At 41.6% G+C, this 140,021-nt stretch overlaps 9 protein-coding genes across 19 annotated transcripts in view; 7 read left to right on the forward strand and 2 right to left on the reverse strand.

Moving 5' to 3' along the window:
• Nucleotides 1-3,871, forward strand: part of AFG2B (AFG2 AAA ATPase homolog B) — a 6,922-nt gene extending 3,051 nt beyond the window's left edge. Inside the window, exons 3-8 of the mRNA XM_080351282.1 lie at nt 551-709; nt 1,108-1,317; nt 1,698-1,925; nt 2,038-2,172; nt 2,870-2,995; nt 3,651-3,871. Of these exons, the coding sequence (XP_080207408.1) occupies nt 551-709; nt 1,108-1,317; nt 1,698-1,925; nt 2,038-2,172; nt 2,870-2,995; nt 3,651-3,803 (1,011 nt within the window). The 3' untranslated portion in view covers nt 3,804-3,871. The remainder of the gene's footprint in view (nt 1-550; nt 710-1,107; nt 1,318-1,697; nt 1,926-2,037; nt 2,173-2,869; nt 2,996-3,650) is intronic.
• A 1,829-nt stretch (nt 3,872-5,700) lies between these two features.
• On the forward strand, nt 5,701-9,897 carry LOC308044542 (normal mucosa of esophagus-specific gene 1 protein). The gene is made up of 5 exons (XM_080351287.1): nt 5,701-5,763; nt 5,839-5,899; nt 6,166-6,254; nt 7,032-7,092; nt 7,339-9,897. The coding sequence occupies exons 2-5, from the start codon at nt 5,858-5,860 to the stop codon at nt 7,405-7,407; spliced, it is 261 nt and encodes an 86-aa protein (XP_080207413.1). The 5' UTR covers nt 5,701-5,763; nt 5,839-5,857; the 3' UTR covers nt 7,408-9,897.
• An 8,936-nt stretch (nt 9,898-18,833) lies between these two features.
• Nucleotides 18,834-37,118, reverse strand: SLC30A4 (solute carrier family 30 member 4). Of its 2 annotated transcripts, XM_080351283.1 has the most exons (8): nt 37,014-37,118; nt 35,320-35,853; nt 30,278-30,424; nt 25,235-25,388; nt 24,754-24,967; nt 24,343-24,448; nt 21,944-22,078; nt 18,834-21,277 (listed from the first exon to the last, which is right to left on the reverse strand). In XM_080351283.1, exons 2-8 carry the CDS (start codon nt 35,708-35,710, stop codon nt 21,123-21,125), a joined length of 1,302 nt encoding a protein of 433 aa, XP_080207409.1. In that variant the 5' UTR covers nt 35,711-35,853; nt 37,014-37,118; the 3' UTR covers nt 18,834-21,122. The 2 variants fall into 2 exon arrangements, with proteins under 2 accessions (XP_080207409.1, XP_080207410.1); XM_080351284.1 differs by lacking the exons at nt 18,834-21,277; nt 21,944-22,078; nt 24,343-24,448; nt 25,235-25,388 and having other exon boundaries at nt 24,816-24,967.
• Nucleotides 37,119-40,598: 3,480 nt separating this feature from the next.
• On the forward strand, nt 40,599-47,766 carry BLOC1S6 (biogenesis of lysosomal organelles complex 1 subunit 6). Of its 2 annotated transcripts, none has more exons than XM_080351286.1 (5): nt 40,599-40,800; nt 41,742-41,886; nt 43,066-43,153; nt 43,764-43,850; nt 44,598-47,766. In XM_080351286.1, exons 1-5 carry the CDS (start codon nt 40,755-40,757, stop codon nt 44,715-44,717), a joined length of 486 nt encoding a protein of 161 aa, XP_080207412.1. In that variant the 5' UTR covers nt 40,599-40,754; the 3' UTR covers nt 44,718-47,766. The 2 variants fall into 2 exon arrangements, with proteins under 2 accessions (XP_080207412.1, XP_080207411.1); XM_080351285.1 differs by lacking the exon at nt 40,599-40,800 and adding an exon at nt 40,818-41,290.
• Nucleotides 47,767-49,393: 1,627 nt separating this feature from the next.
• SQOR (sulfide quinone oxidoreductase) lies at nt 49,394-60,928 on the forward strand. 5 transcript variants are annotated; one of them, XM_080350903.1, is made up of 11 exons: nt 49,394-49,877; nt 51,334-51,840; nt 53,434-53,685; nt 54,403-54,573; nt 55,068-55,121; nt 56,079-56,273; nt 57,150-57,359; nt 57,820-58,003; nt 58,924-58,991; nt 59,918-60,096; nt 60,447-60,928. In XM_080350903.1, exons 3-11 carry the CDS (start codon nt 53,452-53,454, stop codon nt 60,502-60,504), a joined length of 1,353 nt encoding a protein of 450 aa, XP_080207029.1. In that variant the 5' UTR covers nt 49,394-49,877; nt 51,334-51,840; nt 53,434-53,451; the 3' UTR covers nt 60,505-60,928. The 5 variants fall into 5 exon arrangements, with proteins under 5 accessions (XP_080207029.1, XP_080207031.1, XP_080207030.1 ...); XM_080350905.1 differs by having other exon boundaries at nt 51,602-51,840; XM_080350904.1 differs by having other exon boundaries at nt 49,394-49,580.
• Nucleotides 60,929-61,227: 299 nt separating this feature from the next.
• LOC308044300 (nicotinamide riboside kinase 2-like) lies at nt 61,228-64,285 on the reverse strand. The gene is made up of 8 exons (XM_080350908.1): nt 63,978-64,285; nt 63,682-63,772; nt 63,244-63,289; nt 62,918-63,101; nt 62,618-62,689; nt 61,843-61,949; nt 61,532-61,623; nt 61,228-61,421 (listed from the first exon to the last, which is right to left on the reverse strand). The coding sequence occupies exons 1-8, from the start codon at nt 64,001-64,003 to the stop codon at nt 61,416-61,418; spliced, it is 624 nt and encodes a 207-aa protein (XP_080207034.1). The 5' UTR covers nt 64,004-64,285; the 3' UTR covers nt 61,228-61,415.
• A 4,498-nt stretch (nt 64,286-68,783) lies between these two features.
• Nucleotides 68,784-70,291, forward strand: LOC308044593 (CDC42 small effector protein 2-B-like). The gene is made up of 4 exons (XM_080351373.1): nt 68,784-68,800; nt 68,913-69,125; nt 69,539-69,640; nt 70,167-70,291. The coding sequence occupies exons 2-4, from the start codon at nt 69,072-69,074 to the stop codon at nt 70,239-70,241; spliced, it is 231 nt and encodes a 76-aa protein (XP_080207499.1). The 5' UTR covers nt 68,784-68,800; nt 68,913-69,071; the 3' UTR covers nt 70,242-70,291.
• A 7,156-nt stretch (nt 70,292-77,447) lies between these two features.
• SPPL2A (signal peptide peptidase like 2A) lies at nt 77,448-103,281 on the forward strand. Of its 5 annotated transcripts, XM_080350878.1 has the most exons (17): nt 77,448-77,597; nt 80,712-80,831; nt 81,976-82,158; nt 82,612-82,701; nt 85,119-85,252; nt 87,295-87,446; nt 88,217-88,313; nt 90,009-90,110; nt 90,772-90,853; nt 91,130-91,204; nt 91,921-91,977; nt 92,135-92,188; nt 92,622-92,721; nt 93,560-93,637; nt 93,956-94,116; nt 96,186-96,219; nt 100,576-103,281. In XM_080350878.1, the coding sequence occupies exons 1-17, from the start codon at nt 77,544-77,546 to the stop codon at nt 100,605-100,607; spliced, it is 1,605 nt and encodes a 534-aa protein (XP_080207004.1). In that variant the 5' UTR covers nt 77,448-77,543; the 3' UTR covers nt 100,608-103,281. The 5 variants fall into 5 exon arrangements, with proteins under 5 accessions (XP_080207004.1, XP_080207003.1, XP_080207006.1 ...); XM_080350877.1 differs by lacking the exon at nt 96,186-96,219; XM_080350880.1 differs by lacking the exon at nt 92,135-92,188.
• A 23,959-nt stretch (nt 103,282-127,240) lies between these two features.
• The window catches only part of TRPM7 (transient receptor potential cation channel subfamily M member 7), a gene marked incomplete at both ends in the record, with an annotated part of 35,799 nt that continues 23,018 nt past the window's right edge, over nt 127,241-140,021 (forward strand). The window contains 11 exons of the mRNA XM_080351199.1: nt 127,241-127,300; nt 130,742-130,821; nt 132,980-133,018; nt 133,460-133,658; nt 134,752-134,965; nt 135,514-135,638; nt 136,195-136,366; nt 137,157-137,331; nt 138,324-138,447; nt 139,132-139,204; nt 139,484-139,584. Coding sequence (XP_080207325.1) covers nt 127,241-127,300; nt 130,742-130,821; nt 132,980-133,018; nt 133,460-133,658; nt 134,752-134,965; nt 135,514-135,638; nt 136,195-136,366; nt 137,157-137,331; nt 138,324-138,447; nt 139,132-139,204; nt 139,484-139,584 — 1,362 coding nt within the window. The remainder of the gene's footprint in view (nt 127,301-130,741; nt 130,822-132,979; nt 133,019-133,459; nt 133,659-134,751; nt 134,966-135,513; nt 135,639-136,194; nt 136,367-137,156; nt 137,332-138,323; nt 138,448-139,131; nt 139,205-139,483; nt 139,585-140,021) is intronic.

Here is a 140,021-nt window from a genome sequence, read left to right on the forward strand (position 1 = left end):
CAACATTTCCTGAGTCAGAGCATCTACGGAAAATGGTAGAACCCTCTGTCTTCTCTCGGGGATAGAGAGAAGAGGACATCATATTTCTACAACTTCCATCTCCTCCAGATACCTTACAAATACTGAAAGTAATAAACAAAATCATTTGAGCCTGGTATCCTGGAAAGAAATAGATGAACAAATGAAGATAATGAATAAGTAGATGGCCTATCTGCTTTAAGAACTGCAAGCTCCTTTGTAAAATACATCTTACTTCTGTCATTGCATCTTTAGTTTAATAATTGTATTTTCTAGCCTGTTTGATATAAAGTACCTTACTTTCTCCAGTATGTGGTAAAAATGGATATTAGAACATTTTTATTTGTATTCAGAAGAATCTAGGAATTGGTATGTAGTAACCCTGAAACTAGAAACCATTTGATTTGGCAGATCAGTGTGTAATGGAACTATCATTTTCCTGTACAAAAACATGCCATTGAAAAGGTCATATAACATATGACCAGTTATTATGTAATAATATTGTTAATATGCTTTATCTGGGTTTCTCCAGGATTCAACTGAAATGATGATTAATATCGCAGATTTCCAAGAAGCTTTTAAAAAAATTCAACCGTCCTCTTTTCGAAATGCAATTGGACTAACAGAGTGTAAACCTGTCACTTGGGAGCAAATCGGTGGTCTTGAAGATGTCAAATTAAAGTTAAAACAGGTAACGTATGAAATACATTTAGATGAACAGGTAGTTTTTAATAACTATGTCCTCTGAGGTATTCTGTATGCCACGTTATAGAAATGAATATAATGAAATGAAGTGTAATGTCATGGGAAAATTAGCATGTTCTCCAGTAGCTGAAAAACAGTTAAATAAGCCAGAAAGTTTGTTCATTCCTGAATCTGTCAGCAGCCCTTGCGTGTCATCTCTCAGGGTTACCTTTCTGTTTGAGAGGAAACTTTAACAAGGGGGGCATTGCGTGAAATGAGTATTCTCTGATTTCAAATTAATGTTTGTACCACAAGAGGAAATAACATGCTCAGCAATTTTATTGATTGCCTATGACCTCTAGTTTCATTACTAAGAGCTTCATTCCTTTTTTTGTGTGTTGACAGAGTATTGAGTGGCCTATGAAATTTCCTCAGGCCTTTGCTAGGATGGGCCTGTCTCATCCAAAGGGTATTCTCCTCTATGGGCCATCAGGGTGTGCCAAAACCACACTGGTGAGGGCTGTGGCCACAAGTTGTCACTGCTCCTTTCTCTCTGTAAGTGGCGCTGACCTTTTCTCACCTTATGTTGGAGATTCAGAGAAGATTTTGTCTCAGGTATGGTTTATTTTTGCTTGATTTTTGTAAAGTAAACCTAAATTTTGTTATTGAGAATATGATAGTTAAAGCTCTCATCTGATTATTAAATAGAAATGGCTTACAGATTCACATTCTCATAAACTGATAATCTAGCCCTAAAATTTTACCTGTTTTAAACTTTGAAAGTATTTCTACCATTTTGTTTTCAGCTTGCTTAAGAGTTTAAATAAGGAGAATTTGCCTATAGTAAACGTGAGCCAGAATGGCTCTTGTTAATCTTTATGAATGTATCTTTAAAGTTAAGTAAGTAAAATACAGAGTATATGTAAACAGGTGTTTTCACCGTAGCTCATAGAATGTGCATATTGACATTTTACTTTGTTAATTAAAAAAAAAAGGTTTTTCGCCAAGCAAGAGCAAATACTCCAGCAATTATATTCCTAGATGAGATTGATTCTATCTTGGGATCTCGGTCACGCTGCAAAACTGCCCATGGTGTCTCAGAGCGAGTTCTTTCTGTTCTTCTCAATGAGTTGGATGGTATTGGGCTGAAAGTCACAGAAAGAAGAGGAAGCAAACTACAGCCTGAGGGTCAATGTCAAGAGCAAAGTGATGAGGAAAGAAAGGTAATTATGTTCCCTCTTCCATATAGGAAGAATCATAAATGCTGTCCAGTTGTTTCAAAAATACTTCTCTTAACCGTGTTGCACTAATTTGTTTCTGTCATCTCATACTCAGCTAGAGTTTCAGGAAAGTTTGAACAAAGATTTCATGGTAGTTGCTGCAACAAATAGACCAGATATGTTGGATGATGCCTTATTGCGTCCTGGAAGGCTGGACAAGGTGATCTACATTCCACCTCCAGATCTGAAGGTGATGTATTGCAAATCCACATGTGGCTTTAAATGGAGAGATATTAATTGCCAGCATACTTTACTTTAAGAGCAAAGGAAGCATATTCCTATAATATAAAATAATTGATGGATGATTCATTGAAGATCAGTCACCAAACTCAAGGTACAATGAAGTTTAAAAAGGAATAATTATATTAAATTTGTAATTCAAACACCAGTAACATTTTAATTGTTGTACGTAGTTACATTATTGCATATAGAAAACAGACAAAATCTGGAATAATTCTGTATTTACAAAATCAAGCTGTAGTGTAGGAAGTACCATAACAATTTGTCTGTCCTTGCTTCAAATAATTATTGTGCCCTGTTCTTAAGGGCCGTGTAGCTCCTTCTCTTGAGCTACCCACCCCCCTGCCCTCCACTCAAAAAAACATTGCCCCAAAGCAGGCCAAATGTGGACTTTTCGGTCTAAAATACTGTGTTTTCATGAAGTAATAAGTAACTGTGAATAACAGACTTTGAGCTAATACTTACTTTTATGATTATCTCAACTAATAGCATTTTATTTACTCTTCCACCAAAACCATGTAGTTTTGGTTTGGGTATTCTTCTGGACTTTGCTTAGTTCTAGTTTCAGATTTTGTACTGCTTTGGAGAGGAATTAATTATTGGTTTGTTTGCTTTTGTTTTCTTATATAATATGTACCGACTTACAGGGAAGGCTTTCCATTTTGAAAATCTGCACAGAGAAAATTCCATTAGATACCGATGTGTCATTAGACGATGTGGCAGTCCTGACAGACCTCTTCTCTGGAGCTGATATTGAAAATCTATGCAAGGAGGTAAGAAATATTCATGGTTATTCTGTGAAATAACCTGTAAATTAAACCTTCCAGTGAAAAAAGAGCACTAACTCCTAGATGTTTCCAAGCCATCTGTAGTATGGATTCCTCCACAGTTTGTAATGAAAATATAAAGAGAGTGAACAAGGGTTAGTTCTTTAAATAAAAGAGCTACATAAGAATAAAGGCTTTCTGTGATAATTTACTAGAAGTTAAGGAACTGTGGTGCCCTTTGTTTCACATGGCCCTTTCTAAACCAAGCAGCCATCTAGATGAATTGTGTTCTAGTATACTGCAAGCAACTGTAGCATTTTTAGCTGCAATTAGCATGTGCTGTCAAGGCTAGAGAGAAGAAACTTGAGAAGTTTGCAAGTAGTTGAGTTATACAAAAGAGAGAAGACTGGGAGGAAAATCCAAATATATAAGTGAGCAAGGATATGTGGTCTAATCCACACAAAAAAGTGAATGAAAAAGTTACAGTAATCCTATATAATGTTTATCTGTTGTTAACTAACCATAAATTATACAATGCTGTCTTCAGATGCTTTACCTAAAATTTGATTTCACTTGAAATATTTTAGAATACTTAAAATAACTTCTTTGGAAATGAAAACACGATAAGCACTTCAAGGTTATGTCTCTTTTTTCCTTTCAGGCTGCTTTGTTGGCATTGCAAGAGAATGGACTTGAAGCAACTGTCGTAAAACACGAGCATTTTGTAAAATCATTGAGGACTGTAAAACCATCCATAAACATAAAAGACTTGGAATTTTATGAAAAATTCTATAATCAAGTATTAGCTTCTTGAATCAAAAGGAGTGATGTGGCATTAGGTATTTTTCAATATATTATGAAGACTGCACTGGCTTGCATCTTCCCTGCTTTTTGATATTGTACTTACTGTAGTTTTCAGTGTGTATGAAATACAGTAAAATTTCATTTGTGAAAAATCTGTGATATCAATAATAGGGAATAAATAAAAATATTGTTTCCTTTAGCTAGGTTTCTACCTGATGAAATGAGTAATTGGGATACTGGGATAAAGCACTGTGGAACAGCTTTAGTGTTACTGTTGATTTTCATAGTTTTCAGTACAAACACTGGCATATTAAGGATTTTTAATTTAGAACGTGAAGTCTCCAAAGGACAGTGAATATCTTAACATTCTGAAGGCTTTTCTGTTTTTTTAATATGAGGAAGTAAATCCCATGCTATGTAAAATGTAGGGTGTTCTATATGTGTGAATCTACAGCCTTCTTTTCTTAGAAGCAGATTCCAGTATATATTGGCAGTGAAAGGGTGGTCAGTGCTTAATAGCTTGTCCTAAGTTTGGGAGTCTTGGGTTTTTTTGAATAATTTTAGATTGGCTGCTGCTTACTGTACAAACATTTGGATTGAGTAAGCAGATACTAAGTCTGTAATCAAATAATACAATGATTTCGTCTTTAGAGAAGGGAGTTTGCTTTATAAGAGTTTCTACAGAATTAGTCTTCCCACCCAACCATTCTTTGATAATATATTTTCGTGTATCATTAAAATACACAGATAGGTCAAAGGAAATTGCTTGTGAACTAAATACTCCACTGTCAAAGATAGTTTCTTATTTCAGCCGAGGTTCTTAAGTTATAAACACATTAAAATATTTTTTCTCCTCATAACAGGAACACTAGGGACTGCACTGCGGTACAGTTTACAGTGAGGTGGATCACAAAAGGAAGTTCCAAGGCAGTTGGTGATCGTAGAGGGCAAAGGGCAGTGGTAGAAGCCAGTGTAACGTGGGAAGGGGTTCAGATATGACTGTCCTACAGCTCGGTGGCTTTGATCACCACTTCCTAACGAAGGGCCGTTGTGCTGCTTTATTGCTGGTAACAGGTACACTAGTGCCACTGAGTTTCCCAAATACCCAAAGATAAAGTGAGAGGTAAAGTGTGAAAACCTTCCAGGTAACTCTTTGTTTTGCTTTCCACTATTTGAGAGTTGGAAGTTGTTAGGACAGTGAAATGCTGCGAACTTCTTTGTTTAAAAGGTGATGCTGCTTACCGTAGGCACTCGCTCCCTAAAAGGACCAGAAGAGCTAATTCTGCCCTGTCACGTCCTCTCCTTGCTACAGGGGGCCAGCAGAGCATGCAGCAAAAGCAACTTCTTCCTCACGCTTCTTTCCCGTGGGCCAGAGGGAGAAACAGATTGACAGGAGTCTGCTGGCACTGTGTACCTCCAGCCTGGCCCTGGTAGGAGTTTTTCTCAGACGGGGTGGTGGGAACCTGGGCCAGGGCTAAGCTTTTCTTGAAAGAGAAGGGGATGGACTGAAATGGGGCTCTTGGTTTGGTCACTACGTGTGCCAAGCCCTACCAAGAGGCACCCAGGGTGTTACCCGTGCGTTTGCCTGGATACGCTGTTCTTCAGGCAACTGTCTGCAGAAGGGGACAAACAAGAAGACAAAGGAGACGTGGAGCGGGAAGGTTGGAGTGATGCACGAACGAGAAGAGCTGCGGAAGGAAGGCGGGACGCGCAGACCCCGCACCCCCGGCAGCTCCTCGCTCCGCTCCCCCGCGCCTGCCGCCGAGGGCCGGAGGGCGGCGCTGCTGCCCGCGGGCGGCTCCCACCGCTGGGGGGCGCGTTGCGTGGGGCGTTGCGCGATCGTTGTGCCCAGGCGGTTTGGAGCGCAGCCAAAGCGTTCGGGCGTTGCTGGGCGTATATAACGGGGAGAGCACGTACCTCCTGCGCTGGTGCCTGTTGGCAGCGCTGCCGGTGCTTCTCTGCTCTGCCAGGTACTGGAGGCGTTGTGCCTTCTCCCCCGGGTCTCGCAGCCGGGGGTCCCGCTAACAGGGAGCTCTTTGTTGCAGGTCCGCAGCCGCAGCGAGGATGAACTCGAGCTTCTTCCACATACTAAAAACAAAAAAAGAAGTAAGTTTGCTAGAGGTGTTGGTTCTGTGCCTGCTGCCTGTAGCAGGTACCCGTTTAGTGATGAACACCTGATAGAGGAGGGCAAGGGATGCGCGTAATCTGAAATTCATGTGTTACAAGCGAGCTGGTATAAACAGTAATGTAGAGGTAGTACACCTTGGCAAGTAATTGTACCTTAATTCCTTGTAACTCTTTCTCCTCCTATTCATGGCTCTGTAGCCAGGGCACTAGTTCTTAAACGCTTCTCTCTGTTTTATGTCTTTCAGCTCATTCCCCTGGTTGGAATAGTGTCCTCTGCAGCAGCTGGGGCACTTGCTTTTTGTGCCTATTCCCTATTCAGCAAATCTGATGTGATGTAAGCAAAATACTTATTGCTTGGAGTTTACCCTAAGCTGCTTTTTTCAACAGAGGTATTTGACCATCATGTTTTGCACCAACAAAAAAAGAACCCATGTGGTTGTTCCAGGCTGCTACTAACAACTAAGTTATCTGCAGATTGTAAATACTGAAAAAAAATAATTTGGAGCGTAGTCCAAATTATTTCCTAGCTTTTGATTTAATAGATTATATTTCTTCTTTGCTTTAGGTGTAGTAGGTTTTAAATGTTCTATGAAGATTTTTCGAATAATCTGATAGGTAGACAACATGCAGATATGTTGCAACCAGGCTATTGACTTGTATATAAAGAACAGCATTTGATAATAGGAACTTACAATAAGTTAATATTTTGATAGCTTGGCTAGTAATCGGTGCTAAGTCCCATACTCTTCAAGCTTTTGGGAATTTTTGTATTTAAGTAATTGGAATAGACAATTTAGCTGCCAGAGTAAGAATCTACTTACTTTTCTGTGCATCTTTATTCAGTTTTGATTTTTCAGCTTGCTTCCCTTAAGATAACACACTATACTTGAAGAATGTTGGCTTTTTTGGTGCTTCGGAAGCTGCAAATAAAGCAAGCCCTCATTGATTCCTCCCCAGAATTTCAAACAGAAATGTGCAAACCTTTAAACTTGTGTTTCAGGGAAGTACTTACATGAATAGTTGTACTGATTGACAGACTGCTCATACGAGAAAAATGTATGCAAGATCACACCCTAACATAGTACCTGTTTTGATTTCTCTTTTCTTAAAGCATTAACAAGAGTGGCAATCCAGAACCATGGGAAAGTGTCGATCCTACCAAGCCTCAGAAGGTAATTTGTACAAATAAAATTATTTGGCATTATTGCTCATTTAATATCCAAGTGATTTTTTTCAGCAAATTGTTAAATATGTCATCAGTTGCTTTTTTTGGTTACTTCTGAAAGGAAAATGTAAAGCTACTAGAAATCCTTCTTCACCCATAAATTGATATAAGATACGGGCAGGGGTGGGAGTGGAATAAATGCTCACTGGGATTTTGCTGATTTCTTTCATATTTTCCTTTGAATTTCTTCCAGCTACTAACAGTCCATCAGAAATGGAAACCTATAGAAGAGCTGGAAAATGTCAAAAAGCTTACGAAGTGACAAGTTTCTGTTGCCCAAAAAGGTACCCTATGAATCTAGTGGAATCACTTCTGCACAAACTTGACTACTGAAATCAGTGTGCGGAAATGCTTCTGCTACATTTTTAGGGTCTCCCTGCATTTTTTGGACTCTGTATGAGGAGTTTCATGTTGCCTTAGAAGTTGGCATACACATCCACACAGTCCAAAAGTCGGTCTCAAATATTCATTTTCAGTAGGCATTTGGTGTTAGATGCTGAATATTCAGACAGCGATTATAGATGGAAAAGGCGTCCGCACTATTTGTAGAGTTTTATTTTTCTCAAAAAAACATTAATTTTGTAATTTTATATATTTTAAATTAAATATCTTTAAAAGTTTTACAACTTCCCATGTGAATTCCATAAATGGAGATTACCTAAGAGGCTTTCTAAATGGAGATTACTGATCTTCTCCCTCTCTATACTGTATTTCAATGCTGTATACAGACCAAAAAGTCATCACAGCCAGAGGATGTCTTTGTATGGCAACATATGTGGTCATAAAGTATACTTGCATTCGTTCTCTATGTTAGATTGAATGGCAATTTCAGTTAAAGCTGATGTTCTACTGCTAATACTAAAACGTGTGCCCACCTCACCAAGGAGTCCAATAGGTTATTTAAGGCTCCGTTTGAGACTGCAACATTAGAGCATAAGCGTAAACACAGCTAAAAGAGAATTGGAAATGAGATTTCTGTTGTATTCAAAGAGTTTGTATTTAAATTTAGGAGAAGTTACTAGAGTTAGGAAACTTAGATTATCCAAAGCTAATTACATAACGTTAATTTCTTCTTGTCCAAGGAAGTTAATGTGCAAGCTCAAATTTACTGCACAGTTAACAATATTTTTTAAGCATTTCTAGATATGTGGTATTAGGGACATCTGCTTTAACAAAGAGAAAGATTAAAATTAGGAATGACTCTATGAAAAGACAGTTCCTTTTTAAGCATCCACATGTTTTCTTATAGGTTCGCTGGGAAAAGAATGTAATGTGCGAACCTCCAGTAAATTAATGAGGCAATATGTGCATCCAATGGTAGAGCAGTCTTTTGTGGATATTTTCTGTACGTGTCCCCTTCCAAGCAGTTTCACAATATATTATACAGTTTCTTTCACAACTGATGCTCAGAATGCATATGACTTTCTGTGAGGAAGAAAGCAAAAGTGAAACAACTGCTGATGGGAAAAAGTCCCTGTGAGCAATAGTGAAGTGGTTTATGTTACCCTGCTGCAGCAAAGACAAAACTTGCGTAGAGCTGTCTCCTGAATTTTAAGGTAGCTTGGCTTCAGAAGCTTTATGTTTTGTTCAGATTTATAGATGCTAAGAAAAATAACCACACAATCCCATACTTGTGTGCAAATGCGTAAATATTTATCAAGTAAGGATGACTCAGCAGCATTTCTGTTTAAGAGTGAGAGGAACTACAAGACTTCGGAATCCATTCTTAGCGTTCATTTTATGGAATGACATTACAAGATGATTTGATAGCATATAACCACAAAAATCCAGTGCTCTTAGGAATACAAGTTTTAAGTATTTTAATAAAAACATTTTAAAATATATTCTGTATTTGCATATTTTTACTGGACTATATCAAACAAAACAAGAAGTGCTGTGTTCTGAGTTGATTAATGAATTAAATGAGTTCTTGAGTAAATCACTTGTATGGTCTGTAAATACTATGCCTTAGTATCTATCAACATTAGGGAAATAAATGTAAGTAATTTTAAGGTATTTTTTGTACCTAACTGCTTTTTAGTGGTGTCTTCCAGTAGCACATTAGGCAGTGTAACTGCCATCAGTCACAGGTTGTTGCTTCTTTCATCCTGGGTGGAAGCATAATAGCAAAGGTAATAGAATGTTCTGCTTGGTTAGGTTGTATTTTTTTAAAATATTGATTAGTGGTGAGGGTATTCACATGTGAGAAATCAAAATATTTTTCTGCACTTCAAAAAGATGATGAATATTGTTAAAGTTCTTGGAACTATTTTGTGTGTTGTCAGACTGTCCCTAAAAATATTCTGTCTCCTGCACAGATGAGGGTTTGGTTGGTTTTTTGCTTGTAAGCAGAGCACACCAAAAGTGACCTCCCCCCAACTACTCAACACAAATCAATAAAGTAATATGCAATTTCTTTCCTTATTCTACAGACATCAGAGTTAAGACAGTAAAGATTTAATTGGCTGAATTTTACAAGCTGACTTTTATGAGAAAAATAAGACTTCCATGTCCCGTGTTTCACAAGCCCATGACTTTCTATTCCATGGACAATTTAGGGGCTGTTGAGATAAATGTAAAAATGTTCTTCCATCTCTTCATTCTGTTCTTTATATTTTGTTTTCTACTCCTGTTGTTGGTTTTGATTTATTTTTTTTAACAATCGCTGCCTTTACTCAGTCTAGTACTTTTCCATGGAACTATATCACTTCCAACTTTTCATGTTAATTACAAAATTTACTTAAAATGCTCACTGCTTGTTAAGAGTTTCAAATATAGATTAAAACCCACTAGAAATGTTTTTAAATTGTTCTAATCATCATTAGAAATGCATCATTAGAATCTAGGGTCATGCTTTTCTAACTGCAGGTGACAGATAAATAGTCTATTTGTCTGGAAGAACAGAAGAATAAAAGATTGCTTTCTGCAATTATTATTTAATTACTAATTTTTGTTATTACGATAGTACTTCAAGGCCTTAATCATGATGATAACAAGATCTGCATTTGTCCAAGAGCTCTGTTGGGTTTTTTACTTGGCTTTCTTTGCATATGACAGCCCTGGTGTCAGCATTTCTCTATCTGATGTCCCCTACCCTCTACATTTTTCTGCTGCAAGATGCTATTAGTATAATACTGTACTATCTAGTCACTTCATTGGCGCGTGTGGTTTCTGTAGAATACAGTAACTTAGCAGAGGGCCCTGGTGCAATCAGAGGAAATTGTTCATCCTGCAGCTGTCATCTGTCTCTGCACAGAGGGCGGCTGGCCCTAGGACTAACTCTAGAAAACAAACAGGAGTCATTCACTGGATCTGGCCAATATTTGGTGTTGGATGTTTCCCAAGAAAGCTTTCAGATTAAACAAACACGGCCGTACTGCTCAGCACAGTTCTGATTCTCTGGCTGAAGTTCTCGCTGTGCAGCACATCCCTGCTGTACGGGGAGCGCATCTGATAACGAGATTCCCTGAAAGTGTAACTGAAATAGAATTTTAAAAAAAAGGCATTAGCGAGAAAGTGGTCTCAGGCACTGCATTTGGACTGAGTAACTATTGACCCTCGGGTGCTGCTGTGCGCAGAGAGCAGGGGCTGTTTGCCCACAACAGGTGAAGCCGCCATGAGTGCTAATGGCACCCAAAGGGGAGCTCCAAGTCAGGCCGGCATCTGGTCCAACAGCCATTCTCCTGCAGCACCTCACCCCGATCAGAGATCACACACCTTGGCAGCGCCCTGCAGGGGAAGCTACACCAGCACCATTCGTGCTGTACCTTGACCTGGTGACCAAAGGATTTAAATTACCTTTTGATAACCTCGTTATGTGTACATTCTCTTAATGGTGACGGAGAGTGCTTCTGCAGGGCTCAGGAGGGACGTGCGGCTCCTCATCCAACAGGGAGAGCCCAACACCTGTGAGAAATGAAGCCATTATGAGTAACAAGCTGCCCCACCACCATTAACAGCTCCCTCCGCGCCTGTGGGGTCCCGCCCATGCCGTTTCCCTCCATGGGTGGGGGACGCTTTTCTTAGGCCTGGGCTCCATTTCTCCCTGGATGGTGCTGAGGAACCTGCCAGAGGACGCTCCCTCACACCCCAGGAGCTGAGGGGCTGAGTCCTCCCGGGCATCGCTGTCAGGTCACCGGCCCATCTGGTGACTAGAGTGGGGACAAGGCCTCTCCTGCCAAAAAAACAGGTACAAAGCCAAGCTCCAGCTCTGGGTTTTGTGACATTGGTTTCCAGACGCGTGGTTGGAGCTGAGCTCCCCTCCCGTGGTGATGTGCTGCTCCTCACCTGGGCGTTCCTGCTCCGGCGGGGGAATTGGGCTGGATGAGCTTTTGAGGTCCCTTCCAACCCCTGACATCCTGTAATTCAACAGTGTGCGAGGTAAAAGATTTGTGTAGCAAATGAGGGAGCTGTAACAAAACCAACTGAGGCGTTAGGGGATGGCAGAGTTTAAACCTCTCTGGAGCTGTGTTAGCAAGTGAGAGTCCTGGAAATAATTTGTCTGGACTTTGAGTTATCAGTCCGATACTGATTGCTGCTGCCAGTCTAGGAAATACATTTTAACAACCCCTCATCTATTAGCAATGGGAGCATGCACAGGCATTTTGGTTTGGTGTTGGTTTTGTGTTAAGACTTGTAAGGTCTGGCCCAGCGCATCAGGCAGGCGCTGTGGCCGTGGCCCCTGGTTCAGGTGGTGCTGAGCTGTCCCTCGCTCACGGCCGCCCTCCGCTCCTTGGGCTGCTGCTTGTCCGCAGGGGCTGGGACACAGCAGCCGGTGTCCTGGCCGGGCTGTGTGTGTGGCTCCCGAGGAACCGTCCGAATTGTGTCACAGCCGGTGACAGCAAGGGCTGGAGTCAGCCCATGTGTGGTGCTGGGCCTCCTGCTGCGGCTGCACCTCGGTGTTGGGATTCAGATGTGACAAGACCCTTTCTGCTTCTCCGGGCCAAGATTTCACCACATTTCATCACTTTTTCCTAAAAAGTATTCTGTATAAATAATTCAGGCTTCATGATGCGATGTTTTTAAGATAAAGCCAGTCATCTTTGTGATGGTGTTTCTATAAGGTTGAAAAAGTGCTTGTGCACATCTGTTAAGATTCAGATAAATGTGTTTCCAGTTTTGCCGGTTGTCAAGCAGTGGAAAACCAGTCTCTTCGGCGTCAAACATTTGATCTGGACTATACTAGACTTTGGTATAACTTGTTTTCTGTCTCTCACACCCCCCTCCCTATTTTCTATTGCGACTCCTCCCTTTGAGTTGCTGACACATTTCTTCTTCTTTCCAAATCTCTTGTGTTTCTGTCTCGCCCACCAAAACAAACACATCAGAAACACTTAAAAATTTCTTGCTCTGATTTGTCTCCACAGTTAATACTTTGTATTAGTATACCTGCACTGTGTTCTATACATTTACACATGTAAAATTGTTAGATCAGAATATAATTTGCCTGGTGGTTTAAACTTGGAGAAGAAGCAAAAAAAGGCACTGCTTCTAATGTGTGTCTTCGTTCTCCCTCTCTCCTGTTCTGCTTTGCTTTAGTTATGCTCATGGTATTGTAATAAATTCACCATACGGATGATGGGGGAAAGAACAAGGAACCTTGCTAATAACAGTAAGATGCATAGTCTGTAAATTCTTCAAGCAAAAGTCTGTAGGTTTTCTGTATGTGCATAAATAACAGTAAATACTGAAGAATTGTTTTTCAGTTTTGCAAAAGATGAAATGGAAATTAGGGTCGTACATAAGCATGCATCTTTCAATAGACTAACATAAAAACGTTTGCCGTTTTTCTTTATTATGCTACTGCAGAAAAGTAAAGGCCAGATCTGTTAATAATGTTATGGGAGACTGTTCCTTACTCACTTCTTTCAAAACATATCTTGCTCTGAGTAAGGGCTGTTCTCTTACTGACATTTGATTCATCTGGTTGTTTCCTTACAAGAAAATGACAAAATAGCTTGTTCGTATTCTGTAACTCCAACCTTGAAGTGGTCTGGCAATTTTTAGTCCTAAGCACTATGAATCCTGGGGGGGTCCTGTAGCCTTGCAGAGGTGATGGTGGTAAACCAGGCAGCACTTGTGAAATACCTTGTTCATTTGTGCATTTTGTTGTTCTTTTCGAGTAAACTGGAACGTGCAATTTCTTTAGTTTCAAACTCACATAGCTCCTCAGCCAGACTTCAGTGACCCCCAGCATTGCTGAAGCAGGGTCAGGAGATAAGAGCTCTTAAATTTGGGACTTTATCACAGCAATTGATCAAGCAGAATTCCCTGCTGAAGCGTTTGGGAATTCTGCACAGACACTATCATTTCCAAATGTTGCCAAACTGGGAGTCTGCAGGCTCAGGAAGAAAAGTTAAGAGGATGACAGCACCAAAACCAGCCTGTGGGGACCAGAGCTCTGTAGCAATCCAGCCAGCATTGCCTAAAGGAACATACATTAGCTAATGCAGTCACAAGGCAGAGCTGCCTGCCATCCCACTGATGGTTACAGCTCTTCTGGGTTTTCAAGCCACTTTCTATCATTTTGCTCTTTTGTATGGTATTTGGCACAAGACCAACCTATTCTGGTGGACTGAGGTGGGTTGCTGGTGACTGTGGGCTCGCTGCTTCATCAGCCTTTTGCACAGGGCTGTGTTTTGTCTTCGGAAAGGACGGGTCCATATTGTGAGGTGTAAGGAAAGAACACCCACCTTATCACCCCACTAGATTGTTAACAGCACAGCGTTTGTGAAAAGGTGGAGTTCTTTGCCTTCCTGTTTCAGTCTTGTCGAATATGTGGATTTTTAATTGCAAAATTCGTGCAGGGTCAACAAGTTGCATTAACAGATGCAGTTTATTTCAACACGATGTTACATCGTGTGATGTATAGAGGGCAAATAGGGGTAGCTATGGATGCAAATAGATTAGCTGAAAGGTCGGAAAGCCACACAAGATTAAAAAACTTCTTTAGCATAAATAAATGTTTACGCTTTTAACTTCAGCAAAACTTTTGCATTCCTAATTTCCTGTTGTGTGACATTTCTTTAACTGAAATCAATGTATTTGCAGTAGGTAGGTAAATAATAAACACCGTCCTTTACCACATTTGCTGCTGCTGCATGAACAAGGAAGTAAATGCAGAAAATCCAGACTAGTGGTAATCCCTGGCAGTAACAGGAAAATGTTATCAGTTTGCCAAAGAAAAGTAGTCATCTGCTTTTAATAAATCACTGATTCACTACATCAAACCAAAGGGGAAGCTGTGTTTTTGTTAAAGCTGTTAAGAGTTTTTTATTTAATGGTGCATCTTGCCCTTCTGCTATGACTTTTAATTTAGTAACTGCTAGTGTTAGGCTACCTATGCTGTCAGCATTATTAAATTACATGTTAGCATTATGCTGCCTTTACTATGTTTATTTTTCGTCTTGGAAGTGCTTTAAATGAATCATGCTGTGGTCAGAAAACAGAATTTGGCTTCAAAACTGCGGTATCCACCTTACTCCCCAAACCAGAAATACACAGCAAAATCCCAATGAGAATGACTTGCAATTCTGTTCATTCCCCCACTGCCAAACTCTCAGCCATAATTTTAGTGTTACAGTACGATGTTGTATGAAGGAGATGTAAAAGAAAATGAGTTTGAAGTTATGGGAATGTTTTTATACTGTTTTCAGGGAGACGTGGAATTAACGTAACAATGTGTAGGGGTTGTGTGTATGTACTAGTATGTGGGTTTTTTTAAAGCTATGTCTCTTCTTAAGGGAAATAAAAACATGTAAGAATCGGGCACGTCTTGGCTCAAGTTTCTGCATGTGGGTTAGTTCAAAGAGGAAGCTTTTGTAGTATGCAAAACAGTGTGATAAATGGAAGTTTCTGTTTGAGGTGTGTTGTGTGTATCGCTTCTTGATAGGTGTAAAGGACAAAGGTGTGCACCCTCTGTGGGCGAGTGCTTTAAATAAACAGAATTGCCACCAAACTCATAGATGGATTAACTTGTGTTCAACCTTCCTGTCTGTTTTTAGAAATCCAGTTGTCGGTTTGGCTGGACCGTGGATGTAACATGTAGCACACTCCTCGTTAAGGGATAGTAATGCACAGAGGTATCACTGGAGCTAGAGATGAGCATTTGTTGAAAGAACATAATCAGAGTTACAAATATCAAAAGCTAAGGGAACTTCTTTACCCGTTGGACTTTTTTCTTCTTTACTAAAGAGATAAAAGAAAATACGGCGACCCAACAAAGAAGGGACATGGGGGAAACACTCCAAGTTTAGTTTTTCCATAGAATCTGTAATGAATGTGTGTGGTATAGGTTAGGTGGGTAAAACTTACCTTGCTTAAGAGAAAAATGACTGTAAAACCAGTGATTAGAGATCCTAGTTGAACTGCATAACAGATCAACTAATGCTGCAACCTGTATTAACTTCATTTGTGATCACCACAGTTTGGTCCAGAAATTATGAGTGTGCTCCATAGTTGGCTGCATGGTAATGGAATGGAGTCTGATGTTTTTCAGTTGGTATCTGCAGTACCCACCTGATCTGGCTTTATCGGTTTTATTTCCTCCTCCCTCTTCTGTACACAAACACACCTGGTACCATGAACAAAGTATGAAAAAATAATAATACTGCAGAATTGAATACCCTTAGTTAAGCCATAGGGGTTGGTAGGCATGTTAGTAGGATTTAATTTTGCTCTTGCTCCTGCTCTGTGGGCTGTGTCTGCAGGTCTGACAGCTGAAATTAGGGACTGCCTCTTCCCTTAATCCTTCCTCCAGGGCAACTTCAAATGTAGTCAGTGTGAAAGAATAATATTCTGCTTTACAAAGTTAATAGATCTAATATAATGTGATATCCTGCAAGTGAGCATACCTAAAACATCTTCATTTTGAGTTTACTGCACATGGCTCTTTAACTTTTGATAAACAACGAGCTATTTTCTTTTACATTTCTATTATATGACTTGACCTTTGTTCTGTGGCAAGTCCAAGCAGACAGGTTGTCTGAAAACCATCATGATTTGTTCCATCTAGGTTATATTTAAAGCAAATATCTAAGCAGAAAGAAACCAGTGCGTGTAACTAGTTGGGCAATTTCCGTTCCCAATTGAAGGTGTGTGTCTTTGCAGAAGCTTAGAAAATACAGAATTGCTTAATAGCTTGAAGAAATGAAAGAAGACTTTACTGGAAGGAAGTTGTGGTTCTGAGTTCCTCAGCCTCTGTCATCTCTATTTTCTCTCTGTGAAGCCTGTTCAGCTAGATCAAAATACACCAGTTTATTAGCAACTGCAGCAGTGCAAACACAGTTATATTCTACATTTGTAATTGTATCTGCCTATTTTGAAACCATGTTGTTTCCTTCAGTGTATATTTTTGATTGAAAATGTCATTTGAGCATTTATTTAAAAAGCAGACGGTCAAGGATGTTTCAAATGCAAGTATATGTTATCCTGGAAACACGAATTCAGCACCCTAAAGAAAGAATACTTATTTTTGGAAGAATGAAGCGCTTACATGATATTGTTTATGTTAATGAATATAACTCATTCTAATTGCATTTCAGATACCCAGACCCACAACTAATTTCTATTTATTTTTTTATTATATGCGTGGAGATATTTGAGCGTTATATTTCATTATATTTACATGCATATGCCTTTAAGAATTATCTTAAGTACTTCCTGGTAATTGATAAACAAATCTGTGCTAGGTTCATCTTTTTCCTCTTATTTCCACGATAGAGTGAAATGCCCAGTGCTATCCCTAGGAAAAATTAAGACTTTTTTTTTTTTACATCCTTACTAATAAGACACTTCAAATATTTGCGGCCAAATGTATATCTGTGACATACAGAAGTGTCCATAGTTCTGTTCGTACGCAGGTGTTTGTGTTAAAGCCGGGACTAGCGCACCCTCTTCTGGTGAACGCCAGAAAGGCCTTGAAGGTTCAACAGGGGAGAAAGGATTTGTCTGTGCAGGTTTGAGTCAGACTTGTGCTTAGAGTGGGCTTGGGAAAAGGAACAAATGAAATATAACCAAAAAAATGAAGAGAAATGTATGCTAGATTCAAATATATAGCATCATCTTAACTATGAAAGTGTTTCTTTATGGTGTCTTTCTCAAAAATTCTGTTGGAATGTAAAAGGCCAGTTGCTAGAATTAAAGAGATACTTTGGGATGTTTGCATCTCATCGGTTTCTTTAAGGATGTATTAGATCATTTCGCTGTGTGTTTTGGGAAAAAGGAATAGGAAGAGTGCAGGGACTTGAGTGTTCGTAATGCACCTGAGACAAAAGCAATTTTTTTGTCTGTTTGCCATCTGGCTGCTTTTATCTGTTCATCAGCTGAATCAAAAATCCCTGTATATATCAGTACTGAGTTTAATGTGAAACGCACTCTGGACAGAGTGCATTAACCGGCTTAATGTACCCTTGTGTACTGGCCGGTCACAATTGTGGAAAAACAACTTACCCTTTGGCCAGGTATAATATAAAAGAAGTCATAAACCAGTCGTCATAAGGATAAAACTATGCTTGTGTTTATGAAATGGCTTTTTTCTTCTAGAGAAATCGATGGCATAAAATGTGTAAACGCTTCGTAACTCTAATAAAAGCAATTAAGTTTTGTGTTGTACATTTAGCGCTGGCAGTTTTCCAGCTGCGTGATAGAGAGAAAACAAGCAAAGCACAATGGAGAAAAGGAAAACAGAGATAAAAGAGGGAAAAATATTGATTTGGTTATCATTTTCTTAGAGCTGTAAACATGGGAGCCAGGTACACATGCATTCTGAGAGCAGATTGCTGTGGCAATAGCAGTAAATGGAAAGGATCAGTATTTATTTTAGTAGCCTCTGAAGTTGTCAGGTGTTTCACAGACCAGAATAACATGTACAGTCCTTCCCAGAGCAATCAGCCTGGGAAAGATAGAATGAGGAAAGCCAAGGGATCTGGCAGCTCCAGAGCACGGAGAGTGTTGGGTAGGGCCCAGCATGATTTGTTACGGAGGAGGAAGATGGTGTGAAGCTGGAAAGGCGATTAAGGGTGGGAGGTGGAGGACCTTTATTTTGGTGTTGTGGGTTTTGTTTGTGGTTTTGTTTCTCCTAAGGTGGAGAGATAATCTAGTTCTGTTGTGCTCATTTATTCCATCCCTAATAGTATTATAAGTGATAATCTGTGCATTTCTTTTGGTATTGATTAATAGTAGATACAGAAGAATACTGGATTCTTACATTAAACACAGCAGTGCCAGACAACCTGTACCCTGAGTAGTTTATAAAGAAGAATAAAAGGATTACAGGTAGGTCACACGGATATAAATTTCCGTGTGAGCTTAGTTAGACCTTAAAACAGGGCATGTACACTTCAGGGTCACTTGAGATGCATCCGTTCCTTTATTCTTGATTCTCATTTCACCTTCTGTTGGTTTTCTCTGAACTCCCTCCAGTCCACAGGCTTTGATAAGAAAGGTCCCTCAAGGGTGGATGTGAGGTTTCAATAATGTTTTGCCGGTCGTTTTCTGGCTGTTCCTTTAGCATACTTTGTCAGCTCGTATTTGCTAAAGTGCAATTATTCGTGGGAAATAACAAGACTTAAATTGTTCTGACTAAAGACAAAGATGTAACTCATTCGACATATAACATCACCAAACTGAGTTAAGCTTGAGTGTTCAGACACTTCAAAAAACAGCTGCTGTAAGAATCAAAGATGAGAGCAACACAAATATTTTATAAGACAACAATGAGAAGTTTAATCGATTTAATAAAACCCACAATAAAGCAACACATTTCTGCCTTTTTCTTCAATTAAACAAATGTGTAGTAAATTATTACAATAAAAAAGCTCCAAATACAATACACGTCTACTGTACTTTAACTTCTAATTACAGAAACTGTAAACCCAAATTTAATTAAAACCTCTTTGAATATTAGGATGTGCAAAATACCTCTTGTTTGTGGTATTTCTTTTCCAGTAAGTTTGTATGGATGGGATGCATGTTTTTCATTAACTGAGATATGGCTTCATGATAGTGTTTGCATTGAGGCATTCATTAACTTTGCACCTCTGAGCTGTGTGTGCTTCCAAGTGTTCCCATCTCTTGCCAGAACAGATACAACCATAACCAGGTGTTATGTGCGCTTTGTCCAAATTAATACTGTGCTGTCAGTTCTCACCTCTAAACATTCATTGTGTGACCCCTACGTCAAAAAAAAAGGGGAGAAAAGCAGCCAAGATTGTTACCACCAATTGCACGTATAAATCAGCCTGGTGAATATGTGAAACCCTAGCAGTTTCAAACAGACAATAGCTTAACTATTCACAGCTGAATATCACAATATCCATTGCTTTGCAAAAATTTTCCTTTCTGATCCACATACAGAACTACTTTTGATGTCAGTAAAAGTTCCTCTCATAGAATCAGAGGTTACCAGGTTGGAAGGGACCTCAAGGATCACCCGGTCCAACCTTTCTTGGCAAAAGCCCGGTCTAGACAAGATGGGCCAGCACCCTGTCCAGCTGAATCTTCTGCATGAAGATCCAAGTACAGAATAAGAAAAAAATTCAAAGCCACATTCTTACCATCTTATGAACTTTGCACCTCATATTCTTGTTGCCCTCAGCTTCTTCAATGGAAATGACTTCAGAAGCAGGTGTAAAGCTGAGCTTGGAGGTGTATGATAGCTTAGTGCCAGGTTTTATTATCCTGTGTACATTCAAAGTACAGTGATTCCACCATGAGGTTAAGCAAGTCAGTTTTGGGGGCTTTGAGAATGAATAAATGCTTTTTAAATTGCCTCATCCCTCTCTACATAAGAAGAGGCATTTCTGCCTCTGTAGCTTGTTACAATATTATTTTCCAACACCATTAGGTAACTGGGATTGCTTGGATTTTGTTTTATTCATAAAGTATTGAGGGGCAGTGGCATTCCTGTGCCATACTGTGCTCAAAGCAGAAACTAAAAGGTGCGAGACCTGTGACTGAATGAATAGAACGTATCTAAAACTTCTGCTCCCTGCTTTCCAGTAAGAAGATGCATGTATTTTGCATGGCTGTAGATTGTGTTTGAGAGTATCTCCACATCAAGCATAGTTCCTGTCACTTGATTTTTCTTTTAAAACAAAACAATAATGGAAAATGATCAATTACAGGACACTTATTAATTAGAATGCATGCTAATCAACTGGCCTTTTAATGTGAATCAAATGTTGGTTTAGACATTCAAGATTATTATTAAAAATTCATCTTACAAGTCAAAACTTTGTAAAATAAATAACCTGTTTCTAATGTATAAACCCTATTCTAAAATACATTAAAGATAACCGATCACTTAAAACACTTCAGGTCGGTCCAGCGTTGGGTCTCTAGTTAAATACCAGAAGTCTGGGCAAGCATCGTCCTGTCTGGATCTCTGAATGCCCAGATTAAAGCTAACTTTCTGGTTTAGGTACAATTAATGGTGTATTCTGCAGTGCCTCCAAAGAGACAGTTTTCAAAATAATTCAATGACCACTGTATGCGTTATAGTTTAAGATACTGTATGAAAATTACTATTGCAAAAATACTGTATACTGAGTTCAGGGATCATGACGTATGATGGAACCCTGGTATGATCAGTGTTAGAGACTTTAATTGAAATACTGAATTCTTGATGCTCCATTTGCAGTGCAGGTAGTTTGTGGTACATAGTTATTAAAGGACAATATTGGGCTGTAATTTGTGAGGTATCTGCAGAGCCATGTTGCAGTTTGTAAACAATCTGAAAACAGTTTTGTCTTAAAATCATACTAAACTGAATAAACCAGTACAAGGGAGAGAGTGAAATATATGTTCTGTAGGGCAACCACTGCACTTCTTGCAGCACCAGTTCTCCCTGCTGCATGTTACATGGTACGAATCCACATATTAATGGTTTCTACTTGCTCGTTTTCATTTTGCGTTTATTGCTCTCAGTCTTTGACTACAAGATAAAGAATAAGGCAGCAGTTCCCAAAACATATGAAATTAGGCACTGGAACTCTGACAATTTGCGCAGGTTTTGCTCCTTTCCTGTTTGTAGGTCTGAAGCTGCACAGAGCACTTGTACATTCCAAACGTGTTCAGCAGCAGGTGCCGGGCCTTGGACTGAACTTCCTCCCATTTAGATGAACTCCCAGGAACTGGAAAATTGGGAAAAGAATTAATAGAATTCGTCCCTCAAGAAACCTGGGCGATCCAGCTGTTCTTAAATTTAGCACAGTGTTCCCAACTAGAATAATCTTTGTTCACACTCATTTATTAATTTAATATTGTTCTGTGGTCACTATGTACTCCCTATATATTATTTTTACATCTTTAGGTCTATATCCTCTAACTGGAATCACATCTTGATAGAGCGGTGTTAGACACTACTGCCCCCTTTCCCCCCAAAAACTGAGCTTTCCTACTAAGAATTAATATTCATGGTAGTGTTTAGATGTCGAAATCAGCATGTATTTTGGCAAACATACTTATTTTTCAAATGTCAGATTGTTCCACATTAGAACTTCACCCTGTCTTTCCCTGAACAAAATAAAGGAAATTATAAGGAGATTTTTTTTTTAATACCCAAAGAATCTGTATTAGATGTTTTAGTATGAATATATTTCTTTGCAAAATTTTCATTTACACTGTATCTTTCTGGGCCAATGCGTTCTGTACCTCGCTATATAAAACCAGACTTAGTAGCTACTTTTTTTTCACAGAATGATATTTCCTAGTTCAACTTAAATAACAATACTAAGAGGAAGTGCTGGTTTTTCTTCTACACTTAGATTTGATTTAGAATTATGCTATATGCAACTTACCTAGTTGCAAGTGGACTATGGCAGTTGTTTTTCCTGCAGTGAGAGACCAAACATTTAAATCTTCTATAGAATAAACATCTTCAATTTTCATCAAGTCTTCCTTAATGCGATCCACATTTAGATGCTTTGGAACTCCTGTGACACCAAACAAGAAGGAAAATTAATCCTGTCTTCTGCAAACTCTCAGTGGCCTTTAAAATGTCACGACAGATCTCAGAGTTTATCATTTGTGCTGTTGGAAATTATGAGGAACTTCCAAGTTATCAATAGAGAAGCATATGCAGATTCGCATGGTAAGTCCAGTATGACACAGACGTTGTACAGAAATTGCAGTGTTGTCTCAAATGTAATTTATGCTGTCCCGAATCTGCTCTCTGGCAATAGCCTGTATTAGATCCTTTGGAGCAATGTCCTTTACCGCAGCTCCCGACCCCTGATAAGTGCTTAGAACAGGCTCTAAGTCAGAATCTGAAACAACACAAACCACAATAGGGCCTGTCTCCTGAAACTTCGCTCTTCAGGTTAACTAGTATAATTTTCAAATGCTCACAGTAATCCATCTGCAGTGGTTAAATATATATTACTTCTGCCTTACAGCGTGGCATCCTTGCAAATCAGTGATTGCACCAACCAAGCCCTTTTGGACGTAGTATTTTCAGCAGCTACATCACATCTGTACCTTCCCTACTCCATCCTTTAGCTGTACAAAGGGCAGAATCAAAATTTTACATGATCAACACGGGCACTAGCACAAAAACACCGAATAAACTCTGTTTCTGAATAGTCTTGTTTCCATCATAGCTTTTTACCACCTAACTTCCAGTTTTATGGGGTTTGATTATATATACTATGAGGAGTTCAGCCACTTGCTTCTCACATTTCTTCAGCATTTTTGGATGACTCCTCTCTGAATCTGATGCCTTATTGTCCTTTAAATTGTGTTAGTCCCGGTACCATCTCTCTTGAAAGTTCAATGTCTTGAATTGTCTCTTATTAAACGAGATTTTCCTTCTAATGAAGACTACCAAACAATTACTTAGCTGTTAAATAACTAGCTAACTGCCTGATACTATTTCTACAGCTTGCTTTTTCCCAGGAAACACAGATTTAATTTCTTATTTCTTGCATCATGCTATTGACAGACTTCCATGCTGCCTTATAAATCTATATTAAAAGCTAGAATCTCATTGCTTGTATTAGACAACCATTTAAGTTTTTTAATTTAGCGTTCCTAGTATAATGATGAAACTGAAGTTAAAATTAATATTGAAAGCTGATACAGCTCCAAGGCCTCTGATGTTGTAGCAGTGGTCTCCAACATAAATGGGAGTCCATTCTCTGGATGTCCTGAATTTGAGTTGGAAATATTCCCTAGTATACATACAGCCCACCTATCATCACTTTTAATAACGCCATTAATGCAGAGATTGTTATGACAACGGGGATACCTATGCAAACAACTACAACTCAGACACCTGGAATCGGATACATCATTAGCTTGTCTTATCTGTTTTCTTCAGCTAAATCTTAGCTATTGCTTTGGAGCTAATTGAGGTTTCTTAAGCAAATGTCACCATTTTTGCCTTTTTGATGAACTTCCATTTTGTTGGATATTTTTTTTCTTCCTGAACGACAGCAAAAGCACTTGATATTGAAGATCTCTAGGTCCTTGATTTAACCTTGTAACATAATAAAAGTGAAGTCAAAAATAGCTCAGGTAAGACAGCTAGGAGTGTGCAGCTAAAACATAGGATTTTTCTCCCATCCCTAATGTTTTCACTTTCATAAGGTAAAAGTACTAGCTCAAGCAGTAAGAGTTGGCACGTGAGTTATAATAAGGCAAAGAATGTTGCTGGCATCTTTCCCTCCAAGTCACCATACGAGATAACATTCTTCAGCTTATGTTCAGCTTTTTCTTCCCTTTTTTTCCTTCTTTTTTACACCGCTCATTTCTTGTAGCTTTGCCTATGGTAACAACAGAAGCACCCAAGTAATACCACAGCACTTGTGGAAAAGGGGAAGACAGGACAGTTGTGAACCACCTGTCCAGCCATTAGGCCTCGGCTTGTGTCCTCCTTTTACATGCGTTCACATTCACTTCACCTTACAAGTATTTAAAGTGAAAACATAGAATTGAGTCTGGGCAAACTTCACTCAGTTTGGCGATAGCGGCTGCAGACACAGAAGGAAGCGCTGTACATTTCAGTGCAGAGGTCAAAGACGTCTAAAGACCGCTGCAACTTGGCCGAGCCATCAAGAACCAACAGACTAAAGCAGCAGCAGGACAAACAGGCCTCCAGACACAATCCACTTTGTACAGATGGTGATTATGTCAAAAAAGTGCCAACACTCACTGGTATTCAGCATGTAAAGTACTGCAGACTGTGCACGGATCTTACCTTCCATAATAATAACTCCTGTGTCACACAGAATTCGAACTGTTGTCAAAACCACCAGTATGGAAAATACATATGTACATATAGGATCAGCAATCTTGTACTCTGGCTGCAAGGGAAGTTCCAAAGTGTTAAAGGATGTATAAAAATGAGCTCGCTTATAAAAACGTGAGTCAGAAAATGCAGTTACTTTTCGCTCCAACTTTCACGAATATTTATTTTTGTTGGAACACTTACAAAATACAGAATAGAGATAGTATTTGCTTATTTTGCACGAATGCATGAAGCTTATAATAGAACGTCACAAAGTGGGGTTTTTGATAACTTACAAAACCCAGTCCGTTTTTAATTTAATCACTGGAATTGACATTAAAAAACAATTCCAGTCTGCCTCAAAGACCACCCGTTCCTTACCTTAAAGCGTATGATGTATGCAGCCACGAGCACCCCGATACTCTGTACCAGGTCCCCAAGGGCGTGGACGAAGGCGGCTCTCACGGCAAGGCTGCTGTGCCCATGGCCCCCGCTCTGCGCTGCGTTAGGAGGGTTCGACTGAGGAACGTGAGAGTGAGGGTGGGAATGGGAGTGGGAGTGAAGGTGGCCAGACTGATTCAGCAAAAAACCCATTCTGGAAGTGAAAGAAGAAAAATGCTCCAAGAAACAGGCTTTAGGGTTTGGGGAGTGGGGTTTTTTGTTGTTGTTGTTGCTTCTCTTTCTTTCATTTTAAACTAAAGAAGTGAAAAAGTAACACTCAGCATCATTTCATGTCTTAATTATGAAAATGAAGAGGGCCAGCAAAATTACATTGCATGAGAAAGGTACAGGCCATGAATGAATTAGCAGCTTATTCAGAAATACATTTATGAGTTTTAATGGAGAGAAAGGGAGATCTTACATTAAGTTAACTGCAACACCAACGGCTGCTGTAATCAGCATGATATCGCCATTTATTTCATAGTCCATATGGATTGTTCTCTGAACAGCTTCATACAAGAGGAATGCCATAAGGATATAGACCAGCAATACACTAATGATGGCTGACAATACTTCTGCAAACAGAAAGGAAACAACATTACAAAAGTGAGTCTCAGATCTCTATTTCCAAATCAGAATGTGGACAGAGCCTTAATTATTGTCACTATTTTATGCATATTATAACCCTAATGCACAACTAACACGTTGTGCGGCAAATCAAACTTTTAAAATAGGATTAACAAATGGAGTTTGTTCTAATCAACTCCTTCACACTTCCCTATCTGTATATCCCTCCAATTCTGTTTTCTCTGCAAACTTCTGCACAAGCGATGGCTGTGACTTCTCAGGCCTAAGTTGTGGGTTGTCTGAAGAAGCTGCAGACAAACACCCTGTCCAGAGGAGAGGAAAAGAGGTGATCTCAAACATCACCGGCCCACCGAAAAAGAAGAGAGCTTGATTTCAAGTGTCTGCAGTATTAACCTGGATATAGAAATCACTTTTATATTTCCTTCTGTATTTAGGATGGAGAAAAAAAATTATAAAAAGATTAAAGAATTGAACAGTACAAGCTTGTCAGACATATTACTCCTAAGCTTCTTGATATATGTGTACATACACGTTATTTATTGCAGATTTCAGCTACAAAGGATTGCTTAATGTAACTTTCTGTATTGCTGTTTTAACATTATCTAATGTTTACCAAATATTCATTTCACAAAAGTAAGAGTGTCATGAGCAACACTTTGGTGCAGGACTTATTTCATCAGCAGGGACTTTGCAAAAGGGCACATACATCTATATAAAGAGAACATTCTAAAGTTCAGAAAAACTCCTAATATTTCATTGTCACGCACCTTCTGCTGCCATTTAAATCTGTGGAAAGTGGTTACAGCTCTCTACGAGGTTCCTGCTGTTCTGATGTGAGGTAAAGAACTCTGAATATTTTATGCTGCTGTCTGCCTCAGTACCCAAGATGTGAAATTGGGCTGGTAATAGTGCACAGAAGCCTGGGGAGCGTGGAGCCCATGTTACAGTTTTAAGGTCCTACTATAAATAATATAGGTATTTCCAAATGGGTCACTAGATCCCTTTTAACATAAACGTTCTTTTCCCCTAGCTTCATATTTTGAAAATTATTTCGCTGTCGCAGCTGAAACTGGGGAAAAAAAAGGCAAGATACCTTACAGAGAAAACACTTAAAAGAGCGTCTCAGTTATAAGCAAGTTAATACAGGGCTTTACAAAAAGCACTGGGAGGACTTTAATGCTCGCTCCATTGTATTGCATGTAAATCTGCAGCCATGCCTGAGTAATCTGTAGTCATTGTGCTCATTACTGTCATTGCCAGATGGATCACTGGGATTTTATCCTTCCTGTGTGAATTCAAAGATCTGAGGTGGAATTAATTTACTTGGAACTATAGTGGTGGTTCTTCCCACTTGTTCCACACATTGCCCTGATTTATTCCCCCATAAGGGCACAATTTTGCTGTTGGCTGTACCACAGCGCTCAGAATCCTGACCTGAGAATTGCCTCCCTTCTCCCTCTGCTCTGAGCCTGTCGTACAGCTGGGGTTACTGCAGAAGGTGTCACTTTTAACACACAACTGCCTTAATTTTATTTATTGACTATCACAATAAAAAACATGCAGCTATATATGCATCTTAATCATGAAAACCTCTTGATCTATACACTGAATTTTTAATATTATGGGAGAAGAGACTCACACCAACGCATTCAGCTGTTGGGTGGCGTGTCAATGCCTGGATGAGTATCAGCATTTCCAGGCACTAATAAGGCTCTGAAAGGCAACTGTCACAATCTCAGACAATTGCGGAGCAACTTGAAAATGCTGGGAATACCCATGCAAGGCGTAGTGTTCTTTACAAAGCAGGCAGATTATTCAGGACAGCCGCCTAAAAAACCAACCAACCACCAACAAAAACCCCCCCACCATTGCTTAGAAGGTTTTCCAGAATGCTTTTTAAAAGAAGTTTGTGAAGCCCTAGCACATTAGCATTTACCAGAGAAATAACTTATTGTGGTTTTAGTCTATAACTGTGTTTCCTGCAACAGAAACCAGTGTTTTCCTTGCAGTTTCTTTCAGAGTCATTGGCATGTCAGCGTTGTAGATTGGTGCTGAGATCTTTCGCTTTTTGTGAAATGAACTACGCGCTGTCTCAGTGGACTGACTGGTTCTGTCACTACTAACGTTGTCTGTGCAGCAATGGAAAAATGCCAGGTTCTGTATCTATGCTTAGATCTGGCCTGTGTCTTGCTGAGAAGGAGGTACCTCCACTTGGTGGTGAAACAGAACTATTTTTGGCTTCGAGAATATAATGCTTTTTTGACATGGCTGCAATTTCCATTATTTTGTCTTCACTTTTCTAACCCGTTCCTGAATCTGTCAGCTTCCTTTTCACCATTGAAAATGGAATAAAAGTGGAGATGGAGCATATATATTATGTATTCAAGGGGAATTCAAACAAATGAAAACTAGCACTAATTTCCTTCTGGAATCTGACTAGAAAACTAATATGTCTGTTGTCTTTACAGTGCCGTGTTTATGGGAATGAGTTTAAAAATGCATCATTCTGCAAACAAAAGTGATAATGAACACCAGAAACATTGTTCATTAGAATGTTCTCATGCTTACTGTATGTAGAGATTATTGCAAAATTTAATGCAAAGCAGGTCAGTGATGAGCAAGTTCTTGCACATATTCCAAGATTTAAACAAATGCTCCACATTTTTGCTGTAACAGATGCTCAATCTGTAGGCTATTTTTAACATTCTCTCATGTTTAAAGATCTCTCCCATGAAATTCAAGCCATTGTTGAGCTCATATTATTTGCTGACAAGCTTCTTACATATAGGTTATTTGGAAAAATGTATTACAGCGAGGATGTGCCCCAGAAGCAGCTTTGGTGCATTGCCAGCAATCACTGGTGTGTGAAACTGGGCCCTCAGGCCATGGCATTCGGGCTGGGTGCCTAAAATCAGGCAAATGGGACTTTAAAAAGCAACCCTGTGGATGGTAATCCAGGGCTCCCCAGAACTTTTCCTGTGGCGAAGATGGTGGGTTATATGGACTAATCCTATGGGCCACCACTGGATCAGTATGGCCAGTACTTTCCTTGGCAGTAAAAGGAGGAATTAAAAAAAAACATACAGAAAGTGAGGTGGCAGGAATCCTCAGGGATTTCTGTTTGCAAAATGCTATGGAGCCCTCAAATTAATCAAAAAGTCAGTGAAAACGTACAGAACCGAGTCAGATTTTAATGGTTAAGTAAGCTACTTCTATTTTTTTAAGTCCTGTTTTAAGCTAGGGTATGGCGTGTTCAATATATATATATACTGTTTGGCTTTAGAAGAGTTCCAAAGACATCAACTACTCAAAGTATTTTTAAATACAAATTAAAATGTGTATAAATGCTAGCTGACATCCTTCTGCATAGTATAAGCAAATGCCAGGGGCATACCTGGCAGGTCAGGTTTCAGTATTAGGAGAGCTCCTCTTGCAGAATTAAAACTTCTTGAAAGAAAAGCTTGTAATGGGAAACGTTAGCATTGTTAATGCTTTCTTGCTAAAGCCCCAAAGATCTTTGCTAGTGCACAGAGTTATGCATTCATGCATTAGTGACTAACTGATGACAAATGACTAGGAGTGATGGAGTTGTTGAATTCTGCTGCTGTTCTATCAGCCAAAATAAGAACTGCAAAATAATGACTACACAAGGCTTTGAAATTCCTTGAAAAACATACACTGGAGAATGTACAGAGCAGAGGTGGCAAACTGTGACACTAAAAATGGTTTATTTAAAGAAAAAAGATTGAAGATTTTGGTAAAATGTCTCCAAGACCTGCAGCTGTATATTATGAATTATTATATCCAGTTACCAACAACATGAAAACACCCTTTATCATTACACTTCCCAATGTGAAGTAATGAATCCTGAAAATACCCTTCCAAAGTTTAGTTCATAATTCTGTCTGTACTTCTCTTTAGAAACACCTAAAATGGGCAGGGGTTAAATAACTTACTATATTGCAAACCATGGGACACTTTGACCTCTGCTTTGTGTGGTTTGGGGAGCACAAGGGCAACACTGATTTATGCAGCTTCTGGCAGGGCAGAGCTCTCTGATAACATGCTCTACAGAACTTTTTCGTTCTGGATTAAGATGTCATTTTGAATAGGACCTTTCGCCGGTGTCATCATTCGACTGAAGTCAATGAGACTCCATGACTCCTGGGCACTGGCAATAACCTGTGGTGAACAACAACCGACTGCTGTGTACAGCTCCTGCACCAGCAAGCGTGTCACACAGCAGTGACAGTGGTACCGCAGTGAGTGACCAAAAGAACGTGTCCCCTTTTTGCTCAACAGCCTCAACTCCAAAGCACAAAGGTGTGCAGAGGCCTGACCTAATGCTACAGACTATGGATGTGCTGCGAAACACAGCTGAACAGCCACCCTTGTTCTTGCTGGGGAGGGCTGCTCTCCTCTAAACCTCTTTAAGCTTTTTAGGCCATGGCTTATTTGTAGGATGTCATATTTACAATGTCATCATGTATACAGTTCCCTGGCCTTTCTCTTCAAAGTGGAAGATGAATCAAGCATTCAGAATTAACTCTGCATCTGATTAAGTCCCAGTTCCATAGAGATGGGGAGACTCATCCTGCTCCCAGTGAGTGAAACTCTGACACCAACTTTGACTTTTGGCTGAGGTTTAAAATATTAACATTTATTTTTTTACTGTTTATTCTCTTGTGGTAGTACAACCTATGTAGGAGATCAACAATGCCCAGTGAAATGACATTAAAGTCAGGGTGTTAAACATAAAGCAACTTTTAGGTTTGTTGCTACTTTCCTTCTAATTACCTATTCTTCTGGAATTAGGTGGTCTTTACAGTTGTTGCTTAATATACTCTGTTAATAACAAAAGCTGGTATCTACATACCTAAGCGATGAAATCCAAAAGTGAACCTCTTTGTGGGAGATTTTGCAGACAGCCAGAGAGCAAGCAGGGTCAAAATAATACCACTGAGGTCAGTTAACATATGAAGTGCATCTGTCATAATTGCTAGACTGTTAGCAACATATCCACCTGAAAATGAAGTTGCAAAAGTTAGGACATATGACATTGATGATTCAGGATAATATCCTCTTGGCATAGCCTACAGTTATTTATTTTCAGAACAGTGCATTAAGTGTGTGAGAGCACTTGTAATTACTACAGTTGGGGTTTTTTTCCATTGCTATAATTTAAAGCCACCATAGTTACAAGTGCAGTGAAGTGTGCTTTCTATTAAGAGTAACATAGAAAGGATTCACTCCTGTTATTCTCATGGAGACTACTTGCAACATGATGTTTGCAAGTTTATGCCCCAAATGGTTTTGTATTTTTTCTCATATATTATTGCATAAGTTTAATCAGCTGCTCCTTTTATTAAACTACATTTGTTAAATATTTTGACATTAAGGAACAGGGACAGAAATCCAGTGACTCAATGGCACAGAAATTTATCCTGCCTCCTTTTTATTACATTGTCTTTTAACCTTTGTTACTCAGTCTTGGCAAGGGTATATAAGTTCTGCTAATGTATATTGCAGACAATAACTTTGACTTGCACAGCATTTTTCTTTGTTATTTATTACTGTAATTTTTTCTTGTAATTATGAGCTCTGTTGAGACAACCTCAGATCAAAGGTTAATATCTTTGTTACAATTCAATTGCTAACGCTGCTATCGGATCGCTGGAAGATTTAAACAACGCACCTCTCTCTTAAGCAGCCCTTCTCCAAAGGGGAATCAAGGACGGGCTGCGTTGTCTTCCATATGCATGAAGCTAAGCCCATTTTCTCCGAAAATATCACATTTTTAGTGTCAGTTCAGCTATGATTTAGTTTCTCTTTTTACCTTGAGATTGTCATTCAGCCTGTAAATTCTCCTGAGCAAAGCACGCAGCTGGCATGCCATTTGACAGGCTGGAGCCTCCAACTAACATTTCAAGCAAAGGTATTTTCATATACAATTAAAACTGCCTTAGTGAAGAGGCTGCCCATGAGGGAAGAGCAAAGGGAAATTCACGACTGGCTGACTGCGCTCCAGACTTGTCCTAAAACGTGTGTGTGTTTGTACACGCACAACCTGCAGGCAGAACTACAGTCTCCTCCCCAGCCAAACCCCAGCAGCGTGGCTGATGCTGTAGTATTGCTGGCACTGGGGGTAACTACCAAATACACCACATTTCACCCGGTTCCCTCCCTCCATCCCCCATACTTCAATTGTTCCTAAGTTTCTAAGTCAAATTCTTCTGAGGCTGAAGTTTTCCAAAGGCCATCATGGCTCAAAAATGATGAGTTTTGAAGATTTAGCAATTCAGCAGATTTTTGAGTAAAATCAGTTATGCCTGTAATTTCTGAATTAATTTTTGTTCTCACATAATTGAAAACAACATGCCTTAGAAATGTACAACTTGGCCTCTTATAGTCAACAAAGAAGAAACAACAATTTTATCTAAAGACATTCAACTCAGTAGTTTATGCGTATGATCATTTAAGGTATGTATGTTAATTCACATGTATTACTTTTGAGAATAACTTCAGTCTAAGATGAGTCAATGCTATTTCAGCTAGCCACTCACTTTTAAAGACTTTAACAATAGAATTATAAAGAAGGAATTTGGGTACTGAAGCTAATCCTAATGTAACACGTGGATTAAGAAAATATAATTAAGATTTATGAAATACTGAAATGAAAGGTTCTCCATTTCCAAAAGTATCGGTTCATTGCTTGGTTAAAGGTGCTGCCTAAAGGCTATTTAAACACGCTTGGCAACTTGGAGACAAAGATATCTATAACCTTTACAAATAGGCAGCTTGATGGCTCACCACTGTTTTCCGTGAGCTGTGAAGGACAGCAGTCCTCATCAGGAGTGATCAATTAGCAATCTCTAAACATAACTGAAAACATCAAAACCCTGTCAGAAAAGCAAACGAGGACTTGCAGCATGTTTTTCATTTCTTGATGCAAAATGGTTCCCACAAAGTGTAAGTTGTTAGCTGACTTTACAATGACTGTTCATCAAACTGAACAATAAACACTGACGTGGGATGGGGTAATGAGCTTGGCTGTACTTTGGGAAAAATATGCCTATCAAGATTTCACAAAGAAGCTGCTGACACAAGATTTCCTTCGTGTTGATGTTGGTAACAGACAGCAGAAGGATTTTTACTGAACAAATTAATTGTGTCATAGGGCCTTTTGCCTTTCTCTTAGGAACTCAAATCTGTGAAAGATCATAGAAAGAAGTCAGTTAAAATGTCCTATGTGACTAAAGTTTCCCAAATATCTGAGCTACAGATCAGTTTTAAAAGTTCCAAGATTTGAAACACAACACAGGGCTACTGCGAAACAACCGAGTAGGACACTGAGCCAAGACTTGAGGGCTCCATTTTTAATGACCTGTTCTCCTCCTGATTACTTGTCCTATGACAAGTCATTCAGGTCAAGATCGACAAGAGCACAGCTATAGCCAAGTCCTCTAATTCTTCTCTGTGGAAGCTGGATGCCTGAATGTTTTATGGGTCTGGCCCCTAGCACTGCCTCAGTGCCCAAATAATGAAATAGGCTGGTAATAGTGTACAAAAAGCCGTGGAGGATGAGCCTGCGCTGCAGTAGTAAACGCTTTGTACAGACAAATCCACCACCCTGCGCTGAGCTGAGCTTGCAGAAGTCCTCGCTGTAAGGGAGAAACAACAGATGATGTGACAGCGATGAGAGTATTTTTACGCTCATCACTTGTCATTTCTAGAGTTGTCCCTGCACTAGCTACAGAGGGGTCTGCAATAGTGTGAATCAGCTCCAAAGCCCCAACATAGACAAGATTAGTGACTTCAGCATCAAGCTGCCAGCAGCTCAGAAATATTATTCAGCAAAGGGCCCTTCAAATGAACTAAATTCAGCATATATTCAGAACTCTGATATGAATACAATCAAATATAATCACTGTCATCTTAAAGCGTATCTACATCTGAGATACAACACTATGTCGCTTATCAAATTTACCTGAGTTCATGCTGAAGTAAAATCTCAACCAAAGGAAGAAAAACAGCTGGTGGCCAATGGAGACATTCAACCAGCTCCCTGGCACAGGTTTGGTGTGCAGTGCCCTATCTGTGATGAGCTGATGTATTGTGGCAGCATTTTTAATGACCAGCCACACACTGAAAGATGTTGAAGGACAAAACCACTTTTTTCCATTGCCTCACGTTAAGGCCCCACATAAAGCTGGTGCAGATATAGCCAGTGTTCTGATGTCTATCTGAAAAATGGACCATATCATTTCTCCTGGCGATTTTTTTCTATGTGTGTGCAACAAACTGTATCATTTATACTTAAGCAATGATTTTGCTCCCTATCTATCTTGTAGAGTTTCTGCCTTAATGCCACAATTCACAACTGCCCTAGAACAAGCAATCCAAGAGCAAGAGCTCACTTCACACAAGCAAAGATCAGATCTTTAGTCATTATGGACCAAATCTGCATGGGTGAGGAGGAGGATGTAGGTCCCATGTTACTATACCTGAGGCATCTCTCTGTTATTTGCTTCCAGAAAGCTTTTTACTTGATTTTTTTTTTCCCCTGATGAATTGTGGTAAATAATTCATCTGATCAGCTCGGATTGAGACTTGTGTGTTAAAATGAAAGCAATTTAAAAGCAATTAATTGTTATAGCTGCCAGAGAGACCTGGCTCAGCATACCCATCCATGCATTGGCACTGATTAACAGTCCCCGCTACTTCCAGTGAGGGGACAAGGGATGAGTTGAAGCAAGTGTTCTTCAGGAGGCTGAGCAGCACCAAACCCTCGCACTGAATGGCATGGACGTACCCAAACGATGGTAACAGCACACTGATATTAAACTGATAAGTGAACAGAGATTAACAGATAAATACTAGCCTTTGTAAAAATGATTGGATACTGATGAAGCCATAACATTTAATAGCACATCTATGCATCCAAGGGACCTTCAGATGTAAGTTTATTTCAAGTCTGTGCTGCTATAGCCTAGTAACTAAAGCACAGGTGTTTTGTGCAGACTGCTGGATAATGCACAGGTTCTGTTCAACCTGAACAGCAAACGCTAGCACGTCTTTATGAGGGAGCGATAAAAGCTAAACTTCAGCACTAGATTCCTTCCGGCCAACAACAATCAAATGCTTATACAGGAAAATAATTCCAGGTAAAAACCCACCATACTTCTTCCAAGTACTAACAAAGAACTTAGGCTACTTGGTATTATACTTCCATATTGTAATGGGAAGTGTTAAAATACTTATTTTAGTTGACTTTGATCATAAGATTTATGTCTGGATGGAGCATTTGCGGCTCCAGAGCACAGCAGGACATTAGGAAGTTGTCAAGAGAGTGGCTGCTTCACTGGGTTGTTATTTATAGCTCAGCATTTGTCATTTCAGTTGTAAATAACAGAGTGTATTGCTGTATCTGGTGAATGAGGACAAATACCCCTTAATATTAGTTTTGTTATTGTGGTAAATGTCACACTTTGAAACGCTATTTCCCTCGATGCAAACACAGAAAGATTTTATGGGAGTAATTAAAAAATACTGAGGATTAAGTTATTAATCTTTTATTTATGTCTGTAATAAAATGTCGCTTCTCCCTAGCTAAAAGCACCTTATAAAACACGAGAAATAAAAAAAAAAAAACACATTAGATATATAACGAATGTGTAATTTATGCTGTTGGGGGGGATTGATGAGATTTGGGAAAGTGAAGTTGCAAATTCCTCTTTTCTTGCATGGCAGACATAGGTGGACTTTGCTCCTTCCCACTCTCTTGAACTTGCCGCTAATCGCTTTGCTCTAAATGACAGATGCTTTCTCTTAGTAAATATTTAAAACCAAGGCTCGAGCAGCGTAACAGGCTCTGAAGCGCACGGGCTAGAGAGACGGCAACAAAAGCCCCCGACTCACCTATGAGCTCTCCGGTCATGAAGAGGAGGTAGAGGAGGGCAGCGAGTGTCAGCCGCTGCTTCACCTTCCTCTGCTTGGAGCGCTCCCGCCGGCTGCTGCAGCCGCTGCAGGGGTCCGGCCGGCCGGCCCGGGCGCTGCGCAGCGCGATGTCCCGATCCAGCAGGGAGTCGTCGTCGGAGGGCAGGCCCGGGGGCGCCCCGTTCACCGGCGTCTCCGGGGCCGACTCCGAGGCGTCGTCCGACACCACGACTCGCAGCTTATTAAACCGGGGGAAGTCCTCGTCCCCCACCTCGTCCGAGAAGTCAAAGGCACTGGAGTCGTTCAGGAACAACGGGTCCTCGTTCTTCCGCAGCAGCGACTTGATGCTGGTCCAGAGGCCGAGCCCAGCCATAGCGGCGGCGCCCGGGGGCCCCGCCGGGTGCGGCCGATCCGCCGCGGGCGGCTCTCCTGGCGCAGCTCCTCCTCGCAGGCGGCGCCCGTCCGCTCGCCGTCCCGTCCCGTCAGGGCATGTCCCCTACATCGCCCCGCCGGGCCCTGCGCAGGCCGACCGGAACGCAACGCGGGGCTCAGCCGCGGAGCGCCCCGGCGCTACCGAGCCACACCACCGCCTCCCGCCGCTCGCACGCCCCCGCCGCCCCGCCCGGCACCGAGCTGGGAAGCGCCGCGGCCGCTGTCACTCCCCGGAGCCCCGGGCCGCCGCACTCAGCCGGGGCCGCCTCCCTGCCGGCGCAGGGGGAGCGCCGCCGCCGCCGCCGCCGTGCGCGTCACATCCATCAGCGCCGCGCTCCGGGCATGGCCGCGGGCGGGGACGGCGCCTCAGCCGGAATCCTTGCGCGCTCCCGGGCCAGCCCCGCGGAGGGCGGCAGCAGCGGGCGCGAAGGGGCCGGGCCGGCGCTGCGCAGCCAGCAACCCCTGCGCGCCCGCAGGCCGCCGCGGCCCCCGCCGGCACTGCGCCTGCGCTCTCGGCGCGGGCTGGCCACGGGTTCGAGTCCCGCTCTCGCCCCGCGCGGAGGGCGGAGGTGGGGGGGCCGGGCACGGCCGCCGAGCTCGGGGGGCGCGGGGGTCGCTCAGCAGCGCCCGGCCCTGCGGCACCCCTGCCCGCCTCGGGGTAGCCGACAAGCCACTCCCGTCCCTGCATGCGCTTGTGTCTGGTGGATAAATGTGGTTGGATGTAGAAACTTCCAACTGTAAAAGCTGTAAAATCCAAATATGATCTGTTGATAGCCAAGCAGGTGCTTTCATGTACACTGGAAGCCTGAAGTGCACAGTTCCATGCTTTGGCTTTAAATTTTTAACAATCACAAGTTAGCATTGTGCAGCTTATTTTTCTTTCATGCACTGTCAGGTCTTTGCACCTTTTCCATTAACCCATGTCAGGGCGGTGTCGTGTCGTAGGAGGTTACACGTGCCTTTCTGAGCATTCCTTAAAAGATGTAGGGAGAAACAAACCTCAAACCTCAGAGGCCCTGCTGTCAGATAATTCCTATTATAACTGCTCTTACTTAAAAGTAATTACATTTTTGGCTTTATTCTGTTGAGAGATTATTCCCCCTCCTTGCTGGTCTGATTACTAGAAATTTTCTTCTAATTTCCAGCCTACACATATTCAGGGGCAATTAGTACCCATAGCCAAATTTTGTTACTGCGTCAGTCAGTTCCGTAAATCATAAACATTTCTGGAAAAACACGCCTACCTGAGGGAAAGTCCATATCCTGTTTTTTGACCTGGTTGATGGAAGTTTCCAAGTAAAGACCAGAGAGCTGTGTAGAGCCGCTGCATTTTGGAGAAAGGCACTCCCTTTCTGGTCAAGGGCTGATAGCAGATTCTGGCACACATCAGATTGTCACTTCAGGACGTGGAGTTGAGCCCCTTCTTGGAACACATCCTGCAGAAGGGAGTCATGTGTGGTAAACTGGCCTTGGGTGGAGTTTGTTTATTGTTATTCTCCATAATGATGTCCAGCAATAAACAGTATTATGCTTTGTCTGAGCTCCACTTCACAATGTGGCTGCTGTCCTGAGCATGTAATCTCAAATTAGTCTTTGTCAGGCGGCTAAAAAGGTGCTACCCCAGCCCTTTCACCCACCTTGTAATTCCCACAACAAGGTTATCAACACAATTGTTTTGCGGCCAGATGATGAACTGGATCCTTGAAATTAAAAAATACATATTGGAGGATAGATTTGTATGTATAACTGAGACTGCTTCTGTGATCACAACTCACATAGGCATCCATATGACAGCTGAGGGGGCAGCAAACAGTGTGGGAGTCAGAATGAGCAGTCAAGGCTTGGAACCTGTTAAGCCAGCCTTGGTGTGCAGGGAAACGCGCCCAGCTGGGTTCCAGTTTAGCCATTCTTAATGCTTTTGTTCTGCTCAGGTTGATTTATCTCTCTTTGTGCTTCACCAGTCTCACCACTCGTCCCAGCACAACTGGGCCAGGGCACACAGACACGAACCAGTGGCCAGGCGGGAGCTGCCAAAATTCCTTGGCAAACTCTGTCTCAAAACGTTGAGCTTTGCATTGGAGGGTGAAGGAACAGGCTCACGCTCCATTCTGCTCCCTCTCCTTCAGGACAGAAACTTCTAGCACTGAAGAGGAGGAGTAAGTTTGGGAGACATAACACCCTGAACCAGCGCACCAAGGCCTGCTGGTTTGTTTTTTACTGAATAACTAAAACCAGATTTTCTGAAGTTTTCTCAAGTCAAGAACCAAGTCATGCATTGTCAAGATGAACTTCTATTGGATGCAGCTTTTTCTAACAGCCTGTTACACTCCATTGTGACAGCCAAGGCTGTACTCCCTCTGCAGTCTTGTTTACTTAATTAGCACAGAGAGCTTTTAAGAAGTTAGCTGTTAATGTGAAATATTTCCTTTTCATACTGTCACCCCTGAAGTGATACAGCACTTTAAAAGCTGGTGGGTTAAAGCATACTATTTGCTACTCTGCCTTTGCTTAGATTCCTGTTTAAATCAGTTACAATAAAATCCACATTGTGTGGGTTATAAGGTTGCATTGAAAGTTTCTGAGCACAATTGCCACAATGTAAGATGAAAAAGAGGATGATTTGCTGTTACAACATCACACACGTATTGCTACAGTGTCACATCGCATTTGTCTTGATGGTGGCTTACAATGTAACAGCATTCCAGCATTTGAGCTTCAATCTTGCAGGGAGGGTGAGACCTCAGCAAGAAAGCTAGGAGGTTGTGTGCAAACTTTGGACAAGCATTTGAAGATAGTAAGTGTTGAGTTGCTGTAGGACTAGGAGTAGCAAGTAAGTGCAGGAATAAAACAGGGGGCTGTAGGAGAACAGGAGAGAAAGGAACGTACAGGGATATCAAACACGAATTCACAAACATTGCTGCCCATGGATGGGCAGTGAACCATCAGCTGGAGAGTCCAGGTTCTTCACAGTCTCCCTGGTAGCTGTGTGGGGGCTACAAATCAAATTCAGGTAATTATACAGAAATGTCCTCAGCAAGTTTTTTCTTCTAATTAATTAAAGTTGGTTCATTGTATGGCTCCATGGATTGCAGAGTTTGTTTTTCAGTGGTATCCAATTTTTTAGCTAGCACTGGGAATACTGATTTTGCACAGGTCCTTGAAATTAAATATTTAGACCAGCAATATTGTGCTTTTTTGCTAGTTTAACCAAACGTGTTTGTTCCTTCTTATAAGGTTCACTTAACTTCCCTTTCAAACATCTTTTTCTCCAAGAATAAAACTTTAATCAGTCCTTCAGAGGATAATGAACTTGGTGATGCACTTGGGAAGCAGTTACTGTGACACACAGAACGCTTTGTAGAGGAAAGGGAACAAGAGATGCTTTGTATCAATCTCTTTTTTGGAGCGTTTGGGTTGAAAAACAGTTAAATTGTAAGTTGTCTAGAAAAGAAGATACCAGGTCTATATTCCAGCCCTCAGTCTATTTCTGCAGGACGTGGGAGGGCCTGGAACAGGCAAAGCAGGAGCACGAATCTGCAACTCCCACACCTCGAGTGAGACTGTTTCAGAGCCATTACCTCACTTGTTCTTACTAGAGATTCCATCTGGAAGCCGAGACGTCAGTCCCAGTGAAACTGTCAAAAAAAGGTTCTCTTTTTCCCACTGAAAGAAACTGCAAGTAAAACTGCTAATGAGTTGTAACGAGAATCTTGATTCGAGTCTGTTTGAGGACAAGTTCCTGTTGTTGCAATCTGGCTGCAGACTGGGCCTTTGGTGCTTTGATGCAGAAAACCAAAGAAAACCAGGTACATTTTTAATCTGATGACAGTGACATAATCGTGATCAACAGTTAATTAGAATCACAGTATCACAGTATGTTTGGGATTGGAAGGGACTTCAAAAGATCATCCAGTCCAATCCCCGCAAGGAGCAGGAACGCCCAGGTGAGGTTACACAGGAAGGTGTCCAGGTGGGTTGGAATGTCTGCAGAGAAGGAGACTCCACAACCCCCCTGGGCAGCCTGTTCCAGGCTCTGCCACCCTCACTGAGAAGAAGTTTTTTCTCAAATTTAAGTGGAACCTCTTGTGTTCCAGCTTGATCCCATTACCCCTTGTCCTACCATTGGTTGTCACCGAGAAGAGCCTGGCTCCATCCTCCTGACACTCACCCTTTAGATATTTATAAACATTAATAAGGTCCCCCCTCAGTGTCCTCTTGTCCAGCTCCAGAGCCCCAGCTCCCTCAGCCTTTCCTCACACGGGAGATGCTCCACTCCCTTCAGCATCTTTGTTGCCCTGCGCTGGACTCTCTCCAGCAGTTCCCTGTCCTGCTGGAACTGAGGGGCCACAAATAGACACAAGATTCCAGGTGTGGTCTCCCCAGGGCAGAGCAGAGGGGCAGGAGAACCTCTCTGACCTACTGACCACCCCCTTCTAACCCACCCCAGGTCCCATTGGCTTCCTGGCCACAAGGGCCCAGTGCTGGCTCATGGTCACCCTGCTGTCCCCAGGACCCCCAGGTCCCTTTCCCCTACACTGCTCTCTAATATGTAATTTCCCAATATATATATGAAGAAAACATACATTAATGTGCAACAGTCTTGTTAAAAGTGTCAGGTTTAAGGATGACGAATCACCTCAGAGCGCTTCTCAAGAGCACTGGTTCGACTGCCCGAGTTTCATTTAATCCTCAAATGTGGGGGGTTGGTGGCGAGCGAGCCCCGAACCTCATCGTCCGTCATTTCCGCATCCGGCGCGGCGGCCCTTCTAGCCGGGGGCGCGCTGGGCGACTCTATGGTGCGGCGCCGCCCCGCTGGGTGAGGGCTGTGGGAGCCCCGCCGCCGGGCCCTGCCTGCCGCCGCACGCTCGGCCTCATCCCGGGCGGCCTCATCCCGGGCGGCCTCATCCCGGGCGGCCTCATCCCGGGCGGCCTCATCCCGGGCGGCCTCCTGCCCTGCGAGCGGGGGCTCACGGGGGACGGCAGCGATGAGCGTGGCGGAGCGGCCTGAAGAGGAGGCGGCGGCCTCGCTGGGTACGCGAGGGGCCGGGCCGGGCGGCGGGCGGGTGGGGGGCCGGCGCAGTGGGGTTGCAGGCGGCCGGCCCCGCTCAGCGCCGAGGCCCCGCTCAGCGCCGAGGCCCCGCTCAGCGCCGAGGCCCCGCTCAGCGCCGAGGCCCCGCTCAGCGCCGAGGCCCCGCTCAGCGCCGAGGCCCCGCTCAGCGCCGAGGCCCCGCTCAGCGCCGAGGCCCCGCTCAGCGCCGAGGCCCCGCTCAGCGCCGAGGCCCCGCTCAGCGCCGAGGCCCCGCTCAGCGCTGAGGCCCCGCGGGGCGCGGCGCCGTGATCCCGGGGTTGGGCGCGCCGGTGTCAGGGCCGGTGCACTGGGGGGCGCGGCCGCCGCCGTGTTCGCCCGTGGGGGGGCCGGTGCGGTTCGTTGCTGCCCAGGAGCTCTGCACGCCATCGCTCCTTATGGCTTCGTTGTTCACTGACTCTTGCAAGCTCCAGGAGTTCAGCGTGAGGCGTTTTGGTGAGGACTTAACGTGTTTTGAGCAGAAGGCTGAGACCTTTATTTGGTAGATGCGGGTTTATTCTTTAGCTTTGAAAGCAAAGGACAGGTGTGTGCAAATGTTTAGTTGTTCCTGATTCACAGTCACAAAACTGATATTGCCTCTTTTTTCCTCGGTAGGCTGAAATACTTGGATTTTTCCTTTTATAAGATGTTTTTGGAATACTCTGTTCCCCTCTTTCTGTTCTGCTCGTGTTCAGATAAAACTGTTCACCGGACAGCTCATAGAGAGAGAGGAAAAAGGAGCACAGTCTAGTTCAGTGCAAAGAATTATAACTTGAGTGTCTAAATGCTTTAAAATTTTAAATATTATATATTTAAATATATATATTTATATATATATTGTTGCTTTAGGTGAAATTTGAAGTGCGTGCTGACCTGTCATGTTCAACCTTGCTATTCTTTGGTGCAGGTCCCAATGACGCATCTCCGGACGAAGGAGTAGTAGAAGATCTGCCTTTAATAGATGAGAAAGCAGTGGAGCAGCTGACTGAAGGACTCATTTCTTATTACCTGCCTGACCTTCAGCAATCAAAATCAGCACTACAGGAACTTACGTAAATGAATTTTTAAAACCAATATCTTATACGTGCATACTTTGTTTGCTGTTTTTTAATATTCTAGTAACCCTTAACTGGAATATAGTTTATTGTAGCTTTTCTGTGTTCCATCTATAGCATCCTGAATGGCTGAGTGACTGGCAGGAGTACTGGGGAGTGTATAAGCTGCAGTGTAGTCTGTCAGAACTTTGACTGAAGAATATATAATGCAGGAACACTGAAATACCCTAAGCCAGATATAGCAGAAAACACACAGATTTCTTAAATACTTTTTTCATGTTTGTAGTGGAAAGTCTGCTGAAAGCTAGGTTTGTTTTGTTTGCAGACATGCAGTTTATACTTGGGGCATCTTGTAGTGTGCTATGTTGTTGTTGTCCAGTCTCTGTGTTGCAAAAGATACACTTGGAAAACACAATTAAGGAGCTAAACAGATAGAAGTTCTTTATCCATTGGCATCTCACTGATAACTGAGAATAGTTTATATTCAAGTGCAGACTGGATCTGCCATGGATGCAAAGATGCCCAAAAGGGCTTTACACAGAGCCAGCTGGGGTTTTGCAGGGTGTGCTGGTTTGGGTTCTGCAATGTGTGATGTGGTTATGCTGCTGCCAAGGACGGCCTGCATCTGGGAAGACTCCAGCTGATCTGTGTGGCATGGAAGATCCTTAATAAGCACCAAGGATCCATGGACAAGCATGGATCTTTTATTACAAGCATGCATCTTTTCTGCATGTCTACAGAAATATCTTAGTCACAGAGTCACAGAATGTTAGGGATTGGAAGGGACCTCAAAAGATCATGTAGTGCAGTCCTGCAGCGTGACGCAGAAGCAACTGAGTGAAAAGTCAAGAGCTAATTGTTTTTCCCTTCATTCAACTTGGAGTGTTTACTCACTGCAACCTGCAGAGTGCCTGGTCAGGCTTTTCCGATATTCATCGTGGATATCTCACTGTGCTGTATGATGCCAGCTGGGTTTGTGTGTACTCAGCTGGGGTTTTTCTCAAACCATTTACTCATGTCTTTATTGAAACCCCCTAACAACACATAAGAGGAATCCAATATTGGGAAGCGTGCATTTATATTGTTAAGATTAAAAGTAATATTTCTTTAAAGGAGTGGTTGAAAAGCATATGCACTGCTTTACTTTGGTTTTTTCTGCATCTTTTTTTGTTTCAGACAGAACCAAGTAGTATTACTAGAAACATTAGAACAAGAAATTTCAAAATTCAAAGAATGTAACTGGATTCTTGATATCAATGCTTTGGTAAGTATTATTAAAGCTCTCTTAAATATCTACAAGTCTACATTTTCTTGCTGAAGCATTAGTAGCAACTTGGGAATTTTCCTTGTTCTTAATGACCTGCAGGAAGAGAACCAACTCATGCAGATATTTGGGACAATTGTTGCTGGAGAGGGTGCAGAACCAGCATGTTTCCCTTGAGCAGGAAGGGCACTGGGAAGAAAGAGCAGGCTGGGTCAGCCACTGGTAGTGAGTCTAGTCATTCAAAACCAGTAGCTGAAGCAAATATGTGCCATTTTTTGGTAGGACTGAGGCTCCAGCATTAGCTCTGTGCACCTCTCCAGACCAGCAGGAAGGGTGCATGAAACACTGATACGTGGTGCATAAAATGGTGGTATTTTTATGCTGTTTAATGAATCTTAATTCAGTAGATTACTGAGTGTACCTGTTGGGATATGGTAGTTTTATATTAATACATGTAATACGTAAACTTTATATATAAACTTGGACGTGTTAATCCATTATCAAACTGTTCCGGTAACCTCTGTGGTTTTGATTGCTATTTTGCTGTGTAGCTTTATAAAACAACTGTTCCAACTTGACAGTCGCTGCCTTAACTGTTATGTTTTTTAAGTTTTCAGAAGCTAAACACTATCACAACAAATTAGTGAATATTAGAAATGAAATGATGATGCTCCATGAGAAGACATCAAAGTTAAAAGTGAGTACGATAAATATTTTTACTTTCCAACATAAAAGTCAATAATACGTAATTAAATATGTAACTTTTATTTTGGATGTGTGCTGAAAATCCTGATTAAAATAGTCTTCAGTCCTTTGCTTAAATGGATGTTTTCAGTAGCACCAAACCATGTACATTTCTAAACTTGCACTACCTGAGCTCCAGCTACTTATGCATCTGAACTACTCATATATCTCAGTGTCATGTTTAGGTGGTATAAGAATCATGCTTTTCTCTGTTACTTAATCAACCCCATTCCAACTAGTTCTCTTTGTTTTCAGTTTCTGTGCCTTTTTGATGAAAACTAGACTGTAATAAACATAATAATTTCTCCTATTTAATGTAATATTAACATGGGGAATAGGTTCACTGACTTGATGCTATGTAGGTTATAGTCTGGCAAGATTAGTCTTTCAATGTTTTCCACAAGAAGATTTTGTCTCGGACGCAATAAATTGCACAGTACGCGCCTTGTCTGATGTACATGGGGGATGAGCTTCAGTGAGACCAAAGAGAATCCAGTTTGTGTTTTCCCTGTGCAGGTCACGGACTTGCTGTTTCTCAACAGCGAGGGGGAAGTGGGAGGAAGGAAAATTATGCAGCATTCAGTCATGAGCAGGGTGGGCTGGAGAAGATCATGTTAAGAGAATGATGGGGATTTTGTTTTACCTCCAGCTTCAATACAGCTATAGAACTTACAATTGTTTTCTTGTCTTTTCTGTTTAGAAAAGAGCGCTTAAGCTGCAACAAAAGAGGCAAAAGGAAGAACTAGAACGAGAACAGCAACGTGAGAAGGAACTTGAAAGAGAGAAGCAGTTAACAGCAAAACCTGCCAGGAGGACGTGAAAGCAGAGCGTGCAGCACCTTGTCCAAATTAATCATTTCTGCGTTCTCTGCAATTAAGACAGACTTTGCTTAAACTGGGCTATAGCTGGTACTAGCAACAGTCTGTGATGTTGTAAATTCCAGAACAGTAATAGTAGAGTTGGTAACCATTTTTTTTCAAGTTGCCTTCTTTTGTAATGCTATGCAATTTGATATTATTATAATGTAAGCCAATTTTTTTAATATATGTATATAGGAGAACTTAGGCGTCACAGTTTTAAATGCCTAACCATGTTTTTTCATCTAGTCTTCTGGTGTTCAGAATTCTGAGGTATTTGGTGTCTGGCATACATGTTTTTCAGAGAAAATAAAGAATACTATTTAAAAGTCAGTTCTTATCCCCAGACTTCAGTGGCTGCTTGTTTCACTGAAACCACTTTGGTTCAGGCCGTTGGGGTCTCTTTGATGCCCTGGTTCGTTAATACTGACTTTTGGTGCAGCCTTGGTTTGGTCTGTCTCTGAACTGAAGAAACTTCAGTGTATTTGCCTGAAAGCTCATTTATTGCAGCAGTCTTGTCTTGTTTTATTTGGGTTTATTTGGGTTTTTTGTTGTTGTTGTTATTAAGTAACTTAAGAACAGCTTTAAAGTAACTTCTGAATAATTTCCCAGCCGAACTGGTGAGTGGGGAGGAGGAAGCAGAACACTAAAGATTCTCAAAACTGATGTATGCACAATGCAAAGATTAATGAATCTCTGCTTCCACAAACATTTGAGTCCAACCAGGGAGCCGTTGCTTCTGTGGTGGTTCAAGAGGAAGACTGTGATCTAAGCAGATTTCTGTGGGCTTAGAAGTTGTAGTTTCTTCATTTTGTGTGACAAAATGAATCACAACCAAAACGAAACAATTTTCACTTCATGTGTAATTCAGTTGCCTGTTGGAAAAAGTGCTGTGTTTAACTTCTTTTCCTTAACAAATTGTTCATTTGCACTGTGGGGCTGCGTAAGAGAGTTTTTGTTATGCTGTCCTCACCCAATCTGGTGATGGTTGGTGTACACAGGTGAGAAATGTGGAACGGAGGCTGATATCCATTGCTCTGAATGTCATTGCTTTCTTGCAGCACTTGGTGTGAACTTCCATTCAGATGAATGTACATGTAGTCTAGACTGATAAAGAACTTTTAAACTATTTTTTCCTACAGTCTAACAAACTAGTTATTTTCTATCTGTGTTATTTTTCAAGCAGTGATGTAAGTGGCATGTTTTGAAGTAAGATGAAGGGTAAGCTGTGTGAAGTTGTCCATACAATATGTGTGGTAAGGTATCAGAGGGGCACAGTCAGTTGTACTTTTTCTTCCACTTTAGATACACCTGCCTGGACTCTACTGTATTATATTCTCTGAACTCCTTATTTCTCGTTCTTATTATTTGTCATTTTTTCTGTGAAAGATTTACTCTAATGAGTAATCATCCAACATGCAAGGTAAACTGGGAAAATGTCTTGGGGCCAGGAGAATAAACTCTACCTAAAGTAGTCTGAAGAGACACTGAAATGCTGTTACTGAAGCAGTAATAGATTAAAACTTTCAACAGGTATTTTTCCTTTCAATTACTTGTGTCTATTAACTGCCAGTGGCTTGTGGAGCTGTGCTGTGGTTTGTATGTGTTTCTAAGAGAAATGTAAAGAATATTCACAGCCCGTTTTTGGAGCAGAGTGTACATAACTAAATATTATTTAAATATTTTATTTTGTAATGTAGTTTCAAGTTAAATTCTGGGAATATAATTAAAGTATAATGTGAAACTAGATGCCTGAGTATCTAAATCAGGATTAAATCCCTGTGATATTGATTTGTGCTCCCTCATCTAGATTCCAGTTCAGTGTTTCAAGTCGTGGGCTTTTGCTGTGAAGAATTGTGGGGCTTGGTTTGGGTTTTTCCAAAGAACTATGAAGGCTTTTTGTTTGTTTCAGAAATCGTAGCCTCTTTTGTTTTGTTTCAAAACCCATGGTTACTTTTATTGAAAACACAGAATTCTAAGCATAGAAATCAGTGCTCTTGCAATTGCATATTTCAGTGTTAGGAATAATTTGTGATCAAAGGAAGAAAAGGTTGCAGTGTTGCTGAGGAATCATACACATACGTAAAATACATACATAATACATACATAAAAATGTAGTTGATAAGCTACATTTTACAACAAATTTATGAGAAAAGTTTTGTATGAATGAGGAACTAATTTTCATAAATGACCTTTCTGTAATAAAGGGGAGAAATTAATTAACATATATGGGGAAGTTGGGTCAGTTTAAGTAACTTTTTTGTTTTAATTAATGAGCTCTCAAATTATTTCATTCAAAACTACAGCTCATTATCTCCATAGGATATTGTTCTTCTGAATGCACCTCTGGTGTCGTAATGCATAAAAAGTAAATGCCACCTTAGGTGCCAGTATCGTTAAATTAATCTAAACTGATATGCTTGCATTAATATGCACAGCTAGAGTGATTCTGTTACTGTATACATTGAGTTTTACTTGGTTTTATAAAATTGGCTTATCTTGGTTTCCTGTGCTCTTATCTGTGCCCGTGCTAACTTGGATGCTTGATGTGGTTTCCCCCACCTGTAGCTGTGCAGCTCGATGGGAGCCGGTTTTTAATTCAGTGACATCCAGCTTATTCACTGAGATGGGTAAGTGCTTGTCCATAAGACAAATATTTGTTTCTTCTTGGAAAGTGGCTACAGAATATTTTATGTGGTTTCATTCCCTGTGCTGGGCGCTGAGTGATAACAGTGTAAATAATGATGTAAAGGTTGTTTCTGCAGCTGTTGTGTTGGGATTCTAGCAGCCAAGAGTTCTCTGGTTCATTTATTCCAAATTATGCTTCATTAGACTCTTTCTGCCACCTGCTGCTCGCTTTGCAACACAGGTGGTTGTTCTTGATATTAATACTGAGCTTGACACTTCAATGCCTCACCTCGCAGGGGTCATTTTTATTAAAAAACTCATAAAATGTAGTTGGTTTGTTGGATTACTTATGTGAATATAACTGAACTACTGCTAAAAGCTTCGCAGGACTTGGACTTAGTGATGTGAATCTGTAAGAATATGAATTATGGCAGCATAAATATTAATATGGCTATCCATGCCAGGGAAAATAGTGAGCACTAAGTTTCTTAGTAAGGCAGTATGTGGATGATTTTACTGATTATTTTAAAATCAAAGTGTAGGCTTAAGTTGAAGCAAACAGTTGGGTTTGGCACAAATACCGCTGCTTTCCACTAATTCAAAGCACACTTGTGTTTATAACTTTTCTCAGTCCTCGGCAAAGCGACGTGCAGCAAAACAGGCGGCACCGCTGGGCTGTCACATCCCCCTCGCCCCACTGTCTGTCTTCAAACCGGTCCCTGCGGTACCTGCGCAGCCAAGAACTCTCCTGATGTGACAAAATTAGTTTTCTCAATTGTCTACATAGGTGATCAAACTAGAACTGATGGGAAGAGCGGCTCTGTTGTTGGTACCTGACGGTGCCACAACACTGCTGGCGTGGAGAATTTGAACTGTTTTCCTCCAGGCAGTAACTTGGCAACCACAGATCTGGGAGATTCTGGGCAGCTCGAGTCCAAAATGTGTTTTTCATGAAGTGTTATGAAAGCACAACGTTGGCCATACCGGATAATCCAGTATTTTTTCTCTTGGGTTTGCTCCTATCTATCTGTTTATCTCCATGGTGTCAATCCATGGGGTTTAAGAGAGGAAATAAAACACCCTGCGTGGCAAACAGAAAATTTGCAATAAATCTGTTTTACAAACTTGCAGCTTAATGAAGCAAATAATATAAAGCCTGATAAAGAATCATTTCAGAATTTGTGCACAGGGGAAGGCAATGATGTCTAAAGCAGTATTTACAGAAGGACGTTTTGCACTGTGGTTCACACTGAGATGCAAGACAAAAGATAAGCAACAGGAAATAAATTGTTTGTTTCAGAGGCCTTTTAATTTTGGGCTTTGTTTTATTATATTTACACATTTTAGCCTGATGTAGCCAGTTCTGTGTAGCTGTGGAAAGCATTACAGAAACCTTGTATATATGTGTGGAACTACTAAATACTGAGGCATTCCTCTGAAAGTTTAACTTGTAGCCTTTCAAAATTAATGACACCTTTTGGCTAAACCTGCTTCTTGGACTTTGTGTATTTTTGTGGAACAGCCACGGATTGGTAATGTCGTTCTAATTGAGCTGTGAAGTGCTGCGGCCTCATCTCCAACAACCTCTGTACCTGGCAGGGAATGTCTGTGAGAACAGAGGTCACTTGTCAGGGTTTGGTTTATGATTGTTCACGTTCAGTCGCAAGCTGAGAAAAGCACCTGAAGCTGCTTTTCTTCGCACAGCAGCTCAAAGTAACACAAAGACGAGCGGCACAAGCAAGCTGGAGTGTTCCCAGTGGCTGGCCCTGAGGACCAGCAATGCCCTTGTGCTGAAGGAGCGAGAGCTGTGCAGCTGGCACAGACAAACTGCCCTTGTTGGGAAGCGCAGGATGTGATTCTGAGTTGGACTAGAGCATCTCCAGAGATCCCTTCCAACCCTAACCACGGTGTGACTCTGTGATCGCAGTGTGCGCGCCTGCTGAGCCAGGGGACTGACCCTCCCACTTTCCAAACGAGCGCCCTGCAGAATGTCTCCTCCCCTCTGCTGCTCGCTTGCACGCAGTGGAACAGCCCTGTGGTATCTTTCCATGTAACTCCTCAATGCCTTTCCCCAGTCTTTACAGCTTTCCACAGCTGGCTGTGCATCAGCCGAGCAGTTTTACCTCTGCAGAAACTCTGTGCCAAGAGGGGAAGGTTGAGCCTGAGAGGGAAACAGCCTGACGCTTGGTTTGGATCTGGTGGGTGCTTGATGTGTCTGAGTTGGCATAAGTAATTTTCTTTTCATATGTTACTCTCAGCACTAATCTCCATGTGACTGGTTTTTTTTGGCTTGACGAACACAATTTAGTGGATTAACAGCTGTTATTACTTCATGCTATCGCTATGCCATAAATCAAAAGCTCCGTAAAGTTTTAGAGGAAAACATTATAGGGTTGGGCTCAGCCATGGGCTGCGGTCAGCTGAACACAAACCAGACTGGCAGCCCTGCTCTCTGCCTCTCCTTCAACTGGAAGCGCCTTTCTCCATGTGTCCAGGTGAGTTACACCCCATTTCAGGTTATTCCTCTAGGAGTTCAACTTATGTTTGTTTCTTAATTTTTTTTTATTATTTTTTTTAACGTGGTGGGATTCCAGGCTTCGGTCTTATTTTTGAGATGGCAAGTTCGAAGAGCCGTTGTACGGAAGATGGGAGGACCTTTAGGAAAACAGATGCGCGCAAACCCGCAGGCACAGCTGCCGTGGGGCTGAAATGCGCTTCGCTTGCCGTTGAGCGCCAGCAGCTGCGGTAACGGGGTCTGACCCGAAGTCCGCGGCACTTCGGAGCGGCGACCGGCGGCTGCTGCGCGCCCGGGGCCGGTCCCGCCAGCCCCCCCGGCCTTTGCCCGCCCGCTCCGCTCCCGCTGACGGGCCCCGCTGTTATCGCTCCCGGGGCGCGGCGAGTCCTTCCCTCACCCGCGGGGCTGGCGGCGCAAGCGGCAGGCAAGTGTGGGCACCGCGGCGCCGGGCGGCCCGCCCCGCCCGGAGGACGATGGGACCCGCCCCTCCGGAGGGAGCGAAGCCCGGGGGCCGCGGCTGCCCGAGCCGGGGGGGCCGAGGCGGCTCTCGGCCCCGGGGCGGGAGTGCGCGGTCCGGCCGGTCCCGGCGGGGCAGCCTGCGGGCCTTGGGGTCTGCGCCGGCCGGGGAGGGTCCCTGTGCTGGGGCTTCAGCAGGACCGGGCGCCTCTCTCGGGGTTGGGAGGGGTGCAGCTGGGGCTCCGCACGCACCTCACGGCACCCGCAGCCCAAGCGCTGAGTGCCCGGCAGCAGCAGGCGCTGTGCGGGGCAGATCCTCGCCTTGGAGCTGCGTTTCGCACCTGCCAGAACCGGGTTTGCTCCCCTCGGGATGCCCGAGCTGGGCAGGAGCCGCGGAGAGGGCAGAGCTGTGCGCCCTGACCCGCCTGGCTCGGGGGCTGTTTCCTCATGGGGAGCTGGATATTTAGGGTGTGCAGGTCCTGCAGCGCGGTGCGGTGCCAGCATGCAGGAGCCCTGAGGATTTGTGCGTGGGTGGAGCATTTAAACTGTTGACCTGTGACAAACTGTTGGGAAGATAGTTGCAATGATCTTTTCCTGGTGTTCCAATGATCTTTCCTCTTTCTAGTGAGACTTTTCTAACTCTATTTTCTCTAACTATCTACAATAGCTGGTTCATAAAGTGTCTCAATGAAGCAGTCAAGCTTGGGAGCTAAGCGTGTGTTAGATACTCCGGAGAGGAAAAAACTGAGTGTCCCTCCATGAAGTTCATGCTTCGGTTAAATATTTGTTCTAGGCACTGATTGTGTCTCTCAGTTAGTGCTATCTAAGGCTCCTATCAGCTGTCATTGTTTAAATGATGATGGATAAGTGTGCTGTGTGTTAAAATGGCCTTGTAAAAGTTTAAGAGTTCAGTTCAGTGGCTAATTAAGAGTTTTCCCCTTTGTTTTTGTCCTGTACTTCCCCTGTTCCTCTATCTCCAGTGTCCAAAGCAGAGGGTTGATGTGCTGTTGGCTGGCTCGGTTGTACAGCTGCTCTCCGATTTGGGAGTTTCACATGAAGGATTTTGCCGTTTGTTTTAAAAACAGCTCTCTGCAATGACCCTTGAGATTGGTTGTTTCTGCATGCTCTGAAACAACTCAGAAGCAACACAATACTGCATTCTCCCCAGTAAGATTGCTGTTGGTGTGTTGATAAGCACACTTCCTTCAAAATCTGTTTGGTTGGAAAGGATAATAATTCCCTGTTTAGCGTTACAGCAATGCAGTCCTGTGCTCCTGATCCAGACGTGCTGTGCGTTGCTAACCAGCAGAACACTGTGCTTGTTCTGTGTGATTAATAAAACCCAAAGCAAACTCCTGCCTGTGTTCTTGAGCTTCCGGAAACAGGACGTCCCTCTGAAAACCGTCTCGCAAACGGGAAGTTGCAAAACTTACTCTTCACCGCTCATCTCTCTCTAACTTGGGGAAAGAAGGACACGTCTCCATCAGGTAACTTTTATTTCTGGGGCTACAACAACTTCCTTCTCTGCTCGAGTTGTCTGCCCACATCTTTAAATAACTGCCTGCATTGGGCAGAGGATAAACAGCCTTTAAAGTGAAATTAAGTTCTTTATAGGTCTGCGGAGTTATTGTGAATGGGGGGTGGGGAGGACATGTCTGCATCTTGGAAACTTCCTGTCAAACAAAATTATTAACATTATTTTTACACTAGATACTTCCGATATTTTTCTCTCTCTGTCCCAAATTAATTGTACTGTAGGGGTTAATAACGGGGCTTTGTGCACCCCAAGTGCTTTATGGCGGTGAGGAACGTTAAGAGAGCACATGAAGGTGCAGAATGAATTGTGAAACTACATTTAGCATGGGGAGAATTTTTGAAGCTGACCTTTAAAATATTTGAGGTTTCTAGATCAGTTTTCAAACTCCTGCCTTTAAGTACCATAAACAAGTTCTACCCTTTTAAAGTGAAAATGCTGGAATTCTTGCCTGGTGACTCAAGGAGTTAAACAAAGGGGAGCACGTATAGAACACAGCAAAGTCTTGTCATAAGCTCCTTCTCAGGTTATCATGCTGACTCTTTCAGGTTATCATGCTTGCTCATTCTTTGTTGGCAATGGAATTAAAATGAGTTTATACCTGTTTTACCACTGAAAAGCTAAAAACTGGTGTTCAGCTTGTGCAAACAATGGATTTAGAAGAAGAAAGGTTCTTGTTCAGTCTAGCAGGGGGAGGAGAACGCGTGGTTTAACTTTGGCTGACTTCTAGATTGCGCAATTGTACTACAGCGCTACAACTGTCGAGATCTGTCAGGCTTTAGGGCTCTGGCTCCCACCTCTCAGGTGACAGGGTGTAGCGTAGCAAGAGTAAGTGTGGGTTTCAGACCTTTGCTTCCAGTCGCTATGCTGATATAAAAGCTAAGAGGTCACCATGGGTAGAGAACTAAGTATTTTGGGTATACTCAAAGATCTCAGATTGAGGACGATGTAAACTCTTGTTGTATTGAGCTTTGTTTTCCCATCAAGCTTAGGGCCCGTTGCTTCTCCTGCATGGACAGACTAACACACACCCCCTTGCTCGAAGCACCCGAAGGGTTTGCAGCCGAGAGGCAGCGAGCAGGGCTGCGTCTGTGTGCATCCGCTGCTACATCCCAGCGGTAAAATACAAATGTAAGGTTGTGGTGGGCAGACCCATCACGGTTAATGGAATGGCGCTCAGTGTGCTCACTGTATCATTTTATAGTGATCTACAATGCCCTTCTTCTTTTTGTGGCACTTGTCTCTTAAGGGTTGTAATACTACAGTTGTGAGTTGCCTGTGCTAAAGGATCAGATACACTTTCCTACCACAAGAACCAGAAAATTCTCTTATGCTTGGTTAGAGTTCATTTCCATGTATGACATTTCAATTTCCTGGCAGAGGCCAGGGTTGACTTTCTTTTCTTTTTCTTCCCCAAACAGATTTGCAAATTGGCGGAACAGAAGTTTAGTATTATAATTCTTGTCTTGAAGACTCATCCAGGCAGATAAATCAATATCAATTCTACCTTCTGTGATTGTTACTGGTGCCTTCCCTTGTCTTGTAGCTTCCTGCTTGCTGAAATATGTCAGCGATTGGAGTAGTGTCCTCCTGTTCCTGCCTCCGTCCCGGTGTACGGCTGCTGAGACCAGGGACGCAGAAGATGAGCTCGCTTGGCTTGCACACAGCAGCCAGATGTGCCGCCAGGGGTTACTATGAAGTGCTTGTGCTGGGTGGAGGTGCTGGTGGAATCACCATGAGTGCTCGGATGAAGAGGAAAGTGGGGGCAGAAAATGTGGCTGTTGTTGAGCCAAGTAAGGTGAGTCTTCCTTGGAGCTGAAGCATCAAAAAGAACTAACGCTTTGCATATGCAACCGTATCGGTCTGATTCTTATCCCGCTCCAGCGCCACATGTTTTTAATGGCCAACCAGCCATCTGTTTGAAGGCTTTGCATGAAATTAGTTGCTCCATCATAGAGATGCATGCACCTCTCCAGCTTTGGCATGCAAAACTCTTGCTTGTTCACACAGCTTCTTTTGTTAAGAATAATGCAATGTTAAAAGCAGCAGTAACTCCAAAGTGTCCGAAAAAATTTAACATTCAAACACGTTTTCACATGCACCAAAAGATGTGCCATATTCAAACACAAAGCCTCTTGTTGTCAATAACTGTGATCACTCGAGAATAAACCAGTTAATTGCATGCTGAAGCAACGTTGTCGGTCAAGAAACAAGCTTCTGGCATAGCACTATTTGTAGTTACTTTTGCTTTCTGTGAGAGACTGCAAATAATAAGATGTAGACACTAACACCTTGTGAATACATTTAACTTTCCATTTAGCTATAGCTCTATTCAGCACGACTGTAGATAAGGGTAGCAGCAAACAATCATTGGAGCTTCAAGAACAAGTACCAAGGCCTCGTATTTGTTCTGAAAGTGTTTTACTTTCAGGGAATACTGTTTAATGTAATTGTCTGAGTGATCTTAAAGTCCCTTCAAACAGTTCTCAAGTGTCCATTTGAACCTTGTGTTCAGACCCATTACTACCAGCCCCTGTGGACCCTGGTTGGCGGTGGCGCGAAGCAGCTGGCAGCTTCGGCACGTCCAACGGGAAGCGTCGTGCCCAGAGGTGTCGAGTGGATCCAATCTCGAGTTACAGCGTTGGATCCAGATAAGAACTGCGTCTGGCTGGAGAACGATACCAAGGTAATCATGTTTTCTGAACAAGAAATGTTGGTCTCTTATTGCATGTTACGAGTTGTCTGTCCACCTCTGCACATCCCCTGGGAATCGCCTGTTGAGCGTCCAGGAGGCCAGGAAATCCCAATTAGTCTTATGAGAAGTACTTGATTGTAAAACCTGTTTCTAATAAAAATTGTTGTAGATAACTGGCTTAGAATAACATCAACCTAAAATACCATTATCGTAAGTCTTCTCCCTCTTTATAGCGAACTGAACACAAAAGATAAAATATTTTGCTCCAAACACTTGTTTTTGTGTATGACAAAGGCTGTGTGTGTATCTCATAATGCAGTTAGCGTTTTAACTACAAATTATTCTTAGAGCTTAGCATTTACTTTCCTAGTGTTCCCTATACCTCCTTCCCCTATGACTCTGCTGTCAGATAACCTCCATTTCCTTTGAGGTCATGTTTTGGGGTTTGTCTAAAATACTTCTTTTTTTCCACCCTTATACAACAGGTATCTTACAAATATCTGATAATTGCCCTTGGGATTAGTCTGCATTATGAAAAGGTATTTGTTTTTACAGTAATCAAGTTTTTACTAATTTTAACAGCACCACATACCCTTATGATTGACTAAAGTAAATAGCTTTTCAGTACACCTCTTTACTGCAAGATATTGAATGCTAATAGGAATTAAAGAGCCAGAAGACAGCCTAATTACTTTACTCCTTCCACAGATCACTATGTAATAACCTGATATAGTACCTGATGATATAGTACCTGATAATATATTTAAGTATCTCTTTAAAAAGCTGCCAAGGCATAAGTAAAGCAAGAGCTTCGTTAACTAGTGTTAACTTAGTTAACTAGAGTCACATCAGAGAAGTTCTGGTGATGAGGTCAGTGGAACGGGGAACTGCACTGTGTTCAGTGACCCCCTCAGCCTTTTGTATACGTCTCTTTAGTACAACCTGATAGAACTACATTCAGTATTCGGTCATAGAAGCCATGTAATGCAGTCAATGGCTATTGCTCTGTAGTGAACAAAATTTAACAGACATAGTTGGGAAATAATTATTGGAGACGGCTGAGTTAAAACAAAATAACTCTAGAAACACAGGTATCTCTCTGCAGCTGGTTACTGAAAAGTTTCATTCACCTTTTAAATTTCATAACACATTTTTTAAACGTTATTTTTGCTTATGATGATGTGACAGTGACATTATATATTCTTACTCTGAATTTAATGTGCTAGTCTACAAAAACAGGGGGCTGGGTCTGCACTGAACACTTATGGTGCAGACCAGAATAATGTCATTAATTGTTACATCTACTAAATCATCTGATGGAAATACCTCTTTGATTGCTGGGCTTATTTTCAAAAATGCCAACTAGCAAGTACATATGGGCTTTGTTTTTGCTAGAGGCTTCTTATATAGCTATTTCTTAAGTCTGCGTTTAATACCTCATGATGATGACAACATTTTTGCCATCTGTGCTTTAAACCCTAATTTCATTTTCTTAGATCAAAGGTTTGCCTGAGGGTTTTGACCACCCCAAAATAGGTTCCAATTATTCTGTTCATACGGTAGAGAAAACATGGAAAGCTTTACAAGATTTCAAGGAGGGAAATGCTATCTTCACTTTTCCAAATACTCCGGTGAAGTGTGCAGGGGCTCCTCAGAAGATCATGTATTTATCAGAGGACTACTGGAGGAAAGTGAGTATTGTACCCTCTGTGCCAGTGCTGGTTCTAAAGGCTTCGTATTATCTCTAAAACCAATAAAACACACCTGAAAGGAATGCGGCCCAGGATTATTAAATTAAAGTGACCGAGTTGCTTTTTCTATTATTAACGTATAATAAATGAAGCTAACTGAATTGTGCATAGATACTTATTATATGTTTAATACCGGAGAAACTTGTAGAATTCAGAATCCTTAAGGAAAGAACCGCTTACCTGCTTCTGGTGAGCTACAGGTACAGCTGTTCTCAGCTTCATTTGTAACCTCAGGTGGTGCACCAAAATAATGCTGGCTGGAACTAAGTAATTTTGATGCTTTAAGCGTTTAAAACCTGTTGCTGCTTGTGTTTCTGCTGGTCTGAAAAGTGGCTGTGCCTGCTCGGCATCGGGAGGAGTCGGAGCCAGGCTGCTAAAGCAAACTTAGTGGAAACAAGAGACGACCTCAGGTCCAAGTGTCAGGCTCCGTGTGTGTTTAAGTTTCACGAGCCATCTACCGGGCTAGTATCTGAATAATGTATAGAAGGAAAGGTTTTGGAAAGCCATATGATATTAAGCTGCTGCAAGTGCTTAACCTGCGTGCAGCAGTTCCTCGGTGAATTGTAGACTCCTCTTCTCACCAGCAGTTTGGGGAGGGTGTCTTCACTCAGAAAGGGCAAAGAATAGCATAATAGAATGATCTTGTCTAGCTTCTAACATGCTGTGAAACAGCTGTATCTTGAGAGTTATAATGTTAATATTTCGAATCGCATTAATAGTTCTATTAGCTCTCCAGTAGTACCACGTTGTTCTTTTGTCTCTGCTAGTTTGTCACAGTTTCTTAATAGGAAAGCCTAATTTGATCTCTCTGTGCAGACAGGAAAACGTCCCAAAGCAAACATAATGTTCAACACCTCACTTGGCGTCATTTTTGGTGTTAAGAAGTATGCCGATGCGTTGCTTGAAATAATAAAGGAGAGGAATATCGCTGTTAATTATAAGTGCAACCTTGTAGAAGTTCGAGCAGACAAGCAGGAAGCTGTGTTTGAAAACTTGGACAAACCTGGAGAGACCGAAGTTCATCAGGTCAGGAGCTTTCAAACCTCTGGTCTTGTTCTATTTATTTTCTGTGTATACCACAACGCTACGATAATATAGTGTCTGCTTCATTGTATACTACTGCTTCCTCCTGAGAGCACCATCTCTAACTTTAGCGGGAGATTCCAAAGTTTGTAACTATGCTGGAGAGAAGAAAACCTTTTTCATTGAGTCCTGTATGCCTCATTAGTATAACTTGGGAATGTCTCAGATATATATAGAGGAAGCAAACAGCTGTTATGCCAGTCTAAAGGGAGTTGCCTGAGAAGGTTTATGTTAGTAAAGGATGCGCTTCACGTTTGAGAGCAAATTTTCTTTATATATATATGTCTATTATATTTTTAGTCAAGAACTAAACCCCTTATACTGCTCTTATTGCCTTGTATCAACACAGGTGTGACTTGCTCTGATAAACTAGCTGTTGGTTGCCTTTTTTCTTCCTGTCTAGTATGAAATGCTTCATGTCACACCCCCAATGGGGCCACCTGATGTCCTCATCAACAGCCCTGTCTCGGATGCAATTGGCTGGGTGGATGTAGATAAGGAAACCCTACAACATAAAAGGTATCCTAATGTATTTGGTATTGGAGACTGCACCAACCTTCCAACATCAAGAACCGCTGCAGCTGTAGGTAAAGTTGCGCACGTGTGTGTGTGTGTAATGACAAGTGTGGGAGTGACGGTGAGCTTTTTGTTGGGTTTGTTACTCCTGAGGTCTTGACTTCAATTATTTCCATCTTTCAAAAAGACCTAAGTCTCCTGGGCCAAATAATTAGCTACAGACCACGTTGATGCCATTAACTCACAGTTTTCTTCGTTCCAAATGCCTCACGGGTGAACTAATTCTCTTTTCTGTGCTCACAGAATGGCATAGAATGAGTGTACGGCTCTTGCGCTCCATCATCATTCAGGGACAAAACTTTCTGCCCTATCTTAGCAGCTCATGCGTATGTGTCAGCCAACTGATAAGTCACCATTGAGCCATCACGTGGTCTGTACTTGTAGCCACAGGGTCAAATCTAAACACACTTCAGGCAAATGGTCTCACAACTGAAAAAAAAATGCTAATAGGGTGGAAAAAACCCCAAGTCTGTACTGGTGTGTGTGAAAAGGCTAAAATGTATGTTATTGGGGTAACACAAAGAATGGTGTAATCAACTATCCCAGCAAATAGGTCTAAAATACTTCCCTTACAGCGCTTGAAACAAAACTTACGTGTGTCAGTGTTTGGGAGGCTCAACACGTATAATGTAGCATAGGTTAAAAACACACAGCTCAAGTTCCATTAAGCTTTATCATGTTGGAAACAGGCCAAAGCATTATTCAAAACATTTTCTTCTGTTATTTGGGACTGTAAACTTCCCAAACTGATTCGACACACAAGTTCAGTTACAGCTGAATTGTCCAACAAAGCGCCCAGTTAGCAGCATGTGCTCTTGTAATGGCAATAAGTGCTACCTGAAACAAAGCCTTAATACACATGGTTTTGTTTCGTGTGTGTTTTTAATCTGTTTTTTGGTTTTTTGTTTTATTTTCTTATCTTCTTATGTAGCTGCCCAGTCTGGAGTGCTTGATAAAACTATTTCCCTGGTCATGAAGAACCAGTTGCCAACTAAAAAGGTACCTGCAGGTTTTATCTTGGGGACAAGGTACCTCGAGTGCCTTCTCTATTCTTACACAGGAAGTCTTGCAAGCAGCTAAATTGTGTGAAGCAGGAGGCAGGAAGGGCTTTGCATCAGCACTTGGGGTGCTAAATACTGCGTCGTAATAGTAATTCAGTTCCACAGTTCATATTCTTGATACTGCTATTAAAAATATTATATATTGAATTCCTTGACTTTTGAGTTGAAAGAAGTTGAAAGGCTGTCTGGGTTCTTCACCAATGCAGGTGACTTATTTAGAATAAAACTGTTGGCTGCTATAATCCCTGCTCCCTTGCAAACTTTACACATCTGTACTATGTTAAAATGTACAGAAAATGATCTTTTAAAGTGTTAAACTGAAGGGTTTGTACTACAGAAAATATTAAGCCTATAACTACGTTCAAATTTATCTTTGAGATTTGACTTTCATTTTACATATGGCTTCTGAATTAATATTCCTTGGGGGGTACTAACCTGAATATCATCATCCATACTCCTCAAATCCTCTGGGAATTCTTACAGCTATATTCAAGATCCTGTTTATATATATATAATCTGTTAAAGCTGGCACTGGCTCTCATCCTGATCTACTGGTCACCTATTTGACTGGTTACAATAACCAGCAATTAATGATGCAAAGCCCCATTGTTCTAGCTTAGTTCTAATTTAAGCAATGTTGTTAAGCAAATCTACAATCTACAGTTGAAATAAAATGCCTTAGTCTTATGGTTCTCAAACCATAATTGGCTTAAGTAGCCTTCCAAACTCACTGCTATTAACGCTGTAAATGCAGAAACCTCCTAGCAACTTCTTCTGGAATGTGAACATTAAATGCTGAGGTAATACAAGCCATATCGTTAAACTTTACTCAGATTAATGAAAAGGAGTTATTCTTCATTGCAGTACGATGGATATACATCCTGCCCGCTAGTAACAGCCTACAACAAAGTGATCCTAGCAGAATTTGACTACAGTGCTCAGCCTTTGGAGACCTTTCCTATTGACCAGAGTAAGGAGAGAACAACCATGTACCATATGAAAGCTGACATGATGCCTTTTCTCTACTGGAATGCCCTACTTAAGTAAGTATTTCAGTTCTGAGCAGGCAGAGCTGCTGTGCTTGTTCAGAAAAAAAGCCAGGAAGATACCTGTTCTGGCTTAGTTCCTTGCTAGAATGGAAGCAAATGAAGTGCATCCTTTGTTATGACTGAAACCTCAATTTTCTGAGCATTCTGGGTGCTTAGCTATTAACCAGTTGTTCAAGCAGGATAGGGTTGAACTGCATGGAAGGGAAAATCTCAGTCAACTAAAGATGATTCTCCAGAACAAACCCCCAGCAGTCATCTCTTAGCAAGTATGGTATCTTCTGGGACTAAACTGAAATCACTCCCCACAAACTCTGCTTTGATGAACCAACTTTTTTGTTTTCTAGGGGGTACTGGGGAGGACCAGCACCCATCAGGAAGCTCATGCATCTGGGCTTCAAGTAACTGCTTGTGCTGTCTTGGTCAAGCCCTGCTGAAGGAAACTGACTGGTCACATGTGGATGAACACCTTCCCTCTTGGACAACCCCCTCCTAGGCTTGTTTGGTTTGTGGTTTGTTTTTCATTAAATAAAGCTTTGATCCCAAATTCACTTTCCCCCCTACTAATAATTAAGCCTGAAGATGTGCTTTCCCTGCTCTATGTAAATCAAGGCCTTAAGCTATTTCTGTTCATACACAGGAGTTTGAACCTAAATGTGAACTTGCTTAGAGCTACAGAACACTATCAAAATCTTCTAATCCATTTTAAAGCTGTTGGATATGTAATTTTTGATCATTAGTCTGAACTGAACTGTCTGCATCTGAGATCAATGCGTGCACTGGATTTAACAGAGTATTTCAATGCTAGTAAAACGGCTTGAAAACCTCCTATTGTTCTCTGATTTTTGGAGAGTGAAGTCAATCCTAATTTCTTCATCAAGAAGCATCCTTGCTGCCTAATTAGGTGGATTATAGAAATTCATACAGGTTACGAAAAGTGAAGAACTCAATGCAGTACATGTGTATAGGTTGTATATACACACACTCCCCTATGACAGTTCTGCCACTTCACATCTGTTCTGCTATGATGTTCTACTCTCGCAGGTAAAGAACATAGTGAAAAGAATTCCCGTTAGACTGGAAAAAGACCAAGATCATGTGAGGCTACATACCAGGCTGACACAGAAATTAAGATGACAGACAAGGGGGAAGTGCTTTTTAATTATGACCATATGTAACTCAGTTTCAAGGGCAGATTGAACAAAGTCGAATTTAAGAATTGAGTCTTCACAGAAGCTGGAACTTTAGTGGCAGTCAGGTAGACAGCGCAGAGCAAACAGGAGTCATCTTCATCCGCAAGAATCATCAGCAGCAGCTTATTTCTAAACAGAAAGATATACACAAACATATTTCAACTTATAGTTTCATGCTTTTTCAACATAGCCTTTAAAATTGTTGCCTTTGAGATGCAACTGTAAGCATAAACATGTACCTGCATGTTAAGTAATTCTTCAATCTTATTCTGGATCTGTCCATACACATCATTAAACAGTTCCTCCTTTGATTTTGTTCCATTCAAGTGCACTTAAAGAAAGTAAAATAAGAGAGCTATAATTGAATGTTTCTGTAAGCCTGCCAGAGCCTAATTTAAAGAGCGTGCACTTGACTGGTATCTGAGAAATATATACTCCATCCACCTGCTTCAAGTCCTCTCATGCACTTAAAACAGCGTGTACATCCCAGGTTTGAAAAACACACTCATAAAGCAATCTTACAGAAGGGCTTGTGTCATGAAAGACTCACCTACATCAACTCCCAGATCTTCCATTATCTTCCTGTGCTTTACATACATAGGCCAAACATGGCCATCAAACAATCCAGGTGGATCAGGTACAGTGTAATTCCTCGAACTATAAATTAAAACATTGTTATTTAAGAGCAGTCTAATTACAGTTCAGGGAAATGGCAAATAATTCATTTAGTTTCTCTACACACTAGCCTGAGCCTGTTGCCTCCAATATAGTTTGTAAACTTATCAAAAGATAATATTTAGCATAAGCTGAAAGCATAAAGAAAGCCCCCAAAAGATGGAATTTGATGTGCAGGTCCAAAGTGTTCAAGATGTAAAAAGGATTCTTAAGACAAACTAATCATAACATTGATGAATACCCTTCTCTTGATACTTTAGCAGAACTTTGGGTAAAATAGCTGTCAGCTTATTCCTCTGAAAACAACCTTCAAGTCTAACACATTTTATTTACATTAAGAACAGTGTATAAGTAGAACAATACAGCCAAATATAAAATCCCAGGGTAGTTCAAGACCTGGGAACCATATGACTGCAAGACCAGAAGGGAAGAAAGACCCTTGAAATATCTGTGCCAAAACTGAGCTTTAGTTTCACATACACAGCAGCTTGGTAAGGAAGCTTTTGGGTTTGGTGAAGGAAGCTACAGTGTTCTAACACAGCAGCTACATTAGTGTTTATCCTTTCTTACCTAAATCTTCAGAGAAACAAAGTCTTGAATAGAGTGAGGTGTTATTGGGCTAGCAAGGCAACTTAGAAAGATAAACTTACCTTCTCCTCCTTTTACACTCTTCATATGGAATGGAAAGAAAGAACCGATGGTGGAATACATCAATCAGTGGCCTGAAAGGATAAGTTTGGTTATAGCCAGGCTGCTTGATTAATAGCAAGAAATCGACAGGTTGAACTACATCCATTTCTGTAGCTAGAGCTATCTTCAAACTTGCAACACCTAAGCTCAGCAGTGGTCAATACCAGCTGCTAATTCTTGGTTTAGAACAGTTTTTTTGATTGCCTTGGAGGTTTGCCTGTCATGTAAAAATCAAAATATATGAAGGTACATCTGTTTACCTGTAGGTGTAAAGTAAGAAGCCTTCAACAATAAGAATGTGGATTGTTTTATCTCTTCCCTCCTCTTGTAAGATCTGGGCATCCAGTGTGTTGTTGATCCCATGAGAACGTTCAAACTTGACTGGGTTTTTTATCCAAGCGTTGATGGTACTCATCATAGCTTCCATATCTAATGCACTTATCACTAACACAAAACAGACAACTATTATCGAGCAGTCATTAAGCACCATCTAGTAACAGAACCAGCACAAAAACAGTGCACATAAAGGGTCAAAATACTCCAAGTTTTTGAGTTACACTTCGATAATACAGTTGTAAGGCCTTACCATCATACTGTTTAAACCCATCTTCAACTTCTATTTCATCTTGGGGCTGAAACAGTGATACGGAAAAAAGCTGGTCAGGATAGCTACTAGCCCGTTCGAAAGCAAAAGTCGGTACAAAGGGGAATCTTAACCCTCCACCAAGTTTCTTTGCATGCAGATAAAACGCAGTGGTAACGAGAAGAAGATAAAGCAGCCTGCTCCTCTATCTTCCCACCAACACAAGCACGCCGTGCAGCGCTCCGAGGAAACGGAAAGTCACCGGGACGCGTTTCAGCGCAGGCTTGTCCGGCAGCCGCACAGGCTGCGCGCCGCAGAGGAGCCGCCGCAGAGGAGCCGCGGCAGCGGGCACCGGGAGCCCGGGGGATCGGGCAGGGCGGGCCGGGCGCCAGGAGAGGGCGGCAGCACGCGGGGTCACCGCTCGCCGTCCCCCGGCCTCACCTTGAAGAAGTCGTCCTGGTGCACCACGCTGCAGTTGGGCAGCGCCCGCCGGAGCCGCCGGGTCAGGGTGGTTTTCCCGCCGTTCGTGACCCTGCGGCGAGAGCGCGCGCCCGTCGGGAGGCGGCACGCGGCCACGTGCGCGCGCGCCACTGCGGCAGCGGCACGAGGAAGGCCGGGGGGAGGGGAGGGGAAGGGAAGGGAAGGGAAGGGAAGGCGTCTCCGGGCCGGGCCCCGCACCGCCGCGGGCACCCCCTCCCCCGAGCTGCCTTCCCCACGGCCCGCCACGCCGCTCTCACCCGCCGATGCCGATGATGATGTTCATGGCGCGTCCTGGCTGCCGCCCGGCCCGACTCCTGCAGCCTGTTCCTGAGGGGCGGGGTGGGGACCCGGTGTCTTCGGTACCGGCCGCCTACGTGCCTGAGCCGGGACCCGGGGAAGGAGAGGGGGAAGAAAGGGGCCGGAGAAAGAGGAGAAGGTAGAAGGGGGTGAAACCCAACGTCAACTGCTGGTCAACGCCATGGTCGGAGGAGGAGGGAGCAGCAGCAGGGCTGGTCCGCGCCGCACCGGAGCGCTCCGCAAAGGGAGGCCGGGCCCCGCTGCAGGGGCCTTCCCTCACGCTCCTGCGCGGCCATTGGGCGGCTGCCACGGCAGCCCAGCCAATGGAGAGTGCGCAATGCGGAGGACGCGCGACTATTGGGTAGGAGGCATTCACTCACGCCCGATGCGCTCACAGCGCGGCCGCTCGGCGGCGCTTTATTGGCCGCTGCGCCGGCGGAGGGCGGCTGCGCCAATGGCAGAGTGATCGCGGCGCCGAGGGGGCGGGTCTAGCGGTGGCAGCGCGGTGCGGCTGTGCGGCGCTGCACCCGCGCGCTCCTCCGGCCCGCCAGGGCGGCAGCTGCTGCGTCCCGGCGCCGCCCGCTCCTTCCCGGCGCTGCCGCGGGGCGAGCCCCGAGGAGAGTGGGGCAGCTGTTGGTGCCGCTGCCGTCTGCTCCGGCTGTGCCGTTACAGCGGCTCCGGTAGCTGTAACCGCGTGGGGCGGGTGCAGCGCCTGATGGCGGGCGGCTCCCTCCGGGCTGCGCTCCTCGTCACGCTGAGGCGGTTGTTGGCCTTCCCGAGCCGTTAGCGCGCCCGCCCGGAAGGGCTCGGGGGGCTCCTGGCGCCCCCGCTGCAGACACCCGATTGTCGGTACTGAGGGGCCGCGCTCGCGTCCGGCGCCTCACCCCGCTGGCGGGGCCGGGCCGCCCAGCGCCGCCGCCTGCCCGAGGGGCCGCGACCGGGCGGGGAGCGGCAGCGGGCCGGGCCGGGCGGGAAGCGGCGCCCCTCTGGCGTGACCCGGGCCGAGGAGAATCCCGGTGCCTGGGACTATAACGTGCGGCAGCAGGTGCGGGAGCATTTTGTGCGCTCAAGGTCAAAAAGGCCATGAAATCAGGGAGATCTGATGGGCACGTAGAAATTTGACAGGGAAACAGCGTGGAGGGTTTGTCCCCTGTGACCCCGGCTCTCAATGAAGGGCAGTTCCCTGCTCCTCTGGTGTCCTTGCAGGTTCTGGTTGTCCCTGAGCTGTGGGCTGGCAGCGCTTGGATCCTGCGAACTGCAGAAAACCGCAGGGCTGGAAACGGCTGTGCCTGGGGACTGTCCCTCTTTCTGTTAACACTTACAGTTGGGGGCGTTTTAAAATAAAATCTGAGCTTAATAACATTGAATTCCATAATTTGCAAGCTAGTAACTTGGTTCAAGGTGTTTACAATACTAGTGTTTGATGTGTTGTCAACCATTCGGCTTCTTGTATTCGTGATTTCTTTTTTTTACTAATTTTGGCAAGACTCCAGTCAAATCTCAGTTGATTTCTATTGCCATTATTTTTAGCTTCCAAACAGAACACATAATGTGGTCTCTTGACTTTTTTTTGAGGGAGAATGGGCAGTTAGTTAAAAATGCATTTTAAAAATGTTGTTACTGAGCCTTTTTCTACTTCGAAATAGAGGATCTGTCTTGGTGTGGTTTTTTTCCTTTTAATAAGTTTAATAAGTTTATGTACTTACATTTTAAAAGGAGAAGCTTCAAATCTCAGACGTTGCACCTAAGTTCATTAGGTTAACAATACCAACACACTTCAATTAATGAAGATCTCAGGTAAAACCCTATTCTCAGCTTTCTATGGAGCTTCGGGATGGTAGGAGGCCAACATATAATCATGCTACATAATGGTGTTATTATGCAGTTTGAAGACTACATCTCAAAATGAGTTTGCTATCTCTACATATACTAGTAGAATCAGGATGCTGTTTGGCTCCAAGGTTCCTCCAAAGTCTTGATGATTCATTGGCTTTTTACTCCTCGCCTTTCACCAAGCAAGATGCATTCTTCAAGTTTTGTGTTCAAAACTACTTTTTGATCTGGAAATACGATTTCCACTGCTTTTGACCATATCTTGCTGTTAACGAGCAGCTCTTTCGGTCTTTTCACATGATGTAAATATTAAATGAGCAAAGTAAGAATAATGAGCAAATTAGAAGCAGGGTGGTTTTGAGAAGGGCAATTAGGCTGAAATGTGCTTCTCTCATCTATTCAGTACTGATGGTGCTGGAGTGAAATAGGCAACGACTGGACTGGGAAGGTACCACAATTTACCAGCTCAGCTGGGGCAGGGTGGTGGTAGCCTGCATTTGATGTGCGAACATCTGCACTAACTGTACACTCGTTGTCTTTCACTAGTAGCTGGGAGCCAAGGATTTCTCATGATCAGACCTTGAGTGTAAAGACCAATTGTGAAGAACAGATATCTTTGGTATATGTTATTTATTAAGATTACTGTGCATCTCTCATGTCTATGGAAACAGAGAATTCTTGTTTTGATTCAGGCAAACATTTTCTACTCCACACAGAATTGATATTTTGTAAGTAAAATGCAAGAATATTTTGAATACTTTTTAATACACACCAATGGTATGACAAATTGAATGTTATGCTCAGTGCAGCAATCTAAACATTCAACGGTTGGGGGGTTTAAGGCTACGGTCTCCAGGATGGCTGTGCATCCTGCCCGTTGCATTCAACAGCTGTGTCTGTGCGTGCTAGCCATTGCCCTGGCCCTTTGTCTCTCTCTTCTCGATGATACTGCTGCTATGGTGAAAAATAGACAGAAAGAACAACAGGATATTGTCCAGTTCTGGTCTGTGTGCCAACAGTGACAAAATGTTGTTTTCTCCTCAGCTTGGGGTTCTTGTTGGCTTTTATTAGTCCTGGGCGAGCCTGAACACATTAAGATGTGTTTAAAATTCTTCCAGTTAGTGTGGAAACCGTGAGTCTCTGAGAGGAAGGTGATGTCCCATGCCCCGGCACAGACGTTCCTGTCCTGGAGGATGATCCTGTGAGTGACGCAGAGGAAAAAGAAGAGTTCTGTTGTGAAAGACAACAGGAAGACGTCCAGCGCTGCTGCGTGCCAGGAAGACACCTGCAGAGCTGCCGCAGGGGTGGAAGGGAGCCACAGGCTGCATGGGGAGCGCTGGGAAAACTGCACGGCTGCGCAAATCTGATGCCAAACCAGGAGGCTATTTTTGGTTTCCGTTCTGCTTTTCTGACACCTGTAGGTAAGTGAGAAGTGCACAACAGGCTTCTGCAGCACCTTACGGAGTGAAGGAACCGTCACAGGCTATGGGATCACAGTGAAGTATTCTTGCTTAGCAATCGGAATTAATTATATGAAATATGAACTGTATACGCACTGGAGTTGCCAAGACAGAAGCTGGCTGTGTTCCGGGGCTTGAGTGAGGACAAGCCATCCCGTCAGCTCCCTTGGAGCAGCAGGCAACACCCAGGTACGCACCAAGGTAGATGAGCCAGCGCTGGGGAGTACGGCAGGAGAGTAGGCGTTCAACAGTTATTTTGGGATGGGGATGTTTCTCTATTTTGATGCTCATCTCAGCGAGTCTGCTTTCAAAATGGGTTATTAGTGTACAGTGATACGCGTTATGATTTTTAAGAAAATCTTAGCTTTGAGACAGTTGTCTTAACGTGAAATAAACCCAAAAGATCCACAAGTAATGAAATGTAGGCAAAAGCTTCGGCTTCTGTGTATTCTCATAGTTGTGTGGGCCACTGTACTTTCTTTGCTGCACCCAAACGAGGCATCAGCAGGGATAAAGACCATTGTGAGAGGATGAAGCGAGGTGAAAAATTAGACTTGAGCCAGATAATGAGTTGTATTAAAACCACCCAGGATAAAATGGAATAATATATGACACATTCTGCAATAATGTATCACATAGGCCACCTAAAGCCGAAGCTATCGTAACAAACTCTTTGAAAGATAAATGGCAGAAATTTTTAAAAAAAATCAAGGAGATGTTAGGAGTGATGAAATGTAAGAAAACCACACAGGTGAAAGAAATAGATGTGCTAATTACATAATTGTGGGACTACTTAAGAAGTGCCTGTGAAGGGGGAAGCTTATGCTGTTTGGTTGTGAAGACTTCAGTGAGGCTTCAGGAAGGCTGAACTGGTGAAGCTCATATGAAGTTGGTATGAAAGGCTACTTGGTATCCCTGGGTTTGATTTGCGGGAAGATGTTTTAAAAACCAGACAGTAACCATGAAAACATTGTGTTTTATTGTAGCTTCAGGGTTGTTAATGTCAGTGAGTGTTGTGGTTGTCTCTAGTTCAGGAGTGCTGTGCTAATACACATCCTGGGAAGCTCTAGGCTCTATCTGGTGAATTGTTTCTGTTGCTGGTATACGAAGCTCTTTTTTTTTTTCCCCTTTTAAGGCCTTTTTGGAGAATACTCTTTACTTTGAGCTTTTATATGTCTAAGAAGAGTAACTGTATCAGATGCAAGAAGGAAACTTTTGCACCTGTTTGTAGATGTTAAGCACTCAATCTGTTGTGCTTTGAATCTGCTTTCCTTTGAAATACTAAATAGTTTATAAGCATTGGTTAGTTCGGCTAACAAGAAGATCAGACTGTTAAATAAGACCTGACTTAATTCTAACATTGCTTTTATTACAGTTCTGTAAAAAACCCAGAAGTTACACTGCCATTTGGGAGTAAATGTGCGGAGCTCTTAACCTTGATTTCTAACATGAGTATACTGATTTTAAGTTGATGCTACTCTTCTGTACAGGTATGTTTAAGAATTTACGGTCTTGTTTTAGTCTTCTGAAATGTCTATTGCTCAATAACTGTTGCAAGACTTCAATATATTTTATTATAAGCATATAATAATCTCTTTGCAGGTATACTCAGCCAGTGTTTTCTGTGGTCTTTACCAGTGAATCTGCACAAGCAATTGCTTCCTAAACTCACTTCAGGAACTGCACCTCGGTCCTCACACCGCTTTAACTCCTGGAGAAGTAATTACACTTAACAAGACCTTCTTACCTGCTGAAAATATAATGACTGAATTTCTGGTTTGTTTCAACTGGTGCAATGGTGAACAGCCCCAGCCGGTAGGTAGATACACAACTACCATCCTTTATCAGATTTGGAATTTTCTTTCAGTTATGCAGAAAACACTGTCATATTGTTTCAATTAGTTTGGGCTAACTAATGCACAAGCTAAAACCAGACCTGTTAAACTATGTTTAAACTATGTGTGTTTTGCCAGAAGCTTTGGCCATATGACTGTTTGCGGTTCTCAGGCCCTGATTTTCTAACCTTAAAGTCTTTACAAAAATTCAGTTTGTAGTAATAAAAGTGACTTTAACTGTCTCTTACTGCAAACAGCCTGAAACTTCAGCCTGCTTGCAATGAGGTGTCATTAGGGGTCAGCACTGACTGTTTTTTTAACTCAGCTGCTTGTTTCTGACGGAAAGCTGCTTGTGTTTTGTGATGGAGACCTGAGATATCTCCTTTCTTATAGAAGAGGCGTCAGAGACTGGACCGGAATATGATAGGAGAACCAATGAACTTTGTACACACGGCGCATGTCGGGGCAAGAGAGATGAATGGGGACTATTCATCAGTAAGTGTGCACCTCTGGGATAAGCAGGAATCTCCTCACAGTAACTTATAGTGCAGGTAGCTAATAAAATACTAGATAATTGTAAGACACAGAGAAATCTGACTTTTTTTTTAATCAATAGAATAGCATCCAAACTCTACTGTCCTTTGGTTTGTAAGCGTAAGATACTGTGGAAGATATAGTCAGCAAGAAGTACTCATTTCCCTAGTATCTTCACATATGATGGGAACCTTTTGAATAAGGCCTCTGTGGATGCACTTGATTCTAGGTCCGGATAACACATTACCCTGAAGTCAAAGCTGGGCCAGGGTGAGGGATGTAAGAATAAGTGTATTTTGGATAGCAAGACCTGTCTCATCTCAACATACGTTAATGCAGAATTGTTAAATGCTGTGATTTCTCTCTGCTCTCAGGGACCCAGCACTGTAAACACAAGGCTCATCTGCCTCATCAAATAGGTGCTTTCAGTAATTGCTCTGACAAGCAGGCTTTGTAAGATGCGTGTTCTAATAAACTTGTTTTCTAGGCTGTATCAATTCAGGACCACATGAAGTCTAAAGGTGGCTACACAAACGGCACTTCTGCAACTGCTGAGATGTAGGAAACTGAGAGAAGGCTGAAATCTGCAGTGTTTTATGAGGACTCCCTGGACTGCGCTTTCATATTCTCTAAAACCTCTTTATCATGGAGTAGAGAGAGTCCTTGAATCATAAATAGGTCAGTGCAAGCTTTGGTGTTCTTTGCACAGTAGCTTCTGAGGGAGTTATTGAATATTATCCTTAGAATGGTCTGTCATGGTAGTGTTGTAATTTATCACTGTGGATGACTTTCTAGCTGTGTCCCCAAAACCTCACAAAAACATCTTGTGGGATGGGATTGGAAGTCAGCATGAATTGTCTGGGGTTTTGGCCTCCATCCTTCTCTCCCCTCAAGAAATGCAGAGGTTGATTTAATTGGAAGATGTCACACATTTGTACTTCTTACATGGGCTAAATGGAATTGCTAAGTAGGATCTTGTAGTCTGTAATGCCACTGTGGAGCTAATTTCTTGATGGCTTACAACATAATGCGTAAATCTACTGAGCTATACTTGGGTATTTTTTAATGTCTTTTGGTGGTGAATGAACTCTAATGTAATATAGTTATTCGAGTCTGCAAAACCCAGTGAAACATTAGCTTTGCTGTGATAATGCTTTTGGAGCTAAAAATGGAAGTTTTGCAAACATGTTCTTGAATGAGGCTTAGAAAAATAGACATTTCTCTCAATTACCTGGCTCCTTCCATACAGTGTTGTGACCGACAGATATTACTACAACAGAGCTAATAATGTGTGCCAGTTATCTTCGAGTGGTGCTACAATTTGCTCATAATTGTATGTTAATTTTGCATGACTGCTGTTGAATTTTAAACTGAAGATCACACTCCGTTAGCTGTCTGTAACAGTAACTACGTAGGACTTCAGGATGTCTCTCGCTTGTCTTTCTGGCTCCTTAATTTCAAGACTCTTCTTTTTTTAGATGAACTGATGGTTTTTTGCATATACTTCTAAATGATATGGTTTAAATGAAAACTGTGGTTTAAGTGATACAGCCACGTGAAGGACAAAAATTGAGGGTATTGTGAAAACTTGCAGGACAGCATTAAAAGCAAACTTTGTCTTGCAGAGTTCTAGCACTTCATAAATAGATTTTTAGCCATAGCCAAACTACGGGTTGTCACTTGGTTCTTATTCATCTTTCTGTTCAGTGATATGACAAAACTGCAGGTGTAGAGCCAGGTTTTTCTTCTGCTCAATCACTGACAGCTGTTCCTGAGCTCCAAATTCTGAATGACTACCAATGAGAAACTTAGGAAACCTGCTTGCAGTTGTGGAATTAACTAAATACAAGTGTTTCAATTACCATTAAATCAGCACCAGTTATGCTGGAAGTCAGTGGAGCTCTTTCCTTCTTGCTTTAGACACAAGATCAGTTATGAACTTTTTTCCATTAAAAAGCAAAACTGGGTTTATTATTGAACTAGAATACATGCCATATTTTAACATATCTTAAAATTAGCACAAGTTAGGCGCACACTTAGCTTTTTAAGGTCTTTAATATTCCTATCTTCCAACTTCAGATTTTTTTCAAACAGTGTAGCTAAGATACAAAAAAGATAAATCCTGTGTGCTGTTGAGGAAGCATAAAGTGGCCGAGTTGTTTTAAAGAATATCAGCTATTACATTGAGTTCATGCATTCATTGATCCACACTTGCCCTGAAATAATAGTGTTAGGGCAACTGTGATGAAGAAAATGGGTTGAATTTTGTTAGCACTGTAAGAAAACGAATTGAGCAGGAGTTTGTATTTCCTGAAGACTCAGTATGTTTGAGATCAGTGGTGTATGCATAACTAGAAATAAACAAGTTGGTGATCACATCAGTTCTTCTCTCTAAACATAAACCAACAGAGATATTTTGTTATTAAACTCTTATTTATAGGAAAATCGTAGTTTTCATTATGTAAACCAAGCAGCATTATCTGATGTAAAATTAATCTATTTTCATCAGCCTGTGTATTATCTAGGACAATGTTAAAGTTAACTAAATTGTCACATTATTAAAAGGAAATGTTCTGCTATTCCATTAAATGTGCCATTACTTTTAAAATATAAACAAACATAAAAACATGTCTTAGGACTTGGGTATTTTTTTGCCATACATTTAGAAACCTTATCTAGCTGTAATCTTTAATGTCACTCAGTATAAACCTCTCTCGGTTATAATAAATCTGTTGAACTAGGCACTTGAACTTTTCTCATATTGTGAAAATTGAGATGTTTTTCTGTGCACTGAAAACCTCTGGGTCAGGTGGATGGATCAGCACGGCTTGATTTGTCCACTAGAGAGCACAATTTTACACCAAGTCTCTCTGTCTCTGCTCTACACAAGCTATTACTCCAGTATGAGGTTGGTTTGCATGTTTGGGGGGTTTGGTGTGTGCGTGGTTTGGTTTGGTTTTGTTTTTAATGTGACTGGAATAAAATACAGCAAATGAGAGCAAAGGATCAAACTTTTTAATCTACCTTGCAGGCTGTGAAGACCTTACATCAACGTGATATGGTGACGAGCTGCTCTGACCCGATGGCATTTTATGGTTTCTTTTTGTAGTTGGAAGTAAAATAACTTGCAAGCAGAGCAGTATTGAGTCTTCCAGGTATAGTCTGGCAGAGTCTTAGCATCAAAAAATAAGAAGGTGGGGGGCATGGGCATTAACTTGTTATTTTAGATGCTGTCTTATCCCGTGATTGCCCTGCTAGGCTTTACTCACTATCCCATAATGTTGCATAAATCTGTAGTCAGTATATAGAGAAGGCTTCTTCTTTTTCCCCCAACCTAATATGTCTTTTTACCTCCTGTAGCAGCTTTACAACAATTATGTGGCGTGGTGCTATGTTCCAAGTGGGCCTGGGAGATGGTAACTTGCAGCCCAGGCAGGCAGTGCTGTTCCTTTGTATGGTTGTGCCATATTGGACTACCAGGTGCTTCTGTTTCCACTCTGTGTAGACAAAAAATGTTTGAGAGATGAATAAATACCTTAATCTTACTGTGCCAGCAAGAATGAGCATAATTTGACAATGCTAAATGCCATGGAGGTATGGTTATGAAATTTAAATACTAAATACAGTAACACTGAAAAAACATCAGATCTGTTGGTGAAATGAATGATCACATGGCTGCTCTTGATTGTGCTTGGATTGACTTCGTTATCAGCTCTGTGACACTGCTATAAAACCCCAGGAGCTGAAGATAAGAAGGATCTTGTCTGCCTTTCATGATCTCTGTGGAGATAGCCGAGATGAACTACAAGAAGGAACCAGTGGTGTGGTACAGTGGTGTCAAAAAGATCTTCTCTGGTGAGTGGGTTTCTGAGACTTCCAGATACTTTGTGGTCCTGCAAACTCGGTTAGTCAAGAATCTCAGGCAGTTGTTTTAATGGTATTATACTATGAAATAATTCAGGTAAGTGAGGCAGTCAGGGAATGTGAGGTAGAAGCTAGATCTTCCTTCCTAGCATTTGTATCTTCTTTTCTTAGGAGAACAAACTTTTCAATGGAAAAGAGTACTTGCAGTACCATGGTTTACTAGGTTATGCTTATAGTTTATGGGACCTGAAGGTAGACTTTAAATTCAAAAAAGACAGTTGAATCACATGCTAAGGGTTAACGTCGAAGGTGTGGCATCCTAAAATTAAAAAAATAATTATCATTCATTAGATTGCAGATTTGCTTCAGGACAGAAAATGAAGGCTAACCATAAATAGAATGTTCTTCTAAAACCAAGTTTGCTTGGAATATCTCTTTTTGTAATTTTAACTCCTTGCTATTATAATACCACTCTATGTGCCTTTCTGTCTTAATACATGGACTGGATCAACAGAGGTTAGACCCAAAGTAGCAGTTAATGCTTAAAATTCAAAATTTTAGATACTTAGCTCTACAGCTGAAGTCCCTGTGTGCCCAAGAAGGTGCTCCAAGAGGTTGGTGCTTGGTCTTCTGCAGACAAACTGCCCTTTGTTCATACACAGTAATTTGTCGGTTGATACTAACGTGCTTTATAGTGTACATGCAAAAGGTTTCCCAGTGCTGTCTAGAGCTGGCCTGCTGGACAGCTGTTTCCTCAACAGAGCCTTCATCTGTGGAGTTACTTACACTATCACCACGTCCAGCTCTGCTGCGTGAAGGCATTAACTCTGCTTATCGCCCCTTAATTCTCCATACTCTGGGGAAAGTGGTCAGAGAGGCTAATGGGTCAATCGGAACGATGGAAAAACGAGATATGCAAGTGAGGCAGGTTGAGAAGCGGTGTGGTGTGTGTTTATGAGGAACGAGCAAGGAGCAGAACGTGTACTTGTTAACATTTGCTGTTTGCGATGCACAGGACAGCTTTGATACCAATTGGAAAATACTCATAATGAGTGCATAATTGGTATATGGAGGAAATTGGGCGCTTAAATGCATGACTAATCGAGGACTTTGAGACATAGATTGCCAGTGTGACTTTAATGGATGGCAATATACTCGTCTTGCGGTGGCTCACAGAGCTGTTTGCAGAAAATACGGTTTCTGCAGTTGCAGATGATGGCACATATATGAGACTGTGCCTTTTTTTTCGATGAATATGAGGTTCCAGATGTTCTGAATGCTGCACTCAGGCCTCAACTTGTGCCTGTCGCTTGTTCCATACATCCTGTTTCTGTGCATCCCATTAGTGTGACCCAGATCCTAAAATGTTCCCCAAAACCATGGTTCAAGTGCTCTTCATGTAGTTTTAATCCCACTTAAAAGAGTAGTAACAGATGGACAGGAACAACAGCTTTAAGGTGTTTGTGGAGACCTCTGCAGTACATTACTTATGAAATGGAGGACACAAAGCTGTCTTGAAACTACTTTACTCAGTGAACTTCTTTAATTTTTGTTATTAAAGCAATGTAAATGGGATTAATATTCTCTTCATAACAATTTTTAAGTTTCTTCTGATATTTGCATATAAATCCAAACTGAACAAAATCAAGGTAGTTATTACTAAGGGCCCACCCTAATTCAGGGGCAAAAAAAAGTGGAATTATGTCTTTTACTGTTTTAATGTATGTTTTAATATATATGTATATATTTAAATCTTCATCTTAAGTAATGTGAAAGAATCCATTCTTTTAAACTGAAATTAATATGATTGCTCTGGCTTACTGGAAGTTAAAACAAGTGGACTTCAAATCTATATTTAGACTACGAGAGAGAATTCGGTGTGCTTTTAAAGCTGGGCTTGGCCTGTACAAGTGGATAACTATTATAATTTCAGATTCTTCATCAAAGAGCTAGAAAAAGTGTTTTGTTACAGGATTTAAAAAAATATATATATTATAATGTATTTACATGCATCTGATCTTGCTGGTGCTTAAGAAAGACAGGTACATTTTACATAACTTAAGCCTAAAGCTGAATTAAGACTATACTGATAATCAGTAATTAATCTCTTGACAGTGAGCTGTCTGAAAGTAAGGATTCGGAGATCAGGCGAAATAATGGCTCTTATTCTAGCCAGTAATCAATTTAAAAAGAAAAATGATCTAATACACGTTTGAAAGTCCAGTCTTAACATGAGTTAAAGCTGCATATTAATGGTGAAAGTAGCTTGTTTTTAAATGCAGTTCCCCATGTTTACCCTCATAGTCTCTACCAGCAGGAGGAAATATTAAAACCTGACTCAATACCTTTGGGGGTGTGATAGAAGCTTGAAAATAGAAATCAAAAGTGAGACTTATGGTCCCTCATTAACTCATGCTAATATGACCTTGCTGCATCATGGCCTGTAGGGACGGCCTTCACTCGTTTCACTCGTCAGTGTGGGTATTTCTAATGTGCACAGTCCCACTGGACTGCAGGGAATGTGTTTAATGCGAGAGTTGTTTACACCATATCTTTAAATATGCATCAAGACAGGGGAGATCAAGCTAAACATACACCTTTTGGGACAACAACTTTCTAGTTTGGCCCCTTTTTTTCCAGCTGCAGACAGAATACAAAGTGTTGTGGTGTCCTGGGGAACGCAAGGAGAGGGACTAGTATTATAGGTAAGGCAGGATGTGTGTTGGAATCTGATCCTGTGAGCAGCTATGCATGTGCAATTTGAAATAAACGCTTCGGCTGTGCCCAAAATCCACTGTCGTGCACACACTCTTGGCTCTTCACAGATAGCAGAACTGATATATTTGTTGAAGTAATCTGTATTAATCTGTCTTCCAGATACTGTTCGATTCAGGAGAAGAGACCATTGTTGGTGTAAAGTGTTGTGGTTACTCTGACTACAGCACAAAAATAGAAACATGCAGGTGGACAATGTACTAGCCGGGTTTTTCTTTTAATACCAGTTCTGCAGGGGAATATGAGTTATTAACTGTGTCACAATATACCATTATATTGCATGGTTTAACCACATTAAATTGTTAGATGTGCTTTTGCAACCTAGAAATCTACAAGGTGTGTAAGCCTGTTTCTGCTATAAAGATGAATTGTGGAGTGTCACCAGGGGAAGAAATATTGCTTGTTATCATCAAGATATCTGTATCTGTGCCTTTTCCGCATCCCTGTGCGTGCTGGCCAAGGGATGAGGAAGGCACAGGAGGGAACAGCATAACCTCTGCTTGAAAACCTCCACTGAAAGATGTTGCACAACTTCCTTAGCTGGTAAATCATGGGGCTGGTTTAGTCCTCGTCTTTCCTGTGAATCATTGCTGGCGCTTGCATCACAACATTTTAAATGCTTTTGAAGCCTGGAAGACATCTCTGAAATGCTTTATTTTTGATAAGGGGCAAGCAATGCAACTCCCTCGGCCCCTTACAGGTCACATTTTAGTTTTGATGTACGTGTTGCTCACTCAACCGCTCTGCCGCGGCTCTGTGCGTGTGCCTGACCACCCAGAAATACAGAATGAGGCGAAACACTCAGATTTCTGTGTCTTGAAAGATGTTTTATTAGTAACGGGTAGTATTTAAGCACCTAAAACTTGCACGTCTTGGAGCTGTCAGGTAGCAAACCCCCCTAGCTGACGGCTGTTGGCAACCCACAGTGAAAGAACGAGGCTAAAGGGCAGGGGGCTGGGCCCGGCCCGGCTGCGGGCAGGAACACGCGTGGGCCGGCCGGGCCGTCCCCGCCGCAGCTCCGTTCGCGCCGCCGGGCCGGCAGCGGCCGCCGGGGGGTGCGCTCGGGCGGGGGCGCGGCACAGCGGCGTGTCCGCCCCATCGGCCGCGGCGGGCGGAAGAGGAAGTGGCGCCTCTCCGGAGCCGGCGGCGGTGAAAGGCTCCGCGGGGCGCGGGGGGAGCCCGAGCCCGGCCGAGGCGCTTCCCGAGCAGGTGGCGGCTGAGGACCATGGGGGCGGCCGGGCCGCTGTGGGCCGCGCTGTGGGGGCTGCTGCTGGCGCCGGTAAGGGCTGCGCTGCTCCCCCCGCGGGAGGCGCCGCTGCCTGGGCCGCGCCGCTCGGGAGAGTGCGGGGAGGCGCCGGGCCGCTCCCCCTCTGCCGGCCGGGGGGCTCCGTCGTCTCCCTGTCCCCTGGAACCGCTCCCGGTGGGACTCGTGTGCGGCCCCGGCCCCAAGCGCCTCGGAGGCGGTTTGGTTCCGAGGTGTGCCCGGCGGTTTCGGGCCTCCCGGCCCTGCCTCGGGCAAGGCCCCGGCTCCCCCTGCCCGGCCTGGGCTTCGCTCTGGCGGGTTTGGATAACGAGCTCCCAGGGTGCCAGCGTAGGTGAACAGTGGTGGTGTTAAAATGGGCACTGAGGGGAGCCTCGTGTGTGTGTGTCCGGGCTCTCAGGTGTTCACCATTGCGGTTCCTTCACGGGGCTGCTCTGCAGCTTCTCTGCTCACAGGGCGCTGCTCTTCGTCTGGTGGAGCAGTGCCGTGGGGAAGCCAGAAACCTCTGTGATCTGCATAAACAGCATGAAGGGCATATTTACATTCAGTGCTACTGCACCAAGTTGTTTTGTTGTTGGAGTTTGCTTGTTTTTGATGTGATTTTTACCTGGTTTTGGTAAGGCAGAGTATGTTCCTGTATAGGAAGGCACCCCTGGGTTTGCTCAGTAGAGGATGCACAGCAGTTTGCTAGAGCCTCGAGAGTGCCTGTGGGTGAAGTAGTTTGTGTCTCCCTACAAAGTTCTCTCTTCTGTTTGTGAGCCCCACATAGACATGGCCAGTTGTGCTGGGGTTTTCTGAAGGGCGGCTTTGCTCCTTAGCCCAATGGTTTGCAGCTGCTGACAAAGGAAGGGGCTTCACCCGCCCTCCTGTCAGACTCCAGGCTCCATAGCCTGCCTCCTCTTTCCTCTGCAAATGGAGCTGTGGCAGCGGTGAGCGTTAGCCCAGGTCGTTCAGCCTCAAGAACAATGTCTGAGACTAACAGGGTGGGGAGGTAACGCTCGGGAAGGCAGTAGGTATTTGGGAAGGACCACTGCTGCGCTCTGAGCACAGGCACCTGGGTCACAGTGCCAGCACGGACAGTTTGTTTGTCGTGGGGCCGCTGGCACAGCTATGGAAATGGTGCTTGTTCTGTTCACGCTTAGTTTTTTCCTACTTTGTTATGTTTCAGTGAGGCTTATGTTGTTACTTGCTATGTGCAAAATACCTTCTCCCTGTTCCGTACCTTTGAGTTTCCTGTGCATCTTATCTAGACACGGTGATGGATATTGTAAATATAGTCTTGGTTTGGTCTCTGTGTCCCCTGGTTCATGTAACTTCCAGTGTTCTATGTGGTGGGATCACCAGTGCACTCCAAAGCTCAACAGTCAGCCCACGTTTATATCCCTGCAGCACAGGGATGTCTTAGGAAAAATAAGGATTAAGAGACAGCATGAGACATCTTCTTCTTTACCAAAGGCAAGGAATTATACAATAAAAGCTTAAAGGTGGTAAAGGAAGGCAATATGATGAGAGAACCACCCGTCAAAACTAGGAGGACATTTGTTTGAAGGTGAGGAGCCATTTGGAATTGTCTGAACCTGAAGTGAAAGGAGATGATGATGCCCCTTTAGGTGAGGACGGCTTTCACATCTCTCTGCCATGTGGGAACATTGGTATGCTGGAGCAGGTCAGCCTCTGGAAGCAGCTTAATCTGTTCAGGAGCAGTTTTGCGGACACAGTCGTAGTCTTCTACTTAAGTAGCAAGATTGAAAATGTGCCCAGTGAGAAGTTTTTACTTTGTGTGTGTGCTGAGAGTAGGATTTGTTTTACACTGTTCAGCAGCACATCTGACTCTAAGGCCATGTACCCAAAGTAGTAGGCCTGGCGTGTTCTGAAAGGATACAGAAGCAATTACACAATGAAAGTTCACCTGGATGCAACAGGATTTCAGTGGGAATGTTCCAAGTGAGGTGTAGCGTGTAGCGTTTCTCATCATCTTTAAGTCTGGTGAGCAATAATTGTGTTTCCTGACTCATCCCCAGAGAAGGGAAGCATGCCAAACAAAACATGCTATCAAATAAGCAAGTAATCCCTCCTTCTAGGAAGACTTATGCTTGTGTAGCCTTAGAACCTGATTTCCGGGAACCCAAAAAACACATATTGTTCTACTTCATGAAGCAGAAAGAGCTTTTAGTGGATGGAAACGTCTGGGGTTTGTACCTGTTGGAAGTTTTATTGCTTTCAGTTTGCCGTTAGCTTATACTTTTAGGTGAGTGCACTTAAGAGAAAAGCTTGATAACTTTGGTGCTGATTATAAATCATGGAACAACTTATTTTAGCTGATGGGTGAAGAACCGTTACATGTTAAACAGTTAATGTGCTCGGGCCCTTTGACACCGTTTTCCCGGCAGATGTTCAGGCGCTGTGGCCAGTATAATGGATTTCTCTGAAGAAGGTTTTTTGCTATTCAAGCCAGGCAGACATAAACCTCCGAAACAATATTGTCACATGTTTTTCTTTTCTCTCTAGTTCTCACTTGCTGCAGAATACTGATACAGCAGCCTCTAAGGCACTGTTAATGATTAGCATTGTACATATGACAAATACTTGGGCTTTCCTCCCTTATCCCTGCCTACTTCTAGCTTAATATCCTGGTGTTCTTTCAGACAAGCCTGGAATATACTATGGGATTTAATATTTTAAAAAATCTATTGATATTTCCTGATATTTAGGTCGGTTTCTCTCTCACGAAAAGCAGTTGAGATAAGATCGTCTCTCAGGTTTTTTAAGGTGATGCTTATTTGAGATACAAAGTAGTTTTCAATACTCTGTACCTGTAGCTACATCTAATCCTTATGCTGTTCATTTATCCAATTTTATGAGTATATTACTGCTTGGGGAGAAGAATACATCCCTAAAAGTATCAGAAATTCAGAAATAAGGTTACTCCAAGTCCCTCATGTAATATGAGGAGACTCCATTATTTCCTTAATTATACTAATTTGTCTTACAGTACACTAGTTGATCTTTGCGTTTACAGTTATTTGATAAAAAATCTTCTAGGAGTTGCCATACAATACCTTTATTAATAGGGGAAATTCTAGACCTCGTCTTCTGACCTTTATGTATTGACAACACCCTGGTTTATTGCAGGTGGTGGCGGATGAGGGGATCCTGCATGCTTCTGGAGATGGGGTGCCTCCCGCCACCAAGGATTACTGCATCATTTACAATTCGAATTGGATAACTCTTCCCAAGAGCCTGGACAATGCTGTAAGTAGTTCATCATCATATTCCCAAAGAAAAATAGAATGCAATATGAATTTGGATCAGTTATAACCAGTCTTCAAAATGTTGAGTTAAATAGGTGCTACATTGAGTATTTACCTTTTTGGGTCGTGTCCCTGCCTACCCCCACAAAATCTTTATAGCGAACAGTTCTATACTTTAAAAAAACAACTTCTAAAGTTTACAATGGTGATACTCTCTCGGTGCTTAGAACTGGTTTTAAATATATTTACATATTCATCTGATATAGTTCCATCTTTTTCTTCAGGTGTTATGAGTATGTACAGGTTTTAAAGTTGGGAGTAAAACTTCTGTTCATTTGTTTACAAAATGTTGTAAACGTTTGAAATGGTTTTCACATATCAGTTCCGCAGTTTGATCTTCTGTTTAATTGTCCTGAAAATATGATGGAATAGGAGATTATCTGGAATTTATCATCGTGCCATATTTTCTGAGCGTGTTTCTTGGAGCCAAACTAGGCTGTGAGGCGGAAACAAATTTTCATTAGGAAATGCTTTGTGTTTGGAAGTGATGAAGCAGCCTTCTCCCTGCTCCCTCCTGTCAGGCATTAGCAGATTAGCTCCATATAAAGCAGTAAAAAACATTTGTCAGCCCCAAACCTCCTTGCTATGCTACTTTGACCACTGGGTTGTCTTGACTAACTGAAGAAAACTGGCGCTAATTTAAACACAATTGTCAATATGAAATTCAACTTTGAAATAAGGACAGATTTTAAAACAATATTTTGTAATAAGTAATAAGTTGTCAGGCTCGTCAGCTGTTTTTGAACAAGTATTATACTTCAGAACTCTGGTCATGTTGTATCTGTCTTTTGAAGCCTGGAAATATCACAGAATGTGCACTGGCTTCCCCAGAACTACAGGCAGTGATTTTCCTATATAACCAGTTTCTTATGTTTAAATTACAGCAACAACTGTTGAAATTGTGTTTAGAAACAGCTGTAGAAACTGCTGCTCCGATTTTATATTCCTGAATTAATGATTCCTTTCTGTTATGCCTCTTTCTGGCAAACCTCAAATTAGAGAGCATAGCATGGTAATGTCTTCTAGATTGGTTTGCAGCATCACATTTCCTACTTGCATCACGTTCTTCTCCCTCTTCTCTGCAGACTTTCAGTGCTCTGGAAAACCTGACTTCTACGGTACTCTGCAATTCTTCTGAAGCTCCTTCTGGCCTAATGAAGGACAAAGCAGTTGTTGTGATGAGAGGAAACTGCACTTTTTTGGAGAAAGCAAGAATTGCACAAAGTTTGGGTGCTGCAATGCTGTTGATTGCCAGTAAACCTAGGCTGGTAAGTTAGAACATCTGGTTTTCTTCTGTAGTGAAATACTGCCTTGTCCTTTTGGCCTGATGTGGTGTTGTGCAGATTTAGCTGAGAGAAACCCCAAAAGCAGAGGACCTGGCAACGTGTGGGATTCCAGCACGAGTTGTTAACCTTCCACACAGTCTGTGCTGGTGTGAATTGCTGTTACTGAGAGCGAGAGGACCATTCCCACTTAGCCCTGTGCAATGCTGTGTTCTAGCATCTAAAAGTATCTACAGCTGAATTGTATTTTTACTCTGTTCCCTGTTTGATTTAAGTACCTCTGTTTTCATTAACCTTTTGGAAAATGGGATGAATGAGGTATTTATATTTTTTTCTTCCTACAAGTACAGTGAAATTGAAAGGATATTTTGCTTTTAGGGATCTCACCTCCTTTGCAAATAGTCTCAATATACTTACCACTGGCACTTTCTCTTCTAGTCTCCTATTTCAGATAACAAGACTGATTTTGAAGATGTGACTATTCCAGTTGCTCTTATAAGATATAATGACATAATAGATATGCAGCTGGTAAGTAATATAACTTCAGCATGTTACAGTTTGTATAAACTTAGGCTTTTGGACAAATAAATACAATAATGTCAAGTCAGATGTGAATGTCTACCTGATTTGAATGTGCACAGATACACGTGAGTCATGGAAATGCTGGTTTTCCTAATTCAGGTTAATTCAAGAGAATGATTACTTAGAACACAAAGAATGGGAAACATAATACCTAACTGGAGGGGGGGTTAATCTTAGAAGTTTTCCTGCTAAACAAGATAAACAGCCTTCCAGTAGACTTGTATACAATCGCAGATGCCTGACCAGGTTGGATTTTGAGGAAGGTGTGAGGGTTTTTTGTCCTTGCCAGATGATGAGCTCTCTCTTTATAGAGCACAACAGCATCTGTTACAGAGCAATTAAGCAGCATAATTGGAGTTTCTGCCATTGAGTTCATGGTGAGATGCCAAGCGTGTCATTAAAATGTGGTAGTTGTGGTACCTCCTCGACTTTATAAGCAGGGGAGTTTGTTTTGGGGGTATTTGGGGCTGTTTTTCCGTGACATGTAGTATTAGGATACAGAATATTGCTGAGGGTTTCAAATAAAACGATATGTTTTCTTTGGTGTGGCTTTTTCTGTTGTGATTTTGGTTTTGATTTAGTGTTAAATAGCTTTGCCAGGCAGGAGTTGCTCTGTCCGTGTTTTTCTGTGAATAGCAGGGGCTAGCACTAACCTACGTAGTCTTAGCGTCTTGGGTTCGATTTGCAAGCTCACTTCACCATTTCTGCTCTTGATCTTCAGAGCTGCCCTGGGAGGTTTTCTGAGGTAAGTAAGCAAACGGAAATTACGCCTAGGTGTACAGGACTTTGGTTTTTTAATGTCTGTTCCCATTAAAGGTTGGTTCTTGCTGAGCATTGACATGACTGAAGGTCTGTGATGACTGTCATAGTCATAGTCTCGATGAACACTGTGTTTTGGTTCAGGTTGTCCTCTGTCTTGAAGTTTGTTCAAGTAAGACAGTTGTTGTTTGCTTAGTTGAGTGGTTTTAAGATATATGCTACTAACATGAAAGGGAACCAGGGCAAGGTTAGATCCATAATGTGTTCTGGATATTCTCTGCCCCAGTTTGTTGCCTGGTGCTGCTTGGGCTGCTGTCATGCAGCATCGCTCTGCACAGCTACAGTAATTCACCCAAGTAACTTTGGTAGATGAGTGTGCCAGATGGTGTCTCATACTGCTAGTGAATCAAAGAATTTGGTTTTGTTTTTGTCTTATAATGAGACTGCCTTTGTCAAAGCAGAGAGGAACTAGACTACAAGTGATCCTTTCCTAGTCCTGATGTAGTTTTTGCCAAAGCCTTCTGTCATGTCGCTAGTAGCTGTTGTTTTGAATGATAAGTGCTGCTTAGAAGCTGGCAGCCGTTGTATTCTGCCTACTACAGTTGCATTTCTGTTATAACTCTTTTGAGGCCTCCAACTTTCTCCTTTTATTTAGAAGAAAGAGACAGCACCAGTTGGATGGTAGTAAGGTTGTATAAACATTCTTTGTACTTTTTCATAGAAGGCTTCATCTCAGTTAGCTGTCACCATTTGAATCAGGTATATTATGAGCCTTGACAGTTATGTTCCACTTCATATCACTACAATAGTTCACTAGAACTTGATTTTCTTTCTTGTTTTCTTAACTTCCATAACTTCAGCCAAATTACCGATTCTGACTTCTTTAGCCTACAGTAAGGTTAGTATCTGTAATTACATCATTCAGATGCCGAAATGAACCTGCTGCCTTCACGTATGGCCAGTGTATTCCACTACACTACTCAGGTTCCCATTCAGCCTCTCCGCTGCCGGTGTGATCCTCCTGTAGCCCACCCTCCCTGGCCTGTCTTCTCCTCTCTTGTTCTTATCCCACATGCAGACTGTTAACAGATCTGTTTTTCTGCTTCATCTCTGAAGTCTGTTTTCACTGCAGGATTGTTTTAGGTGTCTTGGCTTACGTTGACCACAGCAGCAAACCTTTCTTCCCTACCACCTTCCATTTCCTGACAAATTATCATCCTTTGTTTCTTAAATGTCACCTTTCAGTCAAATGGAAGCATCTTGGTTTTGCTTTCTGTGATTCTGTGGGGGATGAAAAGCTTTGGGGCAAGAGGCACAACTTCTCAGAGATAATAGAAAGAAGTACTATTTTGTCTCGTGGTATCCCTGTGTTTCCGCAGCAGTAGTAATGGGGTTGTTTTCAAACCTGACCATCCTGAAAGTGTTGCTTCTTTACAATGACCAAAGCAGATACATGGGATGTCTTGGGCAGTAAATTGAAAACATTGTTTTCTCTCAGCATTGTGTAGGTTAAGAGCACGAAATCACAATGTGCATCTTGTTGGAAAATAAGCAATATAATTTATTTGTTGTCCTTATGAACCAACTTTTCTGTTATTTTTCAGACACTTGGAAATAAAGTCAATGTGACTCTGTATTCACCACCTTTGCCGGATTTTGATTGCAGTATGGTTGTCATCTTCCTAATCGCTGTCTTTACAGTGGCACTAGGAGGCTACTGGAGTGGAGTAGCAGAACTGTAAGTTTGTTAGATGGAACCGCTTAAATTATGTAGACTACAAATGTTGTAAAAACTGTCACTACTATTAGTGAAAAATCATGTTATTTTAGGTTGGAAGTTAAAAAATTGGAAGATCTGGGTGTGAGTAGCTGCTTTGCCATGAAATGCTTGAGCACTGCAACCTTTGAAAAATCACTGTAGGTTTTTGAGGAACTTTGAGCAGTAGATGGTAACAGTCCCTGGGGGATAATAGCTCTTGGGAGGAGGAATGAGTTAAGATTTTGAGAAGCTACCACATACTCTATAACTAACATCATCATACTCCAATATCCATGATATAACGTTGATGTTTTAATGACGCCTTTAAAATCTAGTGATCCAAGAGGTACGTATGTCGTTGTATTAATATGTAGTGTCTGCATTGGCAGGATCTGTACAACTGCTCGCTCCCAGCTGGCTGTGCAGCACCCTCCGGGATGTCCCTGCACCGCACTTCTGTCACCAGGAGCACTGGGAGTGCGGTTTGGTTGTGTCTGGGTGGCTCCAGACAGTTAAAGTCCAACCAGGCTTATCAGCTTCAGCTTTGCCTGTTACCTGGTGGTGTAACAGCGGCTCCAGGACCAGGCAGGGGCGAGGAGGCAGCAGCAGCCCTGGTGCAGGGAAGGGGTGGCAGTGGAAGTGCAGAATGTGGGGAAACGAGGGGGTATTAGGGGCTTTGCACTGTGCTTGAAGGGCAGGTATGCGGCTTGGTTTTGTGAAGTGAGGCACGCTTGGTGCACCCAGCTGGCTTAATCTGGGGTTAAGCTGGATGTTGCCGGCCTTCCAGGGCACGGTGTTACTCTGCAGCGTTTCTCGGGTGTGTGCATGCGCTAAATGGGCCGCTGTGCGGTGGTACCTGGGCTTCTCAGTGCTTTGCCCCCCAGAACAGCAGGGAGTGGATTTTATGTGATAACAACAGCTTCCTCTTTCCCACTAGTTATGCAAATCATAGTGATTTTTAAAGAGATTAAAGAAGGGGGGGAGTGGTGTTTCTTTTTTTAAAGGTTAGATCTGATTATGCTGCTTTTTTACCCTGCAGTGCTATAGGGTGTGGCTGCGCTGAATGCTAAAACAACTAAATGTGATGCTGTCTCCCATATTGAAAATAGCTAGATGTAATTATATTAAACTTGTTAAAGTGCACTTTCATACATCTTGGGTGAGCTTGATTTTATTTTTTGAAGCTGCTTACTCAAAGCATGTCCTCTGAGAACATGATTAATCTAACCAAGTACATTACTCCTGTGGGTTTTTCTCTTTTGAAGGAAGCTGTTTTGGTGCTGAATTCAGCGTTTTGTAGGTTGGTCCTGGGATTTGTTAGGAACACGCTATCTGATGGGCAAGTTGCACTGCTGTTTGTACTAAAGAGTACTAGGGCTATCTGCTCAAAGAACAAACACAACAATTTAAGTCTCCTTATTTTGCATGGTGAGGTATAAATATGGAGTATGTATGCACAGAAATCTTACTCTCAATGAAAATCCCCAGTTACACCCCTCTTTCACTTACTCTGTAATTATGAGGTATGAGGGTAAAAGAACTAGTACTTAGCTTCATTCTACTAACAGGAATGGGTTTTGCAGACACTTAATGTCTGTTAGTGGAGGTTTGAAAACAGTGTGTCATTCCCATTATTTTGATTTATCATAGATGAGTCTATCAGATTAACTACATTTAACCCAATAAATGTTTTAGTCAGAGGTGATGGGCTAATAGAGTTGAGTGTGCATCCTGAAAAGGTGTTTAAGAGTTTTGATATTGGTCTGATTTTCCTCACATAGATCAGGGTTTTTACTCTTTAATGACCACACAACTGGTGTATGCTGCCTTAGAAGTGTGTATCTTCATTAAATATTGAGAGAAACTCGAACAATAAGCATACCATTTTTCTGTAATTGTTAAGTCTAATAATGGGATGAAGGATTAAACTGAAATGCTATGAGTCTAAATGCTTTATAACCAGCAGTTCTGGTCATAGTGAAATGTTTTCAGAATCTATGTGTGTTGTTTTCTTAAAACAGTGAGAATTTGAAAGCAATAGCAAGCCCTGGGGAGAGAGAAACAAGAAGGAAGAAGGAAGAAAATGTCACTTTTACCCCTGTGACAGTTATCTTGTTCGTTGTCATCTGTTGTGTCATGCTGGTCTTACTTTATTTCTTCTACAAATGGCTTGGTAAGAAACAATGGATATTCTAATTTCACTTATTTTTCTGCGTGATCTTGTTAAGTGTCTAAGTCTGAAAAGCTACTTTTCTAAATGAAAATTAGCTTTGTAATTGTTCTCTCCACGTGTGAGTCGAGGGTTGACAAGATGCAGTTGCTACTTAAAAAGAGGGGAACTTCTACTCGCTTACAAAAGGCTGCCTTGACAGCCTTATTCTGAAGGAAGTCATGTAGAGGAGAGGTGACTATTGACTACTAAAAAAAGCACGTTATATCTGTTGACATTCTTGGGTGGATGGCAATGGTAATTTAGTAGTGTTTAGGGTGAAAGCTTTTGTTAAGTGTTGCTGTATTATCATTCCATTTGTGGCTGCAGTGCACTAATTAAGATGAACTGGCACTACCATAACGGAGTAAACTCAGACGTGCTATCAATTCTTGAATTCTGTAATTTCAGTAAAATGTAGTTTCTAAACTGGTCGATTTTGTTTGTTTTTAATATTTTTTTTTTTTCCCCTGCCCTCAAGGGAGGAATTTTTTAAAGTTTTCAATCCAAATGTTTCAAAACTCAGGTCTTTTCTTTATGAGAACTCTGCTTGTGGCAGGGACGCTCGGAATCCAGACCCTTCTGTAGCCAGCTGACTGTAGTCTCCAATGGCTGTGTTGTGCTGCAGCTGTTAACAGTTCACCTCAAATGTACTTTGGTGTGTTTGATGCCTGTTTACTATTTTTTCTATTGTATTTTGTCACCGATTCCCTTCTTCCATTCTTTTTCTTTAGTGTATGTTATAATAGCGGTCTTCTGCTTGGCGTCTGCAATGAGTCTGTACAACTGTCTGGCGGCACTAATAGGAGAAATACCATTTGGGCAGTGCAGGTATTGTACACCTTTCAATTGTTATAAGGTTTCTTTTGGGTATTTTCTGGTTGCTACTCAAGCTAGTGTGAGAATACGAGAAGAGTTGAGTGTGGGGGATTTTTACAAAAGAAAATTACAAGCTCCTTCCACAGATAATAACGGGACCTGTAGCATAATCAAGAGTTAAAATAGGGGATGTGGGAGATTTGCTGCGTTATCTTGATTTTAAAGCATTGCTATGATAAAATGGAAAGGCTCAGCTTGGCTGGCTGAGCTCAGTTTTACAAAATCCTGATTGCCCGTTTCCTTTGTTCACCAAGGAACTCTGTGAAGGGGGATTCTGCACATACTTTGTTCTCCTGGGATGGGAACGCTGAGTAGTTTCCAACTCTTAATGGACTGTTTTAAGCAAGTACTATGCTATAGGCAGTAGAGGTTTTTTTCCCCTCGTGTTACTGTGTATTGTACTTGTGACAGACCAAGTTTTAATGTTTTCTTGTGAAGTAACACCTTGCTCATGTCCTGTGTGGTAGAATTGAGTGGCCACAGTGTAACTCAGGCAGTGAGTGATGAGTATACAGACAGCCTCTGCTTATTCCTCCGGGTTAAATATCCCGCAGGTATTAGTGAGTATGGGAATGTCCCTCTTTTCTTCCCCTGTGTCTTCACTTTAAAAACCCCTAACATTCAATGCAACAAGTGATATATATATATATTTTTTTTTCCCCAAAAGAACAAGGCTTATAAGCTTGGAAGCTTAGGATTATGTTTGCTTGTTATTTAGTACAGCATATTAGTGCCAGATGGTCCAGTAGCCCATCAAAGGGAGAGATCAGTAGAAAAACCAGCAGGTTTTGTGTAAGGTGCAGGACAGGTGTTACTTCCATTACTTATATCAGCTCAAGAACTGTCTCAGAAAATTAAGTAGGCAGTGGAAACAGATATTGGTTCACAATTTTGCAATGCGTAGTTACTCCGTTTTGAATCTTGTATTACTTGTCCTAAAATCGATTTTTACCACCACTACCCCTTTCTGGAATCTTGACTTGACCATCCCTCACCGACATAGTTCTGTTGGCATCATTGTTACATGACAGAAATGGATTCAATAAATTCATCTTCTTGCTGCCCTCCCTGGATGTGTTTGCTGAGACAAGGAGTGACCATCTATCCTGGTTTATGCTGGGCCAGAGTTAATTTTCTTCCTAGTAGCTGGTATGGTACTGCGTTCTGGATTTAGAATGAGAATAATGTTATTAACACACTGAAGTTTGAGTTGCTGAGCGCTCAGGGACTTTTCAGCCTCTCACGCTGGCCCTGCCAGTGAGAAGACAGGGAGCGCACAGGAGCTGGGAAGGGACAGAGGGGACAGCCGAGCCCAGCTGGCCAGAGGGATATTCCATACCATATAGCACCCATTTTGGGTGTGAGCGACTGGCTCTGTGGTGTGTAGCTGCCTGCCAGGTTAAAACACACTGCCATCAAAATCCAACTCAGCTTAGCGTCTCTGGGCACATCTTTAAGGCAGCCTGGAGAAGGAAGGACTGGCACTGCAGTTATAAGAATAATGTCACTTGAATCTGGGTGGAACAAATGGGCAAAGGCGAAACCCTCAGTAAGGGAACACCACGTCAGCTTAAGGACTTGCGATAGCACAGGCATCTGTTTTGGCTGTTGCAGGCTTTATTTTTAAACCTAATTATGTTCTTTTAGGATTGCGTGTGGCAACAAAAGCGTTGAAGTGAGGCTTGTTTTCCTTGCTGTGTTCTGCATAGCAGCAGCTGTCGTCTGGGCAGTGTTTCGAAATGAAGATAGGTGAGTGATGCATTCTGAGTTGAAAGAGTAACTGTCATTAATGAACTTCCCATCGTGTAACTAATCCCGGAACATGGCATCCTCCTAAACTCCAGTACCGATTTCAAAAAAAGTCGTGAAATAATTTATGAAGCTTAACAAGCATGGGAATAATAGAGAACAAAGCTATACAAATGAACCGTGTGGTAATTTGGAGTTTCAAGCAATTATGAAGATGAGGAAAAACTAGCTTGATTGCTAATGACTGCCACAGAGGAAAAAAGTGCAGAAATAGCAAAGGGTCTTCCTATGGTCCAGTGGAGCACAAATACACAAATATTACAGTACAATCCTAAGGAACATCTGGTGCCAGATGTCAAGTAGAGCTTCCGATCAAGTGAGCAATCATACACGTGAACACCAAGGCCCTGTTTCAGCTTCTGTTCAGCTCATTTTCGCTGATGAAGGACAGTTACCTATTTATGATCAGAGCCTAGTTGTAAATTGACCATCTCAAAACTAATATTTTTGTGATTTTGGTAGCAATACTTCCTAAAAACTAATTTCTCACTTTCCAATAAACTTCATGATCTTGCTGTTTCCAGCAAAATGTAGAATCATTATTGCACTTAGATTCCAGCTGTAGTTTGAACAATGTATAAAAATATGTTCTTATTTTTAGGTGGGCTTGGATTTTGCAAGATATTTTGGGAGTTGCTTTCTGCCTAAACTTCATTAAAACACTGAAAATGCCCAACTTTAAGGTACTGTAAGTTGCTTACCTTAAGAAAGCATTGTAATGCCGTGAATCTGTGAGTTTATTAGGTTTTCAATACTCAAGAGATACTTTATAACAAACAAACCCCTTTACTCTTTTTAATAATTAATAAAAGAAGTGAATCCTGTTCTAAATGCTGTGCCAGAATAAAAAGGCGGGCTGGGGTGGGTATTCGTTGTAACAGGGTGATATGGTAACGATACCAGAATCTAACTGTGGAGTCCTTGAAAACCTATGGTAATACTTCGTTCTTTTTTGCCAGTCCTGTGTGATACTTCTAGGCCTTCTCCTTCTGTATGATGTGTTTTTTGTCTTCATAACACCATTTATCACAAAGGTACGTCTGTGAATTTATCTTTAAAATAAACCCAAGAATGTTGTCTGGACGTTAGGGCAGCATTTTTGCCAAACAGATTAGCGTTTTCGATATTCTCGATGCAGAAACGCTGACTTCCTTTTCTTTTTCCCCATTTAAGACAGCAGTGGCCCAGATTTTCATCTTGCGTTGCTTGTAGATGTAATGCTTGTGTAGGTGCTGTAAATGTTGTTCAATGACTACATTTTCAGCAGTCCCATGGCCAGAAATAAGCTGTCCCCAGTTTTGTGGCAGAGTGATGATGAGAAATTCCCTGTCCTCCAGTTTTGTCCCTTCTTTTGCTTTCAACCCCCGTATATTGGAACGTGCGCTCGTACTTTCTGCGGTGCCCATTTGCAGTGTGGTGTGAACTGTGTGACAGCACACCTCCCTTTATTTAGAACCAGAAAGCTCACGGCAGAAAAAGCTGACACATTTTTATCTAAACTTCCAGCCACATCTAGTGGATTTGTCGTTTGTTTTTCTTTAAAACAGCTCTTTTAGGCTGGACTATGTGTTTTTAATGCAAAGCAATGTGGTGGTATATAATACTACATGATACTAGCGCCTTCCTTTCGATATTCTGCATTTTTCTAATCCTGAATCATAAGATGAAGTACAAGCAGTTTTTAATAAATGTAGTATGAATGGTTTGGTATATTAAACCACTAACTTTTGAAAAATCACTATGATTTCAGAATGGGGCAAGTATAATGGTTGAAGTTGCAGCTGGTCCTTTTGGAAACAGTGAAAAGGTATGAATAGTTGTCTTAGCGTGTGCACCATACAAATACTGACATTTTGTAGCTAATTCATAGTGTGCTTTTCAGCATAACTTTCTCACAAAATATAGCCAGCTTCTGCTATTTTCTTTTAAGTATTAAATACCTGTTGACTTGGGTTTGATCCTAGAATGATGGAAACTTGGTGGAAGTCCCTACTGAACGCTCAGCTCCCCATGAGAAAGTAAGGATTGTATTTCAGCTACTGGATTTTTAAATGATTCCCTCTGAAAAGACTATTCTTTTGGGGAAAACCTGACTGTCCAAATTTCTCTTCAGGGCCTGGATATCGTTGATCAATACTCTATAGTTAGGTTAATAATCCAGATTTGTTATTCTCATTATATGGTTAAATGTTGTTTTAAACTTTTTATTGTGTATGTGTGCATATTACTTGTAAATCTGAAATTCCAATTTCCCTGTTGCCTTAAGCTTTATCCACTCTCTATGTTGGTTTCTGGTTTTTACTTCAGGTTCTACCTGTTTTGAAGTTCTGCATTAACAATAAATTACCTTAAAACTGTTCAATGATTTAAGCAAACAAACAAATATAAAATACAAAACGCCAGGATGCTTTAGAACAGATTTATGTGGGCTTCTGAACTACTGTTTTACAGTTACCTGTGGTTATTAGAGTGCCTAGACTTGACTACTCTGCATCAACACTCTGTGATTTGCCCTTTTCATTGTTGGGTTTTGGAGACATTATTGTCCCAGGTGAGCAAATGTTTTTCGCCGTTGTAACTTACGATTAAATATTTTGGTTTTGATTCTCAACTCAATTAGAGTTTAGTTCACAAAGTAATTACTAAATCCAAAAAATACAGCAGTGCAGAATGCAACAAAAGCCACAATATAAGGAAACTTAGGACATTATAGAACACTTAAATAGTGAAGTTTTTGCTTTTCTGTTGCAATGTATTGTGTAAATACAGGTCCCACTGAGAAATCTGGTTGTCAGTATTAATGAAATCTCACCAAAAGCAAGTATTCTGTGACTTCATAGTGTTTTCATGTCCTAGACTACATAATTAGAGGTGAGGTAGCAGAAAATGTATTATCAAGCTTTTCCATCTTTCTCAGAAGAGTTGGGTTTTGCTGTGGTTGGAGTCTTGAGCGCGTTACTTGCAGTCGGGCACCAGGCACCAGCCCATGAGCAGCGTGCTCCCCCTTTTCCTGCAGTTTGCACCGAGGCAAAACTGCCGATTGTTCAGAGCGAGCATTAAAATCCTATCGAAGTATTAAAACAAGGCTGTTCCTCTCCTATATTAGTGCCTCCCAAATTGAAAGTACCACAATGTAATTAGCTTGCTTAAAAAAATGACACTGTTTAATACCAAGCTCACTTGACTCATATTTGCATTATGGTTCTGATTTTCAAGACTAACCATAGGCTTTCTTAAATTGGTTCTTTGCTTTCCTGAAATAAATGGGAAGAAGATAACAGAGTAATGGGAAGTTTTACTATATTTTTTTAATACTGCTTTGATCTGGAGGATTGAGGAGAAAGAAATTAATGGCTAAATATTAATCCTCCTTTTTTTTTATCTTCAAGGGCTTCTGGTTGCCTATTGTCGAAGATTTGATGTTCAAACAAGTTCATCCTCTATATACTACATCTCCTGTACAATAGGTAAATTGTGATATTTTGGCACTTAATCTTTATGCTAGCTCTTTATGAAATGGCAGAAGTAGATAGTTTTATTCAGGTAAATGTTCAATGTTGTCAACAATCTCTTAATCTCATTAATGTGCCTGCCCATATTTAAGGTGAGTATTCTTTGTGGTAGTCAGTTGCTTGAGGGAGCTTGCAAATACAGAGCAATTATATTATCCAGTTATATTAACAAGTAAGATATTGCTTTTAAAAAATAATAATTCTGGCTTACTAAATGAGTGATTTAAAAATTCAGCTGGTTTTGATTGTGTATGTATAAATATCTTTTTATAGCTTATGCCATTGGTATGGTGCTGACTTTCATTGTCTTGGCATTAATGAAGATGGGACAACCTGCCCTTCTTTATCTGGTACCGTGTACACTCATTACTAGCTCACTTGTTGCTTGGAAGCGCAAAGAGATGAAGAAGTTCTGGAAAGGAAGCAATTACCAGGTAGGCTGGATGTCTGGAGTATTTTGGCATTGATTCCTTGGAGTGTATGCTCCTCTAAGTACTTGGTACTATATAACTGCAATCCAGTTTTTGCTAGTTTAATGTTGGTTATCTTCTGGAATAAATAAGGAAAAATAGTCTTTACTCTTAGTAAATCTTAGTCTAGTAGCTGAGATGACAGAATAAATCTTCAGGGAGATGAAACAACTGGTTCAGTACTTACAGGAAAAAGTAATTTGTTCTGGTTTATTTTCTTTGAAAGGTTTTTTTTGTGTGTGTGTTTTAACATTCTTCAACTATCATCTTGATGTGGTATAACATGAGTCACTGAACTAAGCATGCACATTACAATCCGCACTAGTCCTGTATTGAGAGACAGTTCAAAAAAGTTGATCAATTAGGATTCTAGAAACTTTCCACTCATCATCATTATCAGGATTACATGGAGCATTCAGCAAGGGAACAGCTGGGTGCTCACAGAGCTGTTTTCTCTCAGCACACACACTGTGCGCACTGCCTTGGGTATTCTGCATTTCCCCTGTGCTTCTCTAACACTGCCCAGGAACTGCAGTCCTTAAAATCCCTGCAGCTCTCTGCCCGTTGGTGTGTGCGCGTTCCCCTGCAGTTGGCTGGTAGTGCCTGAGTGTGCCGGTAGCCATCGTGACCCGGCATTTATCGGAGGACTGATCAGATCACTCTGAATTTGTTTGGGACCTACAGTCCAATAGGTTTTGAATTGAGCAGCTATCGCCTGTATCCAGGCTGTGTTGAGCTCGGCTCAGAGAATGGATCATTGGAGGTGGGTGATTGTGGAAAGCAGCAGCTCCTGCTTTTTCAGCTTCTGGATTGAAAGGTTGAAGTGGATCAATGGAAGTCCAGGTGATGGTAAATCTTGTAAAAACTGCATCACGCAGCTCCATTAGCACGATCAGCTAAATGCTGCCATTTGTTGAGCTAATATTCAACACCTCCTTCCACTGGAGGGTGGCATGGGATGAAATTACTCAGGAGATCTTCAGCGTTAACTGGATACTCTGTCATTTTGTCTACAAAAACAACTCTTCTCTCCTAGGTCCAGTGAATAGAAATGTTGCTCTGTAGGTCATAATTAATTTGGCTCGCTATGTATTTATATATGAATTGGTTACGTTTGCCATTCTAAAATAAACATTGTTGCATAGGTGAAGCCCAGTAACTCTGGGACTGTTAGGGAGAAAAAGTTTTGTAATTTGTTTTCCTCATTTGACTTCTGAGTAAGATCGGCCTAAGTAAATCTGGCAAGTCTCGTTAGTGACAAAGAGTCCTTGCATTTCTCATAGCGAAACTCACACTGGGAAGAATTATGTTGCCATAGTAGTTACTTCATGTCCTTTCAACTGGTTTCTTGAAGGATTAAAACTGCTCTGAACTTCAGCTTGTTTTGAGGACAGATTACTTCATTTCTGGCACAATTTAAAATACTCATTTCCACCCCCACTCTACCACCCCTGGGTTAGATTTATCTGTGATTGAACACCTGTGTGTAACTTTATTAACTCCTATTTTTCTTCTTTTTGAAGAATTGTTTCTATATGTTTTCCCGGAGAGTGTTATTCAGGTTGCTCTCTCAGAATGCTGCAGTGTTGATCTTTCTTGTGTCTCGTCCTCCTGCCGTAAAGCTGTAGATCAAACTGTCCTTACTGAACTTACAAAGAAACATACACACACAAACCCAGGGTTGAAATCATCAGGTTTCAGTGCTAATTCTGAGGAGAAAAGATAGAGAAGGGTGACTGAAGCCACTCTTCTGCTACAACGATGGTAACTTGGACCAGAGCGGAGCAGCCCCATGGACAGGGGTGCCCGCCCTGTATAGATTTGCTGTGTCCTCATGGGAACCCATGAACCTCGCAGACTTGGTAGAGCAAAGCGCCCCAGGAACAGGATTACAAGAGAACTTAAAGTGTAGCAGGTAACTAAACTTCAGGAATGCTGCTGTTCTATTATAGCCCATTAGTTAGGTTTTTGAGTTTTGGCTTTTTCTGACTTTTGTCATGTGTGATCTTAATAACGCAATGAATTTTATTTAGGTATCGGACTCCTCCAGGACGCCTTTGCTACAAGGTGTGATTATAGCCTTCTTTTAATGGAACTTCATTAATCATCTTATGGTTTCTTTTTTCCCCTCTGCTTCCTCTTTTCATTCGTTTTTGCATATAGCTTCTTTCTAATTTTTCTGAGTAATTCAATAGAAGAGGGTAAAAGTGAAGGCAAGCTACAAATCTGGTTTTATTAGGTTTGTTGTTTTTTTTTTAAAAAAAAGGAATACAGGAAAATTTTAAATCAAAATACCAATGATTCCCAAGCCTGAAGGCAGGCTTGGTATGTCTTTATAATTTCCCAAATCCTTAGGAGTGTCTTCATTTAGAATTGGTGTTAGTTCCTCCACTGGTACCTACATGGAAGTCCTTCACCTAATTTCTCTGTGCCACTGTGTTGACATGAAAACCTGCTTAGTGCTCAACAACAATTTTATTGTCCTCTTTTACAACGTTCAGCATTATAATTCGTAATGGTGTCTCCAGTCCCTCTGTCATTGTATTACCCACGAGTGTCCTTTGTCCCGTACTGTCTGCAATGCTCGCAGGGGGATCGGGAGCAGGACTCAAGGATTCAGAGCAGCGTTTGTGGTCTTGCTGCTGCTCAGCTTCCTGATGGCAGCCAGAAGGTTTAACCTGAAGAGGCTTTTGCTCACGGCTGCTAACACTGATGCTATTTATTTTACCTGTCAGCTTCTCAAGCACAGCGTGGAGAGAGCAATGCAAGCTTTCAAATTGCAGCTTCTTGCAGAGCTTAAGCATTTGAATATAATCTTGAAGTTATAGTCGCCAGTCTAGAGTTATACATCTATTTATAAAGTATAGCTTGTCTGCCCTATACACTGCAGACAGTCTGGGCTGCTGGTGTCTTAAATTCTGAACTAAAAAGTACTCTCATTAGCTTCTTTCTTCTAATAAAGAGTACTTCAACAATTTAAGTCTGATTAAGAAGCTTTAATAATAAAGAAATGAGATAAAAAACCAAGAGGAGATTAGGAAATGGGAGGGGTTGAGTGCCAGTTAAAATCAGATGGCCAGACTGTATTTCTATAACCTAAAATTCTCCTGTGCTGCTGTGTGCACTTCAATTCTTGGGTAGGGTTGTTAAAAGCAGTATTTCAGTTTGTGCTTTATCCCCATGGGTAATACTTGACTCCCCGACATAGTTCTGATGCCCCAGAATTCTTAGTTGAGAGCATTTCTGTGTAACGATGCAGCCCTAAATCCTACTTATGCTGTGTGTGGCTTTTTATGGAGTTAGTCTCAAGCTGTAATGAGTTGCTGCACAGAAAAACATTTCACTGCAGCACAGGGATTTCTTGGAATACTAACATATCTATTTCCTACCGCCATATGGGCAGTATTGCTGCTGTGAAGCGTATCATAAAGGTTTTTCCTAGGTTTTCTGGTTTGCTTATATTCCTCGTGTATGCCTGCATGGTAAACTGTTTTCATACTTTTTCCCAGTTAATGATTTAATGTAAAAATACATCAGTATAATCTATTAAATCATTTTATGAACATCATGAAACATCTAGTGGACTAATGCAACTTGATAGAATAGTCTTGCAATTTGAAGTGTTAAGCAAGCTTTTTTCATCTCTTTGCAATAATAAATCAAGAGGTTTGTTACAGGCATGCTACACTGCATGCACCTGCTGTTTAGAACTGCAGTTTAAAATCACATTTTCAGACATGTGAAAAGAAAATTCATGGCTGTAAGTTGTTAAGCATTATGTGAACGCAACGTCATCAGTGAATCTTGCAGTCAAGTGTTTGCTCTTTTACAGAGAGAAGTTTGTGTTGCCATTTCTAGTTTGGCTCTGTGTGCGATTTGTTTAAAAAATTATTATTATTATTTATTTTTTGACAAGGTTTTAATAGTCAACCATGTTAGGAGGCAGGTTAAACATAAATGTGCTTTAGTTACAAAGCTATCTTGACCGTCCTTTTTAAAAACTGTCAGGAATTCAGATGTGGGAGAAAAGCTTCTGAATCTCTTTGACTTTAAATGTTGATCAGCGCACCACAGCGCACGGTCTGATTCCTTTGGCTCTTTCAAGGCTTCAAATGACAGCTTTGTCTCGGATTTTCGCATGATGCCTTCATCTTGCTGTGGCCTTTGTAAGGATCTGTGCAGCTCCTGCTGAGGCTTTGGGGATGGGGTTGTCCTGAGAGAACCTACAGTTGAGATACATTCATGGAAAATGCTGCTTAATGCAATCTGACACTTTTAGGAAAGCATCTGTTGGCTTTGACTTCAAGTTGTGGACAATCCTTCTGTATGGTGCAGAGATTAGAAATGGGGTGAGGTGGCTTTTTAGGGGGGCATCTTGTAACATTTAAGTCTATTAAAATAACCCCAAACACCCATTATCCTCTACTAGCCATTTTGGTCTTAACTTAAAAATCTGATATATTAAGCAGAGGCTTTAAAATTCAAATACAGGTAGTATCTCCAGCAAAAGTACATTTTGTGCTACTCACCTAGTTGTAGTATTAAGAGAAGAACCTTTAACTTTGGGATATGCTGAATTGATGCAAATCGTGTTAACTTTTCCTTCTGGAAGCATCTTGTCAATTTAATAGGGAAACATTTTACAAAACGCTTACCCAAAGTAAGCTCTTAGTGCTCCCGGGGATGAAGGAAGGTCCATGGCATTACTTGATATCAGGTGGTGCTGTGTGGGGGTTTGTTGTTGTTTTTTTCCCAGAATAAATACTTCAGTCTTCATTCAAAATAGCAGTTTGACCTCTGTAATTGTAGGCAGTGTTTATTTTTTGCTTTGGGTGAGTTTTGATATGAATTCGTCAAGGATGGTTCTAGACACACTGAAGTGAACGCAAGGTTGTTGTTAGCACAGGAGCTTGATATTCCCTGCTGGGCTGAGCGTGTGCTGCTGCGGTTCTCAGGTGCATTGGCAAGACTAGCGCCTGGATTCTGACACAGGAGAGATGTGAAAGACCTTTTTGGGTTGTAGTCAGATGAATACCATGGCCACTAGGCTCTCCTAAGCCTTACCCAAGTCGCCATGGCTGGTTTTGGAGTTGGAGTAGTCATCTCGACTTACTGCATGACATGCTGGTGCCTCTTGATTGGGAAACAGCTTGTTGAAGCAAACCTGCTTTCAATGAGGGATGCTTGTGTACCTTGCAGTGACACAATTGTGTTGGTGTCAAAGAGGGCCATGGCAAGAGAAGTTAATGAAACTACTCTCTTTGCCCTACATATAGAATTATACCCCACCAAAATGCCTATGACACCGCAGTGTCAGAGCCTGGCAGCGGGTGTCAGCAGGACAAGAAAGCAGTTGTGTCCTCATGGCGTGGAAATCCACCCAGCTTAGACCCCAAGCAGTGAGCAGCTGTTTTACACAAAAACAGGGAGGCTTTTTCCTCCTAGGCAGGATATGCCGCTATGGAAGAATGTATGTGGGGTTTTCTGCCTTTTGGTGCAGAAAGCATTAAGCCTTTGTCCTAATAATCCTGCCACACTGGGTGTAGCAGCTCCTTGACATGTTCTGCTTTTCAGCATCAGTTTTACCCCTTCTGTATCTTCTCTCAGATGTCAAAACTGTCCAATGCTTGGCCTCTTTCTAATTACGCGTGATTCTAAAGCCCTCACACTGATGGGTCTCGGTTTGCCATGCTAACAAATATGTGTATTACCTCTGTAGTTTATTCGGTGCCTTGTCCCAGGGGGGAAAGCTGAGCCTTCACTGCCCTCTAGGAACACAGCAACAGGCAGAGAAACAGGAAAAGTACAATGTTTTCTTGTGCTGTTCTGGTGACCTAATCTGTTACATTAATTGGAAAGCATAATCAATCTATATAATGATCTGATTTAGATTCTCTTCTGTTGTGAGACTTTACAGTTCCATTTCCTTTATCCTTTTTAAAATAAAAGGCAAATTTACAAAGAAGTGTTGCCAATAGAGTTAGTCGTTACTAATTATAAGATAGTCACAAAACGAGAAAGCTTGTTGTTTCTGCTCAAACTATGGCTTGCTACCTGAAAATGTCAGGTAGGCTCTGAGTCTATTTCCAGTTCTCCAAACCATTTCTTTGAAAAATTTATTTAACTCTTATTTTTTGTTCTCTGTATTTAATAATTGAGATAATTCTGACTCATAAGTTAAATTTCATGTAGAGGGCTGGATCCTTGTTTGGAGAATACTTTTGTAGTGGAAAGCATTAGCCAAGAGAGCTTTGATTTGGCTTGAATACTTTTCTGATCTATAGAGAAATTCTCATCTGTGCGCTGCTAAAATGCACTCTAACGCGTTTAATTATATTTCTCTTAGCTAACAAATACTTTGGACCAATGGGGGGAAAAGCAATTTTTCTTGATAAAGAACCATATCTCTCTCTGTTTTTGTAGATGATGGAACACCTCGATTATACAGGAAATGAAGAGAGCACAGCATCAGCCAGTGAACAGCCTGGAGGACAATAGCATGTAGGATCCTGATTTCAAATAGTACTCAAACTTTCTACAAGTGAATTACAGTAAATTGGGTGAAGTTTTACAATAGAGTATTTCCTACTCTGTGTAAAAGGGTTTTCTACTCCCGCATCTATATTTTTATCGAAAAATATTAATAACATAAAATTAATCAAAATAGACTTGCATTTTTACAGACAAACTATAGCTAGTAAAACCGTGCCTTATTTCAATTTAAATAAAAGGATATTTTGTATGTGATTTTCCAAATGTGTTTCTATACAGTATATTTTTATAAAAGTTTCTTGCCCATATCAGTTTGACGCATTAAATGTTTTCTTAATTTTGATTAAGACTACTCAAGCTTCATTTAAACAAAAAATGTACAGTACCCTTTATAGGATTCCTTTCCAGATTTTGTATGCAAAGTTGGATGGTAATGTGACTGTAGCAACTAAAGAATGAAACTATAGTTCCATTACTACAAGTAATTAAATAAACAGTGTGTACATTAGTCTGTATACATTGTAAGCCATAAAACAGATGATGGGGCAAATTCAGCTTGGGGTTGTGAGCTTCCCCCCTGCTCCCCTTATAGTATCAGTGGTGTATGCCTTAATTGTGAAAATTGCTCATCTTTGATGCAAGTCTTTGGATGATATACATCACCACCCATTTTAAGAAAATAAAAGGGGGGAGGTACTTATACAATGGTCTTGGAAACTGGAGTGCAGCTCCTCGAATAGTTGACAAACAAGATGGTGTGAAAGGCAAGTGGGATTTTGTTCAAGAAATGCTATTTGGGGATGGGAAAGTGTGTGAAATGTTCTTCTCCTGCCCGTTGAGTCCAGGCCTGTATCTGTGAACTCCATTTGGCTGTGGATCAGTTCAAAAGGATGGGGGAAGACAGGACAGATCTTTGTAGCTTTTGCATCTGCACAATACTGTTGTTGTTGTTGTTTTTTGAAACTATTTTTGGAAATTCTTTGCAATTGATAGACAAAACAACAGGTTTGAGTAGCGCTAGTAGTGCTGTGTTAGTTAAGGCCAATGCATGCGTTTAACTCGTTTAATCTTAATTTGTTTTAGCTTTTAAAGACTTGGAAAAGGAGAAAGAGTTGAAATCATTAGTTTGCATTTAGAAGACTTTGAGTGTGTCACTTTTACTTTCTAAGGAAACTGCAAATTGAGGGGGATTAGGCATAGAAAATGTGTTTAGCCGTAATGCTAGTTCTTTACACCAAAGAAAACTGGAGAAGGCAACAAGAGGAAACCACCGAGTTCACTTAGTGCTAATGTCAGGTAGTCATTAAAACATTTTTCCTATTCTTCAAATGAATGTCATTCCTATAGCCAGTACAGGTTCAAGAACCCTGGAGAAAACAAGCGAGTAAGCGCACGCCGGGCAATGGCAGCGCAGGCTTTCCTGCCGCGCCTCACCCAAGTGCCTCAGCGCTCGTCTGAAGGTCACCTCCAGACATTTACAGCTAGTTTGGGGCAGGTTGGCTCAGGAGAACTTACCAGATTACATCTAGTTAAGCTAGATCTACTTTGGAAGTACGCTAATCAAGACAATTGTAAATCTACATTGGCAGTTTACAAAGGCTTACTGCAAATTCGCCGCTTTACGTAATTTATGTCGAGTTTAAACTTTTATTCCCAAGAGCCGGGAGCAGACAGACTTACAGCCTGAGTATCAGTTGCTGCTATTCACACAGATTGACTGTGGTGCCAGTTGGTACGGGTAAGATAACCGCCTTGTTTGCTACTTCCCTAAGAAAACAGAAATTACGCACGCTTCTCATATGTTAGTAGTTGCCCCTCTTGACTTTCTTAACCTAAGCTTGAACTGAGAGCTTCAGAATATAATGATCCTTGTGCACCATTTTCAATTCTTATTTGACTGGCACTTAATAATAAATTACAGTATACCTCAGTGTTCCAATAGCAGCCTGAAAACTCTTCTTCTGATGTGTTGTCATGCTCTTTGACAAGCCAAATATCTGCCGCAGTTCAATGGTCATGAAGGAGTTCCTGGAAATTCCTGAAAGAGATACAGAAGTCCTAGCTCAAAGTCATGCTCTACTCAGTCCTCAGCAGCTTTGCAGATCTATGTAATATGACTCCTTTTTCTCTTTCAAATCATCTGCGTGGAGGATTTATTAAATTTTCAGCTATACATGATAATGGAATCGGCGTAAATACAGAAGACCTTTGGCAGCAAATGTATTCAGCAGCTGGCTGTGGAAACCCTGTCTTGTTCTGTGCCTAATTATGCTCCATGCCTGATCATGCCTGAGGTTTCACACGTATGTGCTGCAGTTTAATGGGATGTAAACTAACATTTTTCTTTCAAATGCTTAGGTGCTTTGTTTACAAAAATTAAGAATGGAGTTTAAAATTTTATATAAATAATAGGTTAGTATTGACTACTGAAACGAGGTTTTTATAAGTTCAGTAGAACTGATTGCAACACTTTTAGCAATTTTGAATGTTTTTGATATTAAATTTGTTTGGGTTAAACACTATGTTAAAAGCCTTTTTAGTCATACTTTAATAGAAAAATCTCAGTATTTCCTTGTATGTTTACTGACAACAGCCCCCTTCCTTATGACTCTTAAGTTATCACTTTAAGAATGTTATTAATAAATGTTACTTGGGGAAAAAAAAAGAAAGTTGAGTAATTGCTTTGTTTGGACTCCTCTTTTTCTTACTGTTAATGTTCATGGCAAAACAGTTAACACTTCATAATGCTAAGCAAATGAAAAATTCACTATACGTTCCCATAAATGCATAGTTGCAGTTTTTATCCATCCTGCCTGATGTGTCAGGTTAATGATTCTGTCTGTAAGTACCTGTCTGCTGGTTGTGCTGTACTGCTGCCATTATTTTCCTTTTTTTTTTTCTTTTTAAAAGAAAAACTGAAATTTTATCACCACAATTTGGGGTTGATTTTTACTCGGAATAATTCACTTCTACTAAACTGTTTAGATTGAAGCATGTTTAAAAGTTGCCTTTGGATTCGTAAAGCTTTCAGAAGCTAAAGCACTGTTTGATTTTTCAAGTAGCCTGTATAGCACGTTTTACTGTGTGAATGACTTCTCTTTCTAATTTTTGAGGAAAGGAGGAGGAGAGCAACTCGGGCTGTTATTACCCCTCTTGTCAGAAGCGAGCGATCAAAGTTCAAGGTTTTGTGTTGCTGAGAGAGGCTGATGATGGAAGCTCAGGTATCTCTGGAATCCCTCTTATTTATAAAGAATGTGCAAGATCCTGTTTCCCTGAACACGGAGGGCATCAAATAGCTGAGAATAGGTTTTTTGCTTGCAGCTCAAAGACCTTTTAACCAAGAAAGTGTTTAGATCAAAGAGCTCCCTTTCAGCTGTCTCACAGCACTGTGCTCACGGGTATTCTGCTGTCTGGTTTTCTGTTCCCTCTCCTTGCTTGTGCACATACTTTCTCCTTTCTTTCCTCCTCTTTTGTATTTGGGGCAATACCAGTGTGTTTTGTAGCCTCTTTGCACATTACTTTGTCTTGGACAATAGTATGTGCCTCTGTTCCAGTGGGGAGACCAGCATTTATGAGTAGGTTTAATCTTTTAGACTCTCTCCTAAGAAATGCAGCACCCATACCCACCAGCTCAATCCACCAGTAACACCAATTTGAAACAATAGTTTATTTTCTCCACATTCTCATCTATCTGTTTTACAGTCCCACTGACTTTCTGGGGTCGCATCAACAGGTACAGGTGCATTTAAAAGTTCAACAGTAACTTGGTTACTGTAATTTTGAGCTTTGTTGTGATGTGTCCCTATCAAAGCTACAAGAAAAGCAAGGTCCTTTTAATTAGTCTTTCTTTCAAAAGGTGATGGAGGCTATGCTGGGAAATAGATCCATCTCCATGGATTTAAAACAACTAACTGCAGAAAATCAGTAAACAGGTATTTATTTGGTAGGTATTTTTCTGGTACATTATAGTAACAATGGGAAAAAAGAGCAAATGCATGCCCACTGGTACTGTCGATAACTATGATTAAAGAAACAGAGCTCTATGAAGATACTTCAAAGGCAGGCATGGATAAAATCTTGCAAAGGGTCACCATTATGGTGTAAATGTCCCCGTACTGTTCCGGGCAGCTGCTGGTTTTGCACATGTAAATAGAGACATTTGGAGGCACACCCTTGGCAGTTTTGTGCAAGACTTCAGCCTGTGTTGGTTAAGCTCTGAGACACAGTCTTCTGAGCAGAAAGCAAGGTATCATATTCCCAAATACAGGATATGCTTACATTTTACTTTAGATGATGGGTTGGGTAATGTGTCTTTTTTTGTACGCTTACAGAGCACGTTGAAGGATAAATTGTGCATTCACAACTACTGCGTGCGCTCAACTGAATTAGTTCATTAACCTGAATATCCCTTCCTGTTAATATGAAATATCTTTAATGCAGGTTTGAAAACTGGAAAACATTTGCCCAGTTTGGATGTGACAAGCCATACTGCAAAGCTGAACGGGAGTGACTGGTTTTGCACTCTGAGCTTGGCGCTTTGGCTCATTGGGCTGTTGGCAGCACCATCAGAAAGCCCAGGCTACCAGCCTTTGAAGTGCTGGTGGTCATTTGCCCACATGGGGAAAACAAAAGCCTCATTGTAGCTCTCCCTGCATCTGCATTGCAAAGTCAATGGCTGACTGTAGATTGCTCCAGCCCTAAGGTAACACCTAAATGCTGTTGTGGTGGGTGTCCTGGTTAGAGGGGAGCTGAAGATGTAAGATATTAATGCTATTTTGCCAATTTTAATACACAAGTGGTTCTGTAATTTAATACATACATTGCTTGTGAGATTGGAGTCTACATCAGCTACAGGGCATGATTTGTTTTATGGCTACTAAATATGCAAAATTAACTTTCTGTATATTATTTTCCTCTAGACACATCTCAAATTTACCCTAGATTTTATGACCTGTTTCTGGAATGTACAGCTAAGGTACTTGTTTCCTTTGAGAGAACACATCTTCTCAGCTGTTAACACTAACACGTTGCTCAGACACCACTCTTTTCTTTTTAAGAACCCTGATATAGTGCAAAAAGATTACATTTGGACTTCTTCAGAAGAAGATGCACAACTCTGGACTGTACCGCATACCAACAAAGTAACCAAAATTTCTAAATGGGTTAAAAATGGTGAGGTTGAACACTGGAGTTTTATTTTCCCTGCCTTCAATGGAAACAAACCTCCTTTTAGGTTTTATGTCTCCAGTGTTGTGCTTAACAGCAATGAGCTGTTTCTACTTCATCCCATTTTGAAACAGAACATTTTGAATTGCTGAGAAGTTGTATGTCTGTACTGTTATTTGGTGTATTTTTCAAGAGGTTTTGGGCAAAATATTTTCACAAAAATATTTTTCACTTGGCAATTCCAGCACTAGAAAAAGCCTTTGCAGATACTGGAGGGGACTTAAAGATGCCATTAACCTGTGTCATTCTACACTTTTTGCTTTACTTCACAAATTGTAAACTTTCATGTTGAAAAAGTCTCTTCAGTGGTCAGGAGCAGCAGTCAGAATGTAAACTGGTGAGTTGCCACTTCAGCTGAAGAGCCGATTTGCCTGGATAAATCAGAAATGGACAAACCTGTGGGGTGGGGGGCAAGGGGGTGGAATTCGCCCTTGGTAGAAGAATAAGAAAAGCGAATCAATAATACCTCTTTTCTGCCAAAGGTGACTTTAGTATGGGGCAAAAATGGTTTCTACACAGAATGTTTGACCTTGAGTAGGATATTAACTAGATCTCCTTATCAGCTGGTGTTTGCATTTAACTATAACAACTCCAGCAGATATTTTGAACAACCTTAAAAGAACAGAGGGTATATCTAGTAAAACTTTTTATGGAGTCAAATAAAGTCAAAACCAGATGACTTTTATTTAATGGTAACTAATTGAGAAATGGAATGTATTTTAATTTTTTCTGTCTGTGCATGTATTTCATCTACAGGAGGGCGAGCGAGCAAACGGCCTCATCCTGGGCTACTGGATATTGCAATATTGAGATAAGGGCTTTCTTAGAGAGGTTTCTAATAATCCATTAGCACTTACTGCAGTGAGATCAAGTTACAGCTGGTTTAATGCGATGAAAAACCTACGAAGGCTGACATCACAGATTTTACTAGTTCTGGTAATGATTATATAACAAATAATTACTCAGCATAAAGTGCTGGTGACAGACTGATTGTTTGCTTTGAGATATAAAAATGAGATATAGGAACCACATAGCAAAAAGAGTTTTGTTTAAACCAGTCATATTCCATTTTAGATAGCAGAAGCTTGCTTCAGGTTAAAGGTCCTTAAATGCAATAAGGTATAAAATAATGCTTCATTATTTCCATCTAATTCACAGCTGGCAGTTGTTGATTTGGAAGAAGATACTAGAGGAATCTTGAGTTGACTATTGGTGTGGTTGGAAGGTTACTCTTAGGGTGACAAGTAGCAAATATTTATCCTACTGCTTAGCCCTCTAAGGCTGAGGTATGGTGATGAAAACAAAATTTTGCATCTGAATCTACAAGAATTCACTCTTTTTGGATGACTAAAGCTGCTATAATAGCTTAGGGTCAAATCACGTCATGTTCTGTATGGCCGACCAACGTAATAAAAGGATATAAGGTGATTTCCTTATGCCATGTGCCATCAGTCCTGGGTCACAGGATGTATTTCAGTGTGGTGCTATGTCCTGCCCCCCCTTCACAACACCCTGAAGGCTGAGGCTCCCCCAGACAGTGAGGCAGAGGATATTCATGACTCATTTTCCCTTCACGAGCTGTTCCAATGAAACAATGTGCTGTCTCTCCATCTAAGGTTATCAGAAACAGTTTAACTCCCAAATAACTTGATGACAATCTCTTTACAGTTTTGCAGGATCAACGGGAAAAAAGGCGTGGAAAATTCCCCACCTCGAGCATGTTCTCTTAAAACAATAGCTTGTCCCAGAGAAGTCTCATGCCCAGGCTGGCCTCCATCTACTTTTTCCTAATTGCTTTGCTCCTTTGAGCTCTTGGATTTACAGATATTAAACTTACGAGGCCAACATGATAACCATGAGAATCCAGTCAGTATAGCTGCCTTTATCTTATCAATATAAATATTGCTGTGAGATGAGATAAAGGACCTAACCATAGAAGAACTTGCTCAATAATTTCATGTGGGATGTGAAGAGGTTTAGATTAATTAATTAAAGGAAGGGAGGAAGCAGGAATGTGGTAGTTTGTCAGAAATGCTTTACAGTGTTAGCTGAAGTATTCAGAAATCCCCCATTTCTCTGCTTTCCTTTGGAAACCTTTTGAACCATCTCCAGAAAAATCTTACTGGGCTTTTCACTGTTCCGTCTGTTCCTGTTCCATAAGCCAAGAACCAGCACTGGCACATGGCAATCTGGGTGGGAACAAGCAGTTGTGGATCAGCAGGGCTGGCATTTCTCCTGCAGGAAGAGGGGGAATTTAGCCTGTGAGTTGTGAGCATTTTGTACTCAGAAATTTTAAGTTTTTCCTGGAAACGCCTGATTTCCCTATTCTATGGAAATCAAAGAGTGTTAGGAGCCTGCTTTTCATACCCATGTGAGATAGCTCAAATTCTTCTGAAGTTAACTAAAAAAGAAGCATTCGGAGCTCCTCTGCAGCTGAGGAACACCCCGCAGCAACTTGGAGCCGGACGCCCGCAGCGGCGGGACTCTTCTCAAATTTGCACCTATTGTTTGCAGCAAATGCATTCCGCTACCAGAATTTACTACCGGGCTTGCGCTGCGCAGTAGTTGTTAATGTGAAGACATTTTGTTTCTTGTGACCTACAGTTCAGTTTAAACTACCAGCTGCCCATTCCGCCTTTTTTTTGTTTTTTAAATGCTCGCTTTGATTTTTTTTATCACAACTTTCTAATAATTGGAGTAAATAGGTAGCGTACTGAGCCTTGGATGCTTTGCAGACAGTTTGTCATGCTGAGGCTCACCTGTTTCCAGCCGTGTGTGCAGAGCTGCCGTACCTGTGCTGCACAAACCGACGGTTCAGGTGTGCGCATACACTTTAATCCAACGCTGTGCAGAGTCTATTCTGGCTTTTTGCAGCAAGGGTAGACGGATGATACCTGGTTCAACATAATTTCACATCAGTGCAGGCAAATGGTAAGGCCTGACAGTGAAAGCCAAAGGTTTTAAATGTATTTGAATGTTCTGATTAATACAAAATCAGTGCTCTTGTATAGCTGTGGTATTTTAGAAATACCAGGACCAGATTTACTCAAAAGCCAGATTTATCTCACTTTTGAAAAGTGTTTTCATTGCAAAGGAAATACTGAGGTATAACTCCTTATGTCTTAAATAAAAATTACTGGCGTAACAGTAATGTTAGACATACATTTTAGAATTTTTCTAGGAAATCTAAATTTTTCATATTTAGGGAACACCAATAGTTTGATCCAAGCTTGATTAATGACTTTTTCTTCCCTTAAAAATGCAGTTTATTCTAGCATACTGTTTGCTGCAAAAGGTAAATACTGAAACACGTAGTGGAAATTACTGTACAAGCCTTTTTATTAGTGATACTGATTCTCAGGTTTTGCTGACAAAAGAAGTCCAGGTTCCTGCCCAGGGCAGTTCCTAATCTAAACTAGGCCCAGGGCTGACTGAAGTGGAAGAAATGCATCCTCCCTTTCCCCTCCAAAGTGAACTTTCCTCCCGTTTTCCTCAGACTGAGTTACAAAATGTGTTTGACACGGTGCTAATGGCACTTCCACGCTCAAGCATGACTAGCAAGAGAAGCTCAAACAAATGCTGTTCCCTGTTACGTAGTTAAATAAGCAAGAACACTGGGTTAAACAGCTACCTGTGCCTCAGCAGTGCAGTGTGCGCAGGCGATCGGGTTTGAGGTGACATGTTGACTGAAAGTGGAGACCCAGGCCCTGTGCTGCCCTCTGAAAGAGGAAAGGGACCTGGGAGACAGCAGGGTGACCATGAGCCAGCACTGGGCCCTTGTGGCCAGGAAGCCAATGGTACCTGGGGTGGGTTAGAAGGGGGTGGTCAGTAGGTCAGAGAGGTTCTCCTGCCCCTCTGCTCTGCCCTGGGGAGACCACACCTGGAATCTTGTGTCCAGTTGTGGCCCCTCAGCTCCAGCAGGACAGGGAACTGCTGCAGAGAGTCCAGCGCAGGGCAACAAAGATGCTGCAGGGAGTGGAGCATCTCCCGTGTGAGGAAAGGCTGAGGGAGCTGGGGCTCTGGAGCTGGAGGAGACTGAGGGGTGACTCATTAATGTTTACAGATATCTAAAGGGTGAGTGTCAGGAGGATGGAGCCAGGCTCTTCTCGGTGACAACCAATGATAGGACAAGGGGCAATGGGTTCAAACTGGAACACAAGAGGTTCCACTTAAAATTTGAGAAGAAACTTCTTCATGGTGAGGGTGGCAGAGCCTGGCCCAGGCTGCCCAGGGGGTTGTGGAGTCTCCTTCTGTGCAGACATTCCAACCCGCCTGGACACCTTCCTGTGTAACCTCATCTGGGTGTTCCTGCTCCATGGGGGGATTGCACTGGATGAGCTTTCCAGGTCCCTTCCAGCCCCTGACACTCTGGGATTCTGTGAACCGCCCGTCCCGGGAAGCTCCGTGTTTAACGTCTCCTCGGTCTGTGTCTCACCAGCAGCACACGGGGGCACAGCCGCCTGCCCCCGGTAGCCGTTTCCACTTTGTCAGGACACTTCGGGGCGCTCTCCGGGGTTCCCGCTCTCCCCGTCTCGAGTGCAGAGCCCGAGCCCTCCGCCCGCCCTGAGGCGGCAGCGGCCCACACGCGGTTCTCGGGGCGGGCGGGCGGGCAGCACCGCCCCGGCGTCCCCCTCCTCCCGGGGGCGGTGCGCGCTGACGCGGCAGCGCCGCAGCTTTCCGCCGGCCGAGTCGCACAATTATGAGAAAGAGCCGCCGGGCTGAGGCCGCTGCCAGCGCTGGGTCCCGGTGCGGAGTCGAGCCAGCGCCGTTCTCCTCGCCCCGCTCTTCCCTTCGCCCCCGGAGCGTTGTCCTCGCCCGGCTTCTCCCCACCCAGCCCTCCGCTGCTGCCGAGCTCAGCCCCGATAGATGGAGACAGGCCCCGCCACCGCCGACGCCGAACCACGAGCAGGAGCTGCCCGGCGCGAGGAGAGCCAGAGTCGGCGCCGAGACCCAGCCCGGCCCTGAGGAGAATGGTGAGCAGTGGTGAGGGCGGCGGCGGCGCCGGGCTCGCCCCGCCGGGGCGCGGGAAGCGGGGCAGGGGCGCTGGCCGCCGGGTCAGACCTGTCCCCGCCGCCTGCCCGGGGTCCCGCCTGCCGCGGCCACCCTGACCGGGGGGCGAGCCCGGGCACGAGGGGCCGCGGCGGTTGTTCCCTGCCCGCCCCGTCCGGGCTGCGCCGGCGGCGGGAGGAGCGGCCCGCGGGCTGTCACCTCGGGCCGGAAGGGGAGGCGCGGGCGCCTCGGGCCCGTCCGCGCGGTGCCCCGGGCCCGCCGCCCCCTCAGCGCACGGCCCCGCCGGGGCAGCCGGCAGCCGCTCACCGAGCCGCCGGGGCCAGGCTCCCGCCGCCGCGGGCCTGGAGCCTCCTCGCGGGGCGCCCGGGGAGCAGCCACCGCCGCCCCGCTGCCCCGGCCCGCCGAGGGGCGGCCGCCGCCCTTCGCACCCCTGGAGCCGCGCTCCGCGCAGCCGGTCCGGCGGGGGAAGCGCGACCTTTCCTTCGGTGCGCTCCGAGCGCGGCCGTAATCTTCGTGGATTTGTCTGGATCCCGAATTTACACGGTGGACTGTGTAGTTCTCTGTGCTTCAGCTGTGCTTCCCGTCTAATTTTTCTACTGATTTCGTTTTTACACACGTTGTCTTATACAAGGGAGCGCATAAGCCTTTACAAAGAGGTGAACGAGCTTCTACAAAGAAAACACAGTTTTAATTCCAGCTCTTTCTTCTGGCTGCTAATCGGTTCTTTGTCCCTATAAGATAATTCCTGATGCCTACAGAATGAGCTGTGACATCAAGTGCTTTCAAATCATTTTGAAAATCTAAGTGTGGCGTGTACATCTGTGGATTTCTACAGCCTAAACACTTCTGCTTGAATATCTAGTCAGGTGCTTTATTTCATTTTAAATAAGAGCGTTTTACGTCACAGTATATTGTTCAAAACCACAGGGATTCATACCCATGAATATTCCATTTTTGACTGTACCTGTGAACTGTGTGGAAATGTGGGCTGTCTCTTTCTAGAATCTGCAGATCCAGCACTCTTCTAGGAAGAAGCTGAAAGTGCAACCTTCCCTTCTGACTTGTAAGAGTGCTTGGCATCTCCCACTCGTGTGGTACTTGCTTCTCCCAACGGAACTGTTGTGTTGGTGGTTGGTTTTCTTTTTTTAGTTTAGTTCTGGTGTTTTGGTGGTGCTGACATAGCCTAGAAATGTACAGATTGGTTTTAAGCGTTATAGGTTTATTAACATTGCGGCTCAGCGGTTTTTCTGGCAATGTGACGTGTTTGCGATGCTTTGTACTTCCCATGTGTTTATATTTTGAAACCACTGTTGAACAGGTGTTTTGCCTGAGTTGAATATAGGACATTTTATGCAAGTTCACTTTGCTAAAAATTTCCCTGCTGCTCCGTGACTATTTAGCAATTTTGAAGAATTGCTGGAGAGTGTCCAGCGTTAAATCAGAAACTATTCTAAAGAGTGAGTTGTTCAGTGTGGCAATTCTGGGAGTTCAGTCTTTTTTTTTATTCCTTATGTATCTGTGTGGGTGAGATAAGTGTCTGCTGGATCATCCTTCATACCTTCTGGTATGAGGCCATTCTTGACTTTGCTATTTAGAGTGGGGGGAAAAAAAAACGTTTGTGCATGTGGAACTGTTTAGGCTGGTTTTGGACTGTTTGTACCTTAATTTCCTGACGTTTTACTTTGATTTTTTTTTTTTGCTGGCTTGAGCTCAGGAGTGGAAGGGTAAGTTTCACTTGTCATACAAAGGCACCTTGAAACATCACCTTACATTTAACAGTTATCTCACTTACATTCAAAGATCTCTGTCAGATCTTCTACCTCCCCACCCCAATTATCTTGGAGAGAGGCACTCTATTGTGTTTTAAACTTTCACTCCTTTCCTTGCCCCTTGAGGCTCTTTGTAACTCTCTCTGGCTGCCTTACCTTTTCCTCTTATCACACCAGCCCCGCTTTCTCTGCTTTGCTGGTGATAGACTGCAGGTCCAGCTCCTCTCCTTTTCTCCTAGTTATCTTTACCACTTGCTGTTCTTCCCTTTCCTGGAAGCTTTGCACTGACACCCAAACTCTTCCTGCTTCTCTTTCATGTCCTTTCAGGAGGTGCATTTCTAGTAACTGTTCACTCCCTCTGGACGGTCATGACATGACTATTTTCTAAACAAATCACTATTGTTTTGAACTTAAGTAATTGGTGCTGACACAGTAGGGTTTAGCCATGTTGGTTTGTTGATTTTACACCAGTAATGTTGGACATAAATCTCTAAGAGAACTCATCAAAAGTGCGTGTGAAGGGAGGGAGGTGCTTTTATAGTGTACTATTTCTGCGCTTGACAGGCTCTTGCATAGCAAGTTTTATTTTCTTTTCCAGAAAGACCCAGATTAGCCTAATTAGGAGTTCAACATGTAGCTATAGTAGCGGTGACACTTGTACTAAACTTCTGATACTGCCAGCATGTTGTTTGAAACAAGCCCACGTTTGAAGTTCCAGGCTTTAAAGACTTGGGGTTGGATTTTGAAATTGTGGCTCGTGCTTTGAAAAATCAAGACAATGAGATGATACTTCTCATGCCAAAATACTTAACCTGAAAAAATGTATCTTTGTATTTTTTTTTTAACAGAGATTTATTTCTCTTGGAATCCCTCATTTCCTTTAACTGTGCCTACTTTGGCCGCGGTATTTCTGTGCCGTGTTAATTTGCTGAAACAAGCAATATTAGTTCTGGTTTTTTGTCCCACTTTTTTAAAGGCAAACTGACAGTAAAATCAATGCGTGTGCTTCCCAGAACTGAAGTTCTGTCTTTGCAGTTGTGTTTCTCATTTCTATTGTGAATGATTCTGTCTTGGTGCATTCTAGCTTCACTGGTTGGAATTCTGGCAGCTGGCTTTTCAGCAGATAAATTACTGAATAACCGCACTCTGTGTGTGTTTGGATAAGGTACTTGTATGATTATTAAAGATAATGTCACTTCTTACCTCGATACTGACAAGTAGCAGTGGCCTCTGACGAAAGTCTGTTTGCTTCTTTATTTCTACAAAAAATAGTCAGTGAACTGACTTGACCTATGGTAAAACTTGGGCAAAGTTCGCTACATGCTTTCTTCACGTTCCCTTCTTTCTCCTCTACTGTATTCTCAGCGATCTTGTTATTGTCCTTTATTTGATTTAATCCCATCTTTTTTTGCTCACATAATGAAAACGTACAGGTAATGGTGTCATGTTAATATACTGTGGTACAACCCTTACTGAAAACGATCTACCTAATCCTTGGTTCCTTATTTTTTGTTACTTTAAGCTTAGCTTTTATTTGACTTGAATTTTAGATGTTTTTGTATTTCAAGTGACAGAAAGCTAATCTAACAAAAGAACAGATAAAGTAAACCCCCAAACCTTTGCATTGGCGAGCTTCGCTTCCTAGCCTGGCTTAGCGCGGGTTTAGCTGGGCACGAGCGCTCCTGTGGCTTTGGGTCGAGCCGCTCATTAAACCAGCGTAGCCTGACCCCGAACCGGACGGAGGGGACCGCAGACCCAAGCAGCGCTATTTCGGAGACCAATCTCCATCACAGCCATTCCACTGATGGAGAGAATGGTGTTTTTTTGAGGAGCAGTGAGGTTTTTTCCAGCCCTCTTTACACCCATATTTTGCTTCAGCACTTCAAGCAGATGTGAGCTGCTTCAAAGCAGGGGCGTGAGCTGCTTTCTTTAACTACCAGCTTTGCTAGAACCACGGTACAGCTTCAGTTTGTTCTCATCCCCAGCTGCTGTAATTTTTGCATGGAAGAAGGAACAACGCACGTTGTCTCATCGCTGTTAGGTGAGCAGAGCAAATTTCTTATATCCCTGTTCTTTCCAAGAAGAAAACATCAGTGAAATTCTGATGGGATAATTAAATAATAATAGTTTTTTAAAAAGGGACAAAACAAAACCCCACTAAACACAAGAGAGAAACTGTGATAAATAACATTGTCATCCTTTACTGTAACTTTTCTTTTTCCTTCCCAAGAATTGGGCAAAAAGCTTGTATGGAAATACAGGCAGAAAAATAACTGTGTTGTTGATTGTGGTGCTGATAGTACCAAAAAGCTGCCTTAGGAAAGGACTTATTTAACAGTGGAAAATAGTTTGACAACATATGGTATGAGGATGCAAGATAAATGTAGGGGTTGATTGCCAAGGAGAGTTTGAATTAAGTGTGGTAACGAAACGACAGCACGTTAGAGCAGGTTGAACTTGGTTTAAAAATTAGGCATTTTTTTTCTCTTAACTAAAGCATAATGCAGATGTAACAGGTGGTAGACTTGGATTAAACCTTAAATCTGGGAATTTCTGTGGTTCTTACAAAAAAAAAAACCTCCTAAAGTTGTCTTAAAGTTCTGGATCGTTTAATATATATGTTACTAAGAGCAATGTAACTGTTTTCCCAAAGACTCTTACAAACTCATTCTAATTCAAGCTGTTTCATGTTTTTAATGTACATCATGTGTTTTGCGAAGAACATGCTGATGCACAGTTTCAAAGAGTGTAGGTAGCTGTGTGCATATAGTTTGTCTGCAGCTGAAAATGATGCATGTGTGGGTCTTATCAGTGTCCAGGCTCGGTGCTGGTAACTGAACCGCAGCCGTTTGGGGAGGCCTCTTTCCAAGCTGGAAAGCGTTGGAGCTGTTGCAAGATCTGTGGCAACCTGGTTGGGCTTTTTGCTTCCTAGTCATGGATCCCAAAGCCTGATGTGGATCACTGCCAGTGCTGTAAGGATTCTGCCTTTAATTGTGTGCTACTAATCAAATGAGATTGGTAAAAACAGAAGCTGCAGGTTCTTAAAATTGGCTATTATGTTCCGTTTTGCTGAATTTTATTGTTTATTTTTTTCCTTTTGGGTGATCGCTGCAGTATATTTTTTGGTGTCCTCCACTAACACATTCCTGCTTGAGAATACTTTCTCAGTTACAGCTTTAAATTAATTTAATCTAGGTATTCAGTCTTTCACTGTAATAGAACTCTGTCATCTTCAAAGCCTGGGAAAGTGTCTGTTACAGCTCAGTCGGTCTTAACACAATGGTTGTTGCAATTGAATACCAGCCTTTGTTCCGTGGCTGTTCCCACTTACCTGTACCCAAAGAGGTACTTATTTTCTTAATCTTACCTACTTGATTCTTGTCACCTTTGCTAAGAGACAACAGAACCTATGTTTTTGCTTCGTAGTACCCTGATTTACGTTGGGTGGAATTTTGGAAGAAGTTTTTCTCCTCCTAATCCTAATACTGCAAACCGATAATCAGTTTTTGTGAAATGCATATTTGAGAAAATGTTTAAGTATTGAGTTTAAATTTTATAAATAAATTTACATTTATGCCTTCTGCAAATGAGTTTCTGATTGCTCTGCTAAGAATACTGGGTTTCACATGCACTTATTGCATAAAGGTTTCTAGACTTGGGGCATTTTTAGAACTAGTATTACTTAGAAGTCCAGGTCTTTCCACTGTTCCTCACTTCATTGACAATACAATTCCAAGGCTGACCTGCAGTGTTTGAGGTGTGGATATATGTGTTGCAGGGCAGTAATCTCAGATATGGGGCAGGATTGATGTTCAGGTCCATAGCATCTTTACTAGCTGCTTCCAAATCTGCCAGATCTCTTCTTGAAGGTGTGGTTGTAATCCCTTCTAAACTCATTTAAACCCTGGCTGTCACCCTTTTACCGTCCCTTTGTGTTTCCCTCTGTGCTCAGTCACTGTTTTGGGCATCTGAATTGAATAAACGTTTAATCACCTCCTTTTTTTGGTTGTTTTTTGAGGATTAATTGTTTTGTCGGTCCTTTCCCTGAATCGGCTCTCCATGTGACTGCATAAACGCCGGTGCTGGTGTGAGAAAGGGTGTGATCATGTGCAGAGGCTTAGGAAAATGGGCTTCTGGCACCCCAAACTTGATACGAACTGTGAAGCTGGTTTGGGAGCTTGCTCTGAGGTGCCATCATGTTAATGTTCAGTTACTCTGCGTATCACCCACTTACCTGAGCATTTTTAAGCCTCACAGCCTTGTGCACAGGCACAGATGGAGCTGTGCCATCGCAGGTCAGGTTCTGTACCCTCCTCACAGTATAACCCACATTGCATTGCCACCTTTGTCTAATTGTACTGTAGGCACATAGAAACTATGCTTGAATACTTTTGTACCCAAATCCATGTTTACAGAGGATGTTTTTCTTGACTTTCTCTTCTGGATATGTGTTACCAGATGTAAGATAATGTTCCTTTTACCAGATGTGCTGTGGTGTAGTCTGTCTTTGCAGACTGAGCTGCACCAAGATGAGCGTGGCCCCTCACATCAAGTTATTTCTGTTGGCAAGTGATTCACTTATGGTAACTTGTCTTGCATAACAAAATATTGCTGGATTTTTTTTTCCTCCATGTTCTTAACGTGCTGCTTATTTGCTTTTTAGTGCTACTCCTATTCCCGTGTAACTTTCTCAAGAAGCTGAACCTCGTCCTTTGGAGCAGGAGAGAGCAGAGCTGCATTCTACTAGTGTATCTGAGAGAGCTCAGCACAGCAGCCGTGTGGCCAGGTTCAAAGACGGTCATGCCTATGTACAACATAGTTAGAATTGCACGTTTGTTGGCTTTGTGTAGTAAGCTCAATGTGGTGTAGTAGTTTGTGGCTAGATCCGGTGTGAAAAAGCTCGGCTTCCTTTCAAAACCCATCTCCGTGGCTGCTGCGGTCGTGCAAACGTTTAGTCAGGTGTAACTTCAGTCACCTGAATAGGTTAAATTATGTACGTGCTTACGTGACACACGGTTGGAGCCTAAAAGTACCACTTGTGTAATTACAGAGCTGTTAATCAATTTTCTCTCCAGTTATAAAAATCAGTTAATCTACAAGAGTAGGTGCAGTTAATGATGTTTTAAATGTCAAAGTCTTAGCAGTTTCTCCCGTGTTCCCTGGCTGCAGTATTGTCTCAACTGCAGTTTGCAGAATTCTGTTAAACAGCAAATGTAACAAAACGTCAGCTGAAGGCATTAGAAGAGTACATGACTGAGAATGGTCTTCTGGCCAGAAAGTCTGAGAGTGATTGATCCTGAAAGAATTCCTGCTCATGGTAGTAATCCCGCACCAGGGAAAGAGTAAGGAATCACCGATACAAATATCCCAGACAACTTTCTAGGAACTCAGCATCGTCTGGTGGTGCAGTGGTGCAGTGCCTCTGGATGCACAGCTGGTTGGAAGAGGCTCGCTGCTGCCGGTTTCACAAGCTGTAATTGATTGACTCCTTAATTGTGCTGCTGAAAACGTTCACGGGGTTTTGCTGTGGACTGTGGGGCAGCCAGCGAGCACTTACCTGGGCCTGTGCGAGGGGCGCTAAGGAAAGGTGTGGAGGCTGGGATTGACATCAACGTTTTAAACTGGCCTTAGCTGGTTTTGCAGCCAGAGGCATTGAGAAACAGAAATATCCCCTTAACTAACCTTTGTCCTTTTAATTTGTGCCAACTTCAGAAATGCTCTTGATGAGGATTTGTGCCTTTGCCGCTTAAGCAATTGGCCTGTCTTATTCTTGGTTTCTTTTACAAAAGTCTTATGCAGAAAAGTCCTTCTTTTAGTTTTTGTGGGAAAAACACTGTATGCATGCGGTTTTACATGTAAATCCTACCTCTGTACCTAGAACTTGGGGACTCTTCACAGTTAAATTGTTTCAAATGCATTAGTGAAACAATGTGGTCTTTTTCTGTTGCTTATATAGGGAAAGAGGGCAGGAAACACCATCCTTGTCCTGGTTTGGGCTGCCAGATAGTGTTACAGGTGAATGTTCTGCAGTGATGAGGCTGCTGACAAACAAGTCATTGTTTGAATGCATCAGTCTGGTTGTGCTTGGTGTTTTGTAGACCATAAGAGAAATATTTGGTACTAATACAATCATAGTACTTTGCCGAACAACACGAAACAGTAAACTTTGGGCTGTGCTTTCTTACTGCTGCAGAAAATGTACAAGACTGAAGCTTTTCTGCCTTTAGAAAACTCCTGTTTTGGGGTTGTAGAAGAGTGTTGTCTGGTCCCATGCGTGTCTGCAGGATACAGGTATTCTTTGCAGAGAAGGGAGGATTCTTCAGAAAAGCTAATTAGACAATGAGTCCCTGGGCTTGCTCAGTGAAGACTGAGGGGGATTCAGAGCAGATAGGATGTAGAAAACGTAACACTGCTAAGATAAAGTTAGTCTTTTTGGCTATCCTCCTGGGTGTCATTACTGCGTTTTTCTGACAAATGGAAAGATCTCGCATGTAGGACAAGAAAAATCTTCTGTAATTAATATATTAGGAGTTACTTAGGTTTTAATTATACAATGAATTAGGAAAAAATATCTTCAGCGCCAGATGAGAATGGATGGTATTCCCAGGGTATCTGCTCACCTAAGCTGTGACCTCAGGCAATCCATTCTTTCTTCATTGGCAGGTCCCTGAGAAGTAAAGAGGTACTGTCTTAGCTTCCTTTCCTTCCTGAACGTCAGGATACAGGTGCTGAAGAAGAATGCCTTTTTGTGTGACAGATCTGTAGTCTTTTCCTGGATGCACAGTAAGCGTGCTTTGGGATTATTTTGATGTACTTTGACAGTGTGCTTAGATTAGCTCAGCTGTTTTGCTAACCCAATATCTCACTGCTACCAAAGGGGACGTCTTGCTTCCCTTATTCCCACCCACTGTGGCCGTGCGTTCCTTTCCTGTGCCAGAGCTTTCTGCCCAGTTTGCATCTCAATCAGTTCATTCTGACATCAAAGCTCACGTGGTCTTTTTACCTGGAAATAATATTGTGCTGGTTTAGGGGCCTCAGTCAACTCGCCAAAGGGCTTGTGCACAGCTGTGGGTGGATGGATGTGGTAGGAGGGCAGAGAAGTAACTTGCTCAGCTTGACACGTCTGACTGCACCCTCACTGTATAATTTGAAGAATCGCGTCTCTTAAAGCAAATATTTCCTCTATGTATCTTGGCTTTGCTGCTGCCAGGACCTCCACCTCCTTACTGTTGTCTTTTGTTTCTCTAGAATGATAGTCTCTCTTGACTCTTTTCCTCCAGTAGGCCAGAGAGGAGCCTGAGGTATAAGTCCAGTATGGCTTAGGCAGGGCTTTGTGCCACATACCAGTCAGTATTGGTGCATTTTATTGGAAGTGAGCATGCTGGAAGAAATTATAATAAACAGAAGACATTTATGAAGTGCAAGCGGTGTTCTGATATCCCAGTAACGTTTAGTTAGTTATTCCCCCCGCCCTGCAGAAGAACCTTTACTTTATTCTTTATTTCTAAAAGTTGTATATTTTATTTCTGAGTCAGTATTTAGGCTTGTGATATTTAAGATAGATGTGTTGCCAGTTCTTTGGGTAACCTGCAGTTCTGTATCAGCTTTTGGTGGGAGAGCTGGAAAACTCTAGTTTCTTCAGTCCACTTAAGTAGAGGATGTATCACCATGGAGTAAAATCTAAGAGATAAGATCAAGACAGTAAATTGCACATCCTTTGGAACTACATGTATTGCTTCGTTATACTTTCAGTTAGTGACCAATGATTTGGAACAGATCTCTTTGTATAGTTTATATAGATGGTGTGATAGGAAGCTTTGTAGTGTTTATAGTAAATGGTGCAGTAAAGTGGTGCATTTTAGCACCCCAAGTGTGGATTTGGAGATAAAATGAGTAACTAAACTCTCCCACAATGTAGTACATTCTGTAGGTTTTGGAGCTCTGGATGTAATACTTAAAAGAAACACTCATGAAGAGGGATGTAAGAGCGGGAAAAGCAATGTAAAAGAGTATTTCAGTAATCAGTACCAGGTTGCGATGGAGAGCTCAATTTGTATATAAGACAAGCCTCATGAGAAATCAACAAAGTATGACAGAGTAGCTCAAACAACTGTTGCCCTCAAAAGGAGAGGGTGTTAATTTTTAAAAGTGCTAAATAGACATTAGATATTATTTCAGACAGTAATCAGCTGCTTTCACATTTGCCTAAATAAACCCAGTTAAATTCCTTCTTTGCGCTTTTCTAGGGTAAACAGAAACCACTTAAATAGTTTTAGTGGGAACTTTATCTTCCGATAAGCGTTCAGGTAGATGGACGTCTCTAGAACGCTGTCAGGGTTCCTGTGCCCGTGACGAGGGCTGTGGGCAGCACGGGCTCCTGTAACTACATCCAGCAGCTCTTCGCTAGTGAGCTGATTTTAAAAATACCTAAGTATTTGTAATTCTGCAGTAGGTGAATTATACTACAGCAAATTCTTGGTTTGGCTTGCTTTTCTCCTGGCCCATCCTGCTTTCTCCATCATATTCTGATCTCCTAAGGCCTCTGATCACTGTAGAGAGTTGACCAAAATGTTCACGTCCCTTACCATAGTGAGCAATAGTGCGTAGTGTGCACGTGTGTGCAGGCAGGAGAACGCAGAGAACAGGAGCTGAGACAACATAGCCCATCACACCCCCATGGTCCCGTCCATGACTAATGCATGTATTCCCCTTACCGAGGCAGTGCAGGCACGTCAGGGTGTTTGACTAACTTGTGTCTCCTTCACACATTGGGCCCAATGCTGGTATTTTAATACAAGCCTGGAACCAGGCTAATATCAATATTCTGCTCTGGGATGACTTGGGTAACTTATACAAAGTGGGGTTTTTTTTACAGTGCTCACTCTTAAAGTGAATACAATTCCAAATCTGTTTCAGGTGGTTCTTTGGTAATGTGTCCGCTGGTGGGCATATTTCCTAATATTAGCAGTTTTGATTACAAAAATAAATTGATTTTCCCAGATACTGTGTCCAAAGATAGGTTATGAGACATTTCATCATCCTTAGCAGTGGTCTGATGTGGTCACTTATTTGATATGCCCACTAGTGCGTCCTCTTGATCTTCACTTTCAACCATGCTAATCAGAGAAATATAGTTGATAGTTTAAATTAAAGCATAATGCTTCCTGGTTGTTTGTTTGGTTTTAGATATTCAAAGGGTCATCTGAGGCTGTGTCAAAAATCCCTTAGTGATAACAGGTTTCCATTGCTCTAGTAATTTAATAATAGCCTACTTAGGTCAGCAGCCACCAAAATCTTCACTGCGATGAGAGAGAAGTACATTTCTTTGTACAACATTAAAAATGAATCAGATCTGTGAATGGAACAGGCTAAGAAAGTGGTAGAGCAAGACCAACAGCATCCACCCTTTCAGCTTGCTTTTGTAGTTGTAATGTGCTCCGGCACATAATGCATTAATCAGATGTTCATGCACTTCATGAACCAGAAAGGGAAGATCTTCTTTAAATCTGCAGCGCAAGTAAAGCTGAAATATGCCCTTTGTACTAGGTGAAGTGAACATGCAGCCTGTATGCTGTCGATGAATAGCAGCTGCCAGAGCTGAGCTTTTTTCATCTGGGAATAAATCGGAAGCAAATTGAAGGTAGGATTAATTATTTGGCTGGTGGCAGGAGCCCTTTCCTACTGCTGTATTTCCAGAGGTGGCCACCACTAACTCATTTCTCATATCTCCGATTTGTATTCTCTATGCAATGAAGAAGGGAGCAGAAGTGCTTGGGGAGTACAGCCAACAAATGCGGGCTGAGCGAATTGTTTTACCTCTGATAGCGTGCCCCAAGCCTCATTCCTTCCAAAAATAAATCTGTCATTTATAGGGTTGTCTGTTCATACAGCCTGTGTGGCACGTGCAAGATAAGCCTGGCACGTGTGAGGTAAGCACAGCGCTTGCCAAAACCAGGGGTACGAACCAAAATGATTCTTTCTCCTGGAGTAAATCTGGTGAGCCAGGGGGCGCAGAGGTTTTAGCAGCCGTGCACAGCGCGTCTCTGCGGAAAGGGTCAGGGAGAATGCCCATCCTCAGTACCCAGAGAAGTCATTTGACCCACTTACAAAGGCTCAGCATCGTTTCTGTTGCATATTGGTGAGTAGGGACACAGACTCTACCTTCCTGCTACTCTTAAATGTAAGAGTGTGTAGGCTGGCAGTCTGCGTCAACGGTGCGACTGGAACGGCTGCGGCTAAATCTGGTGTTGAGAGGTGAAGAGGGGGCTGTACCATTGTACCGCTGTAGAAAAGGAAGGAAAAGTAGGCTGTGTTTAAAAATGTAAGAGATTCGGGATTGGTTTGTATTGGCGAGTGAACATAATTAAAAACGGATTTTGAACAAGGGACCTTGTCAGAAAGAAGCAGGCACTGTATGACAGGTTTGAAAACATGTCATTTTTTGGAACCTCATTTGAACAAAGCGGGAGTTAGAGTTAAAAACGCTGTCTGAAGAGCTGTAGCTATGTTTTCCTTGCAGTTATTACCACATGCTCCCTTTTTATTCTTTCATCCATAGTTGTAATAATAGGGGGTAAAGAATTATTTTAATCTCCTTTGAAAACTCAGTGGGCTAATTCCTGGTTTGTTCCTTCTAGATCACAGCTTTGGTATATGTTTTGAAATACTTTATGAAATACATAGAAATGTGATTGGTCTGGGAGCTCATAGAAAGTCATTGATAGATTCTTTAGAAGGGCTAAAATTTTTTAGCTTGGTATTTCATGAGTTGGAAGGATTGCAAATGTAAACTGTGCTGAAAGTAATTTACTTCAGTTTATAGCAGGGAAATTAGTTTACTTTCTTCTGTATTTTCTTTTTCCTACCGATATTCCAAATTCTCTTGATGAAAATTGGGAAATAAAAAGCAAAATACATTCCCTCCCTGCCCCAGAATAGGATCCTCTGCTTTTCCGAAGGCATGTTCAGGAGCAGCGTGCCATCTGCTGTGCTGATGCAGTCTGATAGGGTCTCTGGGTTTGGCAAGTTTATGTAATTACTGTATCTGTTAATTGGCCATTTAACTCTGAAAGTGTTTGTTATTTCAGCTGAGAGAAACCCATTTTGGAATGACACCAGTGTGCGCATGTCTTCTGAAATCAACTAATGGTTTACTCCAGTGTGAGCTGAGATCTCTCATGCTGTAGCATCAGTTGTGAAATACACACACACACACACACATATATATGTATTAAATACCTTGTACAGATGGTGTGTGCATTTTAAGATTTAGTACTTTCTAAAAATGAGGAATAATTTTATGCCTGGTCTAACTGCAGAACAGCATGTACCTTCTTGGGGCTGTTGAACCAGCAGTTTTGAAAAATGTATTGAAAAATATGCTGCGTTTGCTCTGAATTTCCCACTGAAAGACCTGGATTGCAGTTAGAAGAAAACTTTCCCAATAACCTGCGTAAAGTGGATGGAGTCTGAATGTAATAAAAATGTCCCCAAAATATTAGGCCTGTGGATTTTATTCTGGTGCATCAAGATTAAAAGTAATGACTTCAGAATGTTAAATTCCATATATGAATTAATGGTCTTCTGAATTCAATGAAGCAACAAAAAAAAATCCCACAGAAGCAGCGCATTCTCCAAATAGCACTTTGGAATAATCTTCGTTGTGTTTGAGAGAACTGTTGTAAAAATCCCTTTTGGCAAATCCCAAGTATTCTTTGCATCCAGAACTGCGTGTGGATTTGGTGAGTTGGGCGGCGACTGTTATGTCAGAGAAGAACTTGATGAAACAATAACTACTCTGTTAGAGACCTGGATTGCTGTTAAAACTGTTTGGAGCAAATCGCCTTAACTGTTTTGTAAAGAATAGGATTGTTGAAGGGGTTTTTTTGAACTAAGGGAGCCATTGATATGAAGATTCCTATCTTTGCTCGCTGCCTCATTTGAGGTCTGCTTCTGAATACGGTGTGCAGTAGAATTCACAGAAGACTTTATCTCACTGCCCTTTTTCCTTCCCTGTTTCCTCAACAGTTTTTACTTAAAATATTTTGTTGTTGTTGTATTTTCAGGACTGTAGCGATACTTTCACTTCAAGTCTTTCGACCCAGAAAAGTAGGACTGTTTGGTTTCATGTGAGTCAAGCGAAGCCAGGTGACCCGTTCTGCTCAGAACAGGATCTTCAACATAGCAGAGACACCTTTGGTGCGTGATGGGTCGCTCAGTCCGAGCCGGTTGGGTTCTGTGACAACAGGTGCTCCAGTGAGTTTGGGAAAAAATACATGAAACAACCTTTTCTTGTAGATGAGGTTGGTGGTTGTTTCAGAATAGCAATAAAATAATCTTGATGTGGACTGCAGGTAAAATGTCCGTGCAAAAAAATTCATTTGTAGTAGATGAAACAACAATTTGAGATTAATGAACAATCTTTCTCATTTAGAGTGACATACTTCACAGGGAGACATTAAAGCACTCTGTATAAATATCGTTCTGATAATATTTGGGCCTTTTAGTCTTTCTAGTGTTGTGCACATTCATACTTTCTATAGAAGTTACTTAAAAAATTTCCAAGGTTGACCGATAGCCTATGTATTGATTCAGGAACAAACTCGGTCAGCTTTTTGTATATGTCGCATATTGTCTGGACAGACAGCGCTGTTATTCTGCAGCAGAGAGTTTTTTAAATATAGTCTGTAATACTAACTGGTTAAATGCTTTGTTTTCTCTCCCCTACTTCTTTAAAAAAAAACCCAAAACAAACCACCCCAAACAGCAATTATAGAGGTATGTAATTTTAAATTGCAAGGAAAGCAAGTAAATTAAATGTCTGGAGTTTGCTGGAGCCAAGAGTTGAAAACAAACGTTAGCAAATATATAGCATCAAACTGCCTACCTTTTTATTTTCTCCTCTCATCTGCTTATTTACTTAATGTTAGCTGAAGTTCTGAAGACATTCCTCAAATGACAAATGGTGCATAGAGGAACAGAGATGTGCTCTGCTAGCATTCTTAATACAAAATTTTAGGTATTTTCTTTGAAAATGTAGGTGTAACTGTCTTTCTGATAGCTCTCCACCCCATACACGATGGCTTAATTACTTGGCTCATCCTGGGATGCACATTTTCAGCATCATTCAGTTAATTTGCACTAAGAACGAGTCCAGGTGCTTTGCCTGGAGCACGGTTCTTACTGCAGTGAGAGCTACCGTGCTTTTTATTTATGGCACCTCTTCCCACAACAGGTTTTGTGAATTCTGAACTACTTGATACACATTCACTTAACTGGATAGCATATTCATCCTGGTTGTTTGGCTTGGTTTGGTTTTATTCAACATATTGAGTATAAAAGCAGCAAGATGAAGGTTTGTTTGGAATCTCTGCCTTTCGGCTGTAGGTGCCGGAGCCTGGGGCTGGTTCGAGTTTAGCTGGGCAGGGATCACAGCTCAGTCCCATGGGGCAGCACGTGTTCAGCTGCTGGCGTCGGCTTCTAGATAAGAGATCCTTTTGTAAATCAGGAAAAAGACTGTGTGCTGTATGTATGGTTATATAAGAAGCAGTGACATGTCAGCAGACATTTCCTTGAATAGCCAAGCTAAAGGATGTTCTCAGTACAGAATGTCTCTTAGAAATGTTCAGAAATTGTTGGTTGTGACCTAGATGTATAGGGCTGCTCCCCGGCAGCGCCAGCGTGAAGATTCCTGCTGCACTTTCCACTGGATCTTCTTGTTTTCAGGCTTCCTGAAACTCTCTGTATTTTCTTTTGCTAGAATGGAAACCTCACCTTTCTGGAAAACCAGAGGTCCTAGGGAAATATTATAGTCTTATTTATTTTTAAATAAAGAACAAATAAAATTGGAAGATCGTTTCCTTTAAAAACTATTGCACATGTTGAACTGCCATATAGCGTAAGCAAAGATTTGAAAGCTGAAATATGAGACGCTGTAGCAAGTGATACGACTTCTAAATTTGAAACTGGGGTCTATGATCTAGTTTTGTAACAAATAATCTATAATTTATGAGCCTCCAACAGTATACAGAACTACAAATGAATAGGGGGAATAAGCTGGGATCCTTTTGTACACCAACAAGTTCATGACTGCCAGCTCTATAGTGTATTTATACCTGCTGCATTTGTGTTAATTGGAAGTCATGCAAGTTATTTTGAGGTTTTGCCAAATGGGAAAGCTAACTTTCCCTATAGAAAATAATTCAGACCAAACCTGGATAAATTTGGAGAATTTCACCATAGTTTGTAAGGCTATTTTGTACTGTCGTCCACCAATTGCTGCCCTGCTAGAAATTAGTCCTCTTGTTATTTTAATATGTTGAATAAGAGGCTCTTTATAAACATTTGTGTGAGTTGAAGGGGGGAGAGTGGTAGATGGTTGTGGGGTTTTTTTCTCAGACCTGATCTTATACTTTACTTTGCTTATTTTCATTTTTTAACCTGCTACATGCAAAACCTTAAATTATAGTTAACTTCGTGCTAAAAGTTTCATTCTACAAGGAGACTCGCTGGAAATATCCATCATGAATTTCAGTAAAGGTAACTAATTCCTTACATCTTAAGCAGGTACACTTACATATTTTTTAGTATTGATGTTATTGAGTGCTGATGCTATTGCTGCATCAAAAATAACTAATACTGAAACGGCTATGGTAAGTAAAACTTCCACCTGTTGTGGGATTATTTTGGCACTTAGATATTTCCAGAAGTTGAAAGTACTGTAGTTGGGCATATTCTCTTACGTTTGAAGTTCAGTTTGTGTAAATTTTGCTTCAAATAGCAATTAGAATTGTTTTAGCACTTGTGAAACTTATGAAAGGACTTATTTCTTGGAAATAGTTTAAGATCTTTTCTTTAATCATGATCCCAGGATGAATATATCTCTTCCAGCTTCTTGAATTGAATCTAGGTGCTTTTTGTTTATTGAAGTTGTTTCAGAAGTGCTGAAAGACACAGTGAACTTTGTCTGCTCAGGTATCGGTGTGACCGAAGTGAGGGATCTTGCCCAACAGCTCGGAGACTGAGCAAAAGCCTGGTTGGCCACTTCGGGACCAGGAGTTACTATAGCACAGCTTTGAAAAAGCACAAATTGAGGGGTTTTTAGTGTGTTGATGAGATCCTGCCAACACTGACTCCTGAGAGGTCTTAACATGATGAGATTTTCATAGATCTCACCTGTAGGAAAAAGACAATCGAAACAGTTCTGGAGTAATAGTAATTGTATTAACGTTTTTCTTGTAAGTCTTAAGTTTGACTTTGCTTGAGAGGGTTGAAATGCGTTGGAGAAAATCTGGAACGCTAATTTCTTTTCCGAAGCATGCGAGTTTGAAAGAAAAGAGAGTAAATATTTTAAAAGGAACTCATTATATGTTGATGTTACTTGCACTTTTTACAAAAATTGGACCATATGTTTTTGAGGTGGGTTCATAGTACCTTTCCCCCCCTTTTTGTGTCATTTTTCTTGCATAGCAGCACTCCAGAGCTCTCTGTATTGAGATGTCCTGCCCCACGTTGTCTCTAACCATCATGTAAGGTCCGCGTTCCAAAGTACACCTGCAAACCAGATCACTGCGATGAGCACAAGTCGCACCAGAGATGATTAAACACCTTTAGTAAGAGTAGGCTTTTTTTTTGTTAAAACAGTCTGATAACTTGCATATTGATTTTTGACTACTGACTTGATCTCCTGTTTTAACTTAATCTTTAGCTGATAAGCAAGTATTTCTTGCAGGTAATTGCGGCAACTAATTTATCTTGACGGTGTCCTCACATCCTCTTCCTTTTTCTGGTCACCACAGGAACATTATGTAATAATAGTTCTTACTCTGGGACAGCTATACCCTGTGTCAGCTTTTCCTACATTTTTAATTTGATGTTTACCTGTTTATGGGAATTGGTGCTCACTGACTCTTCTCTTTTTGGTTTACTTGCCCCCTTTCTCCTCTCCTCCCCTGAACACAGACTCTGTAATTAGCAGGTTCTGTATGAAATCTCTTGCGATAAAGATTAATCAGTGTACAGTAGCGCGTCTGTGAAGTCTCATTTTACAAAATGAAAAGTTCCAAATGTGTTTTAATAACATTGTAGAACCTTCTCCACGTCAATAGCCAAGAGGTACCCAAGCTCTGCTGCAAATGCTCTCAGTACTGAAGAACAGAGGGAATCCTTGATGAGTGGTTAAGACTGTGCATTCCTTAAGATGAGAATTACAACGTTTTATATTAACTTCTCGGAACTGTTTATTATGAAAATGGTGTCCCTTGTCCCCGGCTTTGATCAGCACTTAATAATAAAACCATAATTGTCACGATTCAGATTTCAGTATGTAGCGCATTGTGCCTGTGATCACTTGCTTCAGGGGGTGGTTTTAGCCAGCTGACTACAACACCAAAGTATTAAATTACTCTTCTTTATCTTTTCATATTTTGGAGCATCTGCAGAGTTCACATATAAACTTAAACTACTGTGATGTTAAAGTAATGATTTATACAAGCCCTCAGTTTTAAGCAGTGCAGTACAAAAGTACATACCCGTGGAACAGTGAGGATGCTGCTGAGCAGAAAGCAGTTCCAGAACTGGATTCATGTCAGAAAGGCTAAGACTTAATAGTATTAACAATACCGTGGGAGGAGGAAGATAAAATTTTGGGCTACCTACTATTAATATATGTATATTTTTACAGATTATAAGAGCATGCATATCTTAATCTACATATGCACATATATCAAGTTTCTCTGGAAGAGAGCGCTGGCCTCTGAAGGCAAAGACACAAACTGGAGGTGCCGTTCGTTGCCGTCTTGACAGATTCATAGTCAAAGTTTGCTAAAACAAAATATTGGAAGCAGATGATGATGAATAATGTGGGAAAGATCTGCTGAGGCTGGGAAATGTTCTGAAAGAGGGTGGGCAGCTGAGGAGCCGTTTTCCAAGGGACCTATATTGAAACGGGCTGGTACATTCTTACTCGTAATAGTTTCTCTGTATTATCTTATCTTGAAATGACAAGTGAGTGAAAACTCATCTATCTTTACTGAATCTTCTGTTATAACAGATCTGGGAAAAAAAGTTAATTGATTCATAGTGTCTGCAGACCTGTATTTAGATAGCTGTGAATAATATACATCAATCTTTCCCCCCTCTAATTGTAAAACAGAATAAGTATGATATTTTTCTAGAGGTAAAATGTAAATGTAGAACAGGGCATGCGTTAGCAATGAAGAAATTTGAATATAAGCTCTACAAGGATTTAAAGCAATATTGCATAAGGAACAAATTGGCATTCCAATATCTTTTTCTTGTTTTTAATAACTAAAAATCATGTCTGAGTTCCTTTCCCAATGTGTTGCTGAAACATGACGTACACCTTGGGCGTTATGCACACTGGTTAGCATGTAATCCTGAGATTATCGTGTAAGATAATGTTACAGGGTTGCTTAAGGAACTGAAGTCCAGCTATTAGAATAGGTAAACACTTGAAGGCATAAACATGCTTAATTTCGTGTTTTGGAACACATTTCCAGTTTAAGCTTAAAACAGAGCTAGAGATGCTAATGGCGTTTGTTACTACTAGAAAAGATTGCCAGTGGTGTTGGAAGTTTACCCGCAATTTCAAGATGAAAATTGTACTTTATTGAAGAGGTAAATAGATGAAATTACTGTTATCTCAGAGTAGTGCACTTATCTTTAAAAAATGTTAACTTTTTTTTTTTTTTACTTAGTAATATATTTTGGAAATGTTTGAGGTTTTTTGGTACATCTTTACTTGCACATTGCAAAGTTTTGTTATTTGTTAGCTTTGAAAATATTTTACTTTGGATTTCAAGGAATTTGTGTATAAAATAAGTAGCAATGATTCTGATATCTCAACTTCTAGGCAGTGCGAGAGGCTTTTAGACTCATATGGTTTTGTTAGTTTTTGGGAGACAGCAAAACGTTAGAAGAGAATTTAACTTCTTTATGTTAAAAAGTACTTGCTTTCGTCTTTAAATAAAAAACCCCTTCGTGTTCTAATTGTTGCTTTCTGAAAAATGGCTTTTAATTGCCAAGTTGTATGATTTGTGTTTTATAATACTGTTACACTTGTTATTTTTCAGTCCCAGAAATCCTGGATAGAAAATACTTTCACCAAGAGGGAGTGCGTGTATATTATACCAAGTTCAAAAGACCCACACAGGTAAATAAGAAATGATGCAAGAACTCATTGCTGTTCTTTATAATTAAACTGAGCCTAATGAAGAACATTTTGCTTATCTCCTATGCTGCTTTTACCTTACACTGAGTTAGAGGTGTGAAATCAAGTAACTTAGTGATATCTCTAACCTATCTAATTTGTAGAGTTTACCTTCACTAAATGTTATAGGTATAATCTGAGTTCCTACAATGGCTGAACTTGATGTGCGTGACATCCATGTCTCAGATTAAATACAGTCAAATTGGAAATAGATTCTGAATTGGTGGTTTAAGGCAGTTTTGTCTCCCCAAAACGTTGTCATTATGGATTTCAGATCAGCTTTCTCTTTTTTAGCACCCAATACTTGAGAACAGCTGAGAAACCTTTTGTTCTGAACTTAGAAAACTCCTATTTCAGTCTTTTCCGTGGAAGAGATGTTATAAATCTATTTTGTTCTATTGGGGGAGAGTCTTATTTTTCTTTTAAGAACTTTGGGTTTAGGCAGAAAAAGAACAAAGTAAATGCCGTCAAATTTTTAAGTTATTGTAAATAATTCACCACATTCCTCCAAAACACGTGACACGAGAAGCTTTTAGAATTTATAGCCATGATTGTAGCACATGGAAAATTTGCAAATGCAAACAAAGTAATTAGGAAGCTGTTAAAATTTCCAGAGCATTTCAGGAGGAACAAAATAATCTTCAACACTTGCCCTTTTAGTTTAACCCATTTGTAGCGCACAGTGGAGTTCACAACTTTCCCATCAGATTTGGTCCATAACTAGTTAACAGCTACTTATGAGAATTATGGAAAACTGGTGGAAATGTATCTACTATGCTGATTTTAAATGTTAAGAAAGCTGTTAGCAGGAAAACACAGAAAATGTTTAAGATGGAAGAGGGTGAAGTGAGGGATTCTTTTTATATAATAAGCTCTATGGAAAGACATTACTCTACAAGGTTTGTTCAAATATATATTTTTCTGTACATGCAACCCAGAAATTATCCAATCACCTTCCCACGTGTGCGGTTCAACTTGGGTGGATATTGGAACAATACATTCATAGCACAGGTGCAAATGAGTCTGAGAAAATGTCTGTCCATAAGGGACTTCTCGGCCTCTAGCAAAATGTTTCCATTTGGGTAGGGCAGGTAATTCTGAAATATTCCTGGGCTTTCGATATGGATGGTTCAAAGCCTGAAAACCTCTCTGCGGTCTCAGGACTGGAGCTTTTGCATGTGTGTGTGTTTTTACCTGCCAAGTATAGTACAGTCATGTAAAATAAAGATGAGCAAGTTGGGGAATGACCTATTAGAGAGCAGCGTAGGGGAAAGGGACCTGGGGGTCCTGGGGACAGCAGGGTGACCATGAGCCAGCACTGGGCCCTTGTGGCCAGGAAGCCAATGGTACCTGGGGTGGGTTAGAAGGGGGTGGTCAGTAGGTCAGAGAGGTTCTCCTGCCCCTCTGCTCTGCCCTGGGGAGACCACACCTGGAATCTTGTGTCCAGTTGTGGCCCCTCAGTTCCAGCAGGACAGGGAACTGCTGGAGAGAGTCCAGTGCAGGGCAACAAAGATGCTGAAGGGAGTGGAGCATCTCCCGTGTGAGGAAAGGCTGAGGGAGCTGGGGCTCTGGAGCTGGACAAGAGGACACTGAGGGGTGACTCATTAATGTTTACAGATATCTAAAGGGTGAGTGTCAGGAGGATGGAGCCAGGCTCTTCTCGGTGACAACCAGGGACAGGACAAGGGGTAATGGGTTCAAACTGGGACACAAGAGATTCCACTTAAATTAGAGAAGAAACTTCTTCCCGGTGAGGGTGGCAGAGCCTGGCCCAGGCTGCCCAGGGGGGTTGTGGAGTCTCCTTCTGTGCAGACATTCCAACCCGCCTGGACACCTTCCTGTGTAACCTCATCTGGGTGTTCCTGCTCCATGGGGGGATTGCACTGGATGAGCTTTCCAGGGCCCTTCAACCCCTGACATTCTGGGATTCTATGAAGTTACTGTGTTATAAGTGGGTAAACTTGAGCAGCATTTTTTCCTTTTACTGAAGATCTCTTTTGTTCAGTGATCTCTCTGTAAGCACACTAAGTGATGTGAGTGGGGTGTGTCCCCCTTCACCTTAAAACTGAAGTTTACTCATATATTTAAATATTTCTTATAGATGCCTTCCAGGATGTCAGATTTGTCAGCAACTTGTCAGGTAAGAGTTCTTTGTAATTACATTATTTGTGAATATTTTTTTCCACTAAACAAATGCTTTCATAATAGGGTTTTTAACACTTGTGATCAATATTGCAAATGACAAGTTGGTGAAAGGTTAGATATAAAATAAATACAGCTAATGAATAAAGAACTGTCTGCAATACGTAGATTTATAGATGTTATATAAATTGTTTGGCGTCAAAGAATTAATTTTCCATGTCGTGAGTACTCAGTTTCTTCTGGCCTCTAACTTATCTCAGTGAGCTTCAATATTTTGCATAATAATTATGTATTGTAATTAGTTCTTGCTATAAATATTTATATATAATATTTATAATTTTTGCTTTCTAAGTCTGATGTGTCTCTGTTACAGAGAAACAAAGTTCTTTTGTCTTCTAATGACAGTATTTACTCAGGTATTCTAACTGGTATGGTGCAGGTGCTGCTGCGGCCGCTTGGTCAGACAACATGCGTGTTTCACTGCAAGTCTTGCGATGAAATACTCCGATGTGAAGCTGGGTGAAAACTGCAATCAGGAAATAGAAGAATGGTCAGTGGAAAAACACACAGAACAGACCTCTACTGATGCTTATGGCGTCATCAACTTCCAAGGTGGCTCTCATTCTTACAGGGCTAAGGCATGTATGACGTTTTCTTCTTTTTTCCTTACTCTAAACATATTGATAGAGATGGCGAATGCTTCATTCAACTTTGGAAATTGAAGGCTGAAAACAATGTCACCTATATTGTGACAAACCAGTGCCCTCTACTATCCTAGTATTTTTTAATTGTGATCTGAATTCTTTCTAATTTCCTTTTTTTGTTATTTTGTTTAACAAAAGTCATTTAGATCTGTCAGAACTAGCTGTGTTCGTGTACAGACTTACCTTCCAATTGCAAATTACTCTGTTCTTTATGCAGCCGTCAGAGCCCCCAAGGAGAGTCCAGTGCTCTAGGTCACATCCCCTCTGCGGAGGGAAGGGTTCTTAACAGGATCCTTTCACGTTGGTAACAGCAGCGTGTGCGTTCCTTTGTACGCTTAGTATAGCCTAAAATTGCTGCGAATCCCTTTCCAGGAGTACAGAAATAGCAAGCTGCCTATACTAGTTTCTCTGCTTACTTCTTTTTTGGTCAGAACTTGACTCAAATAGGGCTAATTTCTGCATGATGACCCCTGTGTTGAATAGCTTGTTTTGAAGATGCAGCAGTATTTTTAACTGATCAACCATCTACTTAATCTTATGTTGTTGAACACAGCAAGTTAAAAAGGTGCTAGTTTTCTATTGAAGAATGTAGCTTTCCTTCCTACCAGGAATCAGGAAGGAAAGGAAGCAACTGTCTTGGTGTAAAACTTTCCATAGGAGACGTGCAAGCCTCTCCCCAGTAGATGGCAGAACTTTTATACACCTTTCTGAATTTCATCTAATTCACAGATCATCAATAGAATCATACTCATTTTTCTAGGTCGCTGTACCAGTAGGATGGAATAACATAATCTTTGTATTGTAATTCCCTTTCCAAAACTTGCTTTCAGAATTGTAAACTGTCTCATCCGTAATTCAGGAGGACATAAAGCAACCTTGTTGGTTTGTTGCATCTGCTGTGTTTTGAGAAAGCGAATTACATTTTCCATAGCCAGGAATAGGATAATATATCCTGAAGTGCCTCTTGGTTCTTTTTACTCGTTGATTCTGATTTAAGAACCTTTTAACACTCTTCTTGTGCTCACAGTATGTGCGATTGTCATATGACACCAAGCCTGAAGCTATTCTGCAACTTATGCTTAAAGAATGGCAGATGGAGTTGCCGAAGCTTGTTATATCTGTACATGGGGGCATGCAGAAATTTGAACTTCACCCACGCATCAAACAGTTGCTTGGCAAAGGTCTTATTAAAGCTGCAGTAACAACAGGAGCCTGGATTATAACTGGAGGAGTGAACACAGGTAAAAAAAGTACCGATGAATGTGCGCAGTTAACTGGTTTATGGTTTATAAGAGCCAAAAGATTTCATGGATGCATAGTTTTTCCTTAAAGCAAAGTAAATTTGCGTGAGTTTGGTAAAGTGAAATGAATACATTTTGAACAGGTGTGGTTGGAAATGGACCGCTGTTTCATTTTGCAAAGAGAAACAACACAAAGATGGGGGGATTGGTTTTTTTGGGCTTGTTTTGTTTGCTTTTGCCTTTTGTTGTTGTTGGGGTTTTTTTGCTTGTCTTTGAAACTGCAAGAGAAGAAACTTAATGCGATAAAAACACACACACAAAGATGTAGTGGAAACTCTTTAGTTCTTACTAGGCTAATATTTATTTTGTTGAATTACTGATACATAGTACTTCGTTTCCTTCTGGTAGATGTAGTATGATGCTTTTCCTTTTCATGTTATGTCAAGTAAGTTCCCAGATCTTTAAAGGTACATTTAACTAATAAAACAGCTGTATTTCTTAATAAGATGTGACATTCAATACATCGAAATGTTTTTGTGCACAAACAGGTGTTGCAAAACATGTTGGTGATGCTCTAAGAGAACATGCTTCCAGATCATCTCGGAAGATTTGCACTATTGGGATTGCTCCATGGGGAGTGATTGAAAACAGAAATGACCTTGTTGGAAGAGATGTAAGGATAGATTACCTAATTAAAATACTGATTTACCTGACTATTTTTGACAAATCTGCTCGAGTGTGTTATTTCACTTACTTTGCATCATTGGAATACTTGCTGTAATATGAAGGTACATTGACATCTGTGACTTATGCAAGATTGTTAGTGTAAACAAGTTGCAAAATGCAAATGTACTAGAGGAGGAGCTGCTTCTTAGGTACTTAATCCTTTTTCTCCCCCTGACTGATAGTACTGAATCAAATAACAAAAATGGTATTACAGCGAATTCACATTTACAGAGGATAAGGTGAAAAATTTTGATGCAGAATCTTTGATGTTTGCCAGAGCAATCTCAAGTTTTCCCCAAAGACACCTTTTCAAAGGATCTTTTCTCTGTCATCCTTCAAAACATTATTCTTTTGCGACAAAATCATCTATTTCTTGCACAAAGTTCAGAGATACGGCTGTTGATGTATCCTGACCCAAGGCATGCCTAGATGACAAGTTAAGTTTCACAGAAACAAGTTTGAATCTTCATAAGTAAAACACATTGTTCTGTGCTTACACTTAGGTGGTTGCTCCATATCAAACCCTGTTAAACCCGTTAAGTAAACTAAACGTCCTAAATAACCTCCATTCACATTTCATTCTGGTGGATGATGGAACAGTTGGGAAGTACGGAGCAGAAGTTAAATTGCGGAGAGAACTGGAAAAAACGATTAATTTGCAACGGATCCATGCAAGTAAGTAATTCTGATGGCTGAAGCCTGAGTGAAAAACGTTAGTCTTTTGTTTATGTTTCAAGTCTGAATGATTATTTTGCAGATTTCCGCTGCTGCCTTAAACCCTAGATATCGCTGGTAGATTTAGGATTTCTCTGGGACCAGAGAAGAGGTTTCTTTTGAATAAAGTTGTCAATTTTACTTCGATAAATCAAATCTATGTCACTTGAGTTACTGGTGCGTTGCAGGCCTTACCGGTCTGATTGATTCATGGTTTTGACATGGTCACTTGCAGTTTCACAACAGGGCAACTGCGTTTGTAAAACATCATCCGTGTTTGTGCAAAGAAGCCATGACATTTTTACTGTTTTCCCAATTATGGAGCAACACGTGGTTTTTTTCTCTTCTAGGAATGCTTTTGCAATCCTCCCTGTCAGCAGAGGGTTTCTGTGTAACTATGTTCAAATTATATATGTGTTGACATCTTTGGAAACTCTGGGGGGAAAGCAGGAGAGTTCCTTAAAGAAAAAATGTTCAGTTTACTGCATGAGTTCAGGAATATTTCTGTGAAGAATCTCTTCCATTTTGTAGCCATTCCATTGTATTTACCAGCTTCTTTCCAGTGCTTTTCCCCCAGCCCAAAGTATAAACAGTGCTTGGAACTGTCCATTAGCAACAATCAAAAAGTCTGGCAGGCAGCGTTTTAATATTTATTCAATAGAGTGGACATGCTTGATTTATTAAATATATAAAATCAGTCTTGGCGTTCCCTGTACACTTAAAACATTGTCTGTTTTTTACTACTTTGCAGGAATTGGCCAAGGTGTGCCCGTGGTGGCACTTGTGTTTGAAGGTGGCCCCAATGTCATACTCACAGTCCTAGACTTCCTCCAAGAAAGTCCTCCCGTGCCGGTGGTGGTGTGTGAGGGAACGGGCAGAGCTGCAGACATATTAGCGTATGTTCACAAGCAAACCGAGGAGGGAGGGTAAGTCTTAGCAGCGCAAACCAAACCATCAGTCGTGCATAGATGGGTTTCGAGACCAACCCGTAATGAATTTGTGCAAGAGCGTTTTTCTGTGGGAAGACGAAGGCTGAAAGCGTGGAGTGTAATTGTGCCTGTGATGCAGCCTTGCAGGCTAGCTGCAATAATAGCCCTGGCTAAAGACCGAGATGACCTTTCTGGTTCTAGGTTCCTCCCACATAGCTTGTACAGGTTGCATTAAATGCTGTAATACATGCTTGCTTTAGCGATACTTACAAAAAGGACAAGAGAGGTCTGCACACCTATATCCTAAAGTAGGACAAACATCTCACGTGCAGCTTCAGTTACATGAGGTGTTTTTGTTACACCATTGTGACTAGAGGACCCAGCCCTCAGTTTAAATGCTCTTTCTGCTCCAACTTCAAATTTTAACTAAGCCACAGTAACTTAGGTGATTTGACTGTTCTTAAGGGTGCGCAAGAGTTTTGCTCAACAGAAGTCAGAGCTGATCAGAACTTCCAGAGATACGAGAATAACAGAGAATAGTATGTTACTAAACTGCTTAAAAGTATTACCTGACTACATTGAATGGAAATATATTCATGCAGTTAGCTGTTGCATAGCAGTAACTTTCGGTGAAAAGGGATCAGAAAGAGTTTCTGTGCTTTTTCTTCGGAGTAGTCTTAAAACTGAACTTTTTACGCACTTCTGTTTAGCGTAGAAAACATATGTCTGTTTTAAATGTAGTTTCAAGCAATAAAAGGGATGCACTTGGGGAGGAAAGGGGAGAAGCTGGATTACTGGGGCAGTAGCAGAAAGTCATAGATTAAGCAACCTATACTTCTTTCTAAAGGTTACCCAAGATTGTACCACTGAAACAGTAATAAGCTTGTAGATAGCAGGGCCTTGAATGGACATGTTGAAACTAATTACATGCATTGCAGTTCCTACTGTTCATGTATAACAGTGTGTTTTCCTGTTTGTTTCGATCTCAGGAATGTTCCTGAGGGTGCTGAACCTGAAATCATTTCAACCATCAAAAAGACGTTTAACTTTGGTCAAAGTGAAGCAGTTCATTTGTTTCAGACACTGTTGGAATGCATGAAAAAAAAAGAACTTGTAAGTAGATCTTGCCATACAATTATTTTCTTCAAGCTGTGTGCATTTGTGGATCTAATATTGTATCTCAATGTTCTATATGGTCAAGAGACATTAAAAAATCTTTTCTGGACAGTTAGTCAGGCTTTTTTTTTTGTCTTTGAATTATGAGTGTACTAACAAAGGTCTATTAGCACTGCATGCTTAAAGAAAAAGCACTTTATAGAACTTTATATTTAGCCTGAATTCAGGTACTGGTGTCTCATTTGGATGTCATATTGTGCTGTTTTAAGATTTTAAATTGTCATATTTGGCTAAACATTTTTGCTAGCAGGTTAATCTCATACTTTAGACTGGACCAGAGGGGTAAATAGAATACTGTGTGATGTTTATAGAAAGTAGAGAATTGTAATCATAGTGGGAAAATAAGTTCAAATTGACTTATTGACAAATTGACAAATTGAGAGCGTAAAGGGCTTCCGCTGTGCGTTTTCTCATAAAAGGTTGTCTTATGTGGCACCCAGTTAGGAAAACAATGCAGGGTGCACACTAGAGGTAAGTTTTAATCAAGCATAGGCTTAAATTGCCTTGAAGATAAGGTGACTTTCTACTATATTTCAATTCCTTACATAAAGACTGGAGCTAATCACCTTTTTCTGAAAATAACTTTAAAATAGGTTTTCCCTATTTTACTGTTTTGGACAGATTACAGTTTTTCATATTGGGTCAGATGAACATCAGGACATTGATGTTGCAATTCTTACAGCATTGTTAAAAGGTGAGACTTTTAAGAGCATTTAGAATCTCCAGCTATTGTTGTTTAATGTTTATATGATGGATTATATATAAAATACTATAATCTGTAGGAATCTTTTGTTTTCTAGCAAATAATTATCTACTATGTTTTCTCATTGTATAATACCGTAATGTGTCATAAATGATTAAATATACTGTATAACTTTGTAGTGGAATCCTTGATTTGGCCTCTTTAGGAAGAAAGAATGTATGTTATCTTTAAATTGATTTAATTTCTTTTTCATTGTTTTTGCTTCTTAAGGCACGAATGCATCTGCATTTGACCAGCTTGTTCTTACACTTGCGTGGGATAGAGTTGACATAGCCAAAAATCATGTGTTTGTTTATGGGCAACAATGGCTGGTATGTAACGCTCTGGATTAAGCAGCATGGTATTTTCAGAGGGAAGCTCAGTTTACTGTAAAGAAGGAATCTTTTCACTTTTGTAGAGAGAGACTGTAGAATACTGACACAAGACAGTAATTTGTGCGTACTGCCTTATAGCTGTTTTGTTATTGTGTAGTTGAAAATGGCCCAAGAATTTTAGAAATGTGCTAAGTCTTCTTAATAACTAGAGGAGAAAAGACATTGCAAAAGGTGGAAGCCGAATTCCTGTTAGTCAGATGCTTTTTCTTCCTTACAGTTGCACAGTCAAAGGAAGATCTCAAGCAGCATCTAGTAAAATACACATATTAAGTACTGTTGGCAGCACTGCAGTGTCTTTTGAGGGGGAGGACAAAATGTCTGTTTCTTGTAGTCTGCAAATTGGTTTGATAATGACATTGTGGATCTTGCCATTT

The sequence above is a fragment of the Nesoenas mayeri genome (genome assembly GCF_963082525.1).
Source record: "Nesoenas mayeri genome assembly, chromosome: 11".
Classification (NCBI taxonomy): Eukaryota; Metazoa; Chordata; class Aves; order Columbiformes; family Columbidae; genus Nesoenas; species Nesoenas mayeri.

Bases quoted from the DNA above. Each gene is read 5' to 3' on its own strand.
- LOC308044542 (XM_080351287.1), top strand. From the start codon at position 5,858: ATGAACTCGAGCTTCTTCCACATACTAAAAACAAAAAAAGAA. The intron at 5,900-6,165 runs GTAAGTTTGCTA...TATGTCTTTCAG, and splicing joins TACTAAAAACAAAAAAAGAA to CTCATTCCCCTGGTTGGAAT. The intron at 7,093-7,338 runs GTAATTTGTACA...AATTTCTTCCAG, and splicing joins ATCCTACCAAGCCTCAGAAG to CTACTAACAGTCCATCAGAA.
- SLC30A4 (XM_080351283.1), bottom strand. From the start codon at position 35,710: ATGGCTGGGCTCGGCCTCTGGACCAGCATCAAGTCGCTGCTGCGGAAG. The intron at 30,425-35,319 runs GTGAGTCGGGGG...CTTCATTTTCAG, and splicing joins CATGACCGGAGAGCTCATAG to GTGGATATGTTGCTAACAGT. The intron at 21,278-21,943 runs GTAAGTTGCATA...CCAATTTTCCAG, and splicing joins CATAGTCCACTTGCAACTAG to TTCCTGGGAGTTCATCTAAA.
- BLOC1S6 (XM_080351285.1), top strand. From the start codon at position 41,233: ATGGCTTCGTTGTTCACTGACTCTTGCAAGCTCCAGGAGTTCAGCGTG. The intron at 41,887-43,065 runs GTAAATGAATTT...TTTTTGTTTCAG, and splicing joins TCAGCACTACAGGAACTTAC to ACAGAACCAAGTAGTATTAC. The intron at 43,154-43,763 runs GTAAGTATTATT...ATGTTTTTTAAG, and splicing joins TTCTTGATATCAATGCTTTG to TTTTCAGAAGCTAAACACTA.
- SQOR (XM_080350903.1), top strand. From the start codon at position 53,452: ATGTCAGCGATTGGAGTAGTGTCCTCCTGTTCCTGCCTCCGTCCCGGT. The intron at 58,992-59,917 runs GTACCTGCAGGT...TCTTCATTGCAG, and splicing joins ACCAGTTGCCAACTAAAAAG to TACGATGGATATACATCCTG. The intron at 60,097-60,446 runs GTAAGTATTTCA...TTTGTTTTCTAG, and splicing joins TACTGGAATGCCCTACTTAA to GGGGTACTGGGGAGGACCAG.
- LOC308044300 (XM_080350908.1), bottom strand. From the start codon at position 64,003: ATGAACATCATCATCGGCATCGGCGG. The intron at 63,773-63,977 runs GTGAGAGCGGCG...CTCTCGCCGCAG, and splicing joins ATCATCATCGGCATCGGCGG to GGTCACGAACGGCGGGAAAA. The intron at 61,950-62,617 runs GTAAGTTTATCT...TTTAATTTATAG, and splicing joins GAGTGTAAAAGGAGGAGAAG to TTCGAGGAATTACACTGTAC.
- LOC308044593 (XM_080351373.1), top strand. From the start codon at position 69,072: ATGACTGAATTTCTGGTTTGTTTCAACTGGTGCAATGGTGAACAGCCC. The intron at 69,126-69,538 runs GTAGGTAGATAC...CCTTTCTTATAG, and splicing joins ATGGTGAACAGCCCCAGCCG to AAGAGGCGTCAGAGACTGGA. The intron at 69,641-70,166 runs GTAAGTGTGCAC...CTTGTTTTCTAG, and splicing joins TGAATGGGGACTATTCATCA to GCTGTATCAATTCAGGACCA.
- SPPL2A (XM_080350877.1), top strand. From the start codon at position 77,544: ATGGGGGCGGCCGGGCCGCTGTGGGCCGCGCTGTGGGGGCTGCTGCTG. The intron at 80,832-81,975 runs GTAAGTAGTTCA...TCTTCTCTGCAG, and splicing joins CCAAGAGCCTGGACAATGCT to ACTTTCAGTGCTCTGGAAAA. The intron at 90,854-91,129 runs GTACTGTAAGTT...CTTTTTTGCCAG, and splicing joins TGAAAATGCCCAACTTTAAG to TCCTGTGTGATACTTCTAGG.